The sequence below is a fragment of the Impatiens glandulifera genome, chromosome 2, assembly GCF_907164915.1.
Source record: "Impatiens glandulifera chromosome 2, dImpGla2.1, whole genome shotgun sequence".
Lineage (NCBI taxonomy): Eukaryota > Viridiplantae > Streptophyta > Magnoliopsida > Ericales > Balsaminaceae > Impatiens > Impatiens glandulifera.
This window is the reverse complement of record NC_061863.1, coordinates 413,856-543,581: the sequence shown is the minus strand read 5'-3', so window position 1 is coordinate 543,581 and position 129,726 is coordinate 413,856. Positions and strand designations below refer to the sequence as shown.

The following is a 129,726-nucleotide window of genomic DNA, read 5'->3' as shown; positions in this document are numbered from 1 at the left end:
TAATCTTAAACTTAATATTAATATCAAATCATCCACCACCCGACCTTCATCCCGTGACCTCACATTTTCAAATGCTTGTCATACCAACACTAATTCCGACCTCACACTCGACAAACAACCCACCACCCAACCTTATATCTCGTGACTTCACACTTTTAAATGTTCGTCAAATCAATCATTATTTCCTAACCTCACACTCGACAAACCACCCATCACCCGACCTCCATCTCATGACCTCACACTTTCAAATGCTCGTCAAACCAACTACTAATTCCAACATCACACTCGACAAACCACCCACCACTCGACCTCCATCTCGTGACCTCACATTTTCAAATGTTCGTCATACCAACCACTAATTCCGCCCTCACACTCGACAAACCACCCACCACCCGACCTCCATCTTGTGACCTCACACTTTTAAATGCTCGTCAAACGAACCATTAATTCCTAACCTCACACTCGATAAACCACCCACACCCGACCTCCATCTCGTGACCTCACACTTTCAAATGCTCGTCAAACCAACCACTAATTCCAACCTCACACTCGACAAACCATTCATCACCCGATCTTCATCTCGTGACCTCATATTTTCAAATGTTCGTCATACTAACCACTAATTCTGACCTCACACTCGACAAATCATCCACCACCTGACCTCCATCTCGTGACCTCACACTTTTAAATGCTCGTCAAACCAACCACTAATTCTAACTTTACACTCGACAAACCACCCACCACCCGATAGGGGTGTTCATCAGTTCGGTTTTCAGGTTATTCGAGTTTCTTAGTTCGGTTTATTCGAGTTTGTTTATTCAAGTTTCTTACAAATTTTAAAAAAAATTGACAAAAGTTTGAAAGTTTTTTTAATAATTAAAAAAATAAAATAAAAAATTTTCCAATCCCAATAATAATAATAATAATTTTTTGCAATAAAGTCATAGTTAATATTCATAGTCAAGAAGCCTAAGAGTCTACTAGGTCATTTTTTCATTCTTTTGAGATTTCTGCCCCATTTTGGGTTATTAATGCAATACATTCAATGGGTTGTTTCAATAAATGAAGACTTTTTAAATTTCTTTTCAAATATATTGATAAAGTTTACTTTGACACGTGTTTTCATTTTTGAATTATATATGTATTTGTTGTTTAATTACGGCGTATTTGAACATTCTATGTTGATTTGATTTTTAAGGTATAGTATTACATTAAAATTTGTGTCATTTATTAATTTTTCATTATTTCTAATTATTATTATCCTTTTCTAATAAATTTAAACTTATTCAAATAATAAAAGATATTTTCAAATAACTTTTTTCAATATACTATTTTTGATGATGTAAACATTTTTGTATTTTATGTAATACCTATTAATATTTTTAGATTTAATTATATTGCTATCACGTCCAATTGATTACTCCTTGTAGAAGGAGTTTGCAATCAATCAATATTTGTAAATTAAATGCTCAAACAAGGTGATGTATGATGTGTATATTTGAATTGAATTTCTATTTTTTTTTTTGTCAATTCACAACACACAATTTCAACTTACAAACACAAATACATATAAAAGAGTAACATAGCAAATACAACATAGATCTTCCATTTCTTCCATTTGTTCTCTTTTCTTTCTTTGCACTTCATTGCTTCAATCTTTTCTTCCAATTATTGAATCTTGATAGATTTTTCATTAAAAGAAGCAAGAAGATTGTTATGTATCTTGTGTAAATCTTTCAATTCCTTGAAAAGTTGAAGAGTCCTTCCACTTAATTGAGGTTCCACAAAATCAAAGAAGGGACAACCTCCATTCTACAAAAATGTAACAATTACTGAAATGAAAAAGGAATAACTGAATAAACAAAAAATTACCTTGTAATTTGGACATCCTACAAATCTTCTTCCAAGGTTTGAAGTTTCTCTCAGGGTTGTCCAAATCGGACATTGTAAACCACATTAACAATAAACACTTGACATATAACTTTGAAAAGGACCTTGGGAAGAAGACATTATAAATCTGACAAATAATAGTTTAGGGTTTAAACATGAATTTGTTAATGTCATCTTTTGCTTTTGCGATTAAGAGATTGAAGAAAGGAAGAAACGTGAAAAACGTGAAAAATCAAACATGAATCATAAAAAAGATGATGGTTGGAGAAATGGAGATGATGGTTTACCTGGAGAAATGGAGATGAGAGGGTTTACTTGGAGGGAGGAAGACGTGTGTATTGTGAGAGTAGAATGGAAATTATTTTTATTTTTATTTGAATGAATAAATTTGTTTGATAATAACAATTATTAAGTTAAATTAAATTGTCACGTGTATAGGATACATGTCTTTATTTTTTTATAAATATAAATGTCACCTAATTTATTTTTAACAGACATTCATTTCCGTTAGTGAGATGCCTTGTTTTGTAAAAATTGGCATGGAAAATCCCAATTTGTGATGTTTTAAATTAGAGGTCCGTTATTACAATTGACACTCAATAAAAAAAAAGCTTCAATTTGTAATTCTGGATATATATATATATATATATATTAAAATCTAATAATTTAAATATTTTAAATGATTATTTTAATTAAACTATATTTTAGTTTTTTATACCGTAAAAATAATAATTTTAAATTTTCTAATTAAATATTATCATTATATTCTAAATTATTACTTAGTTATATTTATAAATTATATTTATTTAAATTAATCTATATGAATATATTTTTATTAATAATATTTTTATTATTTAAATATTTTTATTAGAAAATAATAAACTTTTCTATATTAGTATTTTTAAAATTTAATATTATTTCAATTTAATACAAATATTTTAATTTATAAAAATTATAATTATAAACATAAAAAATTATTAAAAAAATATTAAAATAATAAAAAATAAAAATGTTCTATTAGTTTTTTATTAAATAAATATTAACATATATTTAATTTATTTGTATAATATATTATTCAAAAATTATTAAATACCAATTTAAAATTTTATTTAATAAAAGATACAAACATAATTAAAGTTAAGTTAATTATAAAACTTTATTTTATTTTATTTCAATATTTATATTTATTTAAAAAAATTAAAAAAAAATAATATATATAATTTAAAAAATATATTAAATAAAACAATTAAATTATTAATTGAAAATATTTCAAATTATTAAATAAATAAAATATTTATAAAAGTTATAATAATTTTATTTAATCAAATTAAAATTAAAGAATAAGAGGGAATGGGTATCAATAATCAATAATACCTTATTTTGTTTAGTTAATTAAAAAATTTGTTTATAATAAATAATAAAAAAATTTAATATATTATTAAAAAATATTTATTAATAATAATATATAATAATAAATAAAATTAATATATATTAATACTACTAAATCAAATAAATATAAATATTAATCAATATATATTAATAATCAAAACTAATAAAATTAATAATTAAAACTAATAAAATTTTGTTTGTTTATTTATTGAATAAATATTTAAATATATATATGTATAATATTATTTAAATTTTATTAAATATGATATTTAATTATATATAATAATAATAATAAAATTAAACAAAATTAAAATCAATATATATATATTAATAATAAAAAATAATAAACTTTTATTAGTCTTTTTATTAAATAAATACTAATATATATATATTATAATATACTGTTTAAAACATATTAAATAGGATATTTAATAATAAATAAAATTATAAATATATTAAAAAAAATATATTATTTATAAAAAAAAAATCACAACTATACTGTACAGTTTTTTATTAAGAAACATTTATAATTTAAAACTAATTTTATTCAAAAATTTAATTTTAATATATATATATAAATATTATAATTAATTTTTATATATTATTTAAAACTTATTCAATATGATATTAAATAATATTAATAGAAATATTAAACTCAATATATATTAATAATAAATAAAATCAAATAGATAGAAATATTAAAATAAATATATATTAATAATAAATAAATAAAATAAATAGAAATATTAAAATCAATATATATTAATAATAAAAAATAATATTTTTTTATAATTTATTATTATTATAATTTATTAAATAAATATTAAAATATATTAAACTTATTTGTAAAATAATAAATATGATATTTAATAATAATAAATTAAATTAATAGATATATTAAAATTAAAATTAATAATAAAATAATAAACTTTTATTAATTGTTTTATCAAAAAAATATTTAATATATTTTTATATTATTTAAACTTTATTAAATAGGATATTTAATAATAATATAAAATAATAAACAAAATTAAAATCAATATATATTAAAATTTATTTTTATAATATATTATTTTAAATTTATTAAATATGATATTTAATAATAATATATTATAATAAATAAAATAAAATTTTATTAATAGAAATATTAAAATAAATATTTATTAATAATAAAAAATAATAAACTTTTATTAGTTTTATATTAAATTAATATAAAAATATATTTATTTGTTTGTATAATATATTATTTAAAACTTATTAAATATTATATTTAATAATAACATATAATGATAAATAAAATTAATAGAGTATTAAAATTCATATATATTAATAATAAAAAATAAAAAATATTTATTAAATAAATATTAAAATATATTTAATTTATTTGTATAATATATTATTTAAAATTTATTTAATATAATATTAAGTAATAATAATAAAAGTATTAAAATAAATATATATTAATATTAAATTTGTAATTATTAATAATTTAATATTGTTGTTAATTGAGCTTCATCATATCCCATCCCCACACCGACACCGAATTCGAATTCGGCTTAAAGATTCTTGTACTTTAAAACTAATTTAATTGAAAAATCTAATTTTAATATATATAAATATATATTATAATTAATTTTTATATATTATTTAAAACTTGTTCAATATAATATTAAACAATATTAATGAAATATTAGAGTAAATATATATTAATAATAAATAAAATCATAGAAATATTAAAATAAATATATATTAATAATAAATAAATAAAATAAATAGAAATATTAAAATCAATATATATTAATAATAAAAAATAATATTTTTTTTATAATTTATTATTATTATTATAATTTATTAAATAAATATTAAAATATATTTAACTAAAATAATAAATATTATATTTTAATAATAAATTAAATTAATAGATATATTAAAATTATTAAATATTAATAATAAAATAATAAATTTTTACTTGTTTTATCAAAAAAATATTTAATATATTTTTATATTATTTAAACTTTATTAAATATGATATTTATTAATAATATAAAATAATAAACAAAATTAAAATTAATATATATTAAAATTTATTTGTATAATATATTATTTTAAATTTATTAAATATAATATTTAATAATAATATAGTATAATAAATAAAATAAAATGTTATTAATAGAAATATTAAAAAATATATATTAATAATAAAAAATAATAAACTTTTTTATTAGTTTTTTATTAAATAAATATTCAAATATATTTTTTTATTTTTATAATATATTATTTAAAACTTATTAAATATTATATTTAATAATAACATATAATGAAAAATAAAATTAATAGAGATATTAAAATCCATATATATTAATAATAAAAAATAACAAATATTTATTATTATATTTATTAAATAAATATTAAAATATATTTAATTCATTTGTATAATATATTATTTAAAATTTATTTAATATGATATTAAATAATAATAATAATAAAAAGTATTAAAATGAATATATATTAATATTAAATTTGTAACTAGTAATAATTTGATGTTGTTGTTCATGTTTATGTTTACGTGTTTAGGATTAATGTTATGTTATTCTGTAATATATATTATAATATATTATTTAAAACTTATTAAATATAATATTTAATAATAAATAAAATAATAAAAATATTAAAATAAAATATTATTTATAATAATAAATAATCACAATTATACATTTTTTTATTAAATAACATTTATAATTTAAAACTAATTTAATTGAAAAATCTAATTTTAATATATATAAATATATATTATAATTAATTTTTATATATTATTTAAAAATTATTTAAATATAAATAATAATATTAAAGTCAATATATATTAATAATAAATAAAATCAAATAAATAGAAATATTAAAATCAAATATATATTAATAATAAATTAAATAAATTGAAATATTAAAATCAACATATATTAATAATAAAAAATAATTTTTTTTTATAATTTTTTTTTTATAATTTTTTATTATTAAAATTTATTTGTATAATATATTATTTAAAATTTATTTAATATGATATTGAATAATAATAAAAGAAAGTATTAAAATGAATATATATTAATAATACATTTATATTAGTTTTTATTATAAAAATATTAAAATTTATTTGAAAAATATATTATTTAAAATTTATCTTCTATGTAATGGGAATGATATGATCTCACAAGAAAGTTATTACCACATAATTATTTGATATAAATATTACACTACAAATAATCACAGTTAATAAATTTATATTCGATAAGTCTACTAACAAATTTTATATTCATGTTAATGTTATTCTTTAATATATGTTATGAGCTAAAATTTATAATATATTATTTATTATTATCAATTTAAAATTTGATTTTTATTTCGTTTGAACGATTTGAGCGTTTTTAGTGTTGTCGAACTGACAAACTGAATCGTTGGGATCGATTGGGTAAAATATAAACATTAATAAATTCAGTTTGGCCTGTTCTGTTTCATATTTGGTTTAGTTTGAGTGGTTACGATTTAATTTGAACGATTTTGATCAATTTACTTGTTAACATAATTTAATTAGTGAAGTGCATGGTTTAACATTTTAAAAAGGGTGTATTGATACCAAGTTTATGAGAGTTTTTTAAGATCATCTCCAACCCACCTGCAAACTCATCTCCATAATAAGTTTTAGCCCTTCAACCCACCTGCAAACTCAACTGCATTTTGAGTTTTCCTGCAAATTCTCTCTCCTCCATACCCAGTAGGGACATTGTTCACATACTCAAAAGTTTTTATAACTTTCATTTTAGTCCTTTTAGTTTGTTTTTAATTAATTTATATAATTAATTTATATTTTAATTTGTTTACCTATTTTATTTATTTATATTTTAATTTATTTATATTTTACTTTATTTATATGTTTAATTAATGATAATTTTAATTTGTTTATATGATTAACTTATATTTAAATTTGTTTATATTTATATTATATTTTTTTTAAAGTATTATAAATTTATAATAATAAACAATATTAATAAATAATAAAAACAATTTTAATAAAATAAAACACGTAGAAAAACCGAAAAGGTGCAATAATTCAAAAGGTTTGTTTTGTTGTATTTTTTTTTGTTTGTAAAATGTAATTTGTGTTTATTTAATAATGTTTAATTTGTTTTATGCAGTTGTATAAATAATTGATTTATAATTATAATTTAAAAGTAATTAATAAGTTGGTGTAAAGTTATGGATTCAATTTATAATTTTAGATAAATATATAGATAATATTGAAAAAATTAAAAATTATTATAAAAAGAAATATTCTGAGAATGTTCTTTTGAGTTTGAGTTTGGGTTTTTGGGTTGGAGATGAATTACTGTTTGATGGGATGTTTACTACATTTTGGGTTTGAGAATAGGTATTTGGGTTGGAGATGGCCTAAGTTGACACTCTCCAATTTGATATATTTTTAATTCTCAATTAATAGTTTATAAGAATGATTTTTATTCATATTATATTGACTTAGAAAGTAGGGGTGGTCAAAATATCCGATCCGAAAGATCTGCTCTGACTGATTCGATTCGAAAAAATCTGAATCCGATTCGATATTTTTACCGGATTTCCGGATGGGATACGGATCGGACAAAAAAATATTCTGATACATGAAGCCGATCCGGTGAGTTTTAAAATTTAAAAATAAAATTACATATTTATAAAAATTACAAACATTATGAGCCTAAACAATAAATTAGTGTATTTTTATTATTGGTCTGAGATAGTATTTTAGTAATTTTTAACAAACAACATCTATCAATTAAAATAACTCTCTACTTACCCAAACAAAATTATTATTAAATAATTAATTATCAAACAAGACCTAGCTAATCTCCTTTGGTGGACTAATGTCTTTTTCTTTTAAAAGAAATATTGATTTATTTTAATATTTTAATTATATTTTTTATATGTATTAATAACTAAAATCCTTAATAGAATAATTTATATTTTCTAGCGTATGAAAAAAAAAATTAGAAATACGAAAAAAATCGGATCGACGTGTATCCGGTTGGTCGATCCGATCTGATCCGGTGTTTTCGGATTGGATAGTGATTGAATATCGGATCGGATACGGATCGCAAATTTTAAAAGAAATAGAGGCAGATTGAAACGTCCCTGCTCATATTATAATAAATACTGCTCAAACATGTATATCTATTTAACATTAAGAACAATAGCTGAAGCCATATACAACTGGTTCTATTTAAAAGGTATACTTTATATATACATGATTCTTCAAACAGGTACAAGAAGCTACAACAAGATAACCTATACTCCATCATACTATCATGTTTATGTACAAGTCTTATATACATGCACCATTAGACAGTAAGAAAGGACCCAAAATAAAAGTCAAGTGTTATCTAAAAATACAAGAAATCTATCAGCATCGGTCCCTCCTCCTACACTCTCTCCAACAGCTTGCTCCTCTCCAAGCCTCATTTCTTCGAGTGTACAAAAGCTAGGACTGGGTACCTACATCACACACAAGCATAGTGAGTCTAATGACTCAGCAAACAATTAATTATTTTAAAACCTGCTGGAATGCTTTACTTTTAAAAAGGAAGATGTATGCATAAAATGTTCATTCTTTAAAAGAGATGATCAGTCCATAAAAACCATTGGCATGTTTAGAAAATATGAGTTCATGGGCCTGTACAGTAACATCTTGAGCCATATTTGACCCTACACCATTTAGAGTTGATCCTGAAGGCAAGGAATCTGTTTGAGCTGTATTTGGAAAGGCACAATTAGGAGTCCATCCCTAAAAGCCCTTAATCTGTTTGGACCGTCTTTTAGTTGGGCAGCAATAAATAGAGCTCATGCTAGAGACTCTGGTCCCTTAAATAATCAGCCAGTACATTTGAAATTAGCTGACTAGAGCTCATGCCAGCCAGCCTCTTCCCGTTTCTGTCAATACTCATTCATCATTAATATGCGCTCATGTATGCATAATTCATAAGGGTTTTTATTTTATAAAAGTATATATTTAACAAATCATGGAAACCCTATCATTTCTAGAAACATGATGACCCTTGTCATACTTGAGAAAAAACATATTGTTTATAAACCAAGTTTGTAAATAAAACCAGATTATGCTATAGAAACATGTATTTAAAACATATATGAAAATTATGTAGAAAATACTTGAGATACATAGCTATGTGTGTCTTTAAGAGTGAGTTTAAGAAAAGGCTTGCCTTAATTTCAAAATTGGATAAAGAAGATGGTATTGGCTAGGGTTTTCTCTTGCCTTTCTTCAAAGTTCCTAAGTCTTGCTTAAAGAGAGAACTTAATTTCCAAATGAATCAAGCTAATGGGGTAAGGTGAGCTAATGACTGTTATGCTAAGTGTGAAGAATGCAGTTGGTGCAAGTGGGAAGCATGCAAGTGGTTAGGTTGGAATGTTATTAAGTTGTCAAGTGTTCCAATTAAATGATAAGCAAGTGAGTTTAATTAATGACTAAAGAGGAAATTAAATTAGGATTAAACTTATCCTAATTATCTGGTGAATCCCTTCTACATGGGTCCCTACCACTTGCTGTATTAATTATAAATCCTAAGTATAACTAAAACCCCTTTATCTAATGTCCCTTGTACATATTGGGCTACGTCCCTACCACTTGCTGTATTAATTATAAATCCTAAGTATAACTAAAACCCCTTTATCTAATGTCCCTGGTACATATTGGGCTACATTATAATTTAACACATAGCATTTATACCCCAATTCTTAATAATAGTAGTAAGTTTATGTTTAAGTATAAATTGTTAGCCTCTTCTACATGAGTCCTTCTACAAAATGTCCCACAATATAATTAATACAATATTTTTATATCTCAGTCCCTAATAATAATAATAACAAGTCTATTCCTAACATGACTTATAAGTGAATACATAAGGGTGAACATTTCAGCAATGCACCCTTGACCCTACTAGCCTTTAATAACAGAAAAAGATGAGCTTGGTTTTAACACAGATATTCGATCCAAATTGGATCGGTAGTTTAAATTTACCATTTTTTAGTAAAAAATTAAAAGAATTAATTTTGTTTCTCAGTAAGGTGGAGTTGAAAACGGTGAAATTTTATTAGTTTCTAAACTCATAAAATTAATTTTTTAAATTCATAAAAGAAAATATTAAAAAATATTATAATAATTAAAATAACTTAGAAACAAAATTCTAAAACAATATATATATATATATATATATATATATATATATATATATATATATATATATATATATATATATATATATATATATATATATCACCTAAATAAATATGTAGGATTATTTTTATAATCATAAATACATAAAATAATAAAGACTAATATTAATGATAAAATTATAATTAATTATATATATATATATGATAATAATTAGTTTTAACATTTAATCTCAACAAAATAGTATAAACCATATGCTTGTGAATAAAAAAAATATTTATTACCCGGACATTTTCAAAACTTTCAACCCCTCTGCTTTTACTTCTCATGTTTAGTTTATTAGACTTAAGTTTTTTTTTATCCCTTCATTTTAATTCTTAAAATTTTGTGTTCGACATTATTTATTTTTTGAAACTTTTAAGTGTTTTATTTCTAATTTTTTAAGTTTTGTATCTAGTTGTATTAGTTGTCTTCGACTTTATTTATTTTTTCAAACATTTAAGTGTTCCTCGATAGGCTAAAACAAATAATAGATTTGTCACTTACACTATTTGAAACCATAAAAAGAATATATAATATAAAACTATTTAAATTATATTTATTAATCAAACAAAAGTTAGAGAAACATGTAAATATATATTAGTTTTAAATTATTTAAATAATTCAAAAAAATGGTCCATTCAATGTTAGCTGAATTCAACCAATATTATAGCTATTGAGAATTTAAAAAGAAGAAATAATATAATAAATTGTTTAATATTATTTTTAAGTAGAAATATTATAATAATTTTAAATCATCATTATTTAAATATATATATATATATATATTAAATTATTATATATATTTTGTTACGAGAACAACAATAATTTAAAAATATTATTAATTAAATATATATCAAATTATTATTAATTGTTAATAACAAATATATATATATATATTTACTGATAATATTAATACATTAATTATGCATTAAATCATTATATATATTATTTTATAAAATATATTATTAATTAAATATATATATATCACATTAATATTATTTACTAAGTTATAAAAATTATAACATAATAATTTAAAATCATTATTAATTAAATATATATCACATTAATATTATATATACGTGGTTGAGAATTTAAATTTAAAAATAAAAAGTTATATATTAAATTATTATATATATTTTTAGGAGATATAACATTTTAATTTTAAATTATTATTAATTAAATATATATATATATATATATATATATATATATATATATATATATATATATATATATATATATATGAAAAATAATAAACTCAGTTAAAAAGTAAGAGAAAATAAACATGTCACGTGGGTAAAAGAGAGAAAATTTTAAATATGTCATTAAATGCTGGACATGAGAGAAATAATAAAAAATGTCCCGAAAAGTTTTTTTTGTCCCAAAATGAGCGTTTCGGGACATAGGGACAACCTGACAGGCCAATTTGACTTCGTGGACTTGATTTCCTAATTTTTTCAAATAGTTTATCCTTCCTCTCTTTATATATATAACATTCATATGTCATTAAATATATATGATATAATAATTTAATATATATATTTAATTAATAATAATTTAAAATTATTATGTTATTTTTTTGTTACAACAAAACCTATAATAATTTAATATATTAGTTTTTCTTTAAATTCTCAATTATAGTTAAGTTTATGAACTGATGGTGAGAAACTAATTTTATGATTGACATGTGTTAATTAGTGAATGAATTTAGGGGTATGTAGTATCAAACAAACCCATAAAATTTAATCATTATTTATCTCCCTCGTTCATCAAATCATTTAATTTATTGACCAAAATACTAAAATACATTTTATTTAAAATCACTATTTTTATTTTATCCTTTAAATTTTTTTAGAAAAAAAAAATCATCTCACTCCTTTAAAATCATCACAAATTATAACTTTTTTCTCTTTAAATTTTTTTAAATAACTTCTCCAAACAAGCTTTAGAGCCATATAATTTTATTATGAACAATTCCCCGTTATCTTGTTCATTCAATCTCTAAATATTATAATAGTTGGTTAAATTATTAAATAAATTAGTATGGTTAAGTAATTTTATAATGTTATTTTTATACTTAAATAAAATGAATAAAAAAAATTAACAATAATAATAAGATAAATACAAAATAAATAATAAAAGTTAAAATACTAATTAAAAATAAATATTAACAATAAAAATGAAGCAAACTTGAAAGGAGTCTAGATATGTTTGGAGTTTTGAAAGAGATCAATAAACTTATTTGACGATGAAATAGATTTTTTTTTTTGGTTGAGTTTTGAGAAAATAATTATATATAAAAATATTTTAGTTTTTAATTAATAAACTATTATATATTTATATTTTAAATTTCACTAAAATATAATAAAAATATTCTAATTAATAAATAGAAAGTAAAAGAATAATTCAATCGATATATTTGATCTAATCAAATACACGTGTTGATGCATTGAGTGAATGATTTGATTTTTTAGGATTTTATCCAAAGTTTAACATTTAATCGTATTTTGTTTAACTATAATTATTTAATTAATTAATTAACTAAACAAAAATATGTTTATATTTTTTTTTATAAAATTTAAATTTTAAATATAAACGACATTATAATACAACTAATTAAAAATTAAAATAATTTACTCACTTACATTGAGACAAGTGCTTGATATAAGTTAAACGTGACATCAAAATTAGAGTCATTGAAAACAATCATTAACTTTTCATTCTATCTTCATTACTTTTGATTTATTATATGAAATAATTAATTTTTTATATTGTACATTTTAAGGGAAACCATTTCTTGTTCTACCCATGTTTTAAACAAATTTACCTAAATTACCATTCATTTTCCTAAACTACTCACATCCTCTCTAAATTATTAACTAACCATTTCTCTCTTTGGGCTTTGAGCTTGTTTGATGAATATTTTATTATAATAAAACACAATTTTTATCCCAAAATCCAACTATCACGTCATCAATCTAATCAATTTATTTATCTCTTAAAATACTAAAATTATCCCTTACTTTTCTTAAAAATATAAATTAATTATTAAATAAAAATCTAAAGAGATAAAAAGTAATTTGGTAAAAAAATAAATAAAACCCAATTCCGTCGTACTTTTAATCAAACAAAACACAAAGGTTTATTTGAAAAAAAAACCCCAAAAAACCACTTACTCAAACAAGCTCTTAATTAACTCATCTCTCTTAACTATTAATTAATCTCTCATCTTTCTCCCTAAACTATTAATTAACTTATTAATTACCCTCTCTCAATTAATTAAATATATTATATAAATATTAAAATAAAATAACACATATATTTTAATTTTATTTAAGTTTATAAATATAATATATATACTCTCTTTTCTTTACTTTATAAATTTTATTTAAATTTATAAATCTGAATTATTATACATTCTTACTCTCTCTTCTTTATTTAAATTTATAAATCTGAATTATTATACATTTTTTCTTATATATCTTTTAAAACTCACAATGTTATTTATTCGTGTATTTTATATAAACGATGCATAATGTTTTCAAAATATATTTTCATTGCAAGTCTATGTTTTTCTACATAATGATGTTTTTAAGTTAAGGGCTATGGAATCAAAGTGATCATGATGAAGGAATCGACGGATATGGGAGGATGACTACCAAGATGATCTCTGGTAGTCGGATTCCAAATTCATGTGACGACGGAATTGACGGATATATGGGAGAATATGATTCTTCCCGACCCCGCCACCAACTAATTGGTTCATGAATCAATCCCACTTCTTCTTCGTGAGTATATATTATTAATTAATAATGGCTTTGGCTCCATTGAGTTCGAGAAGGTCAATATGGACGACGGGCACAAGAGAACAAGGTGTTCGAGAGAGCTTTGGCTCATTATTTGACTTTTTCTCTACTATAAATTTACTCTAATTTTATTATTAGCTTGTCGTTTTGACATTTTATCGTTAAATCACTAATTTTATAAAGAAGAGTGATAGAGTGAGGGAATTTAGTGAGGGAATTTGGTGAGAGAATGACGTGGCATCACCTTCATCTTCATTGGTTGGAAAATGTAAAAGTGAGAGGAAAGAGAGAAAAAAGAGAAATTATTTGATTTTTTCCGCTAATAAGATTATGTCACGTCATTCCCTCACCAAATTCCTTCACCTAATCATTTCTCTTTTATAAACTATAATATATTTATTTTATTTGAATTAAATTTAAATTAAAAATTAAAAATTATTTTTAATAATTAAATTAATTAAAACCCAAATAATTTTCTCATTCATCAAACATGATTAGTTTTAAATAATAATAAAAAAACTCATAATAAATACAACAAAGATTTAATTTGTTTGAAACACTATGTATACAAGTTGTTTGTTAAAGTTTAAAGTATAGATAGTCCTGATATTTTTCTTGTATATTAAAAATAATAATTTATTATATGTGATGAATAAGTCATAGGACTTTTATCACATTTGTTTTATTTTATAAATGAATAACACAATATAAAAACATTCTCAAATATGGTAATTTCGTTATGATAGAAAATTAATGCAAATGTACAAAGCACATCACCTTGATTAATCAATTTGATTGTCAGCGGTAATTTATTAAATGTGATACTAATAGAATCAAATCTAAAAATATTGATAAGTATATATTATACGATATATATTCTATTTATAAAATAAAAAATATTTACATCACCAAAAATAACAAAATTTATATTAAAGAAAGTTTTTTAAAAATACATCTTTTATTATTTGAATAAGCTTAAATTAGAAAAAAAAGATAATGATAATTAGAAATAGTGAAAAACTCAATAAACGATACAAATCTTAGAGTAATATTTAAAATAAAATTTATGTAAGCTTAACGAAACAAAATATGACATCGTCAAAAATTGAAAAGAATAAAAGTAGACAAAATAACGACAGCAGGCCCGGATAACAAAAAAAGTAACATGCATGCATGAAAGGTTTCTATAATGACAATGAGCTCTCCAACTAAAACAAATTTCAGATATGGTTATAATAATAACAACGCTATTAATTATACGGCGGAATAGACTCACTCAAAATAAAATTATTCATTTCTAGTCAAATAGTTCATTAATAAATAAATATGGATAGTAACCAAATGATGTAGACCTCGAACATATTTATCATCTCATTTCAAATCTCCCAACAACTATTTGAGAGACTTATACATCACGTACTTACAAAAGTTATTTTATTATTATTATTATTATTATTATTTAACTTATGATAACACGATTCACTTGTACTCGTACTTATGCATCACTAACCAAAGTTATTTTATATTATTATTATTCTTTAACTTATGATAACAAGAATCACTTTATAAGTTATAATTTTAAACTTAAACTTGGTAAAAATCAAATTTTTGATATTTGATCTTTTAAACGCTTAGAGAGTGAGTTGTTAGTAGATGGGGGATTCCGATCTTGTTTGAGGCGGAATCGTGGGTGCCTGGCCATATGATGTTTTAGATAAGGAGTTTTTCTGTTGGATTTAGTCCGGAGGATGGTAATCGCAACATGTGAATTCTTGTATTTTGAAGATCGGATAATATTTTGTTTGGGGTTGTAATTAATAATAAAATGTAATAATCAGTTATTATTTGGAGATCATATAGGTAGTCTAGTTAACTAGCTAGGGAGTAGAACAATCGTAATTTATTCTTCGGTTATAGATGATCTGAATGGTCTGTTAAGGAGGTTTTTTCTAGGTAGTTGGTAATTAATTTATTCAATGTTAAAAGATTAATAATTTTATTGATATAATAATATTTAACTAAAAAATAAATAATTATAATTTATCTGATTCTTTCCTTTTTTTTTCAATCAAATCCTTAAATTTAGTTTATTTATCATAAGATTTTTTAAAATAACCTACCATTTAAGATTTTTAAATACTTCGAATCTAAATAAAATTATATAAATAACTAAATTCAAACATATTTTTAAACAAAGAAACTTTAATTTACCGTTTCAATAAATAACCTATTGAAAAATCAATACTTATCAACTCCTCATGAGAAGGAAGATGAGGATGAATACAAGGAAGAGGAGAAGGTTAAAGAGGAAGAGAATAAGGAGAAAGACGAAGAAACTCTTCTCCGACGACGGACATTGTTATAGTTTCTAAATTAAAGATGAGGACGTTATGGATTAAATATCCTTATTTTAAAAAATCATTTGAATGTGAACTTTTATTAAAAATAAGTGATGATTATGTTAAAAATTGTTTAACCAAAATTGGGGATTCAAAAGCGAAAGAATTGGAAGAGAGATGAATTAAATCTCTGAACAATGAGGCTGAAACTCGGCGGAAGGAGATTCTTCTATTTGGAGAATTATTTAAACTTATTCACGATGCCAATGCTGCTGGTGAAACTTGAATAACTTAACGTGTCTTGATATTTCTATTTTGCTGTTTGTTTTTTAATATTGGACACTTTTTTTTAGTAGTACTTGCAGTTTGTTTTTGTTTTGTTTCTTTGGTGATTAATGTATGTGTTTGTTTCAAATTATAAATTATGATTTCATTTTAGTTAATATTTATTGTACAGTATATGTCAATCAAGTTGCCTATTTTATATATTATTTGAGATTGAGAAGGTTTAAATTAATACTTAATTAGATTACTATTTCAATTCCTATTTAAAAGAATTTTAAAGAATTTGATTGAAGTTGTTTATTAAAATTATCTCTATCTAAATAAAATAAAATAATCTATATTTTTTATCTTTATATATTCAATTTTTTTTTCCTCTTAACTAAATAAATAATTTTTTATTTAAATCATCACAAATCAAATTTATTTTAAATAATATAAATTTAAAAAACTGACAAAATTTTGAAAGAAATAAAATGAAAATTAATTGAAAAGTTAAAAAAAAAATCCGCCCCCAAAGTCTTGTAAAATTTCAATAATAGTTTTTCAACAACAAAATTTTGTTTTCTCAAAAAATAAATTAATAATAATAATTTTTTGCAATCAAGTCATAGATAAGGAGACTGATTAATATTAATCGTTATATTTCTCTTCCTAATTTAGTCGGTAATAATAATAATAATAATAATAATAATAATAATAATAATAATAATAATAAGTGTTGATTTTAAGAAGATTATAATTATTTTTTATAAAAAGATTTAAAAAGTATTAATATATAAAAATAAAATATAAATTAATAATTTAAAATATAAATTATTTTAATATTTTAATTAATAAAATCAGTGTTGTAATTATTAAGAAGTGATTTTTAAATTTTGTTGAATTTTTTTAAAACCCAAAAAGACAAAGCTTTCATTAGCTTATAATAGACCAGAAAAAACTTTTTCTCTTATTAATCAATTAATACAACTCAATAGTCAACAAACTTAAGAGTTTACTAGGTGGTCATTTTTTCGTTCTTCAATTATTATTAATTTTAATACACTTCCAGTTAAAAAAAACATTAATGATTTTAAAGAAATCAATAACTTATTATTTTTTTTTTTTAATTTCTCTTTCTTAATTCTCTTTAAAAGTTTAATTTCTTTTTCTTATTTTTTTTTTATAAAATGTATTAAACATTTAATTCAACTACTACATAATATTATAATTTTCTTTAATAATAGAGTTTTCTTTTCATCTTAGTTTATAATTTTTTTTAATAATAGAGTTTTCTTTTCATCTTAGTTAAATTGTTTGTGTTCTATTTATTTTGAATATTAATAGTTTGTAATTTGAATTAAATTATTTTAATACTTAAGAATTTATTTCATAATAATCAAATTTCAAATAAAATAAATATTTATAATAAAAAATTAAAGAAAGAGAAATTATTAAATATTTTTTAAAATAATAAAAAGTTGAAAAAAAAAGAAATTATTAAATACTTTGAAATTAAAGAGAGAAAAAATAATAGTCTTGTATTTCTAAGGTGACATTTGTATTTAGTCACATCCACATCCATCCGCTACAAAGAAAAATTATTTTAAAAAATATGTATACATATATAAATAATTAAAAAAATTATTTATTGTATATAGTGTATTAATTTATTTGAAAAACAATTTAAAAGAAAATTTATTTAAAAAATATGTATACATATATAAATAATTAAAAAATTATTTATTGTATATAGTGTATTAATTTATTTTTTATAATAATAATTAGACAAATATTAAGAAATAATGAAATAATAAAAAAATTCTTCCTACAATGTCTTAATTTTTTTCTTATAATAATAAATTATTTAAAATTAATATATATATATATAGATATATAAATAATTAAATAAAAAATGCAGTAATAAGAAAATAATACTTTCAAGTAAAAGAAAGAACCAAACATGTCTTAAAATAAAATAAATATTTATATTTTGAAATTTTAGATTCAATTTGAGAATTTTAAAGAAAGAAATAAAACAAAAATGACAAAGGCCAACTGGTATAGAGAATCCATTACACAAGTGTTTACAGGTGTGAGGTCATGGACCAACAAAGAATGATAAACTTAATAGTGAATTAATTAATGACTCAACAAAATCAAAATCCAACATTAACCCAACTCATGCAAAACACTGTTTTTGTTATATTCTGAAATAAATACATATTTTATTTTTATTTTTTTTTTGTCAATTTTAACGCATATTTTCAAAATATAAACAAACGGATTCATCTTGTAATCATATTGAAAAATTATCAAGAAGTTGACTCAATAGTTGGTGAATCAAAATAATGAATTTTACAGAGGAAATCAATGATGAAAGGTAGATAGTAAATTAACTCCAAAAAAATATGCTAAAAACTCACAAATATCAAACTTGAATCTATAACAATGAAGATAATTGAAGACATAATGATCACCTTAAAATAGAAGTAGAGATCCAAATAATTCACCAGAGAGAAAGTAAATGTAGAATTTGAAAAAAAACTTTGAAAAATAGATAGAAAAAAGTCACAATAAGATAGTTTTATTGAAACCTTTATTTGAAGTACAATTAATTAAACATTGCAATCACAAGACCTAACTTATAGCTTCAAAAAATATAGATAATCAAATAAATAATTAGAAACAGACAAAATAAAAGTAATTAAATGAAGAAGAAAGAAAAGTTGTAGTTCAAAAAAATGTATGCAAGGAGAAAGATTTGTTCAATAGTCAAAATCGCATTAAAAGAACAAAAATCAGAAAGCAAACAAAATATGAATATATACTAATAAAATTGAATGGGTTGTTAGTGCAAGAATAAAATGATAAAAAAATATATATAAGTTTTTCGACTTAACTCGTGTACTCAGATAAGTGGCCGAGTTAACTCACAAATTTGTTACTTTGAACAGGGCAGTGTTATGATTAATTTGGAGAAGTTCAAATAAATAACAAACAAAAATTAAAAATAGAAAATAGTCTATATTATAATATTTAAGCCTATATGATAATCTTTGTTATATGTAATTTTATTTATTTATTTATCCAACCGGAGGAGCAATCAAAAATGTGGGAGAGATGATCTAAAGCGCCCATATTGTATATGATAAAATTTAAGCCTACATATTGAATGTCTTAGTTTATTAATTATACATCCCCTTGATTGATCAATTTACAAATATTGATTGTCAACTCAATTTATGAGCGGTAATCAATTGAATGTGATCTCAATATAATCAAATATAAAATATATTGATATATATATATTCTACTTATAAAACAAAAAATATTTACATCACCAAAAATTAACACAATTTATATTAAAGAAAGTTATTTAAAAATACATCTTCAATTATTTGAATAAGTTTAAACCAGAAAAGAATAATAATAACTAGAGATAATAAAAAAAAAAAACTCAATAAAGGACATAAACCTTAGTGTAATACATTAAATTTTGAAAAATAAAATTAAATATGTGTGGGTTATATAGAATGCTAACACACGTCGATAATAATTTCTTATATAATAATATAATTTATCAATAACCAACCGTTTAAAAAACAAAATATTTCTGAACTAAAACATGATAAATCTGAAAAATCATAATCCTCAATTATATGTAACATTAATTTGATGATCACAGTACAGTGACACTGATCTTTTCAAATATGACCTCAAATACTGGTTGAAGTGCATACAATTTTTATATGTTAGTAACATAAAATAATTTGCGGCGACAAAGAAAAATTTAGAATCTTGTACAACATAAGATACCATATATGATAATTTAGAAACAAAAAAAAATTAGAGAGCAGTCAAAATTTTCAAACTAAAAGATCATTTATAGGTTTAAAATCACTAATAAACAAGAATGGAAAATCATAATTTCTTAACAAATAAAGCATTTTATTCAATATAAGAGACACACTCATACCTGTAATTAAAAAGCATAAGCGTGATTGTGCAGCAACGACACACTATTTTTGCAGAGAAACAATTGCACACACTAATAATTTTCGCAAAACTATCAATATATTATTGGACTTGAGTCACTATCAATGTAAACACTATTAATTTACTTACAATACTACTTTAATGTGTTTCAAACCTATTAGATATAATGAGAAAGAAAAATAAAGTAACAACAATGGCATAAGTGAAATAGTCAGGTCCAGAAAATAAATTTAAATATCAGCCAAAATTTAACAACAATGGCATACATACATGATGAGTAAGGACTCCTTTTTTTTTTTTTTTTTTTATAAACTGAGGAACCAATTCTATATTCTAACTAAATAGCAACTGGTGGGCCAACATCTCTAATTAGGACAACTATTATGTCTTTTTTATGTGTTTCTTTGTAATATTTACTCTGATATTAACAAATTATTTACACTTAGGGAATTGATATGAACACACTAATTTTTGAACTTATAACGGAAAGATCGCTTGAAAGTTGAAACTATTAAGGGAAATCAATGTCAGTAGTCAATTCGCTAAATACAATAAGAGTCATAAGACTATTGAAGTATTCAGAGATTTGGAATAGCTGACCAAGACCAAAAAGATAATATTCCAATGAAAACTTAGTGTCCAAAGTCCAAACACACTCAAAGAAGTGTATATTCTTCATTGTCCCAGCCACTTTTGGACAAAAGATTCTTTACAGGCTAACTCTCTCACCTACAATATGGAGGCCATAGAGGTTCCTATATAACACCTGTAGTGCCTATATTATTCAGCAAACACAAAACATCTCGAATTCTAATCAAAACTATTATTCAATAATACTTAAAATTATCCATAGATAACAAATAATCATCTGCAAATGCCACAATGTATATCCGTTCCAACTGATAACAAAGTGCACAATTGTTCAGATACCCAAATGATTAAATTCATGAATACAGAACAGACCAAGGAGAAGAATCTGATAAAAGAACAAACTTTCAAACCAGGCATGAATAATTTTCAGATCAGGCAGATTAAGATACAATTAAAGAGCGTGGAGTGACTTCTAGACTCTTAAAGGGGCAATTAATAGAAGTGGGATAAAAATAAATAAGAGACAAAATGAACATCAAGGACTAACAAGGATCTAAGCAGACAACACACCAAGTCTCATAAAAGAAACCTTCAAATGATAACCTTGAAAATTGAAGGAATTACAGGACTTGAGAGATAAATAAATACATACCATCTCTTTTAACAAAATCTCCACCCTGAGAAAATAGATAAAAGGAATTAGTGTTACTTTTACGGCCACAATATGTATATAATTCTCAGGAGATCCAGAAAGTCTAGCAAATTTTGGGTAGATAATTTAGTAAGTATAACCTTAAAACTATATCACAAGAAAAAACAGTCACCATCATCTTCCCTGTATCCTACGGTATAAAAACGGATAGCTGACTAAAATCCAAAACTAAATGCTAAGAGATGTTCTTTGTCGCCTCCGAGTATACGTCCGGCTTCATTTCCACTAATGTAGCCACGTAAGTATGCTCTCCACGCCTCAATCCCTTCTTGAGCTGCATGGCGGAAAGCAAGGCTGCCTTCCTCTCTTTGGCTGCCTCATAGCGTCCGGCTATGAATAATGGGCTCTCCAGTGCCGCAACGAAGATCTCACCCAAGTGTGGCATCACAGCCACATGAGCCGCGGCTAGGAACTCAAAATCATCCTATGTGTTGCATCGGTGTCAACCATCGCTATAACTTCTTTCCCATTGACCCTGACTTTCACATACATCAAGCCGCGGACCTTGTGTGGCACATGGGCACTGGCCTGCATCGCACCAAGCATCTGCAGCGGGTTAACCCTAGAAGGCACCTCATCGTGGTTCTTCTCCTCACCCTGGATCGCTCTAACCCTTCCGCGCTGCGGGCATTCCCGCATGGGGTGATCACCATTGCAAAGGTAGCATCCAGCTTGCTTGCGGTCCGAGTTTGCTTTTCTTCTGTCACGACCGGTACTCTTGCCTCGATTATGACTTTGTTTTCCCCTAGGTCCTCGGTCACCACCTTGGACTTTGCCCTTCCCCTTGTCTCTGGAAGAGGGCTTATTTGGCTCCGCATTGATTGAGCCAATTATCTTGTAATCAACCAACCGATCAGCTCCAGCAATGGCCGAAAAGAGGTCTTTTACATCCAATCTTCTTAACTCGGTTTGGGCCCACGGTTGTAATCCGGCTAAGATATTGAACAGTTTGTCTTGCTCTGACATGTCACGGATGTCAAGCATTAGGGAACTGAAGCTTTTCACGTACTCTCTTGTGGAACCTGTGTGGCGTAGCCGGCGGAGGGACTCGCGGGCTAGCCAAGAAGCATTCCCCGGGAGGAATTGCTCATTTAGCTCACGCTTCACTGTTTCCCAAGTGTCGATCCTATCACGCATAGCACTAGCATCATCCGAGAGGCGGACTCTCCACCACAGCTTTGCATCGCCCACGAGATACATGCTAGTCACGGACACCTTTTTTTCTTCGAGGATCTTGGAGGCTTCGAAGTAAACTTCCATGTCCCCGAAAAAAAAAGGTGTCCGTGACTAGCATGTATCTCGTGGACGATGCAAATCTGTGGTAGAGAGTCCGCCTCTCAGATGATGCTAGTGCTATGCGTGATAGGATCGACACCTGGGAACAATGAAGCGTGAGCTAAAGGAGCAATTCCTCCCGGGGAATGCTTCTTGGCTAGCTCGCGAGTCCCTCCGCCGGCTACGCCACACATGTTCCACAAGAGAGTACGTGAAAAGCTTCAGTTCCCTAATGCTTGACATCCGTGACATGTCAGAGCAAGACAAACTGTTCAATTTCTTAGCCAAATTACAACCGTGGGCCCAAACCGAGTTAAGAAGATTGGATGTAAAAGACCTCCCTTCGGCCATTGCTGGAGCTGATCGGTTAGTTGATTACAAGATAATTGGCTCAGTCAGTGCAGAGCCAAAGAAGCCCTCTTCCAGAGACAAGGGGAAGGGCAAAGTCCAAGGTGGTGACTGAGGACCTGGGGGAAAACAAAGTCATAACCGAGGCAAAAGTACCGATCGTGACAAAAGAAAAACAGACTCAGACCGAGGGAGCAAATCCGGTCGGGACCGCAAACAAGCTGGATGCTACCTTTGCAATGGTGATCACCTCATGCGAGAATGCCCGCAACACGGAAGGGTTAGTACGATCCAGGGTGAGGAGGCCCACGATGAGGTGTCTTCTAGGGTTAACCCGCTGCAGATGCTTGGTGCGATGCAGGCCGGTGCCAATGTGCCACACAAGGCCCGCGACTTGATGTATGTGAAAGTCAGGGTCAATGGGAAAGAAGTTATGGCGATGGTTGACACCGGTGCAACACATAATTTCGTAGCTGACCGAGAGATCAACAGATTTGGGCTAGATGTTGCTCAAAACCGCTCGCGGATGAAGGCGGTTAATTCAGAAGCTCAGCCGATCAAGGGGCAGGCCACGGCTGAGTTGCAGATTGGGTCGTGGAAGGGTCGGGTTGAATTCATGGCGATCCTTCTTGATGATTTTGATGTTTATCCTAGGAATTGAGTTCCTAGCCGCGGCTCATGTGGCTGTGATGCCACACTTGGGTGAGATCTTCATTGCGGCACCGGAGAGTCCATCCTTCATAGCCGGACGCTATGAGGCAGACAAAGAGAGGAAGACAGCCTTGCTTTCCGTCATGTAGCTCAAGAAGGGATTGAGGCGTGGAGAGCATACTTACGTGGCTACATTGGTGGAAACGAAAAATTGGAAGAATCGATCATCGCGATCTAGGTTAACTTCTGCACATTCATCAACTCCTTTCTCTCAAATCGATTATAAAAATAAGTATACTTTTTAATAATGAAATATATTACATGACAAAAATATTAATAAAGGGTAAAAAGATTTAGTTACAATTTTATACTCATTTACTCACAAACCTCCTATAAAAACAGTGTTGGTATAGTTTGCACTATACCAATAATGTTAGTACCTTCTATAACTAACCAAAAATTACCTAATATATATACTATAATATCTCATAAAATACAGCCATTAATATATATCTTATTGCCTTGTAAGATATAAATAACTCAGGACACAATGGGCACATTTATATATATATTATAGACTAAGTGAAAATTGAGGAAAAATGAAGAAAATGGAAAAAGTGAAAATTGAGTCGCAAGAAGCTAAACAGCTTATATACCTTGGCAAGCTGGTAAAGCATCCTTGATGAAACAAACAGCTGTAGTATGAGTTCTTAGAAGGTTTTTGTCTGCTTCCTCTCGTTTCCAGTCATATCCATAACTAAAGAACATTTTTATTGTCATATATTCGAGAGAAGACTAGTTAGTATTTTTATCCAAAATAGGAAAGGGAAAGAGATTATCAGCCTACCCTCTTGAACCATGTCCTCCATATTCATGAATGTTCTTCACCCTCTCAACATAATCTTCTGGTAGTGTCTTTGTAGTGGAAGGGACTGGTGAAGACAAAGGCATAATAAGATTTAGTAGACCATCCCTTATGAGTTATCTATATAAAATAAAGATAGCTTGACCTTGGAGGAAGAATGTGTCGTGAGAATCACGAGCAGGATGCTGTTGTGGCTGAAAAAGTGCATCAAAATTCCAGAACCTGTAAAAAAAATATATTCTCAGGTTGCATTTAGAGGAGTTTCAACTTCAATCATTTTGAGGAGTTTTGGATACACATTATATCCTGAGCTATAAGGAAAAGAATCAGAAAAGAGTACATTCTACAACTTATTATTCTTTCATGAAAGACTAATGGTAACATTCTAGTTCATGCCAATATTTCAGAATGAATGAATTACAAAGGAAATTGAATGTTTACAACGTAACACACCATCTAGCTAAGCATGCATCAATTTCTAGTAATTCAAGAGTTTGTTAAGGCTAGTTATCTGTATATTATCACAATTGTAATAACTGATACAACAGTTATGATGTCAAATCTCCAGTGAATTCACTGATAGTTTGTGGAAATGAATGAAAGGAAAAGGAGAGAAAAAGAGACAGAAACCTGCTTTCAACAAAATTGTTTGTGGGCATCTCCTCAAACCTGCATAATCAATCAACCTCCATCATTTGATTGTCAAAACTAAATAATTTTAGTTTATAACTTCCCATGTAGGCAAGCAAGCAAGTGATATCAAAGAATTCAACAACCTCCCGTGGAATGATTTTCATAATGAAAAGCCACAAACATGTAATATATTTGCTTATGATACATTCTCACAACATATTATCGTTAACATCACATATTAATAGCTATAAATGTAGTGAAGAATCATAGTTGATTAAGCATTCATTTTTTTCATATGGTTCTAACATGTCTCGTGACAAGATTAATGTACATGCATAGGAAATTGTGCATACACCCTACTGTCACAAATTTCTAAACCAGAGTTTAACCCCTAGAGGAGGCTAGCAAAACATGCCACCTCCATATACCTTCACTTTCAAAGGGTTTTCAGTGAGATTCAAACTTGCTCTCTCAAGTTCAAACCCTATCCACTTGAGCTACTATGGGTGGGTCTCTACTGTCATATTTAAAGCACATATATGCATTTAAATGATAGTTTTACCACAAAGATCAGCAAACCTTACCCCATCTGAAGAAAGATCATCTTGAATTGTTGACGTACCTGAAATATGAATATTTTCAGAAAAGCTTTTATAAACATAACTGCATGAACTTTGAGCAATGTATGTTTCTTGCCTTGAGCAATGTACCTCTGACCTTTTGCTAGGAAGTTATATTCCTTGAATTCGAGATCCTTCCACTCACCCCTTTGAATAAAGAAAAAGGGTAACAAAGTAACAGATAATTATCAACTACACAAAGTCAACCCATTGGATATATTCATAGCAATTTTTTATATTCAAGGAGCAGATTAACATATAATCATCCCTAGTAAAGCAATCTTAATAGCCATATATTTAAACCAAGCATGGCAACAAGCATTCAGTCTTCAAGATTACACAAACCCAATTATACAATAAATCCATGAACTATCACAATGCATGAAAATCAAGATAACTTGTTTGTTTGTCTGTGCATACACCTTAGTCAAGCAACATCATAATTCAATTGATAACAATTAAGTATCATGCATTTTTATTCGTCAATATAAAGCAACCAGTAGGGGAGCAACTGTAAACACTCTCATTATAAGAAAACAATATAGCTCAAGATCTTTTCTGCCTTATAATGAAGCCCCAACCAAACCTTTAAGGTTCAGTGATTAAGCAAGGATATCCTCCTTGAAAGTGGCACCGACTACTTTAAAGCTTCTTTTTTGTTCATCTCTGAGTGTGATTATCCTACCATTATATTTATAACTAAGAAAAGATGTGATTGGTGTTGTGTGCATGTGGAAGTCACCGCATAGGCAAGCTCTACAAGATTACAGATCACTTCAAACCTCATGTTACCAATCAAAATGATCCACAAATGTACCCCTTCTGCAACCCACAATCAACCCTATGGCTTAAAGTATCATCACAAATCTATTGTGACAAACTCCAATAATGAATTCAGCATGCAGATCTCAAATGCAAGTAGAAAATTGTTTATCTTATTTAGTACAAATAAAACTGCTTGAGTTTCAAAAAGCAATTGAAAAGTGCAATGTTGCATCATAAGTCCTTAGAAAATATGTCATTTCAATATTGGTTACTTTTACAAATAAGCATTTTATCAACCTGCCAAAATCCATCAATGCACAATTGGTTCAGCATAAAATTTTAAAAAATAAAAACAAAGGGTAGGTTTGCAGCATAGGTACATCCACCAGAAATAAATACCAAAGTGAATGCATCACTTGCCCACAAAGGACAACTCATCTAGCCTTTGTATAGCGCACCTTAAAATTTACTTGACAAAATCAAGCAAGTGTTTCAGATGCCAAGGATGACAGCAAGAAAATAAACAATGAGAAGAGGTAGTAGAGGAAGTACTGGGAAGTAATTAGCTTTCTTCTCTTGAGAGCATCTATATCTTTTGGGTCTATCACCTGCACAATCACAATTAGAATAATTAGAAGGAATAGGAGTGTAAGGGCAATATATAAATCACCAAGGAAGATACAATAGCAATGCTTGCATATAAGATTTCTCTCCTCAAACACCTCAACCTAACCTAACCACCCACCACACACTAATAATAAAGGTAGAGAACATATCCTCGTATTGATCCACTTTCATTTGAATCAAAAGTTAAAATCAATTTATAGAGCTTATACCAATATTCTTCCACTAGACATGGTGCTTCACTCAAAACTAGGTAGCCTATGTGTTCTTTAATAACCTATGTTAGCAAAGCTACCACAGAAATGGAAAGTGGCACTATTTGTAACGACCCAAAGATCGTCACGAGACTCGATATTTAGTATAAAAATATTTGGAAGTAATTTGTAGGTTTGGTAAATATTACTTGTAAAAGAAATGAAACTTTCTTGTTCTTGTCATATCTCTTCACTCTTATCTTCTAATTTTCTTAAGAAGAAAGGTAAAACATTCAAACTTCCCACCAGTTATACTTCTAATTGCCTTACAATTTTCTACATCATAATAACATACCGAGATTGACTATTTCTTACAAAATCTAATCCCAAAATATATTTACTGCATCTAGTTGTCAATTACTATGACAACTACCAAAATAATTACTTGACGTATTCTACAGGTCTATAAGCCTTGCCAAGCACAAAATCACCTCAAGATCACTTATCTTCGACTGCACTTTAAACATCAGAATGCGATTTAGCATCCTCACCTACATCAAAAGTTGAACTATTAGCCTAATGTTAAGTAAGCGATGTAAAATAAATCTATATACTTGCGCATGAGCATAATGAATCATGATAAAACTAAATAAAGCATGGAGGGATATATAGGCATTCAAAAATCTCGTATTGGAGAAGTCAGATCGATTGGTCATATACAAACCCTTGAATAAAATGATCGTTCTCATGCATTCAGACAACGTAATCACTGTACTTGTTTATATTCACCTTTCTAGTAACAAGTTGCTTTCCCATCTCAACCCATTGGTTCTTTATCACCTGTGAGCGACCTATCTTAAAGACTGATGCATCAATTTTTTTCTGCAAGCACAAAAACACATATTATATAATGTATGTTTTATCAAATCAAAAGTGATCCAATATAGCAGTAGCATATGAGCATAACTAATTAAACTATTTGCAGCTGAACAGGCCATAGAACATAAATACACATAATGAGAATGAAGGGAATCATAACCTGCAATTCTTCTAGAGAGATTCCCTCTGGGGGTATCGCCAAGAAGACTTGTACTTCTGGTGATCCCGATGAAGCATACAACTTTCCTTCATTAGTAAGTGCCCATCTCTCTCGCTTAATATCCTGCATGACTTCAATTAAACAAATGTAAAACACCAATTACTTGTTTTTAAGTATAAAACTGAAAGTTTGTGAAAACCCAGGATTATTTTCCTTAATATGAGCAAGGAAATCAAGCTAAGAAAACAGATATAGGCAAGTAAGAAGGAAATTGACATTATTGTAACTGAAAGAAAGAAAAAGAGATATAGATGATGAACCTGTGAAGGTGAGAATGTTATAAATGACAATCCTACTAAGAATCCCAAAATGATTCCAATGAAAGTTGTGAAAATAAAGTGCACATTATCCATAGATTTCCTAGCTGTTACACTACACCATATATATATATAAGATCATTATATAATTCTTTCAACAATTATTATTAGAAATATCATCAACATTTTCTAATAATTAATTACCTGTGTCCATGGATTCTCATGTTATCGTTAATCCTTTGATGGAACTTTCCGTAGAGAATTCCTTTATGAACATAACTGAAATTCCTAAACTTTCGCAATTACTCTTTCCCAACACTTAGAATTTTTTCTAATTTTGTTTAGGAAAGGTTAAAATCGAAAGTTTCGAATAAACTTTCGCAATTAACCCTTCCCAACACTTAGAAATTTTCCATATTTTTTAGGAAGTGTCAAAAGCGAAAGTTTATTAGAAAACTTTCACAATTAACCTTCGTTAAAAACGAGAGTTTCAAATAAACTTTCACAATTACCAAATCTGAAAAGTTAAAACCGAGAGTTTTTTAAATAACCTTCGCAATTACCCTATTTTCCCCCATTGTTTTGACTATGGTTTAATCGAAAATTTTCAATGAAATTCTCAAATAAAAGAAAACAAATACATATAGAAAAACATTCATAAACGACGTTAATAAACCAAAACATAATAATAATAATTCTTAAAACAAAAATAAAAGTCAAACAGTACCAAATCCAATTCTATAGCTAGTCTAACCTAATCCTAATCCAAATAGCTATCAGCCCAGATTTAACCAAAACACAGCAAGAATAACCAAAATAAAATAACAAACAAACTCAAAATATCAGACAACAACTATAAACAGACTTCAATCATCAAACGGCATCGGTATACAAAACAGATGCCTTAATCATCACACAATTATCACATTGAAGAAGACCTTACCTGAACAGCAAAGCGAAGTAAAATAGAGGAGATAGATCGAATAAATCCGAAGTATAGATGATTTTGTCGGCCTCTTCTGGTTTCTTAGCAATTAGTCTTCGTTGATGTCATTTCTCCTTCTTTCACTAATTGAAAACGGAATTAGAGCTCTCTAATTTTGGAACCGTCGTTGTCTTTCTTGTCTGATCGTCCTCAACTGCCGGACATTAGCAGATTCTTCTGTCTTCTTCTCCGATTGAAAGATGCTCCGCCCTAGCTAACTCTCCAGAATTGATATCTCTCTCTCTTGATTCATTAACCGTTCCCTCCTTATTCTCAACTGATTCTTTTCAAGAACGGATAAAAAGAACCCTCTTTTCAACTTTGATTTCCCTTTTTATATATTCTATTTCAATTATAGGGGTCAAATTAGAAATACACCCTAAAATCAAAGGACTCTTGGGAATAAAAAAAATCTTAATCTTTTTTATTTTCCCTTTATTCCCGAATAAAAAAATCTTAATCTTTTTTATTTTCCCTTTATTCCCGACTTCCTTTTAATTTGAATATATATGTGAAAGTAAATGGATATTTGAGTCGGATTCTGGGTTGATCCTCAAAAAAACTTAAAACGTTTAAAAATAAAATTTAAAATGCTATAAGTATGTTTCAAATCGCAACATAAAAAAACAAGTAAGTTTTTAACCAAACAGGCTAATAACACTTTATATTTTAAATTTAACACTAAATTTAATGAACGCTGTAACAATATATTTTCATGTGGAACTTTCTAGTTTAAATAATAAAATATATATTTTCAAATAACTTTCTTCAATATAAATTAACAATTAACAAACCCTAATAGGTACACACAAGTCGTGATTTAGTATAATAAGAACCAAACCCTAACAAGAAAAGGGATAAAAGGAAGATGCATTCCAATCCAAAGTGAAAACAGAAACAAAAACACAGAATAGATCAAGACCTATATAATATATAAACCACAAACATAATATATGAAATCATACCCAACAAGTAAATGACAACAACCAAGAGTTCACTAATTGTGTTTATAGATATGAGATCGATCTCTGAACACCCGATTCAACAACACATGTTAATATATATATATAATCAAACATACACAAATTTGTGAAATAATAAACAAACCTGATTGCTATATCACATCCCAATAAAATACGAATCAAAAACCGCATCTGGAAGAAGAAGTGATTCAAAACCTAATTTTCAGGATTTATAGAGCGAAGCAAAACCGGACGGACTTGAACAGAATTCAAAAAATTAAGGATACGGATTGCAATCCGATCCAACTCTTTATATTTCTTGGAGATAGACAATAATTACACTGAAAAAGTATTTTAGTAAGATTGGAAATCAAATACGAAAGCAAGATAAATGGATTGAAATCATAAAGCATTTCATTCTCAATCTTAATCAAACCTTTCTCAATGTATTCATAGTATATATATTACTCAACTTTTCCCTGGAACTGTAAGCATATATATGTATATATTAGAGAGAATGAAGAAATACTCTAAAAAAACTCTCCGGTTTCTTCTGTGAAAAAAAAAGTTGAATTGTATTGATTAATAATATGAATTTTATTTTCATTTCAAGTTTTTTAAATATTTTATTATTTAAAATAAATTTGATTTATGATGATTTAAATAAAAAAATGATTTATTTAGTTAAATTAAAGAAAAAAAATAGAGATAATTTTATTTTATTTAAATAGAGATAATTTTAATAAATACCGTATATAGTCAACTTATTTCATATTAGAAAAGTTAAATATAAAATATTTTAATAAAAAATGTTATTAAAAATATTATGTAATGTCATAATATATATTATTAAGTAAAATATTATATTTAATTTGATTAATTATTAATATATAATATTTTTAAAAAATTATATAGATAATTTTTATTTAAAAAAAAAAATTGAATCATTCAACTAATTTTATATTTTATTTGATTAATTATTAATATATAATATTTTTAAAACTTTATCTTGTTTATCTTGTTTGATAGATAATTTTGTTTATAAATAAAAAAATTGATTCATTCAACTAATTTTTTTACGTACTTAATATATATATATATATATATATATATATATATATAATTAATATAATAAAATATTAGATGTTTATATTTTATTAAATTATATAGTATACATTTTAATATTTTATATATTTTAAACAATTATAATATATAATAATAATATTTTATATTTTTAATTAAATAAAATATAATAATAAAAAATATTAATCTAATTCAATTACAAAATAATATTAATAATTTCTCTTTAATAAATTTAAACATTATCAATAGAATGGAAATATTCAAACGCTATCAATGAGATTGAGATTGATTAATACTCATAACAAAACACTACACTTCTATCAATCATACTCATTCTAATTCTACACATCTAACAATCTCATTTCTATTCCGATTCTCTTATTTGAACCAAGCGCCCCCTTACTAATTGATGCTGGTTTGATAATACTTACTAATTGATGCTGGTTTGATAATAGAATTTTTGAATTTTTTAAAAAATTTAAATTTTTAAATTTTTAATTTTATCATTAAATCACTATTTTATAAACGATAATATGTTTACTTTATTTGAATTAAATTTAAATTTTAAATAAAAAATTAATTTTAATAATTAATCTAATTAAAACTCAAATAATTTTCTCATTCATCAAACAATATTAATTTTAAATAAAACAAAAAGAAAAAGCTCATAATAAATACAACAAAATTTTTGTTTGAAACACTATATATGTATGTATACAAGTTGTTTGTTCAAGTTTACAACATAGTCCTAGTATTTTTCTTGTATATTAAAAATAAGAATTAAGTATAATAGAATTTATTATATGTGATGAATAAGTAAGTCATAGGACTTTTATCACATTTATTTTATTTTATTTTATTTCATAAATGAATAACAAAGTATAAAAAACATTCTCAATGGTAATTTCGTTATCATAGAAAATTAATGTAAATATACAAAACGCATCACCTTGATTAATCAATTTGAGTGTCAACTCCTTCTATGAGCAGTAATCTATTGAATGTGATACCAATAGAATCAAATATAAAAATATTAAAGAATTGATTTATAAAATAAAAAAAAATATTTACAACACCAAAAATAACACAATTTATATTAAAGAATGTTATTTGAAAATACATCTTTTATTATTTGAATAAATTTAAATTAGAAAAAAAAATTATGATAATTAAAAATAGTGAAAAACTCAATAAATGACCTAAATCTTAGTGTAATACACTAAACTTGGAAAAAAACAAATCAAATATTTGTGGGTCACACAGAATGCTCAAACACAAGTCGATGAAATGATTTACTAATAATAGGCCTTGGCGAGTTGGAAGTAAAAGTAAGAGGGGATTGACTAGAGTTCAAAGGCCAGAATTATTTTATTTTCTTTCCTTACTTTTCACTATGACACGAAGCAAGTTGAGTATTTGAAAGTCAAATTTCTCCTCTAGTCTATTCAGTCTATCCAAAACATTTTAGAATAATCTCATAACATGTTTAAAACATGTCTTTCATGTTTAAATCACAAGAAAATGGTCCTAACATAAATGAACAGAATCTGCACAACTGAACTTGTAAAAATATTCAAAAAAAAAAAAAGAAATTTTGGAATATGACATTTCCTTCGTACACATACAATCATTTATTCATTCAACCTCATCTGGAATCAAGACTGAAGAATAATTGTAGAGATATAAACTGAACGAACAAATTTTTTAGTAAAATCCGAATTTTGTAACACCAATACATCACTTATTTATTAATGATAAAATGGTTCATATTGCTTCCGCATATGTGACTGATTTCTGTTTATGCATGTTTATGTTTCACTCATCCCTAACATAGTCTAGGAAACAGGATTATGGATGTTTTAGTTCATTTTACTTCATCTGTGAAACGTGGTAAGATTGACTTTTAACTCTAGCCAAATTGTTGACTAGTGACGTAAATGTCTCGTCCGGACATTGAGGTCAATACATTACAAAACGTTGCACGTGGTTTTGTGTCATCCTTAGGACTGATAAAAATGGTGTATTAATCTCAAGCTATTACGGTCTGAAGAGACCAGCCATATGAAATAGACAAAATGTTTTCATTATTCCGGGCATTGAGGTCAATACATTACAAACACTAGTAGAAAAAGTGGCATTAGTAAGGGCTAAAACCGTTACTGAAAGCATCTAACGCCGTTACTGAAACTTATTTGTAACGGTAAATAAAACCGTTACCAATCGTTACTAAAAATTACGTTACAGAAAATGAACTAGTATCAGTAACGGCGTTCGAACGCCGTTACTGATAGTCATGTAATAACAGTAACGGTTCTAGCCGTCTAAAAACCGTCACAGAAACATCACAAGCATCTGTAACGGTTTTCGAAAACCGTTACAGATAGTAATGGGACAACAGTAACGGTTTTAGCCGTCTAAAAACCGTTACTGAAGGACTTTAGTATCTAACGGTTTTCGAAAACCGTTACAGATGCTTGTGATGTTTCTGTGACGGTTTTTTGTTTCTTAAACCGTTACAATTAGATTTATAGTAACGGTATTTGAAATTATTTAACCGTTACTAAACCCTAATAGATTTTTTTTTTTTTACAAATTTTTACCTATTTAAAACCTCAATCAATAACCAATAACCAAAAACCAAAAAGCACACAATCATCAATAACCAAAAACCCAAAACTACAATCATTAATTCAAAACAATAATCATCCACAAACTACAATCCATCCAAAAACTATAATCCATCCAAAAACTACAATCGTATCACAAATTCACAAAAACCATTAATTAATGTAATTCAAATTACATTCAACTAACCAGAAGCGACGATCACGAGGAAGGGGATCATCTCTAAGTAGGAGGGGCATCATCTCGAGTGGGAGGGGCATCATCTCGAGTGGGAGGGGCAGGTGGAAGTTGATCACGGGGAATCCTGGCTAATAAGAAGTTCATCGTCGATCTCAGCTCAAGCATCTCATCCCGCATTCTCTCACGCTCCCTTCGAGCTTCTTCACGTTCATCCTCACGCTGCATCAATAACTCTTCGCGTTCCATTTCACGCTGCCTTTGTGCTTCCTCACGCTCCATTTGACGCTCCATTAAGGCTTCTTCGCGCTCTCTCCGTGACTGAAGCTTCTCAGCTTCACGCTCCTCTCGCATCCTCTGTATCTCCTCAAGTAAAAGGGCGTTTTGCGTGTCACCGCGCTGTGTGCTAGTACCACCCCGAGCATCAGGTCTAAAAGATCTTGGTGTGACACCGGAGCCCAAACCCACAACTCGCCCATGTCCCTGAGACCCGAAAGCGCACTCAGCCAACTGCAATTCATTTCTATTCGGGTCTTCTTCTATAGCAGTTCGCAAGGCAGTCTACAAACACAAATTACATTCGATTACATACATACATAAAAGAAATAAAAGAAATATAACTAATAAACACGACTTACCACTTTTTCTTGAATAATAGGGGGAACCTCCGGATTTGGATCTTGCAGAGTCGGTTTCTTTGTATGAGTGTGCAGAAATAATTCTGCAAAATTAGGCGACGTACCCGTAGTCTTCTCCTGTACAAATTGTATTATTAATAAAAACGTAATAACATTATAAACTTTGTTATTCAATGATAAAACGAACCATTTGCTTCTCCACTTGCGAAAATGAGATGCTGCCCGCATGATTCTTGTAAACAACATGCGACCTATTTTGCGCATTCACAGCACTTGTTTTCTGCAAATAAGAAAACATTTGTGTTTAATGAATGATTAATGTAAGAGCTATTTATAAACACATTAATTTACCTTGAATTCCGGCGTGAGAAAGCGACGATCAAGTAGATAATTCCAATCACTAATTTCGATCTCGGGAGGGGGATTTGCCCTAATCGCTTGCTCGTCACCTTCACGGGATTTAATGTACATGGTGTTCCAATGACATCTCCATCTATCCCATAATTTGTTGGCTTGAAATAAACTTTGTCTTCGATATTTGTTGATGTCATCCCCCACAGCCACGAAAGGATCCTAAATAGTTAACATTAAAATACGATTATAGATTGTGTTGAATACATAATGGACTTAATAATATAAAAAGTTATATACCGTGATAGCCATCCATATGTGATCTAGCTGTGTGGAGCTCAGGTCCGACCAACGCAAAGTCCTATGGGGTAGTGCATTGGAGTCTCGAATGACACTCCCAATATGCCTCGACCAAGCTGTCCTATTCTCGCACATTGGTTTACCATCAACAGGGTTAAAGTGAAGAGTCATCTTTTGCCCCGCTTGCAATCTACCAACAGCTTTATTCTTGTTCTTGCCCCGTCTCCTTCTCGAAATAGATCCTAAAATTAAACAAAAAATTATATAGGATCACAACAACTAACTTAACCAAAAACACAAGTACCTCCATCTTGCTCCTCAGACGGGGGCTGTGTCTCATCATCATCATCATCACCGGGGATAGTGTTGGGTACACTATCAACATTCATAATATCATCAAGGTCCAAATCAATTTCCCCGACAGAGTTACACAATTGCACGGGATCTTCTGAATGCTCCTCGGTCCTTCGTACAAGCTCGTGTAGCGCGCTGCTTAAACTCTTACCTTGCATTCTTTTAGGAGCCATGATAGCTGCAAATATTGAATGTAATGTTTATAAGACAAATTTACAAGTAACCCTTCATAGAAATTAATTCAACCTTAATTAGAATAACGAGGATTTATTGGTGTCACAATTTTCCATTCAAGCCTTGATGCCATATCTGTAGAGTAAAACACTTGTTGTGCTTGGCTTGCCATTATGAATGGTTCATTTAATTGAGTCTGTAGAATCCTGTTGATATTTATACTAACATAACCATACTTATCAACTTTAATGCCCCGATCTTTGTGATAAACATCAAACCATTTGCATTTGAAGAGAATCACTCGTCTTCCACAAAAGAATATCACTTCTATGATTTCATTGATCACTCCATAGTAGTTAATTGTCTCGGTCCCATTATTACCAACAACCAAAACCCCGCTATTTTGGGTAGTCAAGCTCTCGTCATGTTTTTCAGTGTTAAACTTGTACCCATTTATTTTGCACGAGTTATATTTCTTTGCATACAATGTAGGCCCACGTCCTAAAATCTTAAGATTCGTTGTCCTATCGGATTGATCGGTTAGTTGCTCCACCTATATATTCATTACAAATTATTGTTAAACTAATTGTCATATACTAAAAAAAGAAAATTTTTGAGACGATTACTTACTCTTTCTTGGAAATATCTAACGTATTGTTTATCCCGAGCCTCATTGGAAATATTAGGAGGGCATGATTGAACGAAATCGCTGCGCAAATGACATATTAAATTATTACTTTCTTAAATCATACCTCATAATGACATTAATGGACTTACTTATAATATTCTTCAGATTCGCGACAATTTTTTAAAATGTACCAATGAGCACGCTCACGATCACCCGGTTCATATGTGTAGGATGTGCCATTAGATAAGTCTTCCATAGTGATGAAAATGGAGAATGTTGTACTTGTATTTATGGATTCATCATTTGACTCTTGATCGTCCAAATATCGGGCACACATGCTCATACTCTCATTCAAAAGGTAACTCTCGCTGATTGAACCTTCTGGAAAGTTCCTGTTTCGAAGGTATTTCTTGAGTGTGCTCATATATTGTTCAACTGGATACATCCATCGATACTGAACGGGCCCTCCAAGACAAGCTTCAAAAGCTAAATGAACTGGCAAATGCACCATTATATCAAAAAAAGAAGGTGGAAAGATCTTCTCCAATTTGCAAAGTGTCAAGACAATGTCGTCATGTAATGTTTCCAATTGCCCGCGTTGTAAACTTTTTTGACAAAGCAACCGAAAGAACTTTGCTAAATTCACCACGGCATCGTACACATCATCGGGAAGTAGGCCACGTGTAGCTAGTGGAAGGAGATATTGTAATAGAATGTGACAATCGTGACTCTTCAATCCTGATATTTTTTTCTCCTCCATGTTTACACACGCCCCAATATTTGAACAAAAACCGTCGGGCATTTTAATATCTTTCAAAAACTGACATAAACGTTTCTTATGTTCTGAGGACAATGCATAGGGGGCCGGCGGACACCGAAGAACACCATCAACTTCAACCGGATGTAAGGAATGTTTTATGTTCATTATGACCAAATCTTTCCTTGCTTTAATTCCATCCTTGGTCTTTTCTTTGAAATTCATTAAAGTTCCCAACAAACTATCACATATATTCTTCTCAATATGCATTACATCCAAATTATGTCTCAACATCAAAGATTTCCAGTAAGGCAATTGAAAGAATATACTGAATTTGTTCCAATTATCACCTCGGGATTCATGTATAACTTTCGTTTTCTTAGGCAGGTACTTTGTCAAACAAATTTCCTTTAGATCTCGCGCTTGCAATTGAATTTCGAAACCCGATAATAGTACAGGAGGATCTCTATGCTCCGTATGCCCGTCAAACGTATCGGTCTCTTTGCGCCATCGATGATTAGACGGGAGGAATCGTCGATGATTCATGTAACACTCTTTCTGGCAATTTGTTAACCTCAAAGACGCGGTGTTCTGATTACAAGACGGACATGCCAATTTACCCTTTGTACTCCATCCAGACAAATTTGCATAAGCCGGAAAATCATTAATAGTCCACATAAGAGCTGCCCGTAGATCAAATTATGTGCAGTTAATTACAGATCAATTAATTTGATATCAAATCAATAAGAGTCTTCTTTGTAGAAATTAAAATACTTTATGGAAATTCACAAATCTTTTTCATGCATTTAATTGTGAACTTTTCGTAGACCTTATCTATAATATTAAACACTGACTTATTAGTTATTACGTGACATTACTAAGTTATAAGTTATCTATTGTAAACAAAATGCAATTAGTATTATTATCCACTTTGATACCTATAAACAGCAAAGTTGAAATGTGAGTTTTATGAACTAGAACTTACTTGGCAGTTTCTGGCTGAAGACAGAAGAGCTAAATTCTGAATAAAGAAGTTGAATCAGCAAATGGGTGTCATCCGTGCTGACAAGCCTTCAACAAAGAGTATATGTACGTAGTTGGTTAAGTAAGATGTATATCCTGGAAATTGCAGGACAATAAGCATATTATATGCAACCAATTTCACCGGCAAAAGACAGTTTCTTCTAGTGGGGTAATAAAAAGGAGTTCATGCAATATGTTTTTAACTTTTTATGCCCATTGGATAGCAAAACTAATGTGCAAACTCCTACACTAACAACTGTGTCATTATCCAATATTCTCAGATAGCAAACTCTAATATTTTACAAACCTTAATAGAAGAAATCAAAATAGCAGAAATCAAACAGAATAGCAGAAACCAAATAGAATAGCAGAAACCAAATAGAACCAATAGGGTATGAAAATCAACCATTAGATTTTTACTAAATCTATCACAGAATCATAATTAGAGGAAGAAATAGTCTTACTCACCTGTTGGATTGAAGAACGATGATCGGCGATGAACGGTTGAACGGCAGAACGCGCGGCGGAACGACGGAGAGAAGAAAAGGGGAAGAAGACTTACCTGGCGACGACTTCAACACGGGCGGCGACTTCACGGGCGGCGACTTCAACAAGGGAGGCGACTGATCGGGAAGAAGAGGAGAAAGCGCGGAGGAAGAAAGAAAAGAAAGAAGAAGAAAGAAAAAGAAAGAAAAGAAAGAAGAAGTTGTTCGCGGGTTTACATTAATCTATCTGTAACGGTTATAGATAAAACCGTTACAGATAGCTAACCGCCGTTTTAATTTCTTTTTACCATATCTGTAACGGTTTAGCAATAGCCGTTACAGATAATACATTAGTAACGGCTCTTCAGAAAACCGTTACTGATAACCAATCCCAAAAACTGTAAAGTGAAGCCGTATCTGTAACGGTTTTATCCCACACCGTTACAGATAGTGGAAGGAAGATGAAAAGACGGCTTCATATCTGTAACGGTTGTTTCTAAACCGTTACAGATAGTGTAGGAGAAAATGAAAAGACGGCTTCATATTTGTAACGGTTATTGCTAAACCGTTACAAATATGCAATTAGTAACGGTTATTTAGAAAACCGTTACTGATAACCAATTCCAGAAACTGTAAAGTGAAGCCGTATCAGTAACGGTTTCTAATTGCCGTTACTGATACCTCTAGTTCGAAAAAAAAGATTCAAACAACTATTATCTGTAACGGTTCTTGTTTAAGTCCGTTACTGTTTCCTTCTTTCAGTAACGGTCTTCAATAGCCGTTACAGATATATTTATAACAGTAACGGTCTTTAATAGCCGTTACAGATAAAAATCTTCAGTAAGGGCGTTTGACCGCCGTTACTAAGCATCGTTACAGAAAGCTATTTTTTCACTAGTGAAAACGTTGCACGTGGTTTTGTGTCATCCTTGGGACTGATAAAAATGGTGTATTAATCTCAAACTATTACGGTCTGAAGAGACCAGCCATATGAAATAGACAAAATGTTTTCATTATTCTACGGATTGATGAACACGGTGTAATGATCTCAAGCTTTTTATGGTTCGAAGACCAGCTATGCGAGATAATCGAAGAGTTTTGCGTCCTTGTGCAGCTGAACGTTTTACATATACATTAATTTCATGCAACTATAGTTCGTAGACCAACTGTATTAAATAGTCGATGGGGGTTTTCATCATCTTTCGAATCGAATGGAAAACCAAATATATTAATCTTAACGCCATTAAATCTTGAATTACAAAGTTATTCATTCAACTAATTTTTTTTACGTACTTAATATATATATATATATATAATTAATATAATAAAATATTAGATGTTTATATTTTATTAAATTATATAGTATACATTTCAATATTTTATATATTTTAAATAATTATAATATATAATAATAATATTTTGTATTTTTAATTAAATAAAATATAATAATAATAAATATTAATCTAATTCAATTACAAAATAATATTAATAATTTCTCTATAATAAATTTAAACATAATCAAATGTGATTAACATTAAAGTCTTGTGACTCATTCATCCCATGATACTTAATTCTCATTTTTAATATACAGAAAAATCTTGGGGCTAAGGTTTTAACTTTAATAAGCAACTTGTATATATTCTATATATTCATAGTGTTTCAAACAAAATCTTTATGAGCTTGTTTTGCTATATTTTTTTTTATCTAAAACAAATCTTGTTTGATAAATGAGAAAATTATTTGGGTTTCAATTAGTTTATTTATTAAACATAATTTTTAATTTAATATTTAAATTTAATTCAAATAAAGTAAAATAATTTTAGTTTATAAAATTAGTAATTTAATGATAAAATAAGAAATTAAAAAAAAATTCAAACAAATCCTAAAAATCTATTATAAAAAAGCTTAGATTAATCATTGATTTATTCAATTCTTTACTAGACAATACAATAATAGAGGAAAATCTCCATAACAACTAAAAAATATATTCAAAAGAGAATGATTTTAATTATGATAAATGGTATACATCAATTTGTTGGATGAAGTCCATCTTATAAGAATATGATAATAACATCCAACCACCATTGGATGGCCTAATTTCATAAATTAGGGTGAAATTTACATCTAAAATATGAATGTTTCTACAAATAAAATGTCAATACACATCTACCTGTTCAACTTTCCGAACCAGCCTCTTTTATTATTTAAATTCAAATTCAAGTTTTTAATATAATAATCTAATAACCCTATTGTTTGTTTGGGGTTATGAAAGGGTAAATAAGTTATTTAAAAATATATCTTTCTATTATTTGAACTAAGAAGATCCGGTGTTGGATAAAAATATATTGTTAGTAATATCCCTACTAAACTCTAAATATAAATAATAATAAAAAAGAATAAGCAAAACATAAAAGATGAGCCATTAAAAAAGTAAGATAATAATAACACTAATTGTTTAATGTAGCCAGTAATAATATTTCCTCAAAAATCAAAAGAACATCATATTATAAAGTTGGATAATAAGTGTTTCCCCATCATTTTAACACCAAAAACATTAGTAGTAGGGCAAAGCCTTATGGATCTCATCTCTTGGTGGTCTTGGTGGCCTGGGATCTGTAAACATAAAAGTTTCCATTAGTCACTTATTTGAAGAACAATATGTGAGTTTAAATAATATATATCTTGAAAATATATAGCTGCTACAAACAAACAAACAAAGCCTAAAAGAATGCAGCCATGGTCACTTCATTATTTCAAATAACCCTATTGTTTGTTTGGGGTTATGAAAAGGTAAACAAGTTATTTCTTCTAATTGTCTAACCTATCTATAACAACTGAGTTGAATTCTTGAATCATTCATTATCATCATCTAAATCAGAAGCAACCAACATCATGAAGAAGAAGAGAAGATGATATATTTGCACTAAATAAGAGTACCAACCCCTAATGATGCACCTAAACAAATGACAAAGCCTTAGTGTTTCAACTATGTAAGCAGCAAAACAAAAACACAACAACAAAAGAAGAGTAAAAGAATCATGGTCTCCTAACTGTCTCTCAACTCAATAAACAAATCTCTCAACTCAATAAACAGATGACAAAGTCTTAGTGTGTTTCAACTATATAAGCAACAAAACAAAAACAAAAACAAAACAAAAAAAAGAGTAAAAGAATCATGTGTCTTCTAAATGTCTCAATTCAACCAATCAAGCATTATTACCTCTACTACTTCAAGACTAACAGTAGAATCTCATTTCATCACCAGGTTATTAGATTATTAGATTCATCACTCTGAATTCATTTTGCTTGATCAATGTAGAAAAGGAACTTAATAAAAATAATACAAGAATGACTACAACAGAAGAAGATATGTATTTGCTGAAATAGAAAAGGTAAGAAAGATTACTTGCTTAATAGGACTTGGTACTTAAGAGTTGCCCGTTTATGTTCAAGATCAAGTTGTTGAAGGAAATGTTCAACCTCCTTCACTGTTAATTTCTTCATCATCTTTTTCATGTCTTTCTTCACAGCACTCCTCAACATCATCTTTAAGCCTCCACCTTCTCCTTTATTCTCATCAGTCTCCTCCATATTCTTCAAACCTATGTTAGCATTAACCTCAACATTTTTACCTTTCCCCCAAACCCCTGCTGACAATTCATAAACTTCCAAATCGTGAGCTGTTGAGAATTTTTTATCAACTCCATTCCTTCCTTTCATAAGATTTGTCTCATATTTCTTCTTCAATCTCCTTATCTTTTCAAACATTTGACTTATGGTAACTTCTATATCAAGTGAGTCTTTGATATAATTGTGAAAACCAATCTTGTCGGCCGAAACAGGATGAATCCCTTTCTCTTCAGCATACCCAACCAATCCTTTCAGTAGTGTACATATATCTGACTCACTCCATAACCTTTGAAACAGAGGCTTTTTCGTAATAAGCTTCTCACCTACAGCTTCGTTAGCTTCGTTGGCGGTATGTTCCTTCTTCTTCTTCTTCTTTTCTCTCCTAGGAGCTTTTGAAGGAGATTTCTGAGGAATCCCTTCGGATTGGGAATCGGTGTCAAAGGGAGAGACTACTACTACTGGATTCACTGAAAGAAGTTGATCCTCTTCAACTTCCTGTTCCTTCTTCTTATCCCTTTTCTTCTTAGACGAAGCACCTCCAGACCTAAATTTCTTCTTCTTCGTATGAGAAGATCTCTTCATCTTTAAAGAAAACTTACTTACCCCTTTGGACCCTTTGGATTGTGAGACGGAAGCCAGTTGCTTTGGTGGAGGCGGAGTAGCCTCGACTCCTTCTGATTCCATATCAGAAGAACCTTCTTGTCTTTCTTTCTCGGCGGCGGCCTGAGCTACAGATCGATTTCTGCTTCTTGGCGTCATCGTCTTTCTTCGTCGGTGGTCGGTAGGAGGGTTTATGCATGCGATTGATTTGAAGAGATGGGGTTATAACCTTTTTGCAGTAACCGGAAAAAGAAATGGCGGTGACAAGATTATTTATTAATTGCCATTTGTCTTTTCATATTCTCTTAAGGCATTGTTTGTTTGGCAAGTACTCTTTAAATTATTTACCATTCTTATTCTTAGTTTATCAATCAATTTATAAATATTTTATTTTATTTTTTAAAATAAAAATATCTTTTCATTCAATATTAATATTTTAAAAAAAAATATTTCACCTATCATTTAATAAAATAATTTAAATAACTCATTTATTTATTTATTAAACTAACATGAATTCCAAATAAATATATATATAAAATATTATTTATTTATAAATATTTTAGATAAAATTAAGTTTAATCTTAAACTTAATATTAATATCAAATCACCCACCACACGACCTTCATCCCGTGACCTCACATTTTCAAATGTTTGTCATACCAACACTAATTCCGACCTCACATTCAACAAACAACCCACCACCCAACCTTCATCTCGTGACCTCACACTTTTAAATGCTCGTCAAATCAATCATTATTTTCTAACCTCACACTCGACAAACACCTACCATCCGACCTCCATTTCGTGACCTCACACTTTCAAATGCTCGTTAAACCAACTACTAATTTCGACATCACACTCGACAAACCACCCACTACTCGACCTTCATCTCGTGACCTCACATTTTCAAATGTTCGTCATACCAGCCACTAATTCCGCCCTCACGCTCGACAAACCACCCATCACCCGACCTCCATCTTGTGACCTCACACTTTTAAATGCTCGTCAAACGAACCATTAATTCCTAACCTCACACTCGATAAACCACCCCCACCCGACCTCCATCTCGTGACCTCACACTTTCAAATGCTCGTCAAACCAACCACTAATTCCAACCTCACACTCGACAAACCACTCATCACCCAATCTTCATCTCGTGACCTCACATTTTTAAATGTTCGTCATACGTACTAACCACTAATTCTGACCTCACACTCGACAAACCATCCACCACCTGACCTCCATCTCGTGACCTCACACTTTTAATTGCTCGTCAAACCAACCACTAATTCTGACCTTACACTCGACAAACCACCCACCACCCGATAGGGGTGTTCATCAGTTCGATTTTCAGGTTATTCGAGTTTTTTAGTTCGGTTTATTCAAGTTTCTTACAAATTTAAAAAAAAATTGACAAACGTTTGAAAGTTTTTTTAATAATTAAAAAAATAAAATAAAAATTTCTCCGCTCCCAATAGTCTTATTAAATTTGAATAATAGTTTTCTAACAACAAAATATAATTTCCAAAAAAAAAATAATAATAATAATTTTTTACAATAAAGTCATAGTTAATATTCGTCATTATATTTCATGTCCTAATTTAATTAGTTTATAATAGATAAACAGAACCTCTCAACACATCTAGAAAAAGAAAAAAACTTTTTCTGTCTTATTATTCAATAAATACATCTCAATGGTCAAGAAGCCTAAGAGTCTACTATGTCATTTTTTCATTCTTCAAACAAAAAAAAATGTTGAGATTTCTGCCCCATTTTGGGTTATTAATGCAATACATTCAATGGGTTGTTTCAATAAATTAAGACTTTTTTAAATTTCTTTTCAAATATATTGATAAAGTTTACTTTGACATGTGTTTTCATTTTTGAATTATACAGGTATTTGTTGTTTAATTATGGCGTATTTGAACATTCTATGTTGATTTGATTTTTAAGGTATAGTATTACATTAAAATTTGTGTCATTTATTAAATTTTCATTATTTCTAATTATTATTATCCTTTTCTAATAAATTTAAATTTATTCAAATAATAAAAGATATATTTTCAATATAAATTATGTTATTTTTGATGATACATCACGTCCAATTGATTACTCATTGCAGAAGAGTTTGCAATCAATCAATATTTGTAAATTAAATGCTCAAACAAGGTGATGTATGATGTGTATATTTGAATTGAATTTCTATTATTGTTGATCCACAACACACAATTTCAACTTACAAACACAAATACATATAAAAGAGCAACATATCAGCAAATACAACATAGATCTTCCATTTCTTCCATTTGTTCTCTTTTCTTTCTTTGCACTTCATTGCTTCAATCTTTTCTTCCAATTATTGAATCTTGACAGATTTTTCATTAAAAGAATCTATCTTTCAATTCTTTGAAAAGTTGAAGAGTCCTTTCACTTAATTGAGGTTCCACAAATTTAAAGAAGCGACAACCTCCATTCTACAAAAATGTAACAATTATTGAAATGAAAAATGAATAACTGAATAAACAAAAAATTACCTTGTAATTTGGACATCCTACAAATCTTCTTCCAAGGTTTGAAGTTTCTCTCAGGGCTGTCCAAATCGGACATTGTAAACCACAATAACAATAAACACTTGACATATAACTTTGAAAAGGACATTGGGAGAAGACATTATAAATCTGACAAATAATAGTTTAGGGTTTAAACATGAATTTGTTAATGTCATCTTTTGTTTTTGCGATTAAGAGATTGAAGAAAGGAAGAAACGTGAAAAACGTGAAAAATCAAACATGAATCATAAAAAAGATGATTGTTTACCTGAGGAATGGTCGATGGTGGAGGCAGGTTGCGGGAGGAATGATCGATGGCGGAGGCAGGTTGCGGGCGGAGGATTATTAAAAGGAATGGAGCGGGCGACTTACTGAAAAGAATGGGATGGACTGAGAAATAATGGAGAAATGGAAATGATGGTTTACCTGGAGAAATGGAGATGAAAGGGTTTACCTGGAGGGAGGAAGACGTGTGTATTGTGAGAGAAGAATGTAAATTATTTTTATTTTTATTTGAATGAATAAATTTGTTTGATAATAACAATTATTAAATTAAATTAAATTGCCATGTATAGGACACCTCTCTTTATTTTTTTATAAATATAAATGCCACCTAATTTATTTTTAACAGACATCTATTTTCGTTAGTGAGATTCCTTATTTTGTAAAAATTGACAATGAAAAGGCCCAATTTGTGAGGTTTTAAATTAGAGGTCCGTTATTACAATTAACACTCAATAAAAAGCCTCAATTTGTAATTCTGGCTATATATATATTAAAATCTAATAACATTTTAATTTTAAATTATTATTAATTAAATATATATATATATATATATATATATATATATGAAAAATAATAAACTCAGCTAAAAAGTAAGAGAAAATAAACATGTCATTTGGGTAAAAGAAAGAAAATTTTAAATATATCATTAAATGCACTGGACAGGAGAGAAAAAATAAAAAATGTTCTGAAAGGTTTTTTTGTCCGGAAATGAGCGTTTCAAGACATAGGGACAACCGGGCGTGGACTTGATTTCGCTAATTTTTTCAAATAGTTTATCCTTCCTCTCTTTATATATATAACATTCATAAATTATTATAATATATATGATATAATAATTTAATACATATATATTTAATTAATAATAATTTAAAATTATTATGTTATTTGTTCGTTACAACAAAATCTATAATAATTTAATATATTAGTTTTCCATTAAATTTTCAATTATAGTTAAGTTTATGAACTGATGGTGAGAAACCAATTTTATGATTGACCTGTGTTAATTAGTGAATGGATTTAGGGGTATGTAGCATCGAACAAACCCACAAAATTTAATCATTATTTATCTCCCTAGTTCATCAATAAAATACTAAAATACATTTTATTTAAAATTACTATTTTTATTTTATCCTTTAAATCTTTTTAGAAAAAAAAATCATCTCACTCCTTTAAAAACATCACAAATTATAATTTTTTTTTCTTTAAATTTTTTAAATAACTTCTACCAAACAAGCTTTAGAGCCATATAATTTTATTACGAACAATTCCTCATTATCTTGTTCATTCAATCTCTAAATCATTATAATAGTTGGTTAAATTATTAAATAAATTAGTATGGTTGAATAATTTTATAATGTTATTTTTATACTTAAATAAAATGAATAAAAAAATTTAAATACTCAAAATAAAAAAATTAACAATAATGATAAGATAAATATAAAATAAATAATAAAAGTTAAAATACTAATTAAAAATAAATATTAACAATAAAAATGAAGCAAACTTGAAAGGAGTCTAGATATGTTTGAAGTTTTGAAAGAGATCAAAAAACTTATTTGATGATGAAATAGATTTTTTTTTTTTTGGTTGAGTTTTGAGAAAATAATTATTTATAAAAAAATATTTTAGTTTTTAATTAATAAACTATTATATATTTATATTTTAAATTTCACTAAAATATAATAAAAATATTCTAATTAATAAATAGAAAGTAAAAGAATAATTCAATCGATATATTTGATCTAAACAAATACACGTGTTGATGCATTGAGTGAATGATTTGATTTTGTAGGATTTTATCCAAAGTTTAACATTTGATCGTATTTTGTTTAACTATAATTATTTAATTAATTAATTAACTAAACAAAAATATGTTTATATTTTTTTTTATAAAATTTAAATTTTAAATATAAACGACATTATAATACAACTAATTAAAATTTAAAATAATTTACCCACTTACATTGAGACAAGTGCTTGACATAAGTTAAACGTCAAAATCTGACATCAAAATTAGAGTCATTGAAAACAATCATTAACTTTTCATTCTATCTTCATTACTTTTGATTTATTATATGAAATAATTAATTTTTTATACCTTACATTTTCAGGGGAACCATTTCTTGTTCTACCCATGTTTTAAACAAATTTTCCTAAATTACCATTCATTTTTCTAAACTACTCACATCCTCTCTAAATTATTAACTAACCATTTCTCTCTCTTTGGGCTTTGAGCTTGTTTGATGAATATTTTATTAGAATAAAACACAATTTTTATCTCAAAATCCAACTATCACGTCATCAATCTAATTAATTTATTTATCTCTTAAAATACCAAAATTACATTATTTGAATTTAATCTCATAGACTACTCAACACACAGATAAACCTCCTTGAAGGCTCAAAATATTGGTAGATGGGGGAGAGTCCAACATCAACTTTCTTATAAGCCTGACAAGTGACAACCTTTCTTTTCCATTCGTATTTAACACCGCGTGTAATTTTCTAGGGTAAACTGGGAGAGAGAGTCAATAATATCAACTTCTTATAAGCCTATCAACCTTTCTTTACCATTCGTTAACATTGAAATTATATTTTTCACCAATTGAAATTATAAAAGAATTAAGCAAAATAGAAAGCCGTTTTAAGACAACTCTTTAAGTTAATAAAACTTATATGAATATTATAAAATTAACTATCATGATTAAAAAGAAAATTAAAAAAATAAATAAATAAAAGACAAGGAAGTTTCTCAATAAAATTTTGATAAAAACTAAACCAAATTGAGAGGATAAAACGCTAATCTCATTTCATTATTTCTACCCTATTTAAAGTTTAAGTAAATTGTGGTAAAACCAATACAACTAATCAATAATAAATTGTTAAAAAAATATAGCAAGAAAGAAAATGATGTGAGATAAAATTATTCTTTTTTTAATAGTTAAGATATAAATGAAGGAAATTAATTTAGGAGGAAATTAAGCACAACTTACTTAAGAAAGATGGACCATAATTAGACAGACTGTGTAACATCCTAAAAATTAGCATTTTTAGACCGAAAAATCTACGGTCTTGACAGAGATCTAGGACCGTGGATGATGGCAACTAGGACCGAATGGTCCGACCGATGAAGATCAACATTTAGCAGATTTGAACTTTAAGGCAAACACTCTTTCTTATATATTTTTTAAAACTCACACAATGCTATTTATTCATGCATTTTATATAAACGATGCATAATGTTTTCAAAGCATATTTTCATTGCAAGTCTATGGTTTTCTACATAATGATGTTTTTAAGTTAAGAGCTATGGAATCAAAGTGATCATGATGAAGGAATTGACGAATATGGGAGGATGGCTACCAAGATGATCTCTGGTAGTCGGATTCCAAATTCATGTGATGACGAAATTGACGGTTGGATGCCTCACCTTGGAGATCAGCTCCCAAGGTCTAGGGTCCCAAACATGTGCTCAAGTATGAAACTGTACAAGAACTAATGATGATATTCCCTTAAAAACCTCATGGATGCAATGTAGTTTAAATGTCTTTTATGTATTATTTTAAAATGCTTGCTGAGTCTATCGACTCACTATGCTTGTGTGGTGTAGGTGTATCCAACCACATGTTTTTATGACAAGTGAAGGAAGATTTGGAGTCGAGCATGGTGTCGGAGATGCGTGTGGAAAGAGGGACCGAGACCGTAGGACCGACTTTTATATCAATCATTTCAACACCAACCTTTGAAAGACACCCTAGCGCTTCCGCGTTTATGATATTACGTTGAATTAGATGCACGAAATTAGGATTTCAGGGCGTCACAACACCATGTAAGAGAATGAAATATGAGGTAATTGAATAAAGAGCTCGGTCTAAACTTTGGTTTTGGAAATACCACTTTATACTGTACCAATTTAAAAAAATCAAAAGCAGAGGCATCGTATTAGCTTTGACCTAGCTGGTCCCATCTATGTTTCATTAACTATGGAGTCTATGCAACACAACTCAGTTTTTTCGGCGCATAATTATACACGCCGCAAAGAGTAAATGTTGAAGACAATATACCGACGCTTAAATGTAATAATTTTGATTTTCACATTTTGTGTGTTAAGGTATGTGGGGATTATGCGGTTGATAAGGAGACAGAGTCACTTGAATTCTATTGCTCATCTTTAAATTTCTCTCTATCAGATTTTTGGCTGAGAGAATAAAAAGATCAAATTCTCTCCCCACCAACTTGATCAAAAATTGTTTAATTTCTCTCCAAATAAACCATAGTATATAAACAGAAACCATCTTCAATTTCAATTCACAACCAACACTAAATATCACCTTAATTATATCTCTCTTCTTGTGTCTTTCTTTAATTTCTTCATATATATATCACTAAATTCATAACCAACACTAAATAATATTTTTGAACACCATGCGTGTTTTTTCAGATTTTTCTAAAATAATTTAAATATTCAAATCAATTAAAGAATGATATTTTTGAAAGAAATAATTTCAAAATTAAGACTTATGGTCAAAACTGGAGAAAGATGAAGTCTAGTCTAGAGGCCTGTTTGAAAAGAGTTTGATAGTCTAAGTTGTAAAATTTCGAATATAATTAAAATTAAATGAAACTGGAACTTTGAAGGCAAAATTGGACCCTAAAAAAGTTGAGGTGTCCAAAAATTTCTGAGGACTGGAAACTGGAGAACTCATAATATATGCTACCTATAATAACTGATTTTGTCAATTTTGTAAATGTGGCTGGACATGAATGTTGATCCTTTTTTCGAACATTCGTCAACCGATCGAGAGCGACTTTGAGCTGCATGGGCTTCCTTCAACGATGATTTGAGCAAAGCAGCCTTGGACTCCTCTCTTTTTCTTCTTCTCTATCTCTCCGTAGCTAGCTAGAAATTAACTACGTACGTATGTACAACCACCCTTGCATGCACTGCTTGGTTGGTTGTAATCCAACGACGAACATGAAATGGAACAACAAGCACAGATATTCGAGTATTTAATTAAATATTCTATCCTACTCCTAGCTAGTTGTCGTTAGGTGGATCGATCGAGTGGTTGGTTGGTTAATTAGATGCATGGGTTTTAATATCGATCGAAGAGCAGCATTTCTTGATCGAGCTGATCAAGCTCAAGAACACTGTTGTTAACTTAATTATCAAACCTTTGATAAGATCTTAATCTGGATTCTTGAGCAACTAATTAACCTAGACTAGCTAGGAAATAAGTTGTAACCAATCACAACAAACAATTATATATGAACGACTAATTTATAAATCAAACAACAAAATTAATAAACAACCAAAATATATAGAATACTTAATCGGTAGAGTAGAGATCAAATTGTTCTAGCTAGCTTAAGAGCCTTACAAATTTCTGAAAGAGTAGCTTGCTTAGAATGATGTAAGTAGGTAGTTAAACAAATTTCCATTTCTTGTTTGATCTCCTGGGTTGCTTCTTTTTCTGCATCTTGGTCGGTGGGGTCGATTCTTCTTCGGAGGTGAACTTCTTAGCCATTAACGTACCTGTCACAGATCCATACTTGGAATGCGGCAGTTCACTCAACTTCAGTCCAAGTTCCTTCTGATAATAGTCCACCAGCTCAAACCAGTAAGCCAGGCATTGAAAAGGAGAATATTTGCCATAAATGTCTTCAATAATGACGTCATTGGAGGATGTTTTAACAACGTTCCGATCAATCGAATGGTAATCTGATAGATGCCGACGGGTTTCAGTGTCAACAGGAACCCGGATATAGAATCCCATGCACATGAGCACATTAGCGCAAACAAAGGGCCCAAAACCATTTAGCTCCATTAGTTTGTTAAAGGCAGTTGTTTCTTCTTCTACCGCCAACATTTCTTCGAGATCGAGATGTTCATACGTGATCTTCATAGCCAGTTCGATAATATGAAGTGCTCTGTAACCCAAGTTGCACCGCTGCTTCAGGAAACTCTCACGGAAATCAGCCAGCTCTTCCGGGTTAGGGAAATTCCCGAGTTTTGATTTTGTTCTCGTGCCAAGTTCCAGTTGAAGCCCACAAAGAGCCTCAGCCATCTGCAATGACCTGGTCCAGTTACAATTGCAAAGAAGAATGGACTTGATAACGTCTTCAAATAGTGTTGGAGAGCGAAAAAGACGACCGAAACCATTCTGTTTGGCAAGTGGATGCAGTTTTTGGAACTCCGTCGCATCCTTGTCATCCTGAGGTGATAACCTTAGCATCCTGACAATTTGTTTCAGGATATATTCACGGTCATAGGAAGAGAGATGATCAGTGTCATGAAACCGAACAAGGAGAAAAGTAACCGTCATGTTGTTGTTGGTGCAACCTTTGCCAATAATAAGGTAACGGCTGAGACGACGTTGAGAAATGGTAACGTAGACCGAAGAAGAAGGATCAGACAGAAGACGAAGAGGGCGCCCTAGTGTCTTCTTTGACGGGTTCCATACATTTGGAGCCATCATAAAGAAGCCATGGTTGCACACTTCTTTTTCTAAACTGAAGCCTTCATGAGAGTGAGCCTCTCTTCTCACTGCACTTATTTGCTCCTCCTCCCCATAGTTAATCCATCTCAAAGTTTCCACTCCCAACTCAAGCCAAAGTTCTAACATTTTTACTTTTCGTTTTCACAATTTCAAATGATTCCAAATCTTTTATATACCAAAAGCCAACTTTATTTTTATTAAAATTTATATCACTTTTCAAATTATTCATCATTATAACCCTCTCATAAATACATCATTTAAATTAATCTTATCCACACTTCACTCCAAATATCTTTATCATAAATACACTCCAATCCATCTTTAAACTTTTTATATTACCAATAAAATATTCTCTACTTAAATCTTTATTTACAACTTACTTTATCAAAATATTACATCCTCTCATTAATTTTTATATTCAATTTTTCATTCTTTTTTAATTTTTATTTTAATTTTTTTGTAATAGCTTACCAAATAAGTATATGTAGGTAATTATTTTTAATATTTCGATATTATTAATTTTAAAATTATTTATGTTTTTTTATTCTTCTAACTTTATAATCTAATAATTAGTTTTTTAATCAGGTAATGAAATTCGGGGTCAGATAGTAAAATGTAAATCGGGTTTGGGTACTTTATTATTCGACAAGTAGGGTACCCGTTGTCATCAAATGACAATTATGTCGTTTATTAATATTTACAATTTTTGATACAAGACTGTTTTTATTTTTTAAAGAAAGTCTATCTTGTGTTGTATTCTATTTTGCTAGCGACATTGTGCCGTAAACCAAAATAATTTTGAAAGTTTATTAGTTTATTTTATTTTTATTTTTACATATAATAATTTAAACCACTTCAAATTAAATTTTTGGTTTTTCAGACGAGGACATTAATTAGTATAAAGATTCGTGCTCGTGGCCATGAGTTATTATGATTTATTAATGAGTTATGAGTCTTTACACTAATAATTTTAAGTAATGATGACAATTGAACAAATCAAGGAGATTTTGTTTTTGACTATTCGGTTTTAATAAATTATTTATATCCATTAATGTTGTTACTAAGAAAAAGAAGAATAACACGCCAAACTAGGCCGGCCGCACAATAAAGGACCTAGACCCAAAATATCTCAAATCATACAGACGACCGAGCACATCCTTTTGCCTTGTTCATCATCTGCTCTTTTCCCTTTCCTCTATCACAAACGACAGGAGCCCCTTTGGGAAACTGCAAATAATGCATCATCAGATCGGCAACCTCTGAATCGCTGGCCGGACGAAATCAATCAACACAGGCAGGCAGGCAGGCGCCAATGAGGACAGACGCGAGGATCACGAGGAGGAGCCATACCAAGAATGATCAGCTCATCGATCCCTGTCTGTCTTATGACTACTTTTTTTAATATTACTATCTGTTTATTTATTTTTTATTTGGTAATTTTATTAAATTTGTCATATTTAGTTTTTAACATGCAAATAATATTGGGAAGAATGTCAATTTTATTTATAAAGTTGGATGAAGGTGTCAAATTTGTTTATTAACTTGTAAAATTTTATTTATGTATACAAACTTGTCAAAAAGTGTTAAATTTATTAAATTTAACAGAAATCATTAACGGTGTTAAAAAATTTTCCACCTGTTCCTGCCATGTCATATCCACGTCATTATATAAATATATCAAATAACTTTATAATCAAATCATTTTTTCAAATAGACCTTATATCTTTAAATAAAAATAAAAATAATATCTCTGTAATTCTTCTTCTCATCTTCTTCCTCCCTCACCAAACAGGTTTCACCCCTCTTCCATTACATTCAATCTAAATCTATCTGCATAAAGATCCTTCTAATATTTTGAGTACTGATCTACAACCTCTCTCACTCATTTAATTTAAAAGTGTTCGTTTCAACATTTTCTCATCACGTATGCAAATCTCGGCGGCGGAGGAAGCGATGAAATTGGAATTGAATGTAGCTTCGATTTGACGAAAACGGAAGAGGAAAGTGATGAACGATAGATTGGAAGAAGTGGCGTACCGTCTGGGGAAGTTAGGGTTGTGAGAAAGAGTAGAAAGAGAGAGTATTGATGCTATTGATATTGGGAAGATCCATTTTCGTACCATCGTTTGTGTTTGTGGATGCTTGAGATGAAGATAATAGCTTTTCAATCTCTTCATTAATGGGTGTTTGAAGAATGAAAATGGGTTTAGTGATGCTTGAGATGAAGATAATAGCTTTTCAATCTCTTCATTAATGGGTGTTTGAAGAATGAAAATGGGTTTAGTGAGAATGAACTAACTGAATGATTCAATTTGTATTATTTCTTTTTGTTCTTCAGTCAAGCAATCTTCTTTCTTTAATCCGAACCAGAGAGCTTTCTCTCTCTCTACGTAGATGGATTCTAGGTGTCAAGTGGGATGAGAATGGTGAAAAATGTATTAGAAGAATATTTGTTAAATGAAATGGGAGAGGCTGTAGATCTGTACTAAAAATATTATAAGGATCTTTATGTGGATAGATTGAATGAAATAGAAGAGAGGTGGAACAGTTTGGTAAGGGAGACGAAGATGAGAAAAGAATTACAAAGATATTATTTTTATTTCTATTTAAAGATATAAGGTCCGTTTGAAAACAATAATTTGATTATAAAGTTAATATATTTATATAATAACGTGAATATGACATGGCAGAAACAGTTGGAAAGAATTTTAACACCGTTAACGATTTCTGTTAAATTCAATAAATTTGACAATTTTTAACAAGTTTGTATACATAAATAAAATTTTACAAGTTAATAAATAAATTTGACACCTTCATCCAACTTTATAAATAAAATTGACATTCTTTCCAAATAATATTTGTTTGTGTTTGGCAATATTAAGATTTATTTTTTTTATTAAGAAAATTAATTTGAAATTCTTATTTATATTCAGTGAAATAGAAATAATTAGTAATACATGTAAATTTGGTGACAATAATTTATTCCTATAACGACATTATTTTATTCATGTAACCACCTTTTAGGGACAAAACTTACTATTGTAACCATATTTTATCAACGACATAAGGATGAGAGAAAGGTATACAAATCAATTTGTTTTATCTAATTTAAATCATTTTACTAATTAATACAGATTGGATATGAATTGCATTGAATATGGATTGAATTTAATATAGTTTGGACAATTCAAATTAAAAAATATTTATATCTTTGTAAATGTCAACGTGAAATTATTCAATAATTTTAAATTAATTGAATTATTTAAATCTAATCCGAATTAAACTTAATCTAAATTTAATTAAAACCGAATAGTTAATCCAATCTTGTAATTTAGATTCGGTTCGGATTAGTTTTTCACATGCTAATTTTTTGGATTAAGAAAATCTAATTGCTTAATTTATTTTATTATTTAATGTTCAATATTTTTAATTATAAAAAATATTATTAAATTTTTAATGTTATAATTAATTTTATTTGTTTATAATTTGAATCTGGAAAAAATAAAATATATTTTTTTTATTAAATGATGTAGAAATAAATAAAAAATTATATTATATTGAGATGAAATTTAATTTAAAGAAAAATAATTTTTTTTTTTTTTTAAATAGTTTGGATAATCCTAAATCCTAATAATGGAGAATTTAAAATCATGATCAAGTGGGTGTTGTCTTCGATGTTGAAATATGTATCATCTACATGCATCCCTCACATAATCTGCATCCGGATCTTCTGCTCCCGATTTCACTGTTCCACTGTTGCGGACAAATGAAATTGCAGGAGCATTATTTTAATAATAAATGAAAACTGGGTTGAAGAGGAGAAAAAAAGTCAAATGGACAGTTCTCTGTAAACCGAAGGACGAGGGAGGCATCGGCTTGAAGAACTGTATCGAGTGGAACAAGGCTCTCACCTTCAAGCATTTGTGGGCTTTGGAGCGCAATCAGGAGTCACTATGGATCAAATGGGTGCATACGAGGTTTATGAAATACAAAACCAGCATCTGGACCTGCAAAATTCATGAAGGTATGAGCTGGTCTCTAAAAAAGATTCTTAAACTAAGAAGCGATATTACATATCTTTATGACATCCGGCTAAGGGACGAGAAATGCACTCTATTCTGGCACGACCCCTAGTTCGAATACTAGCCTATCATCCACAAGGAGAAGTTTCAAAATACCCGCATCAGAAAGGACTACACAGAAGCGAAAATCAGAGACATTAAAGACGGGAATTGGGACTCACTCTTGAGAAGAAATCCAGAAGGACAGAGGATACTTGATCATATAAGTAACATACAACTACACGACATATCGAATATTCATGAATGGAAAGCTGAGGACAATTGAAAGCTGGTATTGAAGAAAATATGGGAGGTAACACGGGAAAAAGCACAGAAAGTAGAATGGGTTCCTCTTGTTTGGTCAACGAAGATTATCCTTAGACACCAGTTCATCCTATGACTCACTTTCTGAGAAAGACTCAGCACTCGTGATCATATCAGTAAGTATATGAGCATCCCAAACACGAACTGTCTTCTATGTAGAGGAAATGAAGAAACCATAGATCACCTATTCGGGAGCTGTTGTATTGCTTTAGAGCTTTGGGACAGATTCTATAAAAACCTGGAGCTGATCAGTTTCCCGAGCGAATGGAATGAAATCAAAGATGTAGTACTACTCAAAATCAAGGGAAATAGATTTGCAACAAGCGTGTTCAAGTGCGGCTTTGGAGCAGTGGTGTATAACATTTAGCAAGAAAGAAATGCAAGGGTATATGGAAGAACCCACATGAGCATTGAAGAGTTATGGAAAGATATTGTATCGGATTGCAGCGCCCTCACGGGAACGTGAACAAGAATTCCAAGCATGGAGCAGAACTGGAATATCTATAGGAACTGGAATTTACCGTTTTTTAAACTCACTAGAATTGAAAGCATTGTAATCAGATAATTCATTTACGTTTTTAGCTTTTTAGCTTTTATTCAGAATGTTACGACTTCAAAATCATTCTAGGCCTGTCTAGAATGATCTCTTAAACTCGTGTTTTTTTTTTCATTTTTGGGATTTTTTAATGAAATGACGCTAAGTCGTTTTTCCAAAAAAAAATAAAAATTAGAAACATCCAAAATATACATAGTATTCAAAAATATTATTTTCAACATAAATAAAATTTTTATACTAAATTTAGGACTTGCTTAAAAAATTCTTTAAATTTGTAATTCTCTAACTTGTGTTCTATAACACCAAAAATCAGAAAATAAATTTCTAGATGCTCCTAAAAATATTTTTTGACCACTTTAACCAATTTTTGGATTTTTTGGAGCGAGTTAGAAAAAAACTCAATATCATAGTATCATAACTTTAGTTGTATAACTCTAAAAATTTCAAACTAAATCTCTACACACTTCTAGAAATATTCTTTATCACTATAGAAAATTTCAAAATTTTTGGAAACCTCTTGTAAAACATCTATCTAGTTCTATAACCCTAAAATCCCAATAAAAATTTCAATGTACTCCTAAATTCATTTTTCACATTTCCTTAGAATCAAATCATTCAATCAAGCAAATGCGAACTGTTCATTTTGTGTTTTATACTCTTGTTTTTTGTCGATAATCATTCACGGCTCTTTTATTCAATATTGTCTAACATGAATGACTCATATACTCATTTCTATGAAAGGAATATGATTAACCTTTTTTACACACATATTGCAATACTCATAAGAACAGAAGAGTTAGTGTAACATACCTTTTAAAACAACAAATGATATGATGAGACGATATACAAGTCAAATGTCGTAAAAAAATCTATTGTCAAAATATGGAGTTAATTAGTGAGAATATTCAAGTACAAAATGAGGCGGTCTGTAAATTAATTATTGTACATCTTTCAATTCATGCATTGCAATCTTTTCCTACAATCCGAAAAATAGAATTACAATTCAATAAATGGTGTTATAATCACGCATTGGTCATCATTTTAGTTATTTAAAAACCCTTAATCTTGTATGGGTCAATACTTGAAATTCATTCTAAACCCCTTCAGCTAAGGTTGTAAATAGTAAAAACAACGCCAATCGAATTGGTAAATTTCTTCCAAGAAGGACATAAAACCTTTCCAAAATCATAAAAGTTTCTTACTCAAATACATCAAGACCTCAAGTCCACACTAGGGGTATTTTATGATAATATCATCTTCTAGCTCGAATGCTAAGAACATCCCCATTAGAGCTAACACTTCAAGAACCCAATTCATGCTAACGGGTGCTTTCCAGAATTCATGAAAACGATTTTTTATATTATCCTTTAGCCCATTTTCTAATAATGTATTTAATAACATATTGTTTGGCCTTTAGTCCACACTAAGGCAATTCATAAATTTTCATCTCAAACCCTTTTGCGCCTTTACTATGGTCAAATCCTTAAAATACATTTCAAAAACCCTTCAATATACGCGCTAAGGTCTTTTACCAAAATTTATCCGGCTTACTCAAGAAAATGAACTACATCAAGACCTGATTTGTCTCACTTGAAGACATGTAGATTGTCTATCCAATAGGTTCAGACTATCAAAAATATTTTCATTCTAGATCAGAGCAGTTCATGATCTCCCTCATCAAGAATAAAACAAAGATTTGATGAAACAAGTAAGCTTCATGACCGAACCTTGAACAAAATACTCTTTTAGAGAAGGAGTTCAAAACCTCCTTAAAATTCACATAGATGGAAAATCATCTTTTGATTCTCTCTTTTATCATACAATCACTATTGTACGTTGTTTCTTTCGTCCTCTCTCTCTCTCATCTTTTGAATAGTCTTTCCCCTACCGTTTTAAAGGTTTTCTACGCGTCTTCTTATTTTAGGGTTTGCCCAATATCTTATATTTTATAGCATTACAGGATTTGTTTCAAGGAGTAGATTTATCCATTTGAATTCTCTACCTTTAAGAGCGATCTGTGCGATCTGAAATTGGTTGGTTCCATGCCTTACCTATTTGTTCGAGTGTTCCACCCACAGAGGGGACGCAGAGAAGGACTTCAATGATAAACACGACCCGTGCACTTTATAAAAAAATATTTTTTTTTACAAAAGTTATGCTATAGCATCCCGTGAATTACATTCCTCTCGAATCTCACAAAAAGTAGACGAGAAAACTATATGCATGGGATGTTGTCTCATCTGTTTAAGATGAGGAGTCAAAGTGGAGTTCTATTTCATAGACTTTTTTATTGGCATGTACAAGTTCCTAATTAGTACGTGTAGAAACGTAGTAATCTGGTTGACTTTAAAATTCGTCACTTTAGTTTACTTCACAAAAAAACTAAAGAAAATAAAATTAAAGTATTAAATGATTAAAGTTTTGATGCTTGATTACGCATGAGGAAAGAGTCGTATTAGCTATGTCTTATGTGCCTATCCCCATTTGTTGGTGTATGTATGTTACACGTTGCGTTCTGAGTTCAGAATTCATTTACTCGTAAATATCCTAACCTTGTATCTAATCTAGAAGGGCTAACCGTATTTTCCGCTCAAAGATTACTATAAACTCTAATTAGATTTTGATAAAGGTTGATATCAATCCATTAGAATTCTCTTGTTTTACATTATAATGTCTAAAGTCTATTTATTAAGATATCTTATGCTCAGTCTAGAAAATACTCTGAACTCACGATAGGTTTTCCTAGACAAAAGAAGATATATAAGTGAACGACAATGTATGTTGTGTATATTTGAATTGATTTTCTATTATAACAACCAAATTTTAATTGTGAATGATTTAATTTTGTGTTATTCATTTTGAAATAGAACAAATGTGATTAATTAAAGTTGTATAACATATTTTCTCATTACACTTTATTCTCATTTTTAATATACAATAAAAATACTCGGCTGGGCTTTAAACTTTAACCAGCAACTTGTATACATGTGTTATTTTTTGATATTTATTTTTTGGTTTTATCTAAAACAAATATTGTTTGATATATAAATGAGGAAATTATTTAGGTTTTAATTAGTTTAATTATTAAAAATAAATTTTAATTTAATTCAAATAAATTAAAGATATTTCCGTTTATAAAATTAATAATTTAATGATAAAATAAGAGATTATAAAAATTAGATTTTCAAACAAATCCCAAAAATCTATTATCAAACAAGCAATTAGTCATGACTTATCCAAGACTCTACTAAACAAATGCAATAATATAAGTAAAATCTCCTTTAACAACTAAAAAATATTTAATTGAGATTATGATAAATGATCTACATCATAATTATTATACTAACATATCTTTAGAAAAGTTAAAAAAGTTTAGTTAACATTGATTATTTTTGTTACTCAAACATACTTTTATCTAATTATATTTATTATTTTTAAACATTTCTCTAGAGAAGTTGGAAGAGTCTAGATAATTTTATTGTCTTGGACCTATTTTTTATTATTTAGTCATCATATTTATTATTTTTAAATAACTTTAGTTTTTATTATATATCCATGCATTTGTACATGTAAAATATAAATAAAATATTATTTATATATAATACTTTAAATAAAATATTATTATTCAAATATTTAAATTTAAATTAGTTTTAATTGATAAAATTAAATAAATCCAAATTTAATGTTTACTTATATGTTTAATAAGAGTTATTAACGATGATTAAACCGAATTTGAAATATATATATATATATATATATATATATATATATATAATAATGATGCTTAATTTTTAAAGTGTCTGGATTGCCGGGTCAAGAGTTGTGGTTAATTTGAATATTTATGTGAGAGTAATTAAACACTTGAGTCGGATTATGGGTTGACCCGCCCTTAAACATAAAATGGTTAAAAATAAATTTAAAAATGTTATTTGTATGTTTCGAACTTGCAACCTAACAAAAACAAGTACAACCTTTAACCAACTAAGCTAACAATACTTTATATTTAAGATTCAACACCAAATTTGATGAACGCGAGACATTTTAACAATAAAAGTTCAATTTTTTAACTAACTAATCTATATATATATATATAATGATGCTTAATTTTTAAAGTCTCCAGATTACTCGAGAGTTGTGGTTAATTTGAATATTTATGTGAGAGTAAATGGATACTTGAGTCGGATTGTGGGTTGACCCGCCCATAAACTTAAAACGGTTAAAAATAAATTTAAAAATGTTATTTGTAGGTTTCGAACTTACAACATAACAAAACAAGTATAACCCTTTAACCAACTAGGCTAACAACACTTTATATTTAAGATTCAACACCAAATTTGATGAACGCGAGACATTTAATCAATAAAAGTTCAAATTTTTAACTAACTAATCTATATATATATATAATGATGCTTAATTTTTAAAGTGTCCGGATTGCCGGGTCGAGAGTTGTGGTTAATTTGGATATTTATGTGAGAGTAAATGAATATTTGGGTCGGATTGTGGGTTGACCCGCCCAAAAACTTAAAACGGTTAAAAATAAATTTTAAAATGTTATTTGTAAGTTTCGAACTTGCAACCTAACATAACAAATACAACATTTAACCAAATGTGATTGAGATGTGGTTTTTCGAGGGATAATAGACCGGTATCATTTGAAAGTGGTTAAAAAAATATGAATCAATATTTAATTGACCAAAGTGTGAGGTTACAATGCTAATTATTAAAAAATATGAATCAAATATTTGATTCACAAATTGAAAGTGTAAAGTCACGAAATGAGAGATTATTCGGAAAAAATATGTGATGAAACATGTGAGAAAATAAGTTGTTTTATCGAAGTGAATAAAATGTAGAATGAGAGGGTTATATTTTTTATTTTAATAATTTTAAACATTGAATAAATATTATTATAATTTTTTTAATTTATTTTATTTTTATCCTTATTCGTGTGCATCGTACGAAAATTTTCCTAATTTATTTAATTCTTATAGAAATTTTCCTAGTTTATTTAATTCTTCTTTTAGTTAGTTTTATAGTTAGTAATTGTTAGTAATTTCTTTTGTTCTCTTTATTTATATATTTTTATCTATGAATTTGTAATTATATATTTATATATATAAATTAATTAATTAATTTATATATTTTAAGAATAATAACTGAAAAAATTAATAAATATATATTACATTTAATATATATATATATAAATAAAAAGAGAGAATAAAAAGTTAAATATAAAAATTATTAATTGTTTTTTTAATCTAATTTATTTATATATTTTTAAATTAAGTAATAATAAGTGTAATGAATAAATAAAATATACTTCAAATATATATATATATATATATATATATATATATATATATATTAAATTATAAATATATATATTTTACTAAATTAATATTTCTCTTTTTAAAATTTTTATTTCTTAATTAGGTCCTTTTTTATTTTATTTTTTTTATAAAATGTATTAAACAATTAATTCAACCACCACATAATATTATAATTTTTTTTTTTAATAATAAGAGTTTTCTTTTCATATAATAAGAGTCAGTAATTGTGTTCTATTTATTTTGAATATTAATAATTTATAATTTAAATTAAATTATTTTAATAATTAAGAATTTATTCCATAATAATCCAATTTTAAATAAAATGAATATTTAAAATAATTTTATAATAAAATAATTAAAGAAAGAGAAATTATTAAATAGTTTGAAATTAAAGAGGAAAAAAATAATATGCTTGTGTATTTTGAAGGTGACATTTGTATTAAATCTCATTTGCTACAAATATTTTGCATTTGAAAAATAATTTAAAGAAAAATATTTATACATATATAAATAATTAAAAAAAGATTTGTTATATATAGTGTATTAATTTATTTTTTATAATAATAATTAGATAAATATTAAAAATAATTAAATAAAAAAATATGTGTTAATAAAAATCAATTACTCTATCCTGTAATAATAATCAATATGTTTCTCGAGTTCACAGTCAAGTAAGAGTAATGATAGGGGGAGCGAAAGTTTTGTAGCCAATGTATAGTCAATGATGTGAAATGATGACTAAGTCAATTGCATAATTTTAAATGTTTATTTCTCTCTCTTATTCATTAATAATTTCAATCTCTTCTCTTATTTAATAATTTATATTTTATATCTTTAATATTTATTAATAATTTATTTTAAATATTAATAGGGGTAATAATAAATCAAATAAAAAATAGCAAAATATATATTTTCAAACAAATATTATATTTGATAAATATATATTTAAGAGAATAAAAAATTAAATATATTTTTTAATTAATTATTTCTCACTTTCTATTTAATTTATTTTTCATATTTTATAAAATATATTTTAAATTTAATCAATTAACTTATACTCGGTTATAAATTATCTCCTTTTATATTATCATATTGATTCTTATTATAAATTATTATAAAGTGTTTTCTTATTTACTATGAATATTAATAGTTGATAGTTTGAGTTATATTTATTTTAAATATTAATATGTATGTATGATTTTAGTTAGATTTAATAAATTTTTATTTTTCCTTTTATAACTTATCTTAAAAATAAATAAATATTTAAAAACAAATAAATAAATTATTAATCGTATATATATATATATTAATAAAGAGAAATAATTAATTAAAAAAATTAAAAAATTTTATATTTATTTTATTATTCTCTTAAATATATATTGATCAAATATAATATATATATTTGAAAATATATATATTTTTTGTTATTTATTATTGTTTCTATTATTATTCTAATTTTTTATAAATAAATAAGTTAAATAATAAAATATATAAATATATATTTACAAATTAATAATATAGATAAATATGAAGATAGAAGAGATAAAAAAATAAATTATTAATAAAAGAAGAGAGAGAAATTATTAATGAATAAGAGAGAAATAAACATTTAAAATTATGATTAATCATCTTGCCTAGTCACCGTTTCACATCACTACACATTCGCTACAAAATTTTCGTTCCCACTATCATTACTCTTCAATATAATACATCACGAGGAAAAGGTTCCATGGATATGGGAGGGTTTTTACATACTATCCATTCCCTCTTCTTTTCTGCTTTTAAAAGTAAAGAATAAAAGCCTTTGAAAATTGCATGCAGAATGAAATGCGTACCTATAAAGAGAGTCGACTGATCATGATACTCTAAGGCGTAGAAGATAAATTCTGAAAAAGAATATCCATAAGATTAGGCTGTTACCTTTAAGGCGTAGAAGATAGTGAAATATTCTGAAATACAATATATATAACTAGTGCCATGTTCTATTGAAGCAGTAGTTCGGAATGATTAAATTCTTTAGACTCGTAAACATATCTTTCATCAGGAATTTGCTTTACAACAGATAAGCAAATTGTGATCTAGCATAGTTTCTTTAACTGAAAAAACAAAATCCATATCCAAATTTATATGATTGAACTGAGTAATTTTATGTGGCAGATCCACAACTATATATACTCCACTTGTAGTTGTAGATGAAGTTCCATGATATTTCACAAAGACGAACAAAACAAAAGTAGGTCGAGGATTTATATATATTATAGACTAAGTGAAAATTGAGGAAAAATGAAGAAAATGGAAAAAGTGAAAATTGAGTCGCAAGAAGCTAAACAGCTTATATACCTTGGCAAGCTGGTAAAGCATCCTTGATGAAACAAACAGCTGTAGTATGTACGAGTTCTTAGAAGGTTTTTGTCTGCTTCCTCTCGTTTCCAGTCATATCCATAACTGAAGAACATTTTTATTGTCATATATTCGAGAGAAGACTAGTTAGTATTTTTAGCCAAAATAGGAAAGGGAAAGAGATTATCAGCCTACCCTCTTAAACCATGTCCTCCATATTCATGAATGTTCTTCACCCTCTCAACATAATCTTCTGGTAGTGTCTTTGTAGTGGAAGGAACTGGTGAAGACAAAGGCATAATAAGATTCAGTAGACCATCCCTTATGAGTTATCTATATAAAATAAAGATAGCTTGACCTTGGAGGAAGAATGTGTCGTGAGAATCACGAGCAGGATGCTGTTGTGGCTGAAAAAGTGCATCAAAATTTCAGAAGCTGTAAAAAAACAAATTATTCTCAGGTTGCATTTTGAGGAGTTTCAACTTCAATCATTATCAACAGTTATGTTTTGGATACACATTATATCCTGAGCTATAAGGAAAAGAATCTGAAAAGAGTACATTCTACAACTTATTATTCTTTCATGAAAGACTAATGGTAACATTCTAGTTCATGCCAATATTTCAGAATGAATGAATTACAAAGGAAATTGAATGTTTACATACAACGTAACACACCATCTAGCTAAGCATGCATCAATTTCTAGTAATTCAAGAGTTTGTTAAGGCTAGTTATCTGTATATTATCACAATTGTAATAACTGATACAACAGTTATGATGTCAAATCTCCAGTGAATTCACTGATAGTTTGTGGAAATGAATGAAAGGAAAAGGAGAGAAAAAGAGACAGAAACCTGCTTTCAACAAAATTGTTTGTGGGCATCTCCTCAAACCTGCATAATCAATCAACCTCCATCATTTGATTGTCAAAACTAAATAATTTTAGTTTATAACTTCCCATGTAGGCAAGCAAGCAAGTGATATCAAAGAATTCAACAACCTCCCGTGGAATGATTTTCATAATGAAAAGCCACAAACATGTAATATTTGCTTATGATACATTCTCACAACATATTATCGTTAACATCACATATTAATAGCTATAAATGTAGTGAAGAATCATAGTTGATTAAGCATTCATTTTTTTCATATGGTTCTAACATGTCTCGTGACAAGATTAATGTACATGCATAGGAAATTGTGCATACACCCTACTGTCACAAATTTCTAAACCAGAGTTTAACCCCTAGAGGAGGCTAGCAAAACATGCCACCTCCATATACCTTCACTTTCAAAGGGTTTTCAGTGAGATTCAAACTTGCTCTCAAGTTCAAACCCTATCCACTTGAGCTACTATGGGTGGGTCTCTACTGTCATATTTAAAGCACATATATGCATTTAAATGATAGTTTTACCACAAAGACCAGCAAACCTTACCCCATCTGAAGAAAGATCATCTTGAATTGTTGACGTACCTGAAATATGAAAACTCTTGATAATATATATTGTCTTATTTATATATAAATTTTAAATAAAAATAATATAATTTAAATTTTTGTTTATATATTAACTTTTTGTCCTTTTAACTAAATAAATCATTTTTTTTTTAAATTATCAGTCAGTATAATTTTGTATTCTATATATATTGTATTCAATTGTCCCCTGCTGCAGTATCATGTGGACAACAATAATATTATGGCAGATTTTGTATTTAAAGCAGTAGGACGCCCCTCAATTTATTTTCCGGCGGCTAAGGTGATTGATTATTGGCTTCTTTCTTTCATTTCATTTCATTGTTAGAAACATGATATTGTTTTTTTCAGCTTAACTTCCAACTTTTTTCCTATCCAGCAGGTATGGATATTGGTCCTCCAAGATTGAGGTCAAAGGTACTCATGTGGAAGCAAGCACCTATATTAATTTCTTCAGGAGATTTGATTGCTCAATGAATGTTGAAGGGAGGAAATATGAGGCGGCACCGAGAGAAAACTCATATATCAGTCAGTATAAGGCAATCAACATATGCTGCTGCTGTTAGATCATCAACCTGCTCAAAATATGGTGAATTTATATATGCTCTAACCATGCATCAATTTTTTTTTTTTTTTTAGATTAAATATTATTTTCGGAATAGCCTGGAACCTTCTTAATTTAATGCTCTATCCTAGATGCTGAGGAAACATATATGCCAGCCATGCATTCAATTTCAGGAAAACTTCTTTGTTGGGCAAAGATGTTGCACATTCATCTGTGAGTTCTTATGATCTGTTTTTTCAAATTTTTTACACATAATTATTCTTTCAAAGCTTCAATGTTATTGTTGTTATAAGTAAACTTCCAAGTTACAAGTTTCTAGTATGACTGATTGACTGTTAAGAGTTATTATATATGTCCTCCCTCTATAGTATATCTTGATTGCACATGACATAATTTTGGCATTCATTTGTATTACATACAAGTTTGTGCAATATTTCTTTCATACATCAATTTTTTCCTTTCTAATTTTGCCAACTACTCAATTCTTTTGTAGTTGAAAAGGCCAAGCTGAATTGGGTCAACAATCTTCTCCAAATGGTAAGAAAAAATTGTTGCCTCCTCAAGGCCAGTACAACTATAGTAATTCTTTATTTCCTTATGATTTTCTCCTACTTTCTCAACGCCCTTTTTTTTTTATATATATATTAAAAAAATACTTGATATTCCAGTCCTCTCTTATAAAACATGTAGTAAAAAAAATGGTTTCACTTGCTAAACTCTACAATGGAAAAGAGTACTGGATAGCTTTGCCAGAGTTCTGAAAACAAGTTATGATTTGGAAAAATAACTTGAATCATAATTAATTAAAAAAAAAAAAACAATCTTATGCCAAAGACACATTTAATATTGAGACCAACAAAATTATCAGTTTTCAACATGATTAGTTGTGTTTTTGTCTATTTTGAGTTTTGCAGAAGAATGATTCGTTAGGGGGGCGACATTGATTACAGATCGAGGGAGGGCTCAAACGCGGCAGTTGATTGATTAGATGAGATGAGATGATAATCTAAATTGCAGCTCCTCCTAAAAAGTTAGATAAATGCTTTTCTTGGCTGTGTTAGTTAATAGAAAGGAAAAAGGGATTTTAACATTTTCTAGAATATTTTAATATACAATTGAGATGAGCAACATTTCCTAATTTACAAATCAGCTCATATCCCATATTCTTTTATGTCCAAACAAATGCCCCGTGTTTTGACTTCTGAAGAGTTTAATTATCATATAGATAAATTCTTTTTTGTTTAATTACAAGAAAAAGTAAAAAAAAAGAAAAGAAGAAGCTATTTAATACAAGAAAACACACCCTAGGGATTTTTTTGCCTTCAACAAACATCATCATCATGCATTCATTCATTAAACAATTCTAGTCTCTCAACCCACAGAAGTGGCCAAATCGAGATGGATATTGGATTCAGATGCATTACTATATATCTATCAAACCTTAATTCAAATAAGCCTTTACTTCTTCTTTCGTCTAGATCAGTTTGAGGATGAATTTCTTGACCAACAAGTTCCACCGTCACTTCTTTGGACACCAAACCCGAATAAAACATTTTAAAGAGTAGTCTAACAACTGAATAAGACGATTGTGATCTTCTATGCAACTCTTCTGATAAGTATTGTTGTTAAGTGGAATCCCAGCACCAAGCATTTCTTGCTTGCAATAGCCATTCAACCTTCTCATTTCTTGCAATACCATTATGTTATTATATGTATACACATTTGGATCTACACCAGAATCCTTCATCAAATCAAAAGATACAAATTATAAGCCTCATCGGTTCCTTCCACTTGAGAGAGAAGTCCATATATGAATGGCAACTGTGTAAGAGACTACATCTAGTTGCTGTTTCTCTGCAACAGCATTCCTAAACAAAGTATTATTAGCCTTGTGAATTGTACAAGTACTCCATTCATAGCAACAGTATGAATATGAGGGAGGATCTGCACAGTACTGATTCACAATAGCCGAATACTCATTAATTAACCGCCCTAGAGATCCATCCCATTCCAAATTAATAAACCTCTCAACAATCCTGCATAAGTATATGCATCTGGAACAAAACCTGTGAAAATCATGTCGTCATAAAATTCAACAGCATCAGATGGAAAACCCGATTTGCAAATTAAGGTAGCCCAAAACTGAGTTGTAAACTGGAAGATCATAGTGAATGTCTTTGGGTAGAAGAGTGAAGTTTCGAGATAAGCATACAGTTGTTGATATTATAGAAGATAGCGTACACATGATTGCAGAGTACTAAATCGGGCATCAATCCTCTTGATTCCATGTTATGAAGAACATCAAGTGCATTCGAAAGTTTTTGTGATTTCATTAAACCCTTAATTAATAATAAGAGGTGTGAATGTTGTTACTACATTAGGAGTATATCCAGTACACTCAACCATCTTATCCAATAACCCATTTGCAATATTCATTTCTCCATGTTTACAGAAACCATCAACCAAAATACTCCAAATGTTAATAGAAACTGGAATGCCCCCCACTACAATCATAAGTCCTAGAAATTGTAAGGTCTCCGTTAGCCTAGCCTACCCTACCCTTTTTGCAATAACAACTTAAAACCATTGAAAAGTTTCCAGCATTAGGATAATACCTTCTCATCAACATCTCTCTCAGAACATATTGTATACTTGCTAGATCGTTGAGCTTACACAAATTGCACAATGCCACATTGAAAGTCAAGAAATTTGGGTCATGTGTCTCCTTTAACACGCTCATTGCTACCTCAATGCGCTCAATTTTGAACAACGAATCCATGACGATATTCCTGGCTAATGTATTTGGGGTGCAACCATAATCAATCATTTCCTCGACTACTTCAAAGACATGTTTGTAATGTTTACCGTGCCAAACAATTCTCAATAGAAGAAGAAAAACTTGTGGCTTTACATTGTGTTATTCATTTATTAAATGGAAATAATGTGATTAAACACATTCATCACATATAATAAATTTCATTATCCTTAATTCTTATTTTTAATATAAAAAAAAGAGGTATGATAAACCCAACGAATGAGTAGCGAAAGCAAGGTCACGAATCCTAAGTGGCCTTGCCAGCTAGGAGAGAGAAAAATAAAAAAAAAAAAAATTCTACATATCCTCTTTCACCCAATAGGGTTTCATATTTCTGTATTTCTTTCTCTCTCTGAAACGCATCATTTATTTCTCTTCTCCGGCTCCGACTGCATTTATTTCTCTTCTCCGGCTCCGACTGCATTTATTTCTCTTCTCCGGCTGCATTTATTTCTTTCTACGGCAGCATTTACTTCTCCATGGTATCCTTTTTAAGGATCTTTATTTTTTTTTTAATAGATCTAGGGTTTAGATTTTATAGATCTAGGGTTTTGATTTTACAGATCTAGGGTTTACATTTTACATAAGTATTTATGGATTTAAACTGTTTGAATTTTCAGGAAACCGAAGCACCGAACTTGAACAACCCAGTAGATGAAGAACTTAACCTGAACAGATCCACCCATGTTGAACCCGAAAGGTACCCTGAACAGATCTAGTGGTTTCGGGACAAGAAAGGGTCCTTTCTTGTCCCGAAATGGTTGGTTTCGGGACAAGAAAGGGTCCTTCCTTGTTCCGAAATGGTTGGTTTCGGGACAAGAAAGGGTCCTTCCTTGTCCCGAAATGGTTAGTTTCGGGACAAGAAAGGGTCCTTCCTTGTCCCGAAATGGTTGGTTTCGGGACAAGAAAGGGTCCTTCAGAGGTGAAATGTCAATGTCGATGTTTCTTACAAAGTACATTACATAGAAAATGATTGCAATGTGAAATGTCAATGTCGATTGTTTGAGTTCAGAGGTGTTTTGTGTAGGCATATCATGGCTGTATTGAAAAAAATGAGGGTGAATGAGGTACCAATGCATTATATAATAGACCGGTGGCGTAAAGATATTAAGCGTGGGTATCAAAATATCACCAACATTTATGATTCAGATATGTCTGTTGAAGAAAAAAAACATCACAATAGTCTAACTCGATTGATGCAAGAGGTTCAACAAGTTGGAGTAAAATCTGAAGTCAGCTGTTCTTTTTGGATGAACGGAATAAAAGGCTTGATGGAACAGTTTCTGTCACTTAATCATGGAAGCCATACTGAAGCATCTAAAGACCAAAGCACAGAAGCATCTCCATCTCCATCTCCATCTCCATCTCCATCTCCATTTCAATCTCCCGCTACATCCATTTTGATACACTCTCCTAAGAAAGTTAGAAGTCGAGGACGACCACCAACAAAGAGGAAACAATCTTTAATTGAAAAAATTCCCAAGACTTCGAGATCAAAAAAGAAGGGAAATACGGCCACAACATCTACAGTTTTGGATTCAACACAACAACAACAACAATGGAATGATCCACTTTCAACTCAATTATCCTTCACATCACTTTTGTCCTCTCAAGTATATGTCGAAGATCATGCGTGTGGTGATAACATTCAACGAAGATAGTACTTATTTTGATCATGTTATAACTTTGAATATTTCATTTTTATCATTATTGTCCTTTCATTTCTAACGAAGATAGTCCAACCAAGTTAAAGCAAGTTAAAAACCAAGAGAAAACAAGTTTAAAACCTAATTTCGGGTCCCGAAACCACTTATTTCGGGTCCCGAAACCACCTTTCGGGTCCCGAAACCAATCATTTCGGGTCCCGAAACCACATATTTTGGGTCCTGAAACCACTTATTTCGGGTCCCGAAACCACCTTTCGGGTCCCGAAAACACATATTTCGGGTCCCGAAACACCTTATTTCGGGACCCGAAACACCTTATATAGGGACCCGAAACACCTTATATCGGGACCCGAAACAACCTTTTGGGTCCCGAAACCACATATTTCGGGTCCCGAAACCACTTATTTTATACTTGGTTTTTAACATACTTTATACTTGGTTTTTAACTTGTTTTAACTTAGTTTATACTTGGTTTTTAACATACTTTATACTTGGTTTTTAACTTGTTTTAACTTAGTTTATACTTGGTTTTTAACATACTTTATACTTGGTTTTTAACTTGTTTTAACTTAGTTTATACATGATTATAATTGAAGACAAAAAATGTACTAAATTAATTAAGATGATTATAATTACTTGTTATCATACAACTTATATGTTTCAGGACATTCTACTTTTAAAATGTCTACAAACTTCTTTAAGATGTTCTGGATATTTTTGTTTAAGTTTGAACGGATGATCATTGCAGTGTATTTGACTCGCAATGCTTCAAGCATTCCCCTTGCCTGTAGGAAATTATAATTCAGCGGTTATTAAAGATTTGTAAAACAAATGAAATGTGAAAATATGTAACTTACATTTTCTATCGTTATACCACAATTCAAATTTGTTGTATCGCCCTTGTACCAATGAATATGTCTCATACAGTATATTCCGCAATCTGTTTTATTTGAACTGTCTTGCCAAGGTAATTTCAAAACATTGAACGGGAATTGAGCAATTTTATCCGCGATCCCTTGGTCGATAGTTCGGAAGTAGTCCACAAAGTTTTGTACCTGTTTTACCAAAGAAGTTAATAAACACTTTCAAAGAAGTCAATACATTATGTGTAAAAAAGACTTCAACGTTACCAGTTGCCGAGTTGTGACATATTTATCATCCCATTCAATATCTGGGTCCAGTGGGAGGTTGTCGAGGACTTCAATTGCTTGGTTTCGCATATTGATGACAACCACATAATAGTGATTTTCATATAAAATTGGGAAAAATATCTGCAAGAATATCACCAAGATTCACATATAATCAAAAATCAGATAATATAAAAAAGGACTTACCAGCTTAGCAGTTTTCATGTGTTCGGGAGTTAATTCGAAAATTCTCATTTCTTCAACCAATCTTTCAATGAAAAGGTCTTTCATTCTCCAAAAGTCCTGCAAATGAAATCAACATCAGAATAAGAGATAATTGGTTTAAACAACAATGAAAGATATAGAGACTTACAGAAACGACTGTCGAAAAAGCTATTTTCGAGTCGGGAGTTGATTTGCAGTGAAGAGTGATCATGTTTGCCCACGCATCAATTATCCCACTTTCAACTTGGCATTCATTTTTCATTGATTGAAATTGCTCTATGTTGATATTGGTAAGCTCGGATACATAGAATACTTCCTTGCTGAAACCAGATAAAGAAGAAAAGAAGTTAAAAATCAAACTTTCGGGTCCCGAAACCACCCTTTTCGGGTCCAGAAACCACTATTTTTGGGTCCCGAAACCACTATTTTCGGGTCCCGAAACACATTATTTCGGGCCCCGAAACCACCAATTTCGGGTCCCGAAACCAACCATTTCGGGTCCCGAAACCAGATTTCGGGTCCCGAAACCACCATTTTCGGGTCCCGAAACCACACTTTCGGGACCATTACTTCAGCCAAACAAACATGATTTAAAAAACTATGAAATATTGATTTATAAGGCATTCGAATCAACTGCATAAATGAATCCCACAACGACTTCATCTCGGTATTCCATATTGACATAATGATAGAACTCTTGATTTCTTTGCTTGTTCTGCTTCATATATTGAGATTGAAGGCTTGCTGGAAGTTCCATCATATGTATGGGATATTTCCGTATGGGATATTTCTTCTGTTTTTTGGAAGCAACCAATTCTTTTCCCGCATGAGTTTGAGGGGCAGGCTCGATGATCTTCGTCGGCTTGTTCTGCGTCATGTATGGAGATTTAAGGCGTGCTGGAATTTTCATATGTCGCACTGGAATTCTCCTTCTTTTTCTTGGAGATCCATCTTTTTCAGGTACTTCATCTTCATCTTCCTCTTCGAGATCACCCACCTGAGTGTGAGCTACCTCAGTTTGAGCCCCCTCACTGTGAGCACGCTCAGTTTGAGCCCCCTCACTGTGAGCACGCTCACTGTGAGCACGCTCAGTTTGAGCCCCCTCACTGTGAGCACGCTCAGTGTGAGCCCCCTCAGTATGAGCCCCCTCAGTGTGAGCGTCCTGATCGTTTACCCTATCATCCTCAGTGGGTGTTCGATCTTTGAAGTATCTGTGCATGGCATCCCTAAAAGGTTTATTACTGTCCATTGCTCTATAAATTACGTGGATGGCGTTGTCATACATTGGCGAGGCATCCCAGCCTGAAGTTAAAGATTCCAGTCTTCTCGTGGCTTTTTCAATAAACAGAGTACATTTAGCAATCCACGCCAAATTCTCTGTAAAAGTCAGTTTATCAACGTCCGGACCTGCCGTGTTAAGAGGTGTTATATGCATAGGTGGTAGGCCTTGATTCGTAGGTGTTGATTGCGTTGGTTCTGACTTCATCCTAGGTGGCCTCATCCGAGGTGGTGACCTATTACTAGGTGGTGACCTATTCCTAGGTGGTGACCTATTCCTAGGTTCTGCTGCTGCTGCCGCCGCCGCCTTTGGGGTCTCAGACACCCCCTCATTCATATCCTCCTCATCATTATCCCCCACATCATTATCCTCCTCATCGTTCTCCCCCCACATCCCCGGTAGTGGAATTCGTCCCACAACGCTTCCTTGTCCGAATCCTCCATTTTCTAACTCCGTATCCAGTCTAAACTTCAAAGTCTTGTCATTCCAACATGACAGTATTGGAAATCGACGGTCATTAACTCCTCCCAGTTGTGGGTTGCTCACCCTATACACGTAGCACAACTGAAAACAGACATATTTTAATTAAAACCAATTATTTTTGCAAACAGAGAAATTAATTAACGGATAATTTACAATAAGGAACGTCTGTGGTCCTTGGAAATGTCGTTTTTCATTCTCCTTCACTTTTGCGCATGATTGAACTAATCCTTGAAGTACAAATTTGCACCAATTGAACTTCTTGATATTTTGAACATCTGAAATAGATTTCAAAATTCTATACCTGCAAGGGGAAAAAACATATTTGAGGATTTATTAACATGTCATATAAGTTGTGATGCAAATGAAATAACAAAAATGATAGTACCTTGATAGTTGACCTAGGTGATCACACCAGAGAAAGCAGCTGACAACAAATAATACGAAGTCTATCTTAAAATTGTTGTCAGCAGCTTTGTTCTCAATCATTTTCGTCGGCATAGCAGTCACTAAAGGAGCGCCATTAATAGGGTTACCCCATCGAGTCCTAAATGCCTTCAGCTTGTCATCAGTCTCGTTATTCTGATATTCTACAATGTCCAACTCCCCTCTGGGGAGACCCAATACCATTTCAACATCTTCTTCTTCGATTTTCACTTCCTCGCCATTCTCTAGAGTGAAAGAACATTTATCACAGTCAAACTGCCTCACTAGATAACGGGATATCTCCCCGGGGCATTTTGAAAGTGATAATGAAAGTAGATGGCCAAAGCCTATTGACTTCACAGCCTCCTTTTGATCATTAGACAGAAGTTGGAGAAGATTGAAAAGGCCAAAAGAAGATGTCCTAGTTAAAAAAAGGTTGTGTGGGGCTGCTTTGGGAGCTGCTGCTCTGGGGGATTTCGGAACTAATTTGGGAGCTTTTGGGGATTTGTGAACTGCTTTGGGAGATGCTGCTTCTTGGGCATTCTTTTTACGTTTATTTGCCCTACAAAAACAAAAGATAAACATTTAAAAAACATGAAACAGATAATCTAAGAGAAACAAAGTTAAAGCAAGTTAAAAACCAAGAGAAAACAAGTTAAAAATCTAAATTTCGGGTCCCGAAACCACCCATTTCGGGTCCCGAAACCACCCATTTCGGGTCCCGAAACCACCCATTTCGGGTCCCAAAACAACATTTCGGGTCCCGAAACCACCCTTTTCGGGTCCCGAAACAACATTTCAGGTCCCGAAACCACCCATTTCGGGTCCCGAAACCACACTTTCGGGACCCATAACAGCCAAACATTACAAAATCCGATTTATGGGTCCCGAAACCACCCATTTCGGGTCCCGAAACCACACTTTCGGGACCCATAACAGCCAAACATTACAAAATCCGATTTATGGGTCCCGAAACCACCCATTTCGGGTCCCGAAACCACCTATTTCGGGTCCCGAAACCACACTTTTGGGACCCATAACAGACAAACATTACAAAATCAGATTTATGGGTCCCGAAACCACCCATTTCAGGTCCCGAAACCAACCATTTCGGGTCCCGAAACCAACCATTTCGGGTCCCGAAACCAACCATTTCGGGTCCCGAAACCAACCATTTCGGGTCCCGAAACAACACTTTCGGGACTCATAACAGCCACACATATCAAAATTCAATTTTGGGGTCCCGAAACAACACATTTCGGGTCCCGAAACAACACTTTCGGGTCCCGAAACCACACTTTCGGGACCGTTCATTCAAAAAACATATCAAAATCAAATTTCTGGACTATGTAATCATACTTTCGGGTCCCCGAAACAACACTTTCGGGACCCATAACAGCCAAACATATAAAAAATCACATAAATCATCACATAGAAGCAAATAAACACAAAATAATCAACCATTTCTATCGTTAAAATCATTAAAATCAGCAGAATCATAAAAATCCATAACCCTAACCCTAAACCCTAACCCTAACCGCAAAAACCTAAACGGTCTTCAAATCATCAAAATGTTTTAGAATTCTAAAGGAGATGTTATTTACCTTGTCCTTGGAGATTTTGGAGTCTTGCTTGGAGATGTACCTGGACCACCAGCCTGAAAAAGAGAAAAGATATTCACGAATGCAAACAGTGAAGTGAACGGAAATACCCGAAGGAAAAGACCTACCATTTTCGATCGAAAGAAATAAGATGAATAAAGTTGAAGAAGTCGGGGATGCCGCCGCCGGAGAGAAAAATCGCCAGAGAAGAGAAAAATCGCCGCCGGAAAGAATAAATGAAAAGAAGAAAGAGAGAGGAAAGAAGAAGGGGAAACTAAAACGTTTTTCTTTTTTTTCAATTTTTTTTTCTTTTTTTTTTCTTGATTTTTCTCTCTCCTGGCTGGCAAGGCCACGTAGGATTCGTGGCCTTGCTTTCGCTACTCATTCGTTGATATTATCATTTCTCTAAAAAAAAAAATACTAGGAACATGCTTTGAACTCTAATAAATAACTTATATACATAATGTTTCAAACCAATTTTTATTTATTTATTATGAACTTGTTTTTATTTAGAACCAATCTTGTTTGATAATTGAGAAAATTATTTGAGTTTTAATTAGTTTAATTATTAAAATTATTTTTTAATTAAAAAATTATATTTAATTCAAATAAAATAAATATATTTTAAATTATAAAATTAGTGATTTAATAATAAAATAAAAAATTATAAAAATTAAATTCTCTAAAAAAATCATGTATCAAATCTCAATTAGCAGTGAGAATATCAAATAAGTTGAGTGAGGGCACTATTTATTAAAATTATCTCCATTTAAATAAAATAAAATTATATTTATTTTCTATCTTTATTTATTATATTTATTTTCCTTTTAACTAAATAAATCATTATTTTTTTATTTAAATAGTTGATTTTATATATAAAATACAAAAATTTACAATGCCACCAAGGTCTCCACGCTTTACAATTTTTATTAATTTATATACTACATATGATCACATAAATCGCAAACACCTAACATCTTAACTAAATATTTTTTCCTTTAATGACAAATGTGTTTATATCCATATTTGTCTGTTTTTCAAACCTTAGACTATATAAGTATCATTTTTTTGTTACTCTGAAAAATTAAATATAGCTTGAAAATAAATATATATATAAATAAATTTATTTTTGATAAAACAATCAATTTAATAATTTATATAAAATAATTAAATAATATTTGTTAGTTACATTTCCTAAATGATAAAAAAATATTTTTAATACCTAATAAAACCCTATTAAGAGTTATAAACTTTATTGATATACTAAGATTTAATAATTGAAAAAATTATAAATTGAAAGACAATAGATTTTATTCTTTTATCCTTCATTCGTAAATTTTTAGATTTTTAAATTTTAGCATATTAATAAAAATTTGTCTAAATCTGAATAAAGTTTTATTAAGCATAAAAAATAGGAATACTTTCATACCATTTAGAAGATGTAACTAACAAATAATTACAAGTATTTTACATAAATTATTGTCGTTATTAAATTAATTGTTAAAAATAAATAAATTATATGTATATATATTTATGTTTCAACTATTTGAATTTTTGAGTAGCAAATCACTCATGTTCATAAACGTATCCAATGATATATTTTGGGAAGATGAGACCTTATGCAATCTTAGGTTTTGCAAACAAACGAAGACAAATGATAAAAAAAAATAACTAAGATGTGTTTATTGTATAGTAAATGAGTGCATTGACTATATTACTAGAAAAAAGGACCAATGTCTTTGTAAATTTAATATCAAATTTTTTTTGATGATGAGATTTTTTTCTTTTCTCTCCATGAGAGAATATGTCTTGGAATTAAATAAAAGAAGTGGATCAAAACTTTGTTATTAAACTTAAGTTCTCAATTTTTTTCAACAACACATTGTCTAGATTTATAAAAAGCTCGAGAAGACTAAGACAATAGGATCATTTGTCACACTCTTTTTCCTCTTTTTTAGGATGGTTATACGAGAAAGTTATTATTTTAACTAGTTAGTTGATTGTCAAACTTTATATTTATAAAATTATTGAGATATGATATATTTTAAATTATTATAATTGTTTTTTTATAATTTAAAGATTTAATTATTGGAGTACCCATTTAAAAAGTCCAACAGTACATGAAGAAGGCCCATCTTTTTCTTAGTTCATCTTGATTGCCATGAAACCCTACACCTATTATTATTATATTCATTAACTAGAGAAGTGGTGAGATTTTGAATCTTTAGATAGGAGTTTATTCATTTATTAATAAAACAGAGCATCATTATTGATACCTGTTGCCTTAAACGATGGTGACAAACTGCCACGAATGTCGCCTTTGAGGAGGGGATTGATTAGCTGGTGCCATCTGTAATAAGTTGTGTAAATATGTTTCATCTATGGGGAGAATGTAATGGAAACAAGATCTAAAAAATGGGCATTCTCACCATAAGCAATTGCTCTTAAGGTGAGAATCTTTAGCTACCTACATTTGTTGCATCAAACTTTCCTCCTAAACCAACCTCCAAAATGGCAACTTCTACCGCATTTATAAGAATGATTTTAATTATGATAAATGGTCTACATCAATTTGGATGAAATCCATCTTATAAGAATATGATAATAACATCCACCATTGGATGGCCTAATTTCATAAATTAGGGTAAATTTTACATCTAAAATATGGATGTTTCTACAAATAAAATGTCAATACACATCTAGCCTCTTTTATATAATAATTTAATAACCCTATTGTTTGTTTGGGGTTATGAGAAGGTAAATAAGTTATTTAAAAATATATCTTCCTATTATTTGAACTAAGAAGATAGTCCAACCCATATATCCCTAAACTCTAAATATAAATAATAATAACAAAGAATAAGCAAAGCATAAAAGATGAGCCATTAAAAAGTAAGATAATAACACTAATTGTTTAATGTAGCCAGTAATAATATTTCCTCAAAAATCAAAAGAACATCATATTATAAAGTTGGATAATAAGTGTTTCCCCATCATTTTAACACTAAAAACATTAGTAGTAGGGCAAAGCCTTATGGATCTTATCTCTTGGTGGTCTTGGTGGCCTGGGAGCTGTAAACATAAAAGTTTCCATTAATCACTTATTTGAAGAACAATATGTGAGTTTAAATAATATATATCTTGAAAATATATAGCTGCTACAAACAAACAAAGCCTAAAAGAATGCAGCCATGATCACTTATTGTTTATTTCAAATAACCCTATTGTTTGTTTGGGGTTATGAAAAGGTAAACAAGTTATTTCTTCTAATTGTCTAACCTATAACAACTGAGTTGAATTCTTGAATCATTCATTATCATCATCTAAATCAGAAGCAACCAACATCATGAAGAAGAAGAGAAGATGATATATTTGCACTAAATAAGAGTACCAACCCCTAATGATGCACCTAAACAAATGACAAAGCCTTAGTGTTTCAACTATGTAAGCAGCAAAACAAAAACACAACAACAAAAAAAGAGTAAAAGAATCATGGTCTCCTAACTGTCTCTCAACTCAATAAACAGATGACAAAGTCTTACTATATAAGCAGCAAAACAAAAACAAAAACAAAAACAAAACAAAACAAGAGTAAAAGAATCATGTGTCTTCTAAATGTCTCAATTCAACCAATCAAGCATTATTACCTCTACTACTTCAAGACTAACAGTAGAATCTCATTTCATCACCAGGTTATTAGATTATTAGATTCATCACTCTGAATTCATTTTGCTTGATCAATGTAGAAAAGGCACTTAATAAAAATAATACAAGAATGACTACAACAGAAGAAGATATGTATTTGCTGAAATAGAAAAGGTAAAAATGATTACTTGCTTAATAGGACTTGGAACGCAAGAGTTGCCCGTTTATGTTCAACATCAAGTTGTTGAAGGAAATGTTCAACCTCCTTCACTGTTAATTTCTTCATCATCTTTTTCATGTCTTTCTTCACAGCACTCCTCAACATCATCTTTAAGCCTCCACCTTCTCCTTTATTCTCATCAGTCTCCTCCATATTCTTCAAACCTATGTTAGCATTAACCTCAACATTTTTACCTTTCCCCCAAACCCCTGCTGACAATTCATAAACTTCCAAATCGTGAGCTGTTGAGAATTTTTTATCAACTCCATTCCTTCCTTTCATAAGATTTGTCTCATATTTCTTCTTCAATCTCCTTATCTTTTCAAACATTTGACTTATGGTAACTTCTATATCAAGTGAGTCTTTGATATAATTGTGAAAACCATTCTTGTCGGCCGAAACAGGATGAATCCCTTTCTCTTCAGCATACTCAACCAATCCTTTCAGTAGTGTACATATATCTGACTCACTCCATAACCTTTGAAACAGAGGCTTTTTCAAAGTAGATTCTCCATTTTTCGTAATAAGCTTCTCACCTAGAGCTATGTTAGCGGTATTTTCCTTCTTCTTCTTCTTCTTCTTTTCTCTATTGGAGTCCTCAACATGGGGGGAATCTGCCAGTGGTCTTTTTAAAGGAGAATTTGAACTAGGAGCTTTTGAAGGAGATTTCTGAGGAATCCCTTCGGATTGGGAATCGGTGTCAGAGGGAGAGACTACTTGATCCTCTTCAACTTCCTGTTCCTTCTTCTTATCCCTTTTCTTCTTAGACGAAGCACCTCCAGACCTAAATTTCTTCTTCGTATGAGAAGATCTCTTCAACTTTAAAGAAAACTTGCTTACCCCTTTGGACCCTTTGGATTGTGAGACGGAAGCCAGTTGCTTTGGTGGAGGCGGAGTAGCCTCGACTCCTTCTGATTCCATATCAGAAGAACCTTCTTGTCTTTCTTTCTCGGCGGCGGCCTGAGCTACAGATCGATTTCTGCTTCTTGGTGTCATCGTCTTTCTTCGTCGGTCGGTCGGTAGGAGGGTTTATGCATGCGATTGATTGATTTCAAGAGATGGGGTTATAAACTTTTTGCAGAAACCGGAAGAAGAAATGGCGGTGACAAGATTATTTATTAATTGCCATTTGTCTTTTCGTATTCTCTTAAGGCATTGTTTGTTTGGCAAGTACTATTTAAATTATTTACCATTCTTATTCTTAGTTTATCAATCCATTTATAAATATTTTATTTTATTTTTTAAAATAAAAATATCTTTTCATTAAATATTAATACTTTAAAAAAAATAGATTTCACCTATCATTTAATAAAATAATTTAAATAACTCATTTATTTATTTGTTAAACTAACATGAATTCCAAATAAAAATATATATAAAATATTATTTATTTATAAATATTTTAGATAAAATTAAGTTTAATCTTTAACTTAATATTAATATCAAATCACCCACCACCCGACCTTCATCCCCGTGACCTCACATTTTTAAATACTTGTCATACCAACACTAACTCCGACCTCACACTCGACAAATCACCCACCACCCAACCTGTATGTCGTGACCTTACACTTTTAAATGCTCGTCAAATCAATTATTATTTTCTAACCTCACACTCGACACACCACCCACCACCCGACCTCCATCTCGTGACCTCACACTTTCAAGTGTTCGTCAAACCAACCACTAATTCCGACCTCACACTCGACAAACCACCCACCACCCGACCTTCATCTCGTGACCTCACATTTTCAAATGCTCGTCATACCAACCACTAATTCTGACCTCACACTCAACAAACCATCCACCACCCGACCTCCATCTCGTGACCTCACACTTTTAAATGCTCGTCAAACCAACCACTAATTCTGACCTCACACTCGACAAACCACCCACCACCCGATAAAGGTGTTCATCGGTTCGGTTTTCAGGTTATTCGAGTTTCTTAGTTCGGTTTATTCGAGTTTCTTACAAATTTAAAAAAAAATGTCAAAAGTTTGAAAGTTTTTTTAATAATTAAAAAAATAAAATAATTTTTTCCGCTCCCAATAGTTTTATTAAATTTGAATAATAGTTTTCCAACAAAAAAAAAAAAAAATAATTTTCCAAACAAACATTAATAATAATAATTTTTTGCAATAAAGCATAGTTAATATTTGTCATTATATTTCTTGTCCTAATTTAATTAGTTTATAATAGATAAACAGAACATCTCAACACAACTCAATATTCAAGAAGCCTAAGAGTCTACTAGGTCATTTTTTCGTTCTGAGAAAAAAAAAGGTTGAGATTTCTGCCCAATTTTGGGTTATTAATGCAATACATTCAATGGGTTGTTTCAATAAATGAAGAGTTTTTTAATTTCTTTTCAAATATATTGATAAAGTTTACTTTGAGATGTGTTTTCATTTTTGAATTATACATGTATTTGTTGTTTAATTATGGCGTATTTGAACATTCTATGTTGATTTGATTTTTAAGGTATAGTATTACATTAAAATTTGTGTCATTTATTAAATTTTCATTATTTCTAATTATTATTATTCTTTTCTGATAAATTTAAACTTATTCAAATAATAAAAAAGATATATTTTCAAATAACTTTTTTCAATATAAATTATGCTATTTTTGATGATGTAAATATTTTTGTATTTTATGTAATACCTATTAATATTTTTAGATTTAATTATATTGCTATCACGTCTAATTGATTACTCCTTGTAGAACGAGTTTGCAATCAATCAATATTTGTAAATTAATTGCTCAATCAAGGTGATGTATGTTGTGTATATTTGAATTGATTTTCTATTATAACAACCAAATTTTAATTGTGATAATTTAATTTTGTGTTATTCATTTTGAAATAGAACAAATGTGATTAATTAAAGTTGTATAACATATTTTCTCATTACACTTTATTCTCATTTTTAATATACAATAAAAATACTCAGCTGGGCTTTAAACTTTAACCAGCAACTTGTATACATGTTTATTTGTTTGATATTTATATTTTGGTTTTATCTAAAACAAATATTGTTTGATATATAAATGAGGAAATTATTTAGGTTTTAATTAGTTTAATTATTAAAAATAAATTTTAATTTAATTCAAATAAATTAAAGATATTTCCGTTTATAAAATTAATAATTTAATGATAAAATAAGATATTATAAAAATTAGATTTTCAAACAAATCCCAAAAATCTATTATCAAACAAGCAATTAGTCATGACTTATCCAAGACTCTACTAAACAAATGCAATAATATAAGTAAAATCTCTTTTAACACCTAAAAAATATTTAATTGACATTATGATAAATGATCTACATCATAATTATTAGACTAACATATCTCTAAAAAAGTTAAAAAAGTTTAGTTAACATTGATTATTTTTGTTACTCAAACATACTTTTATCTAATTATATTTATTATTTTTAAACATTTCTATAGAGAAGTTGGAAGAGTCTAGATAATTTTATTGTCTTGGACCTATTTTTTATTATTTAGTCATCATATTTATTATTTTTAAATAACTTTAGTTTTTATTATATATCCATGCATTTGTACATGTAAAATATAAATAAAATATTATTTATATATAATACTTTAAATAAAATAATATTATTCAAATATTTAAATTTAAATTAGTTTTAATTGATAAAATTAAATAAATCCAAATTTAATGTTTACTTATATGTTTAATAAGAGTTATTAACGATGATTAAACCGAATTTGAAATATCTATATATATATAATAATGATGCTTAATTTTTAAAGTGTCCGGGTTGCCGGGTCAAGAGCTGTGGTTAATTTGAATATTTATGTGAGAGTAATTAAACACTTGGGTCGGATTATGGGTTGACCCGTCCTTAAACATAAAATGGTTAAAAATAAATTTAAAAATGTTATTTGTATGTTTCGAACTTGCAACCTAACAAAAACAAGTACAATTTTTAACCAACTAGGCTAACAACACTTTATATTTAAGATTCAACACCAAATTTGATGAACGCGAGACATTTTAATAATAAAAGTTCAAATTTTTAACTAACTAACTAATATATATATATATATAATGATGCTTAATTTTTAAAGTCTCCGGATTGCTCGAGAGTTGTGGTTAATTTAGATATTTATGTGAGAGTAAATGGATACTTGGGTCGGATTGTGGGTTGACCCGCCCATAAACTTAAAACGGTTAAAAATAAATTCAAAAATGTTATTTGTAGGTTTCGAACTTACAACATAACAAAACAAGTATAACCCTTTAACCAATTAGGCTAACAACACTTATATTTAAGATTCAACACCAAATTTGATGAACGCGAAACATTTAATCAATAAAAGTTTAAATTTTTAACTAACTAATCTATATATATATATAATGATGCTTAATTTTTAAAGTGTCCGGATTGTCGGGTCAAGAGCTGTGGTTAATTTGGATATTTATGTGAGAGTAAATGAATATTTGGGTCGGATTGTGGATTGACCCGTCCATAAACTTAAAACGGTTAAAAATAAATTTTAAAATGTTATTTGTAAGTTTCGAACTTGCAACCTAACATAACAAATACAACATTTAACCAAATGTGATTGAGATGTAATTTTTCGAGGGATAATAGACCGATATCATTTGAAAGTGGTTAAAAAAATATGAATCAATATTTAATTGACCAAAGTGTGAGGTTACGATGCTAGTTATTAAAAAATATGAATCAAATATTTGATTGACAAATTAAAAGTGTAAAGTCACGAAATGAGAGATTATTCGGAAAAAATATGTGATGAAACATGTGAGAAAATAAGTTGTTTTATCGAAGTGAATAAAATGTAGAATGAGAGCGTTATATTTTTTATTTTAATAATTTTAAACATTGAATAAATATTATTATAATTTTTTAATTTATTTTATTTTTATCTTTATTCGTGTGCATCGTACGTAAATTTTCCTAGTTTATTTAATTCGTACGGAAACTTTCCTAGTTTATTTAATTCTTCTTTTAGTTAGTAATTGTTAGTAATTTCTTTTGTTCTCTTTATTTATATATTTTTATCTATGAATTTGTAATTATATATTTATATATATAAATTAATTAATTAATTTATATATTTTAAGAGTAATAACTGAAAAAATTAATAAATATATATTACATTTAATATATATATATATATATATATATATATAAAAAAAAGAGAGAATAAAAAGTTAAATATAAAAATTATTAATTGTTTTTTCAATCTAATTTATTTATATATTTTTAAATTAAGTAATAATAAGTGTAATGAATAAATAAAATATACTTCAAATATATATATATATATATTTATATATATATATATATATTTTATTAAATTAGTATTTCTCTTTTTAAAATTTTTATTTCTTAATTAGGTTCTTTTTTATTTTATTTTTTTTATAAAATGTATTAAACATTTAATTCAACCACCACATAATATTATAATTTTTTTTAATAATAAGAGTTTTCTTTTCATATAATGAGAGTTAGTAATTGTGTTCTATTTATTTTGAATATTAATAATTTATAATTTAAATTAAATTATTTTAATAATTAAGAATTTATTCCATAATAATCCAATTTTAAATAAAATGAATATTTAAAATAATTTTATAATAAAATAATTAAAGAAAGAGAAATTATTAAATAGTTTGAAATTAAAGAGGAAAAAAATAATACGCTGAAGGTGACATTTGTATTAAATCTCATTTGCTACAAATATTTTGCATTTGAAAAATAATTTAAAGAAAAATATTTATACATATATAAATAATTAAAAAAAGATTTGTTATATATAGTGTATTAATTTATTTTTTATAATAATAATTAGACAAATATTAAAAATAATTAAATAAAAAAATATGTGTTAATAAAAATCAATTACCCTATCATGTAATAATAATCAACTAGCATTTAGCCCGTGCAATTGCACGAGTAATAATATAAAAAACCGTGAAAAAAATTACGGATAACATTTTTAATTTTATTTTTAACCGTTTTAAATTTATGGGTGGGTCAACACATAATCCGACCCAAGTATCCATTTACTCAACATCATTATATATTAGTTAGTTAAAAAGTTGAACTTTTATTAATATTAAAACGTCCCGCATTTATCAAATTTGGTGTTTGAATTTAATATATAAAGTCTTTGTACCCTAGTTGGTTAAAGAGTTGTACTTGTTTTCTTAGGTTGCAAATTCGAAACATACCTCTAGCATTTTTAATTTTATTTTTAACCGTTTTAAATTTAAAAACGGGTCAACCCACAATCCGACCCAATTATCCAAATTAACCACAACTCTCGACCCGGCAATCCAGACACTTTAAAAATTAAGCATCATTTTATATATATATATATAGATTAGTTAGTTAAAAAGTTGAACTTATATTAATGTTAAAACGTCCCGCGTTTATCAAATTTGGTGTTGAATTTAAAATATAAAGTCTTTGTACCCTAGTTGGTTAAAGAGTTGTACTTGTTTTGTTAGGTTGCAAGTTCGTAACATACCTCTAGCATTTTTAATTTTATTTTTAACCGTTTTAAATTTAAAAACGGGTAAACCCACAATCCGACCCAAGTATCCAAATTAACACAGCTCTCGACCCGGCAATCCGGACACTTTAAAAATTAAGCATCATTATATATATATAGATTAGTTAGTTAAAAAGTTGAACTTATATTAATGTTAAAACGTCCCGCGTTTATCAAATTTGGTGTTGAATTTAAAATATAATGTTTTTGTAGCCTAGTTGGTTAAAGAGTTGTACTTGTTTTGTTAGGTTGCAAGTTCGAAACATACCTCTAGCATTTTTAATTTTATTTTTAACCGTTTTAAATTTAAAAACGGGTCAACCCACAATCCAACCCAAGTATCCAAATTAACCACAGCTCTCGACCTGGCAATCCGGACACTTTAAAAATTAAACATCATTATATATATATAGATTAGTTAGTTAAAAATTTGAACTTATATTAATGTTAAAACGTCCCGCGTTTATCAAATTTGGTGTTGAATTTAAAATATAAAGTCTTTGTAGCCTAGTTGGTTAAAGAGTTGTACTTGTTTTGTTAGGTTGCAAGTTCGTAACATACCTCTAGCATTTTTAATTTTATTTTTAACCGTTTTAAATTTAAAAACGGGTAAACCCACAATCCGACCCAAGTATCCAAATTAACCACAGCTCTCGACCCGGCAATCCGGACACTTTAAAAATTAAGCATCATTATATATATAGATTAATTAGTTAAAAAGTTGAACTTATATTAATGTTAAAACGTCCCGCGTTTATCAAATTTGGTGTTGAATTTAAAATATAAAGTCTTTGTAGCCTAGTTGGTTAAAGAGTTGTACTTATTTTGTTAGGTTGCAAGTTCGAAACATACCTCTAGCATTTTTAATTTTATTTTTAACCGTTTTAAATTTAAAAACGGGTCAACCCACAATCCGACCCAAGTATCCAAATTAACCACAGCTCTCGACCCGGCAATCCGGACACTTTAAAAATTAAGCATCATTATATATATATAGATATGTTTCTCGAGTTCACAGTCAAGTAAGAGTAATGATAGAGCGAAAGTTTTGTAGGAGAGTGAAAATTTTGTAGTGAATGTATAGCGAATGATGTGAAATGATGACTAAGTCAATTGCATAATTTTAAATGTTTATTTCTCTCTCTTATTCATTAATAATTTCAATCTCTTCTCTTATTTAATAATTTATATTTTATATCTTTAATATTTATTAATAATTTATTTTAAATATTAATAGGGGTAATAATAAATCAAATAAAAAAATAGCAAAATATATATTTTCAAACAAATATTATATTTGATAAATATATATTTAAGAGAATAAAAAATTAAATATATTTTTTAATTAATTATTTCTCACTTTCTATTTAATTTATTTTTTATATTTTATAAAATATATTTTAAATTTAATCAATTAACTCATATGGTTATATATTATCTCCTTTTATATTATCATATTGGTTCTTATTATAAATTATTATAAAGTGTTTTCTTATTTACTATGAATATTAATAGTTGATAGTTTGAGTTATATTTATTTTAAATATTAATATGTATGTATGATTTTAGTTAGATTTAATAAATTTTTATTTTATAACTTATCTTAAAAATAAATAAATATTTAAAAACAAATAAATAAATAAATTATTAATCGTATATATATATATATATTAATAAAGAGAAATAATTAATTAAAAAAATTAAAAAAATTTATATTTATTTTATTATTCTCTTAAATATATATTTATCAAATAAGGAGTGATAGAGGGAGAGAATTTAGTGAGGGAATTTGGTGAGGGAATGACGTGAGATCATCTTCATTGGTTGGAAAATGTAAAAGTGGGAGGAAAAGAGAAATTATTTTATTCCCTCACCAAATTCCCTCACCAAATTCCCTTCGCCTAATCATTTCTCTATCAAATATAATATATATTTTAAAAAATATATATTTTTTTGTTATTTATTATTGTTTCTATTATTATTCTAATTTTTTATAAATAAATAAGTTAAATAATAAAATATATAAATATATATTTACAAATTAATAATATAGATAAATATGAAGATAGATGAGATAAAAAAATAAATTATTAATAAAAGAAGAGAGAAATTATTAATGAATAAAAGAGAAATAAACATTTAAAATTATGCTTAATCATCTTTCCTAGTCACCGTTCCACATCACTGCACATTCAGCTACAAAATTTTTGCTCCATTGTCATTACTCCTCAATATAATACATCATGAGGAAAAGGTTCCATGGATATGGGAGGGTTTTTACATACTATCCATTCCCTCTTCTTTTCTGCTTTTAAGAGTAAAGAATAAAAGTCTTTGAGAACTCTCTTTCCTCTTAAAGTACATCAAAGCAATGAAAGCCAGCGTAGGGTAATTTGATCTAGTTTAGTCCGGTAGAAGAGTTCAAGAAGGTTGGCCCAAGAGAACAAGCTTGCCTTGGCACGTTACGATACCGAAACACCCGACAGGTGGCACAACACTGCCAGGGCCGTGGGTGGCGGAAAGACAACGGAGGGGTGCAAGTCTCACCACTTCCAGATACTTCTAGAAGATCTCTACCAAATTGAGTCCGGCCGTGTTCCCTTCCCCAATTACTTGCTTAATTCTGAAGAATACTCTTTATTTCATCTACTTTTACTCTTTTATTCTATTTTAATGTTACTTCAATATATATTATATTTTGTATCGCCTGCATGATTTCTGTAGTTTATGTCAAGTTGGACTTAATTATTCTACTACCTTTTAAGAATATTTTCAATTTTGGATAACTAGTAAATTATATATATTACAAAATGATTCATGATTTTTGTGATCAATATCACAAAAATAATAATAATAATTCGTAAAAATCAATTCGATACAAACATTACAAATTCACCGAAAATTTGTGATCTATAAAATTAAAATAGGTCAAAACTAACAAAAACATCAATAAAGAAAATCTCAAGACTCATAATACAACATGTGAACTTGAAAAGTCAGTATTCGACTTCATTATAAGCTCATCAACTTGCCTTTTCCGTGCGTACTTAATGTCGTTGTGCATAATATAACGTACTTAATGTCGTTGTGCATAATATAACCAAATTACACAATATGTGATTAAGCTCGTAGATAATCTCATACCGAATTTATCAGTTTTTCGAAACGAATCTTAAAAAATTTATGAGTTAATTTTCATATTATATTTAAAAAAATTTAATTTCTTTTATCTATATCTTTGTTTTTCTAAAACGCGTTTTTGGTTATTACATTTTCACTCTATTTTCCCATGCCACCCCGAAGGCGAATACAAAACAAAGAAAATGAAATTTCTATTTTAAAGTATTATTGAACGATTATTTCAATATAAACAACAATCTAATAAGAGTAATAATAACAAACTTATAATATGAATCAATTTGAGGAAAACATAATAATTTTCAGTAAAAAGTAATATGATTCAATTAGTAATAAGAGTAAAAGAAAATTAATAATAGAATTCAATTACTAATAAGAGTAAAATAATATATTAATAATAGGATTTGATTAAGGATAAGCTTTGTTGAAATTTATGAAGATGAAAGATTGAAAAAATGTAAATAATTTAAGAAAAAAAATATGTAAAGAAAAAAATAAAATAAAAAGAATAGTTCGAAAATTTTTAACTGGGAGAGAATAAGGGTACGTATTTGAAAAAGAATTAGGAAGATAAAAAAATATAAAAAAGATTAGAAGTATTTTTTATTTAGTATTAAAATGTTAATGAAATGGGTTGAAGAATATGATTGATAAAATAATTAATAAAATAATGTTTAATTATGATAAAAAAAATAAAAAATAACTAAATTTCTGTCCCATTAATATATGTTAATTAATTTAATGAACATTTTCTATATAGAGAGATTATGAACAGAAGATCACCTTTTATTCCGCATCCATAAAAGGAATTTAGTCACGCTAAAATAAATTATGTTGATAAATGTATTTTATTTTATTAATTTTAACATAATTATTTTTATTTTTATCCATTCTTTTCTTGACCATTTTCAGACATTAATAATTTTGAAAGGGAATGATCAACTTAATCCATGATAGTTACAATATTATACATTACATCTTTTTTTTTTTCTTGTTCAAGAACTCGTATTGATATAAATAAAAACGTATAACATTCAGTTTATCTTAAAAATCACTAGACAACTAATACATGAATGTTATTATTTAAAGAAAATTGAGATACATAAATATATTTTGTATGTAAATTCAATAAAACCCCTAAATAAATCCGTTTCAATTGATAACATGTTTATAAAAAAAAATATATATATATATATATACAAAAACCTGTTTCCGCCTGTATACAATTAATGAAAATAAACTTACTCTAGTTTTTAAGTAAAACACGGTTAGAAGAGTTGAAAAATATATAAAATATTCATACAATGAGGGACTGAATATCACAAACAAGCTTCAGATAAGAAATTATACAGACTTTTTTGGAGTAAACTTTAAAGTTAAAAAAGCTAATTAAGGACTAACAATGCATAACACGTCAAGGGTTCGAGCTTGTACGAAAAAACATTAACATCACTAGCTATATATATATATATCAACTACAAAAATGAGAAGTTTATTTAGATGGATAAATTTTTCAAAAACAAAAATTGCAAATCTGTTTTTGTGGCAGCAGAGAAAGACATGTCTAAATATTCAATTAATTCATATCATTTTGAAAAAAAAAAAGAAAAGAATATTCTAAAGCTATACTTTAGAGGAAGGGGTTCACCTATAGAACAAGTGATATCTAATCATCATCTATCAATTTAATCAATCAGACATCACATAAATATATATATATATATATATATATATATATATATATATTTATTGAAAATGAGAATAAGAAGGATATAGGTGGCCAGGTTCATTCTCATCAGTTGGAATAAACTTGACTAAGCTGACGTATATGCACTCGATGCCACAACTATACATATGATATAATATGAGCTAGCATATTATTAATAATAATAATGTTATTATTAATTAAATATTTAATAATACAATGAGAGTCATTTAAACCTACCGACACAAATACATAAACAAAATAAAATAAAATAAAAACACTCCATCTAACCTATTATTTTGAGCATTTAGATCCTAAAAAAAGAGTGAATAACTTCCCCCAACAGACTCCATTAACTTTATCTAACAAATATTGGAAAACATTGTAATAGCAATATTAATGATTACGACTACAATAATTGGATGTACGACGATTTCTTTTTTAGCCAGATAACCAAAAATAATAATCGGGATGGTTACTCAAAAATTAAAGTACAGTCGCATTATTTTTCTCAATACAAACTTACAAATTTCTAAACTTCTGTACTTAAGAATTCAGACATTACCCAGTGAATCTCAATTATACTCCACAAAAGATTATTTTAGAAACCAATGACCTTAATATTGAAAAAAAATAATGAGACACCGATTTCACCATAAAGCATACGTAATACAATATTTTTTCATCAATATATATATATATATATATATATATATATATATATATATATATATATATATATTTGCATTAATTCCCTTATTTGTGGGAATCTAGTGATTTTGTGGTTTGTAAGGAAGCGAGTCAGTGCTCTTTTCTTCTTAATTCACTTTTTCTTTTTCTTTTTTATAATTTTTTTTATTATAGAAAATGAAATTCTCACCCACCAACTTGCTTAGGTCTTGATAAATCCCACATTCTCTTCTCCATATTAAGCATTATTATATAAACACCCAATTCCATGTCCAACTTCTACACAACACCAACTACTCTATCCTTTTATAATTACCTCTCTGTTTCTTAAGTTCACAGTCAAGTACTCAATACATGGCTTCGAGTTCAACGAGTTCAAGAAGGTCACCATGGACGGCCCAAGAGAACAAGCTTTTCGAGAGAGCTTTGGCACGTTATGATACCGAAACACCCGACCGGTGGCACAACATTGCCAGGGCCGTGGGCGGTGGAAAGACGGCGGAGGAGTGCAAGTCTCACTTTCAGATTCTTCTAGAAGATCTCTACCAAATCGAGTCTGGCCGTGTTCCCTTCCCCAATTACATGCAATCATCATGAACGATGATGATCAGCTACCGATTGCATTACATGAATGAACAAGTCTGTCTGACCATAATGAAAGGCCCCTAAGTACTTACTCCACCGTTAAATAATCTCCTTTTTATTTTAATTAATCTCTATTTATTGATCTAACTTGTATGGTAAACTGCATGCGCATTTTCAATTCTTAAATTCTTAATCCGTTTTAACATTATGAATCTTCCTTTCACCACATTTTTATTATAAGTTTTATATATAAAATGATATGGAGTTGGTTCTTTTTATTTATAATTTTGATTTTAAATATTTAGTTTATGTATTTATAATAATATATTAAAACAATAATAGTAAAAATGAAATTTATAAATAATAAAATCGTCTGGAATCAATATATCGACTTTTATCCTTTACTATATATATGTTTGACTGAAATCCACTTAAAGAAACTAAAGAAAAAACTAAGCTAGATAAAGAAGGTCGAAAAAATGTCGCTAATGTTTAAAACAGCCGCTATTATCCGTCGCTAAAACTAAAATCAGCGGGTACAAAGCGTCAATAAAATATTCTCAAATGCCGCATCAATCTTTCTTAACTGTGTCACTACAAGTTTACATACATACTTTCTGACGTAATTTTCTATTTTTTCACTTATTATAGTTAAATATGCATTATCATTTATATAAAAAATATAAAAATTTCAAATAAAAGAATGCAAATCTAATTCTATTACAGCTCAGAAAGAGATCCAAATATTCAAATCATATCATTTGGAATAAATAAAAAAGAAAGTGTACCCTAAATATGCCAAACCTATATATACTTTCAAGGAGGTTCACCTAGCTAGATATATAGTCCTTCTGAGAACAAGATTCATCTAATCATTGATCAACTTAGTTGGACATAACAATTTTTTTTTCATTAATTTTTGAAAAGTTAGATATTTTTTTCATTAATTTTTGGTGTCGATAAGAAGGAAAAAAAAAAAATCAAATTAGCATAAGTTATAAAAATGATTATCTTAAATTTAAAAAGAAAAACAAGCACGGACAAAATGCAATGATTTCGCCGTCTAACAAGTAACACAAACTTAAGGCAACTTTACATAGAGCCTTTATGTGGTTGACATTAATACATTTTGTATAATAGTTTTTGTTTTCTCTTTTAATTTTTTATTAATTAACTTACCATCTTTTCCCTTAATATTTTCTCATCAATTAAAATTTAAAAATAATTAAGAAAATTACAAAGTCTTTTTACTGTCGTCCTCTTTAAGTTTTTCTTCTTATTTTTAATAAAGATTGCATTAATAAAAAAATTATCATTATTAAAAAATAAAACATAAGTAAATAAAAGAGAGAGAAGTTTTTCAATAAAACTCAGATAAAACTTAGAAATATTGAGAGGATAAAACACTAATCTCGTTTCATTATTATTACATTATTCAAAGTTAATGTAAATTTGTTGTGAAACTAATACAACCAATCGATAATAAGTCGTGACAAAAATCTCACAAAGAAAATGATATGAAATAAAGTTATTCTTTAGTAATAGATGAGATAAAAAAGAAAAAACCTAGGAGGAAATTAAGCTCAACTTGGCTAGGAGGAGGACCATAAATAGACCGACCATATAAGAGAATGAAATATGAAGTAATAGAATAAAGAGATCGATCCAAACTTTGGCTTAATAATATACGCCGCAAAGAGTAAATGTTAGATACCGACGCTTAAATGTAATATTTTTGATATTGGAATGAATGTGGTGATTCTGTGGTTGTTAAGGGGACGAGTCACTTGGATTCTACCTCTCATAGTTAAGTATTATTCTCTTTCTCTCTACCAGCTTTTGGCTCAGAGAATCAAAAGATCAAATTCTCTATGTGACCCCACCAACTTGGGTTCCGGCTCAATCGATCCCACTTGCTTAATTTCTTTCCAAATAAACCAATATATAAGCACTTAAATCCATGTCCAATTTCAATTCACAGCAAGCACCAAATATCACCTGCTTCATTATATATCTCTTTTTGTGTCTCTTTAATTCTTTCATATACTTATACATGGCTTCATTGAGTTCGAGAAGATCAACCTGGACGGCCCAAGAGAATAAGGTGTTCGAGAGGGCTTTAGCACATTACGATACCGAAACACCCGACAGATGGCACAACATTGCAAGGGCCGTGGGCGGTGGCAAGACGGCAGAAGACTGCAAGTCTCACTTCCAACTGCTCCTGGAAGATGTATGGAAAATCGAGTCTGGTCGTGTTCCCTTTCCAAATTACATGCATTCATCATGAAAGGCCGCAGCCTTGCTTAATTCTCATGAAGAATACACGAAAGAACAAGTGTGGCCATTGTAAAGAAGGCCTCCACTTCTAATTCATCTACTTTTACTCTTTTATTCTATTTTAATGTCACTCTAATTAATTAAGTAACCACTTCAATATATATTATATTGTGCATTGCCTGCATGATTTTTGCAGTTTATTTCAAGTTGGACTTAATTATTCTACTACCTTTTAAGAATATTTTCAATTTTGGATAACTAGTAAATTATATATATTACAAAACAATTCATGATTTTTGTGATCAATATCACAAAAATAATAATAATTCGTAAAAATCAATTCGATACAAACATTACAAATTCACCGAGAATTTGTGATCTATAAAATTAAAATAGGTCAAAACTAACTAAACATCAATAAAGAAAATCTCACGACTCATAATACATGTGAACCTGAAAAGTCGGTATTCGACTTCATTATAAGCTCATCAATTTGCCTTCTCCGGACGTACTTAAGTCGTTGTGCATAATATAACGTACTTAATGTCGTTATGCATAATACAACCAAATTACCCAATATGTGACTGAGCTCGTAGATAATCTCATATATCGAATTCATCATCTTTTCGAAACGAATCTCAAAAAACTTATGAGTTAATTTTCATATTATATTTTAAAAAAAAATTAATTTCTTTTATCTATATCTTTGTTTTTCTAAAACCATATGCATTATTTAGTTATTACATTTTTACTCTATTTTCCCATGCCACCCCGAAGGTAAATACAAGACAAAGAAAATGAAATTTCTATTTTAAAGTATTATTGAATGATTATTTCAATATAAACAACAATCTAATTAATAAGAGTAAGAATAACAATTTATAATATGATTCAATTTGAAGAAAACATATTAATTTTTAGAAAAAAGTAATATGATTCAATTAGTAATAAGAGTAAAAGAAAATTAATAATATAATTCAATTACTAATAAGAGAAATAATATATTAATAATAGGATTTGATTAAGGATAAGTGGTTAAAATTTATGAAGATGAAAGCTTGAAAAAATGTAAATAATTTAAGAAAGAAAATATGTAAAGAAAAACATGAAATAAAAGAAGATGTGTAACTAATATAAAATATGGAATAAATGATGAAATGTTTGAGAAAAGATAAATAATGAAATAAAAGGAATGGTTCAAAATTTTATGTACATGTTAAGTAGGAGAGAATAAGGGTGTTTTAGTAAAGAATTAACAAGATAAAAAATATATAAAAAATAATAGAAGTATTTTTATTTTGTATTAAAATGTTAAAGAAATGGGTTGAAGAATATGATTCATAAAATAATTAATAAAATAATGTTTAATTATGATAAATAAATAAAAAAATAACCAAATTTCTGTACCATTTATACATGTTAATTAATTAATGAACATTTTCTATATAGATCATGAAAAGAAGATCACCTTTTATCCAGCATCCATAAAAGGAATTTAGCCACGCAAAAATAAATTATGTCAGTAAATGTATTTTATTTTATTATTTTTAACATAATTATTTTTATTTTTATCCATTTTTTTCTTGACCATTTTTAGACATTAATAATTTTGAAAGGGAATGATCAACTTAATCCATGATAGTTACAATATTATACCTTACATTTTTTTTTTCTCTTGTTCAAGAACTCGTATTGATATAAATAAAAACGTGTACATTCAGTTTATCTTAAAAATCACTAGACAACTAATATATGAAGGTTATTATTTAAAGAAAATTGAAATACATAAATATATTTTGTATGTAAATTCAATAAAACCCCTAAATAAATCCGTTTCAATTGATAACAACATGTTTATAAATATATATATATATATATATATATATATATATATATATATATATATATATATATATATATATATATATATATATATATATATATATATATATACAAAAACCTGTTTCCGCCTGTATACAATTAATGAAAATAAACTTACTCTAGTAAGTAGTTTTGTTTCCCTTTTTAAGTAAAACACGGTTAGAAGAGTTGAAAAATATATAAAATATTCATACACTGAGAGACTGATATCACAAAACAAGCTTCAGATAAGAAATTATAAAGACTTTTTTGGGGTAACTTTAAAGTTAAAAAAGCTAATTAACGACTAACAATGCATAACATGTCAAGGGTTCGAGCTTGTACGAAAAAACATTAACATCACTATATATATATATATATATATATATATATATATATATATATATATATCAACTACAAAAATGAGAAGTTTATTTGGATGGATAAATTTTTCTAAAACAAAAATTGCAAATCTGTTTTTGTGGCAGCAGAGAAAGACATGTCTAAATTTTCAATTCATATCATTTGGAATATATAAGAGAAAAGTAGAAAAGTGAAGCCTCAATATTCTAAAGCTACCTAGAGAACAAGTTACATCTAATCATGATCGATCAATTTAATCAATTAGACATCACATAAATATATATTCTCTAATTTTATATATATATATATATATATATATATATATATATTAAAAAAGAGAAAACTAAGCCGACGTATATGCACTATATACCACAATTATTTATATATATATATATATATATAATATAATATGAACTAGCATATTATTATTATTATTATTATTATTATTTTTTAAATAGTTAATGATAATAAAAGATTGATGAGATTCGTTTAAGCATAACAAAACAAGTACATACAAAATAAAAGTAGAAAGGACATTGGACATAAAAAAAATTATAATAAAAATATGTAATCTAACAGATTATTGAGTTTATAAATCCTCGAAAAAAGTGATTAAGCTCACACTACATTCCATCGACTTTACATAATGATATGTAAAATCATCATAATTATTAGATGACTACAATATTTGAAGGTAAGACAGTTTCTTTCTAGCCAGATAGCCATAAAAAAATTTAACAAGATAGTTACTCAAAAATTAAAGTACGTCATATTAGTTCATGTCTCGATCCAAACTTCCGTATTTCTGACATTACCTAGTGAATCTCAATTATACTCCACAAAAGATTATTTTTAGATACAAATCACCCTAATATTGAAGATCTCTACCGGCTTGTTCCCTTCCCCAAGTACATGCAGTCATCATGATCCTTGCTTCTCATCGCATTACATGAATGAACATGTCTACGTACGTACTCCACCACTAATAATTCATTTTCTTTTTATTTTAATTAAATCTCTATTTATCAATCTAGGTTGTATGCCAAACTGCATGCATGCTCAATTTCTTAAATTATTAATCCGTTTCAACACTATAAATCTGCATTTCAGCACATTTTTATTATTAATAAAGTTTGCATTAAAAAAAAGTTAGAAATATAAGTAAACAAGAAAGTTTTTCAATAAAACTTTAATAGAACTAAACAAAATTGAGAGAGTAAAACGCTAATCTCATTTCATTATTTATAGTTTATACCTTACTCAAAACTAGTTAATATAAATTGTGGTGAAACTAATTCAACCAAAATTAATAATAAGTCGTGACAAACATATAAAAAATAAAATGATATGAGATAAAAATTATTTGTTGGTAATAGATGAGATAAAAAATTAGAAAACCAATGAGGAAATTAAGCTCAATTTGGTTAGGTGGAGGACCATAATTAGACTAAAATATAAGAATATGAAATAATGGAATAAAGAGATCGGTCCAAACTTTGATTTTAGAGAGAGAGATCAATTTATACCACATAAATTTTAAAAAAAAAAATCAAAATCAGAAGTATCATATTTGCTTTGTTCTAGCCGGATCCAATTAACTTTAGCTATGGAGAGTCCATGCTACACAATTAACTTTTTACAAATATGCCGCAAAGAGTAAATGTTGAAACTAAGATACTTCAATGTAATAATTTTGATATTGGAATATTGTTTGGGTCTTTTTTTATTTACAATTTTGTTTTTAAATATTTAGTTTATGTATTTGTAATATGAGAAATGATTGGGAGAGAAAATTTGAAAGAGAATTATGTGTCGTAATCTGATTCGCTGAAAAATTAACAAATTTTCTCTCTTCTCTCTCCTAACGCTTTATTTTTTTGATGTAATGACACGTTATTCCTTTCTCCGTTCCCTCTCCCAAATTTTCTTTCCCTATCACTCCTCTTATAATATATTTAAAAATAATAATAATAATGAAATCATCACGAATCAATATAACAATTTTTAATGGGTCAGTAATAGTGTATAATGAGCCTATAAAGGCACAGATTTATGTGTCAGTAAATAGTGTTTCCGCGCATAGTTACCTTTACCGTGCAATTTTATGTTTCAACAAATATTTTTATCGACGTAATTTTATATGTTAGTATATATTCTTATCAGCGCAATTTTATATGTCAATATATATTCTTACCAGCGAAAATTAGTGTCAGTTATGTTATATATTTTTAATTGAAATATCTTATTATTTATCATTTACAAAATTATCAAACAAATATTTTGTTTTTAATTTAGAAAGTTAACATGTCGAACAAATATAATTTTTTTTAACGAGAATCGAATTTAAACAATTTTTATTATATTATTTTTTAAACATAAAAATTAAAATTAAATTAAAATTTTATAATTTTTTCAAACATAAAATTTGGATTTTAAATAAATGTCAATTCTTATGAATTGCAACTAGAATTCAAATTTAACTCCTTCGAATATATTCTAATAGATATTTAGATTATGAAAGTGTACATTCAATATTCTAAACATCACACAAATATCTTTCCATCATATATGTATTCAAAAACTTTACTTTTAAATGGATTCACCTCGATCGCCCTTTTTGACAGGGGCGGAGCCACCCATGGGCTTGGGTGGGCTCCAACCCTACCTAAATTAAAATCCTAAAAGAAATTTTTTTATATATATGTTTTTAACTTAGTATATTTTATAATAAGATTTATTTATATAAAATTTTATAAATCATTTAATATTATTATTTATTTTAAAATTATATTTATATAATAATTATACATTATTTTTTATTTATTTCAATATAATTAATAATACAAATTATTTATAAGAGTAAAATATAAAAATTAAAATAATAATAATAGTGTTTTATATTTCTTAATTTTAAACTATTTCAAAAATTTATAAGAAAAATATAAATTAATATTAATAAACAAGTTAAAATAAAGAATTTGATATCCCTACTCGAGAACTTAACAAATCTCCTAGAATTGATGTTAATGTAAGTTCTCTTAAACTTGATCCAACATTACGTATTCCGATATGGAAATATCCTTTTAATCAAAGGGATGAAATTAGACGAGCTTATATCAAGATGGGGTCATATCAACTTATTAAGGATGAGTACCCGCCGACCAAATTTGGAAATTAAAATCGACGGTTCCAAAGTCATTGGTTTAAGAAATTTACTTGGTTAGAATACTCTCATTTGAAAGATGCTGCTTTTTGTTTCCCATGTTTATTGTTTTAACATAAGCAACCCCAAAAACCTACCTTTACAATAGATGGATTCAAATATTGAAAGCGAGTTAATGATGATGATAGATGCTCTTTTGTTATGCATATAGGATATAATATTTCACCACATAATATGGCAGTTGAATATCTTGATAATCTAATTAATATCCTTGTCATATTAACAAAATACTAAATGCACAGTTCAGATGAAAAACAAAATAACAGATTACGGCTTACAACAACTATTGAAATCACTCGATGGCTCACTTTGCAAGCGTGTGCATTGAGAGGGCATGACGAGTTTCCATCTTCTAATAATCGTGGAAGTTTATTGGAAAAAAAGCAGAACATAGAAAGTTAAATTTGAGATGCAAGTTGGAGTTAGCCCCAGGTAATTTTTCATCCTGACTCCGCCCCTGCTTTTTAACTACGTATTATAGAAGATTCATCTAATGATCATCAACTTGACATCACACAAATATCTTCTCATCATTTCTAAAGAGATAAAATAATAAATGCCTCCAATGGGTTAATTTATTCTCATTGGTTGGTTTTCGTTCAACCGACCTAGATCAACTTCTTATCTTCATTATAAAATGGCATAAAATTGACTAATTTATGAGAAAAAAGAAAACTTATGAGGAGTCGCTCCAAGTGGTTAGGAAGAGGACCATGATTAGACCGACAATATATGAGGAAACAGAATAACTGATCGAATCGGTCCAAACTTTGGCTTTGGAATTGATACTTTCGAGAAATACCATTTTTATACAACACCAATTCTTCTAAGAAAAGCAAATATATATATATATTGTTGTCACCTCGTACATATATATTAGTGAGTGAAAAGTGGCATCATCATATTTGCTCCGATGTAGCCGTGCCCCCATCTATCTATCTTTATCCTGGTCCAATAAAAATGACTTCTGCTGGCGCATAATATACGCCGCAATGAGTAAAAATGTTCAAGACCAAAATACCGACGCTTAAATGTTGTTTGTGGGAATCATTTGGTGATTTTGTGGTTGGTAAGGAGACGAGTCACCTAGATTCTAAATATCCTCTTTAAATTTCATCTTATTTCAGTAGTCTATCCATATACGTACCAGCTGCTTTTAGGATGGGAGAATTAGATCCTCCCACTTGGTTCCTGAATCGATCCCTCTTCTTCAAATGAACTACTATATATATATATATATATATATATATAAATAGAAACACTTGACTTCATATATAATTCAATTCACAGCTAACTAGAACCAATTTTCACCTAAATCCTTCTCTCTTTTTGTGTTTTTCTTTCCTTAATATATTATTATTATTTATTAATATGGCTTCATTGAGTTCGAGAAGGTCAACATGGACCGCTGAAGAGAACAAGATGTTCGAGAGGGCTTTGGCTCACTACGATACCCAAACGCCGGACAGGTGGCACAACATTGCCCGGGCTGTGGGCGGTCGCAAGACGGCAGAAGACTGCAAGTCTCACTTCCAGCTGCTTCTAGAAGATCTCTGCAAAATCGAGTCTGGCCGTGTTCCCTTTCCCAATTACATGTCAACATAATCATCATCCTATGACCAAACCTTGCTTCTTAAGCATACATCATGGTCAAAGAACCACTATGAACAACACAAATTCATCTACTTTATTTTATTTTATTTTAATGTCTATTTGTTCTAACTAAGTTTAATGCGCCCTCTTAATTTCTTATCAATTAATTTTAACACTATGAATCTTCCATTCCTCATGTTACTTAATAATTTGTCAGTAAAAGCCAAGTTGAAACTTATTTATTTATTGTACTACTTAGTTAGTTAGAATGTTTTAAAATTTATATAACTACTAAATATAAATTATGTACTACAAAAGTTGAGATTCTAGGCTTAGTATTTAGTAAAAAGCTTCACCTTTAAAAAAAAGAAATTTTACATGAATTATAATAAGGAAAGTCATCATAATTATAATTAAACCAAAATTTAATGTGTAATTCAACACTTCATATATTTGTTGACTTAATCTTATTTCCTTTCATTAAACTTTTTTCTTACATTAAGATGAGGGAATTCCTCTTCCTACAAGATCAACAACATGAAACACAGGGTCCCCAATTAGTTTGTGAATTTTGGCTCCATGCATATCAACGAACACACAAAAAAACGTCAAAAACTCAATATGTCGGTAAACCGGGAGATATCAACTTTCTTATAAGCCATTCAACCTTTCTGTTCCATTAGTATTTGACATCGTTATGTATTTTGTTTGGCTACCTCTCTGTGTGTAATTTTCTAGTTTCCTTTTCCTCAATATTTTTGATTAGTTAAACTTGTTCATCAACGTACATTTTCGAGTCTTCAGATTGATCATCATTACCAAAATTCTCTTCAAAAACCAGACGCGTCAAAGAGGCAAAATGGCAAAATTTTGTAATTAACTTTCGACTGGGGCCACCAAATTGACCCTCAAAGTTGCTAAATGACTGGAGCAATATGAGGAGCTCAAATGTGTTAGATATTCCGCAATTGTGAACAACACATTTCGAATTTCTCTCCACAACGATTGGTTGGAAAAAGAAACTTCGAGAAACTGACTTATAGCTAGCCTTTAAATTGGTTCATTTCCTTTCATTCCTAGGATATAAATACCCGATAGAGGAGTTTAGAAGAGGACACACAAGTCGAGATTCTCTTATTTCGATTTCACCATTCTGAAACTTCAAGTTTTTCTTTTCTTCAAACTTTTGTTAGGAGCTCAAATGTGATTGAGTTGAATATTTAAAGGTGTTTTTGTTAAGAAAGATTGTTATAATTCTTATTTAAATGAAAATACCCAAATTTCAATTTGAATTTCAATTTGGGAAAATTGTATTTTTCAGACTCTTGTTCAAGAACAAGGTTTCAAGTACCCTCCCCACATATTGTTTAACATATCTAAACCATATTTGAGCATTACAATCATTTGTTTAAATATTTTCAAAATTTTGATTTTTGTGTTCTGAAGCTCTCAGATTTTCTTGATTATCTGATTTTGTTTGGATGATTAGGATGTTGATTACTGCTTCATATTGGTTAATGTGTAATCTTGATCTTCGTTTTAGTTCACAAAGGTGTTTTTCCCTTGGTTGTTGTGGTGTGTTATTGGGTGTAGGTTGATCGACTGTGGCCTGATTTTTGACCGAGAAAACACCTCTATATAAGTTCATCTTAGTACGACTCTATGTAACTTTATTATGTGTTCCTTTTCTTTGTTCTCCTTAATGTTTCTTTTAAGAGATGAAACTTTCCTTTCTCACTCCCTTAACGATAATGACTGAACGAATAGAAAACAATTTCATTACAAAAACAAACAACTAAATAACCATATCCTAATAGATAACATTGTAAATTCTACATATGGAGCTACCTCTTTTTTATTAATAATTTTTATTTTAAATCTTTATAATATATTACAAAAGGAAATTTAAAAATAATGATCATCTAGAATCAATATTATGTGCTAGAAAATATTATTACCGGCGCATAGTGGCTATTTACCGTCACAAAATTGTGTCAGTAAATAAGTTTACCGGCACATAGTGGTAAATATTCTGACCGACGCATAATGGCTTTTAACCGACACATTTTTTATGTGTCAGTAAATATGTTTACCGGACATACTGGCCTTTCACCGACACAACATTACGCGTCGGTAAATATTTTTACCAGCGCAATTTTATGTGTTAGTAAATATGTTTACAGTCTTATAACAATCTTTCTCGTCACATAATAACCCATTACCGGAGGAATTTTATGTGCCAGAAAATATCTTAACCGTCACATAACAGCCTTTCCCGGCACATAATACCAGTGTTGTTTTATGTACCAGTAAATATCTTTACCGTCATTTTACCGGCACATAATAACCCATTACTGGCACAAACTTATGTGCCACTACATTCACTTACCGGCGTATAGTGACCCTTTACCAGCACAGTACTATGAGCCAGTATATATATTGTTACTGGCGCATAGTGGTTCTTTACCGGAGTAATGGTATATGTCGGAAACTTATTTGCCGACTCTACTTCTAACGTCACTATGTTAAACAACGGTAAGAATTTTGATAATGTCGCATATATGCGTCGGAATACTATGTCTTATGTGGCCGTATAAATTCAGTTTAGTGTAGTGTGGTTGCACATGAAGGAGAAGAAATCCTACTCTGTGTTTGTCTTCTTAGATTTGGCCGAATTTTTAAATACTCACCATTTTATCATGTCCATATCGCATTTTTTAATATTATTGGCTAAATTATTCAACATCATATCTTTTTATTACTATGCACACTTTAAAATTGCATGTCAACAAGATGCACCAATGAAGTTCCATGTTCTATGCGACGCTCTTAATTTTTATCAATCAGTTTTAACACCATGAATCCGTCGTTGATCTCATTATGTCTTTGCTTAAAATAGATCCGGTGAAAAAACATTATGTCGGTAAAAGTATTAGACAAAGTTAAAGCTGCTAGGCTAGTCCTTGGGGACAAGGAAGAATAACGTATATGACACCATACTTAGGCAGGAGGATAAACCAACAAGCCTATGGGTTAGGGAAAAAATAATTAAATCTAAAGTCAACCTATTAGATAAAAACAATTTTTTTTCTAATTTATTATCTAAAAAATTTACAAATAAAAAAGTAATTTATATCTATAAGTGAAAACAACTTATGAATGTGAAAATTTTGTTAAAATGTAATTTTTTTTAACATGTCTAGGGCAACCCAATAGTTAGAGTCAGCACTGTGCTTAGGAAAAGCACATATATAGCTGTTCTATTCACAAATTTGAAATCAATATCAATCAAAGATAACAAGTGTTATAATTAGCAAATAAAAGTCTTTCTTCACATCTCTTTTTAAAGGATAAAAAATATCATTATTTCATTATCTTTGTGAAGTACACAAATTTTTTTTTAAAATCAGTAAAAAAAAATTAAGTACAAGTCATAACAATATGTATTATAAATTATCCAGTTACAAACTTAACAAATATAATAAAATTGTCAACACTTGTAATTTAAAGGGATAAATGCGACTCTACACGAATAACAAGACATCAATCAACACATAAAAAATATGATCATTGAGCTGGGAGAGTCGACTTCCTCAACTTGTTTTTTAGGTGTAGTTAACTTCTTTATACATTTTGCACACCTCTTTTCGCACACAGATTTCTTTTTCTTTTCGTCTTTTCTCAATCTTTTCGATTTATTTAATTTGTTGGTCAACAAACTTTTTCGAGTGTTAGAATTGAACTTCATGACCAAGGTTCTCAAATTGTCTAGCCTCAACCATCCACGTCATCCATTCTTGAGTTCCGGGTAATTGAAACCTACAGTTGAAAAGAGTCACTAATACGAGAATGCTAATACTAAAACCAATTGTTAAAAGCGTTAGTAAAAACTCTCATATATAACATAAATCCTTCTTACATGTGCCATTAAAATTTATCTACACAATTTTCTCTGGAATAACAAAAATAAAAATATGCAAATCTATCTATTTATGGGGTAGTATTCAAATATTCATATCATTAATTTTGAATAAAACCTTTTAGAAAAAGATTCATCTATTCAAAACCTTTTAGAAAAAGATTCATCTAATCATATCATCAACTTAGTTTGGACATACACAAATTTCTTTTATTGCTCATCTAATATATATATATATATATATATATAACCAATGCCACCAATCTAAAATAATAAAAATAAGTCACGATAGATAAATAGATAAATAAATAAATAAATAAATAAATAAATATAATATATATATATATATATATATATATATATATATAATTATATACATATATTACATATATATGCGGTGAAACTAGTGCCACCAATTTAAAATAATAAAAAACAAGTTACGGTAATATATATTATTATTATAAATATAAAAACAAAGAGTTGTCTACAAAAATCAAAACAGACAAATGAAATACCAAAACTTCATATTGACGTGAACTATGAAGCTCGGAAGAAAGGAAAACAGATTTCAGCATAAAGAAAACTTGGTTTGTATTGATGAATATTTTCCTTTCTTATTCTTGTAATTTTCACGAGACCGAGACCGAGACCGAGACCGAGACCGAGACCGAGACCGAGACCGAGACCGAGACCGAGACCGAGACCGAGACCGAGACCGAGACCGAGACCGAGACCGAGACCGACGATGCAGGAACGTATGAACTATAGGGCTTTTTTTAAACAAAAATTTTATACAGTAAATTTAAAAATCCTAGATTCCTACTTCTCACTCCTTTATATTTATATATATATATATATATATATATTTGTGAAACTAGCTAGTGTAAATTTTTAAAATTTACAAAATTTATTATCAGGTTTTGTAAATTTACAAAAAAAATTTAAAACCTTCAAAATTTTATAAAAGCAGTTTGTAAAATTTTAATAAGTAATCACAAAATTTACAAAATTATGTGAAACTTTAGTAAATTTAAAACTTTTTTTTTTGTAAAACAACCTTTTTTTTTAATTTTCACGATAAAAAATTAATTTAATTTTCATTATTTATTATTATGATGATGACATATTGTTACTAGCGAAAAACATTAGACAGCTTTTATAAATTTCTAAATTATGTAAATTTTTAAATTTATAAAATTCTTAAATTTATAAAATTTTGTAAATTTATAAAAGAGTAAATTTTTACAAAATTTTATAAACCTTTTAAATATAAAAAAAATATGGTTACCTTCAATGTATATACATATCATTTTGGTGTGATAGGCCTAAACTATTATAGCCATAGCTCTCAAAAGCAGTCCCTCTTAATCTGTATTTCTGTATAAACATATAGATCTGTATATCCATAATAAAATATACAAACCTGAAATAAAAAGAAAATAGTTGTATTAAATTATTTAAACACGAAATTTTGTTAATCGTCCTTATATATTTTAAAACTAATTTATTCACATTTACATCTGAATATTTTTGAATTTCTTTGTATAAAAAGAGTTTATGTAAATTTTTATAAAATTAGCTTTTGTAAATTTTCACAAAATTTACAAAATTTTGTAATCCAGTTTTTATAAATTTTCACAAAATTTTATAAAAACCAGTTTATATAACAACTTTTTAAAGTGTTTACAAAATTTTGTAACACTAGCTTTTGTAAAGTTTTTAAAAAATTATAAAATTTACAAAATGTAAAAATATATTACCTTCACTATATAGTATATCCATTTTGGTGGTGAACTATCAAATATTATTGTGATAGCGATTGGAATCAGTCCCTCTTGATTAACACTTCCCATCATGTATAGGTACTGACTCATTAAAAAATAGTTGTATTAAATTATTTTAAAAAAATTTACATTATTTATGTATTTTGAAACTAATTAGAATCTATTTTAATTAAATCGAAAACTTTTTGGATTTTTTTTTTTTAAACCAGTTTGTGTAAATTTTTACAAAACTCACTGTATATGTAAATTTTCTTATGTAAATTTTCTTATGTAAATTTTTATGAAATTTAAAAAAAAAAATAAAAACCAACTTATTTAAATTTTTACAAAATTTTGTAAATTATGTAAATTTTCAAAATTTACTAAAATTTGTAAAACTAACTTTTTATTTTTTTCACAAAAAAAATTACAAAATTTTTAAAACAATTAATTTAATAACGATAATAATTTATATAAAATAAGTAAGGGAGAGTTAAAAAAATTTTAAAACAATATTATATAATTTAAATGACATTATAAATATTAAATTCCAATATAAACTTCCTTGAAAAACTTCCTCTACCAAATGTAGAACAAATCCAGAAATAAAATTCCTTGTATAAAATTTTACAATAAAATAAAATAAAACACTACTTTATTTTATAAAATACAATTTTTAAATAAAATACTTTATTTTATAAAATACAATTTTTAAATAAAAATAATATTATATAATTTAACTAATTAAAATTTAAAAAAAATATTTTTTTTACAAAAGAATGTTTTTTTTTTCAACAACTAATAAAAATTTCTAAACATCTAAATATTAAAATCAATATATAATTTTATTCAAATAATTAAATGAATCTGAAAAAAATATATATTTATTAAAGTTATATAAAGTATTGTTTGAAAAAAAATATATATTTCTTTCCAATTTTTTTTATATAAAAATATAAATTCTAGCCCTTTATCACTCTCTTATATAAATAATTGGTATTTTTTATTTCAAGTTTTGTAGAAATTCTGATATTATTTATTAAAATACATTATATTAATTTTGTTTATTTTACTATTAAATCAATATGATTTTATTTTTCAAAATTATAAATATTATTTAATAAAATATAATTTTTAAATTATATAATTACTTTTTTTCAAAATAATATTCATTATTAAAATAAAAATAAAAAACTTATGTAACAACTAACTCTGAAATTTAAATATCTATTTAAATTAACTGATAAAAAATAAGTATAAGACTGAAATAAATTTAAATAAATTTACAAAATTTCAAATTTTACATTTTTCTGTAAATTTTACATTTTTTTTTTTTTTTTTTTTTTGTAAAACACAGCTTTTATAAATTTTCACAAAATTTACAAAATAAAATTAAAAAATGTTCTAGTTGTCATAAATATTTACTACATCATTAATTAATCTTTTAAAATTGAAAATTTTAATAAATTTATATTTATATAACTATATTTTCCATAATTTAAAATAAATTATACCTCATTAACTTTATAAGCATAAAGTTTGACAATACATTGACTCTTTAAAGAGTTTTCATTCATAATAAATTTAAAATCATATTTTTTTAATTTTCACAAAATTTTTTCATGAAATTTATAAAATTTTGTAAATCACAGTTTTATAAATTTTCAAAAATTTTAAAAATTGTAAAATCACCCGCTAAATTTTCAAAATTTATAAGATTTTGTAAAACAACTTTATTTTAATTTTTCCAAAATTTTGTAAACTAGTTTTTTAAAATTTACAAAAATAATTTAAAACCAGCTTGTGTAAATTTATAAAATTTTGTGAAATCAGATTTTATAAATTTTCACAAAATTTTGTAAAACCAATTTACATAAATTTACAAAATTTTATAAAACCAGCTTATTTAAATTTTTACTAAATTTTGTAAAACCAACTTTTTTTTTTAACAGAATTTTGTAAAACCAGTTTTTGTAAATTTTTATAAATGTACAAAATTTTATAAACCTTGTAAATTTTCACGCAAAATCAGTTTTGTTTAAATTTTCAAAATTTTGTAAAACAAATTATATAAATTTTTACAAAATTTTGTAAAACTAACTTGTAATTTTTAAATTTTACAAAATTTTCAGTTACCAAGTTAGGTAAATTTATAAAAATTTGTAAAACCAGCGATTATAAATTTTCACATAATTTACAAAATAAAACTTAAAAATTGTATTGGTGTCAACGCCTAATCAATACGATAATAATTTAAATTAAGATAATCAGAATCGATATTACATAGTTTGAATTATAATTACTCAACTTTTTTCTTTCCTTGTTTTTTTAATTTTTCCTTTGAAGATTCCTTCTTGTCCAATTATATGTGTCACACCCGCAATTACATTGTTATTATTCCAAATATTATCTCAAATTTCAGGCATCATTTGAGATATTAACTACTTTTTGTGAGTAATTTGTAAAAAGAAAATGCATGAGTGATTTTGTTGTGCTTTTCTTTTTTTAGTAATTCATTATTAAGGGCCATTAATAAGTTGGATGACATTTTTTCTCTGAAGCATAATCTTCTCCAATAAAACTTGGAAATTAAAAATAAAAATAAAAAACTTACCTAATAATTCCAAAGATTGATTTATTTCCTTTAAACAACATGTAGATAATCCTGAAAATGGTTTTATCTATTATCCAAAACAACTAATATGGAGAATAACATCGTGCCTAAATATAGGTTCAAATCATATTTTTTGGAATAAAAACTTAAGTCACAATGTACATTATAAATAAATAATTTAGAAGGGTCCATTATAGTGGGTTGGTTTATTCCAATAATTGATTGGCATTGGCTCCTTAACGTCAATCAATTTCTTACCCTTTTATAGACCAAGTATATATTATAAAAATAATATTATAAAAATAATAATTAAAATTGCTTAAGCGTATAAATAAATATAAAATATAAATATAAAAATAAGAACAAAAATACAACACTAACACCCTTATTTTGACTTGATATAGAGGAGAAAATAGTAGAAAATTATGATGAGATTAAATTTATTCTTTTTTAACTTATTAATTACAAATACTTATTTGATGTAACTTATTTTTTAAAAGAAAGATTGGATTGGTTATTTATTTAGTTTATTCACATTGGTTCAATAGTTATGAACATTTTATTTTCAATTAGGGTTGTGATTATTTAAAGTTCAACCACTGTGTCATGTTTAACTTTTAAAAAAAGATATTTTATAAAATATAAGTGTATTTTAATTAATAAATTAATTATTAAGAAGAATAGTTTGATGTTGACTTTTATTTCATCAAATTATTAACTTTTTTTTAATCAATAAAAAAACATTACTTTATTTTATAAAATACAATTTTTAAATAAAAATAATATTATATAATTTAATAATTAAAAAATATATTTTTTTCCAAAAGAATGTTTTTTTTCAAGAACTAATAAAATTTTTTGAACATCTAAATATTAAAGTCAAATATAATTTTATTCAAATAATTAAATAAATCTGATTGAAAAAAATATATATATTTATTAAAGTTATTTGTAAATATATAATTTATTTTATTACTTATTTTAAAATTAGTTTATAAATTTATTCTACGGGTGTATATGATGAAATATTTAAATAAATATTAAAATAATTTAATATTATTATATAGAAAAACATAGGATTAGAGAGAATTTGAAATAAGGGATGAGTAGAGAATATTATAATTTAATTATATGAAAAAAATCTATTTTTTTTCTATTTTTTCTATTTTTTTTCTATTTTTTTCTCCTCCTCTATGATATTGAGAGATTTATCATTATTAGATTTATTTAAATAATTCAACTTTTGTCATCTATTATTTTACGTCATTCCTATTCATTACCTTATTTTTATTCATTATATCATTTTTGTCATCTACTCACTGCAACAAATTAATAAGATTTTTAAAGGAGATTTCAATGATATTTAAATTACCAGGGTAAATTAAAAGTTGAAAAATGTTTGAAATTTTTTTTTTTTTTAATTTTTTAAGTTATTTTCAGCTTCTTCTTTTTTAAGTAAGAAGATTAATAAATATGGTTGTACTTGCATGTGATCATATACGTACATTAAAAGGAATATGATTGTGATTATAAAAACAATAAAAAGCTAAAATGGGTCCTCCTAGCTAGATAGAATAAATGTCACGCACTCATTTAATACTATTAGGGGCGTAGTTACAGAAAGGCTATGGTGTGTTATAATAGGTTGACCCAGATTGAATAGGCTAAAACACCCAAATTGAGGAGTCCAAATTCAGTTCAATTCTTCTCTCTTCCTTACCTAGTTCTCAACTTCTTTTCTTTCTTTTCTCTTCCTTTATAAATCAGAATTTCCATTAACCCTAATTTTGTCTTGCCTAATTGCCTTGCCCTAATTCAGAGTTCAGACCATAAACGAGATTGTATTTGTGGATACTGTCTACCTACCGGTATGTTACAAATTTACAATATCTAATATCTATTCATTATTTTTTTATTCTTCTTGCATTTTAAGGTTCTCCAAAATATTTTTATCTTAAATATTTCCTAACATATCTCAATTCTCAAAAGGTTGATTTTTTTTAATGGATGATCAAATAGCTAAGGAGAAAACCTTGTTTTCATTTTTTAAATCAAAATCTATCTAGTACATCAACTAATGAGGCTCTTTTTCTGAGGGATTCTCCTCAAGCATATTATATACATTGTCGCACATAGGCTTCAATTGGCGTTGGTATCGGCTGCTGAAAAGGAGAGTTCTATTTGGATTTTTTTTCAAAATTGAATTCTATTTGTAATCTGATTAAGGCATCTCCAAAATGCACACTATGTTGCAATCTGCCCAAGCTATCGAAATTGCAAATATGATAGCTACTGGTATCCGCGAGACAGGTACTAACTCCAAATTTTAGTTCTTTGATTTCTCATTAATCATTTCATTTATCATTTGTTTGTCACATAGGTATTGGCCTTAATTAGATAAGTACTTTTCAGCGAGCTGGCAAAACACGTTGGAGTTCTCATTTTGAGTCGATTTGTAGCATGATAAATATGTACAAGTCTGTAATTATCATTCTTGAGCACATGGTTGAGGAAGCACATTCGAACTCTGTACGGGAGAGGCAACGGGTTCTTTGATTGCATTGAGATCATTTGATTTCATATTTAATTTATATATAATGCATACGATCACGGGGATCACAAATTTTCTTTGTCGAGCTTTACAAGAGAAGTCTTTAGATATTTTAAATGCAATGAATTTTGTCTCAACTATCAAATCTTTACTTCATACTTTGAGAACAGAAGCTTATGATAATCATCTAATGATTGTGTAATCAGTTAGTGAAAATAATGGTATTGAGATACCCAATATGAATGTTTATTATAGATCAACTACAAGACGTTCATGTAAACAATGAGATTTTATTACAGTTGAGCATCATTACCGTTTTAACGTATTTCATGCTGTAATAGATTATCAAATTGAGGATCTCAATAGAAGATTTGATGATGAGGCTGCAGAACTTCTTAAACTTAGCTCTGATTTGGAACCTCGAGACAACTTTAAGTTGTTTAATGCTAATGATATTCACAATCTTGCCGAAAAAATATATCCCAATGATTTTAGTGGTCAAGAACTACATTATTTGAGAAATAAGCTTATATAGTTAATCATGAAAGATTTTAGAATATTTCTATCATATTGGAATTATGTCAACGATTTTTAGAGACTGAAAAAGCACATCATTATCACTTAATTGACAAATTGATTCGTCTTGTTTTAACGCTCTATGTTTCTACTGCAACAACGAAACGATCATTCTCAGTTATGAAACTTCTTAAAACATCTCTTTGGAATAAGATAGAAGAAGAATTCTTGGCAGATTCTATGATTATCTACATTGAAAGAGAGTTTACGACAATGTTAGATATCGATTCAATAATCGATGAGTTTTATTCAATGAAAAATCGCAGGATACAACTTCAATAGTTCGATTCAAAATCTACAATTACCTTTTATAGGTGATTTTATAATTTTTCATAGTATATATATATAGGGACGGACCCAAGAATTCACATTAGGGTGGGATTAAATTTTGTGTGAAATTATAATATTTACATAAATTAAACTCTACCGGATTTTATAATATGAAATTCATCTATAATAAAAAATATATATTTTTAGATAAATCTCACTCGGCAAAAAAATCATCTTCTATTTTTTTGCAAAATTCTGTATTTATATTTTTATTACTGAAAATGTTTGCTCCGTAATTGTAAAAATTTTAGTGTTAAAACTAAATAAATATTTTATTAAAAATTTATACTGAAATTATAAAAAAAAAACTAAATAATGTTAAAATAAAAAATTCTCAAAATTAAAATTAAATTAGTTATAAACATAATAAAGTTAAAAATAAATTAAATAAATAAATATTGGTGAAGAGAATTAGAAAAAAAGAAATTTATGAGAATTAGTAGAAAAATAATACAGAATTAGTCAGAATATTATAGTTACCTATATTATTTCTTTATCTTTTTTATTTATTTATTATAGCTACACCCCTATACTATGTGATATTTATGTCTAAGTTCAATGATTTTTTATTTTATTATATATATATATATATATATATATATATATATATATATATATATATATATATAGTGATAAGATAGGAAATAAAACCTATGTGAAATTTGAAATTAGGAGAGGTCCTAATGAAAAAAGACCATGATTAGACAGACCATAAAGGAAATGAAATGTAGAATTATAAAGGTCGGTCCAATTAAACTTTGGCAAATTAAATCTTCACAAAATTAATATTAATTTTTTTCTTATTATTAAATCAAATAAAAAGTTACATTTATGATTTTAATTTATAAATAATATTAAAAAAAAGTTTTAAATTTAAAATGTTTAAAAAAAACTTTGTTTATTAAAAAGTAAGTATTTAAATTTTTATTTAGAAGACATAAAAAAAAATTAAAAATTAAAATTCCATACTAAAAATAAGTGGAATTAAAAAGTATAAAAAGACATCTTAAATATTTTATTAAACTTAGTAATTTAACCCTAATTTTAATTTCATCATTTTTTAAAACATATCTTTATAATATTTTAGTTGGCAAAGTTTTGTTCTTTTCTCCAAATTAATTTTAAGGTACAACAACGAATCGGTAGTCTTCATCACCGCCACCCACCGTGGACTACTAATTAATTTATTAATTTTATTAGTACATAATTGTTTTACTCTACGTCATTTAAATATAAAAATAAAAAACGAATAATACAAAAAAACAAGAAAGAGTCAATAAAGGAAAAATTTTGCTTATCAAATCGAAACATTTTACAACATACCATACATGTCCTGTTTATAGGACTAAAAATAAATAGTAATAAATGTATAATACAAATATGAAAAACCAATGGTCATACATAATGGCATCCATCTATTATTATATTTATAATATTCCTCTTTGGATGTCATTTGCATACTGACTCATTAAAATTTTATCAGGAAAACTCAGTGGGATAAAACCATGGTGAAGGAAAGAAGAGTGAAGTACGTATTCTTAGTGGGATTATATTCCCCTCTTTGTAACATCACTTTATACTCTTGAATCTCCGTATGCCAATATTATACACTAGCTTTTCAAAGGTTGTAGTAGGCAATGCCTTTGTAAATAGATCTGCTAGATTATCTAATGAATGAACATCAATATCACCTTTCTTTTGGAGATCATGAGTGAAAAAGAATTTTGGGATATGTGTTTTGTTCTATCGCCTTTAATATATCCTTCATTTAATTGTGCAATACAAGCAGCATTATCCTCGTATAGAATTGTTGGAGAATTCTTATTTACTGATAAACCACATGATTTTCGAATGTGATTCATAATTGATCTCAACCATACACATTCTCGACTTGCTTCATGAATAGCTATGATCTCTGAATGTTTTGTTGATGTAGCGATAATTGTTTGTTTCATAGATCTCCATGATATAGATGTACCACCATATGTGAATACGTAACCCGTTTGAGACCTACCATGATGAGGATAAGATAAATATCATGCATCTGCGTACCCAATCAATTCAGCGTCACATACATATGGATAATATAATTCCATGTCTATAGTTCCTTGAAGGTACCGAAAATATGTTAAACTCTATTCCAATGTCTCTTTATCGGTGAAGAATTATATCTCGCTAGTAAATTAATACAAATGATATATCGGGTCTAGTATGACTAGCTAGATACATTAACGCTCCAATAACACTGAGATATGGTACTTCAGGACCAATTAATTCTTAATGATTAAGTTGTAAGTCAATACATAACTTTGTTTTCCCGAGATCTTTCATCTCAAATTCTTTCTTGAGATAATCAATTGTTTCAGATAGTTCATTTATTGTTCCAATAATATTTAGATCGTCCACATAAATTGCAATTATTACAAATTGTGATCCAGATCTCTTGATAAACACACACATGAACATATTGGATCATTTTAAAATCCATTCTTTAACAAATATTTACTAAGACGTTTATACCACATACGTCCAGATTGTTTCAATCTATATAGAGATCTGCATAATTTAACCGAGTAAGGTCTCGACGATCTAAACTTCATGCTTCAGGCATTTTAAATCCTTCATGGATTTTCATGTATATGTTGTTATCAAGGGATCCATATAAATATGCCGTAACAACATCTATTAATCTCATCTGCAACTTTTCGTGTATTGATAAACTTATCAAATATCTAAATGTTGTTGCATCCACCACAAGAGAATATATCTCATCATAATCAATACCAGGACTTTGCAAGAATCTATGAGCTACAAGTCGTGCCTTATGTCTGACAATTTCATTTTTCTCATTTCTTTTTCTTATAAATACCCATTTATAACCGATCGGTTTAATACCTTCGGGGGTATGGATGACAGGTCCAAAAGTTTTATGTTTTGCGAGCGATTTTAATTCCGCTTCAATTGCATCTTTCCATTTTGGCCAATCATTTTTCCGTCTGCATTCTTCTACAGACTTTGGTTCAAGATCCTCATCTTCATTAACAATATCACATGCTATAACATATGAAAAATTTTCATCGATGTCAATTTCATCTCAATTCCATTTTTTCCAGTCAAAACATAGTTTATAGAGATCGCTTCATTTTCAGGTACATGTGATTCCTTCGAAATCATTTTTTCGATGACTGGGTACTCTTTTAGAGTAATTGTTTCGTCAATTTGAGCTTCTTTTCTTTTTTGAGAAATTTTATCTTTGGAACCGACTGGTCTACCAGCTTCACTTGAATTTTAGGCTCGTTAGTAGTAATGGGTTGTCCTTCTGGGACATCAATCCTAATTGGAGCATTTGCAGCTGAAATGTAGGACTTTGTAACTTTCTTAGGGTTAGTAAAAGTATTTGGCAATTGATTTTCTAAATTTTGCAAGTGAATAATTTTCTAAACTTCAAGTTCAGATTGTTTTGTACGATGCTCATAATGAGCTAATGTAACTCACGTCAGATTATTTCCTTTTTCAACTGCTTATTTTTTCCTTTTAATGTTGGAAATATCATTTCATCGAAATGATAATCGGAAAATTGTGCCGTAAATAAATCACCCGGCAATGGCTCAAGATATTTAATTATAGACGGTGATTCATATCCAACATATATCCTCAATCTACTTTGAGGTCCCATCTTTGTGCGTTGTGGTGAAGCAATTGGCACATATACTACACATCTGAAAATTCTTAGATGGGAAATATTTGGTTCCTGACCATAAACAATTTCTAAAGGGGAGACCTCACTATAATTTGTGGGTCTGATACGAATTAATGTTGCCGCGTGTAAAATAGCATGTCCCCAAGCTTGTATTGGAAGTTTTGTTTTCATAAACAATGGTCTTGCAATTAATTGAAGACCTTTTATCAATGACTCTCACTGGTAAAAAAATGGTCAAAACCGAGAGTTAAAACTCTCGGTTTTGAGCCCATAACTTTCGGGATAGAGTAAAATCCGAGAGTTAAGGTGACTGTCGCCATCCCTCGGTATTGACTCCGTCGTTAAAAAGAATAGTGTATTTACCGAAAGATGTCCTCTAGTTCTCGGGTTTTCATCAATGAGAAAAACCGAGAGTTATTAGCATAACTTTCGGTTTTTCCCTCAAATGAAAAACCGAGAGTTATTAGCATAACCTTCGGTTTTTCCTTCGAAGAAAAACCGAGAGTTATTAGCATAACCTTCGGTTTTTCCTTTGAAGAAAAACCGAGGGTTATTGGCATAACCTTCGGTTTTTCCTTTGAAGAAAAACCGAGAGTAATGAGCTTAACCTTCGGTTTTTTCCTTTGAAGAAAAACCGAGAGTTATTATCATAACCTTCGGTTTTTCCCTTTAAAGAAAAACCGAGAGTTATTAGCTTAACCTTCGCTTTTTCCCTTTAAAGAAAAACCGAAAGCTTCCATTTAACTTTCGGTTTTTCTTTTAAAAATTTTCAAAATAGCCGTACTGATTTGTGCTAAACCGAAACCGCATACCGAAACCAAAACCTGTTCAGCCAGCCAAACCAATCAATTCATAAAACAAAATCATCATTCCAAAATTCTCCAATCAATCATCCCAAAAACAAGTTTTACATTAAACCATTAAACATATTAAATCAATTCATATAGTCGAAACGTCTTAGAACTAGCTAGCTGGTGGGGGAGGGGGCGGTTGATATAGCCGCATAAACACTTCAAAATTCTCTAATCTTGCATTCAATTCTAACCTTTCCTTCTCCTGTTTTGCACTTTCTCTATCCATTCTTGAAATCAATTCTACCTTTTCTGCTTGGATTTGATTAATCTTTTCTGTTTTTTCTTCATCCCTTTTCTTCAATTCCTCAAGTTCCATCGCCATTCTTTGATTCTCCTCAAACAATCGATCAGTGGCTCGTTGAGAATTGTTAGAACTCCGTCGATCTTGACGAAAGTGTGTGAGTCGGACACCTGATCCCATACCGAATACTCCCCCGTGTTTTTGGGGTCCGAATACTCTCTCCGTCAACTCAAAGTCTGATATTTCTGGTTCGTTACTTAGAACTTCCTCCATCTCAACCTGCAAATTTGAAATAATTTGTCAATTATATAATAATTTATAAACTAGTTATAAGTAATTTAATTTAATTCAATTCACTTACAATTTTCTCTTGAACGCGGTCGTCCGGGACGGGAGTTGGGTTTTCTTTTGTCGGTTTTGGGGTACGGGTCCTCTTGAACACTTCAACGACCGATGGAGCCCGTCCCATTTCAATCGCCTGTTGAAAAAAAAATTATATAACTCGTAACAATGTTTATATTAAGTTATTATATAACTCATAACAATCTTACCAACTCTTCTTCAATTTGAGCAAACGGTCTACTTCCCGTATGATGCGGGAATTTCAGCTGCTGTCTGTTAGCCATATTTGTGCTACTATTTTTCTGAAATTCAAATAAAAAAAATTGAAGTTAGAATAACTAATATCATATTTTATTTGAATTATGAAACCGTACCTTAAATTTCTCCGTAAAGAAATGGTTGCGACACACAAACTCCCAATCATCTCGATCGTAGTCTGGTGGAGGATTGGCAAGTACCGCGGCCTCGTCTCCTTTATGGATGCGGATATATTCCGTGTGCAAATCCGAGCGCCATCTATCCCATATTTGTCTGACGTGTCCCATTGCGGTCTTTCGAAAAGAATCAATAGGACCATTAGTAGCCTCGAACGGATCCTGAAAATAAAAACATTCAAATGTTTTAAAATAATTATTGAATGATCAATGTAGAATTATTTAATCTTTACCTTCGCAGCATTCCAAATGTAATCCAATTGGTCAGCACTTAATGCCTTCCACTTCAAAAGACGGTGCGAGACGGCTGAGGGATCCCGCACAACCGACCCCACATGTCTAGACCACCTTGTTCTTCCAACGTCAACACCTCCCGGCCTCCCATCTACCTCTCTAAAAGTGAGAGGAATCCTTGTCCCCGCTGGTCTCTTAGATAACGCAATATTCTTGTTTTTCCCTCTTCTCTTGCGGGCACAAGATTCTTCAAAATAGATTAAATTCATAATCAGATATGTGAATCAATTCAAACTATAACTAATAGTAAACAAGTTACCTGTCGATGATGGGTCGGGAGTCGATCCATGCTCCTCCTCTTCATCCACGTCCTGAGGGTCCTCGTGACCCTCGTCATCAGCCTCATCGTCCTCATCCCCCACATTAGCAAACGTACTCTCTACAAACTCTTCTGCCTCAGCAGCCTCAACATCCTCGTCTGCTGGGGGAGCAGTAGCTATCGGGACTACAGCAATAGGTGATGCATCTCTAGTAGACGATTCTCGGAGCCTCAAGTTTTCTGATTGTGCAATGAGGTTCTGGTACGGCTTTAAGAGTTTGCTGGGTGTTTTCCTCATACTCCACCAAGGTTCTTTACTACCTTTAGACATTCTTAATGCATACACCATTAATAAATGAGCGACTAATTGAAATAAAGTAGTAATAAGAAATAATATATAGTAAAAAACAGATAATCTACCTAATTAATCTGATCTATATATTTGTAAACCGCGGTTTTATTTTTGTCACAATCTTCCAACCGGGTCGGGCTGACATATCAAGGGCGTAGAAGACTTGTTTTGCTTGACTCGCCAATATATACGGGTCTTGACTTTGTGTTTTTAAAAATCGGTTTACATTTATACTTACGAAGCCATATTTATCCACTTTCACTCCTAGTTCCCCCGAGTGTGTATCAAACCACTTACACTTGAATAAAACAACTCGTTTGTGAGAAAAGTATTGCACTTCGATTATATCTGTTAAAACTCCGTAGTATGACATAGTTTCAGAACCATTGAACCCTTCGACAACCACCCCACTATTTTGAGTTGTCCCTTCTGTATTTGTGCTTCGGTGGAAGGAACCGTCTATGACCCACTTGTTTGGTCGACTTTCCATCTTGAAAGACCACAAACTCTACAAGAATCTTCATTTATGTCGTCTTTCCAAAATAGCATACAGTTGTTCCTACATGCGTCTATCTTGTCATACTTAAGCCCGATATCAGTAATGAATTTTTTACTTTCGTAGTAGGAGTTTGGCAATTGAGCGTCAATCGGTAATATGTAGTCTTTAAGTAGACGCAACAACATATCGAACGAAGAATTTGTCCATTGACACACATTCTTTATGTGAAGTAGTTTCAATAGGGCCGATGATTTCGTTATTCGAGCACCTTCATACAATGGCCGTTTGGAATCATCAAGCAATTTATAAAATCTCTGCGCATCTTCGACTGGTTCATGGTTGTTCGGGACATCATTAACGTTGGAGAACATATCGTTTATGAAATTGTGCATATAACGTTCTTCATTGACCTCTTCGTTAACTGTATTATTCGTCTCCGTTCTCGGATCGTTGAATTCTGGTACGGCATCCTCTGACTGATCATCATCATCATCGTAGTCATCGCCATCTTCATCGCCATCTTCATTAACCACTTGAGTAGTACGTCTTTTTTCTCCATGACAATACCAGTACTCGTAATGCACATTTATTCCATAAATGATGAGGTGAGTCTTCACTTCGTCTATTTCCATAAATGGCGTGTTCAAACATTTCACGCAAGGACATTTCACTTTTTGTCGGGATGTACTCCTAACAGCAAACTCGAGGAATTTGTCAACACCTTCCTCGTAATCTGGATGATCTCGACGTAAGGTCATCCAGCTTTTATCGGGTACTTCCATCTTTCTAATAAAATGGAAAACAACCCAAATTATTATTTACTTAACTTTGTCTAAATTAATTAGGATTAGATATTTCTAACATAATCTCTACATATCCAACCAAAATTCCACCGTAAATCTAGCATGCATATAATATAACAATATTTCATTCTTACGCATTTCAAACCAATCAATTATAATCCAACATAACTTTATTCATACACAATTCATTCCATATATAAATTCCAACCTAAAATGAAATCTAATTGAAACTCAATCTAATTCAACATTTCAAACATAATCTAACATAATTAATCAACCCAAACATAAATGAAACTTAAGTCTCACATTAAAATCTATCATAAATCAACCCTAAACATAAATCAAACTTAAATCTAACATTAAAATCTAACATAATTCTAACATTAAATCTAATATAAATCTAACATTAAAACTAACATAAATCAAACATTAAATTACTAACCTAACCATATAATAAAACAACAATAACTAACCTTGCACAAAAAGAGCAACGAAGAAGAAGAGCGGGCGGTGTACGTAGATCGAACAATAATAAACCCTATTAATCAAACAATAAAGTATGAATCAAAAACCAAATCCAACAATTCATACAAAATTAACTCAAACCAAAAATCAAAATAAAAATGAAACCAATCTAAACTAAATCAAACCAAAATCAAACTTCAATCCAACCAAAAGCAAACCAACATCAAACCAATCTAACCTAAATCAAACCAAAATCAAATTTCAATTCAACCAAAATCAAACCAACGTGAAACCAATCCAACCTAAATCTAACAAACATCAAACCAATCTAACCTAAATGAACAATAATCAATGCATTCACAAACTCAAATCTAACCTAAACAAACAATAATAATCAATTCATTATTCAATACATGAATGTAACCTAAAGTTAACCCAAATCATACCAAAAACAAATAAAAATGAAACCAAAACCTTAATTTAAACAAGATCTAATCTAAATCAAAATGCAATCAAACCAAAATCAGTCTTCAATCAAACAAAAATCCAAAATCTAACCTAAAATTCATACCTAAAATTCATACATACAAATTCAAACCCTAAAAATCTAACCTGAACTACAATCCTAATTCTAATAAACCAGCATTTCAATTCAAATATATATATATATATTACAGCTTACCTATGGTCGGAGGAGAAGAGCAGCTGAAGGAGGAGAAGACCAACGGCTGAAGGAGGAGAAGGGCGTCGGTCGTTGGCGTCGGTCGTTGGCGGCGGCGTCGTCGTCTGTCGCTCGTCGTCTTGGGTCGGCGGCGTCCTTGGTCGGCGGCGTCTTCAATCAGGCGGCGTCGATTGTGGGTTCTGGCGTGGATTTCGGCTAAGGGGGCGGAAGAGAGAAGCGGGAGCGAAAAGGGAAAAGGGAAAAGGGAAAGAAGAAATGGGAAGAAGAAAGGGCGCGGCTGGTTTTTATTTTTATTATTTCCGAAAGTTTAATTAAAACTTTCGGTTTTTACATTGATCAAAACCGAAGGTTTTAATAAAACTTTCGGTTTTTGATCAATGTAAAAACCGAAGGTTTTATTTAAACTTTCGGTTTAGATGAATGTAAAAACCGAAGGTTTCATTTAAACTTTCGGTTTTATCAATATAAAACCCGAAGGTTAGACTAAAACCTTCGGTTTTCAATTTCTTATTTCCGAGAGTTGTCAAATAATCTCTCGTTTTTGATAACTAATTCCGAGAGTTCTATAATAAACTTTCGGTTTTACAATTTGGAAAAATTTAAAATTCATTTGTTTATCACTTTCTAATAACATTGAACATCATCAATTTAACTCATTTCATATCCTTAAAATATTTTCCAATACATATGATCAAACATTACACAAATACATAAGATAATCAAACACAAACATTCAAATACACTTCTCTATATAATCAAACACATTCATGAACATTTTAAGATTAAACACAATATTAATTTTTAAAATACAACACACAATAGATTATTTTTGTTAGGAGTCTATATGTGAAGGTAAAAACCACTATAATTTAAGAAATGAGAAATGAGAAGTGATGTTTCCACTATAACCACTATGATTTTTTATACCATGGGTCAAAACCGAAGGTTTTCAAATAAACCTTCGGTTTTATCCCTTCCCCACACTTAGAGAATTTTCAGATATTTTTATACCATGGGTCAAAACCGAAGGTTTTCAAATAAACCTTCGGTTTTATCCCTTCCCCACACTTAGAGAATTTTCAGATATTTTTATACCATGGGTCAAAACCGAAGGTTTTCAAATAAACCTTCGGTTTTATCCCTTCCCCACACTTAGAGAATTTTCAGATTTTTTATACCATGGGTCAAAACCGAAGGTTTTCAGATAAACCTTCGGTTTTATCCCTTCCCCCACACTTAGAAAATTTTCAGATATTTTTATACCATGGGTCAAAACCGAAGGTTTTCAAATAAACCTTCGGTTTTATCCCTTCCCCACACTTAGAGAATTTTCAGATATTTTTATACCATGGGTCAAAACCGAAGGTTTTCAAATAAACCTTCGGTTTTATCCCTTCCCCACACTTAGAGAATTTTCAGATTTTTTATACCATGGGTCAAAACCGAAGGTTTTCAGATAAACCTTCGGTTTTATCCCTTCCCCCACACTTAGAAAATTTTCAGATATTTTTATACCATGGGTCAAAACCGAAGGTTTTCAAATAAACCTTCGGTTTTATCCCTTCCCCACACTTAGAGAATTTTCAGATATTTTTATACCATGGGTCAAAACCGAAGGTTTTCAAATAAACCTTCGGTTTTATCCCTTCCCCACACTTAGAGAATTTTCAGATTTTTTATACCATGGGTCAAAACCGAAGGTTTTCAGATAAACCTTCGGTTTTATCCCTTCCCCCACACTTAGAAAATTTTCAGATATTTTTATACCATGGGTCAAAACCGAAGGTTTTCAAATAAACCTTCGGTTTTAGCCCTTTAGATTTTTTTAAAAGAGGGTTAAAACCGAAGGTTTTGAAACGAACCTTCGGTTTTGGCAAGGCTGTTTTTTTTAATAAGATTAAAAGTAGACAAATAGAACATATAATTAATTAACAACATATTCAAACCAAACCAAAACAAACCAACCAAACATAATACTAATAATTCATGAATATTAAAACAAAACACATACAAATATTGTCATCGTTCGTACGGAAAAACCAATAAAAACATAATAAAGCTAGAAATTATTTAATTATTAGATGGGGTGGAAGGAGGGGGTGGTTGATTCAGTCGACTCCTCAACACCACAAGTTCCTGTTCGAGATTCTCTAATCTCTGGGCCATTTCGGCCCTGTCCGTTTTAATTTCACTAAGCAAACGACCTCTTTCCGCATCCCTTAATCGGATTTGTTCCATTTCCAGCGTCATTTGTCTTACCTCTTCCTCACGTGCCGCAATTTCTGATTGTGCTATCAGATTCTGGTAAAACGGATGCAGTTTCTCCGGTGTACGTCGAAGTCGCTGCCATGTCGAATCACCCATATCCTAAATGCATTTTCAGATATATGTATATATATATTAATAAAAAAAATAGCGTAAACTAGCATAAATCTAGATCTATAATATATATATACAAACTTAAGAAATCTAAATCTTATAATAAACAAAACAAAAAAAAGCAAATGAAACAAATTACCTGAACGAGAGAGGAGAAGAATAGGAGAAGAACCGCTTGGAGGAGGCAGGCGGCGGCGCGGAAGAGAGAGAAAGGAGGGAGGAGTGAAATGAAAAAAAGAAGGGTTAGGGTTTGTATTTATAGAGGTTGATGCCGAAGGTTTTCATAAAACTTTCGGTTTTGATATTAGTCAAAACCGAGGGTTTATTAAAGACCCTTCGGAAAAAACCAATACCAAAATTAGAATTTTTTTTAATGAGCAAAACCGAAGGTTATTTTGTAAAACTTTCGGAAATGAACTTTTCAAAAAAGACAAAACCGAAGGTTCTTTAAATAACCCTCGTAATTAAAAAACCAAGGGAAATAAAAACCGAAGGTTTTTACAAAAACCTTCGCAAATAGCCGACATCCAACACTTAGAATTTTTTTGGGTTTTTTGGGAATGTAAAAACCGAAAGTTCTTTGTAGAACTTTCGGTAATGATTACTAAAACCGAAGGTTTTACACCCCTCTCGGAATCTATTTTTTATACCGAAAGATTTGTTCCTCTCGGGAGTATTTAGGAGAGTTTTACAAAACCTTCGGTAAAAACCGTCGGTAAAGGTCATTTTTTTACCAGTGTCTGCAAGGCCATTTTGTGTGTTAACATGTGCTACTAGATGTTCAATAATTATCCCAATTGACATACAATAATTATTAAAATCTTTGGAGGTAAATTCTCCAGCATTATCAAGACGAATAAATTTAATTAAATAGTCTAGGAAATGAGCTCGTAATTTTATAATTTGAGTAAGCAATCTTGCAAATGTTTGATTACAAGTTAATAATAAACACACATGTGATGCCTCAATTAATATCATAAAATATCTGAATGGTCCACATGGTGGGTGGATAGGCCCACATATATCACCTTGTATTCTTTCAAAAAAATTTAAGGGTTCAACCCTGATTTTAAATGGTGATTGCCTTATTATTAATTTCCTTTGTGAACAAGAAGCACAAGAAAATTTATTGGGTAAAAAAATCTTTTAGTTTTTCAGTGAATGTCCACATGAACGATTAATTATTTTTTGCATCATAATAACTCCAGGATGTCCCAAACTATCATGCCATGTAATAAAATTATTTTGATTGACAAACTTTTGGTTTATAACCACATGTACTTCGCCAACACTTATGTTTGTGAGATATAATCCAGAATAAATTGCGGGTAATTTTTCTAAGAAATATTTTTTACCTGAGATGATACTCATGATAGATAAATATTTTTTATTACTTTCATTTGAAGTTTCAATGTGATATCAATTTCTGCGGATATCTTTAAAACTCAACAGGTTTCTTTGAGACTTGGATGAATATAAAGCATCATCAACACAAATATTTGTTCCTTTGGTAATATAATTTTTGAACTACCCGATATCGTATTCATGCATGTCTCATTCATCACCAAAGAAGTAAAAAAATCTTTTGCTTTTCAAAATAGTATGTGTTGATGCATTGTTTACGAGACAACTGCATTTTTCATTCACCAAGTATTCGCTTTCAGGATTCTTCATTTCTTCATTAAATAAAATAAATATTAATAATAAACGAATACATGAACCGATAATAATAATTCAAACGCAGCATCATAATAAATATAGTCTCGATAAAATATAAGTTTTATTTATTTATTTATTATTATTATTATTATTATTATATATAGAGAGAGAAAATTTTATTAAACATTATAAAAGAAACACAAATATCCAATGATCTCATTCTAATTTTTATGCTCGACAAGAAAGTCGGCTACATCAAACTGGGAGAAATCATCGAGACCAAAAGTTATCTTATCATCACCGGAAGCCGAAGCCAAGTTGGTCTCCATTATCATTTTTTCATCATTGAAAACAAAGTTGGTATCAATGGACCATTTTTCTTTTAGCGATGCTTGATAAAGATTGATAAAATGTTTTGGCGTACGACAGAACACGACCAATGACCATTCATACCGCAACGATAGCATTTGTTTTCCACAGTCTTATTGATCTGATCCCTTTTATTATTATTATTATTATTATGTATCTCTTTATTGTTCTTCCTTTTTATCATATGACCACCACCACGTCCACGACCATTTCTGCGGGAATGATCTGAAAAATGACTGCATGCACGACCACGATGTTGCCCTCTATAATTATATGATGTCACATTCACTAAAAGCTCATTATTCTGTTCGGCCAATAATAGACATGATGTCAATTCAGAATACTTCTCAAATCCTTTTGCACGATACTATTGCTGCAGGAGCACATTCGATGCATGGAAAGTGGAGAATGTTTTCTCTAACATAATCTCCATCAGAAATAACTTCTCCACGTATCCGAAATAATGCCAAATTATGTATAAATACCCTCAATCTCATTCTCATTATGATCAATTAACTATACATGGTTAATTTTGGATGCAGGCTTGTTTACATTCTTAATTCTTATGAAGTAATATATATATTACATCGTTAATGAAGAAATCTGCAGGCAGGCCCGCTTTTTGTTCGGGTTAATATATATATAAGGATATATAATTATTTTTATATTTTGTGATTTTATATTTTTGTTTTATTATATTCACATGTACACAGCTAATTAGTTTTTTTTTCATTTTTATTATTTCCTTAATTACTTTTCTTTTTCAATAAACTTCACTATAAATGTAAGTAGAGAATATTCATCATAAATAACCATATCTTTTAGCAA

At 28.8% G+C, this 129,726-nt stretch overlaps 7 protein-coding genes and 1 long non-coding RNA gene across 10 annotated transcripts; 3 read left to right on the top strand and 5 right to left on the bottom strand.

The window, feature by feature from the left end:
- Positions 1–21,470: 21,470 nt before the first annotated feature.
- Positions 21,471–30,833, bottom strand: LOC124927996 (phenylalanine--tRNA ligase alpha subunit, cytoplasmic-like). Of its 2 annotated transcripts, none has more exons than XM_047468510.1 (8): positions 30,529–30,833; positions 26,723–26,793; positions 26,611–26,648; positions 26,024–26,062; positions 25,539–25,615; positions 25,376–25,460; positions 25,185–25,285; positions 21,471–21,726 (listed from the first exon to the last, which is right to left on the bottom strand). In XM_047468510.1, exons 3-8 carry the CDS (start codon positions 26,628–26,630, stop codon positions 21,707–21,709), a joined length of 342 nt encoding a protein of 113 aa, XP_047324466.1. In that variant the 5' UTR covers positions 26,631–26,648; positions 26,723–26,793; positions 30,529–30,833; the 3' UTR covers positions 21,471–21,706. The 2 variants fall into 2 exon arrangements, with proteins under 2 accessions (XP_047324466.1, XP_047324468.1); XM_047468512.1 differs by having other exon boundaries at positions 26,744–26,793.
- On the bottom strand, positions 27,891–29,896 carry LOC124928049 (phenylalanine--tRNA ligase alpha subunit, cytoplasmic-like). The gene is made up of 6 exons (XM_047468580.1): positions 29,790–29,896; positions 29,589–29,700; positions 29,269–29,391; positions 29,019–29,111; positions 28,721–28,780; positions 27,891–28,019 (listed from the first exon to the last, which is right to left on the bottom strand). The coding sequence occupies exons 1-6, from the start codon at positions 29,807–29,809 to the stop codon at positions 27,891–27,893; spliced, it is 537 nt and encodes a 178-aa protein (XP_047324536.1). The 5' UTR covers positions 29,810–29,896.
- Positions 30,834–42,580: 11,747 nt separating the features above from the next.
- On the bottom strand, positions 42,581–43,979 carry LOC124927130. The gene is made up of 2 exons (XM_047467484.1): positions 43,534–43,979; positions 42,581–42,740 (listed from the first exon to the last, which is right to left on the bottom strand). The coding sequence occupies exons 1-2, from the start codon at positions 43,893–43,895 to the stop codon at positions 42,710–42,712; spliced, it is 393 nt and encodes a 130-aa protein (XP_047323440.1). The 5' UTR covers positions 43,896–43,979; the 3' UTR covers positions 42,581–42,709.
- On the bottom strand, positions 42,642–82,852 carry LOC124927128 (probable transcription factor At4g00390). 2 transcript variants are annotated; one of them, XM_047467483.1, is made up of 3 exons: positions 81,793–82,852; positions 44,139–44,146; positions 42,642–42,723 (listed from the first exon to the last, which is right to left on the bottom strand). In XM_047467483.1, the coding sequence occupies exons 1-2, from the start codon at positions 82,818–82,820 to the stop codon at positions 44,140–44,142; spliced, it is 1,035 nt and encodes a 344-aa protein (XP_047323439.1). In that variant the 5' UTR covers positions 82,821–82,852; the 3' UTR covers positions 42,642–42,723; position 44,139. The 2 variants fall into 2 exon arrangements, with proteins under 2 accessions (XP_047323439.1, XP_047323438.1); XM_047467482.1 differs by lacking the exons at positions 42,642–42,723; positions 44,139–44,146 and adding an exon at positions 80,820–81,031.
- LOC124927131 lies at positions 66,354–67,782 on the bottom strand. Its single transcript, XR_007098390.1, has 5 exons — positions 67,740–67,782; positions 67,157–67,195; positions 66,661–66,737; positions 66,498–66,582; positions 66,354–66,407 (listed from the first exon to the last, which is right to left on the bottom strand). It is a non-coding gene; the product is annotated as an uncharacterized LOC124927131 (long non-coding RNA).
- Positions 82,853–94,257: 11,405 nt separating the features above from the next.
- Positions 94,258–94,579, top strand: LOC124927705 (protein RADIALIS-like 6). The gene has a single exon (XM_047468161.1). The coding sequence runs from the start codon at positions 94,264–94,266 to the stop codon at positions 94,504–94,506; it is 243 nt and encodes an 80-aa protein (XP_047324117.1). The 5' UTR covers positions 94,258–94,263; the 3' UTR covers positions 94,507–94,579.
- A 1,904-nt stretch (positions 94,580–96,483) lies between these two features.
- On the top strand, positions 96,484–96,951 carry LOC124927792 (protein RADIALIS-like 3). Its single transcript, XM_047468267.1, has one exon. The coding sequence runs from the start codon at positions 96,548–96,550 to the stop codon at positions 96,782–96,784; it is 237 nt and encodes a 78-aa protein (XP_047324223.1). The 5' UTR covers positions 96,484–96,547; the 3' UTR covers positions 96,785–96,951.
- A 6,562-nt stretch (positions 96,952–103,513) lies between these two features.
- LOC124927786 (protein RADIALIS-like 6) lies at positions 103,514–103,991 on the top strand. Its single transcript, XM_047468261.1, has one exon. It carries the CDS (start codon positions 103,592–103,594, stop codon positions 103,823–103,825), a length of 234 nt encoding a protein of 77 aa, XP_047324217.1. The 5' UTR covers positions 103,514–103,591; the 3' UTR covers positions 103,826–103,991.
- Positions 103,992–129,726: the final 25,735 nt, after the last annotated feature.

Bases quoted from the DNA above. Each gene is read 5' to 3' on its own strand.
- LOC124927792 (XM_047468267.1), top strand. From the start codon at position 96,548: ATGGCTTCATTGAGTTCGAGAAGATCAACCTGGACGGCCCAAGAGAAT.
- LOC124927130 (XM_047467484.1), bottom strand. From the start codon at position 43,895: ATGTTTGAAAAGATAAGGAGATTGAAGAAGAAATATGAGACAAATCTT. The intron at 42,741-43,533 runs GTAATCTTTCTT...TTATGTTTACAG, and splicing joins TACCAAGTCCTATTAAGCAA to ATCCCAGGCCACCAAGACCA.
- LOC124927786 (XM_047468261.1), top strand. From the start codon at position 103,592: ATGGCTTCATTGAGTTCGAGAAGGTCAACATGGACCGCTGAAGAGAAC.
- LOC124927128 (XM_047467482.1), bottom strand. From the start codon at position 82,820: ATGACACCAAGAAGCAGAAATCGATCTGTAGCTCAGGCCGCCGCCGAG. The intron at 81,032-81,792 runs GTAATCATTTTT...TTATGTTTACAG, and splicing joins TTCCAAGTCCTATTAAGCAA to CTCCCAGGCCACCAAGACCA.
- LOC124928049 (XM_047468580.1), bottom strand. From the start codon at position 29,809: ATGAGAATCCATGGACACAG. The intron at 29,701-29,789 runs GTAATTAATTAT...TATATGGTGTAG, and splicing joins ATGAGAATCCATGGACACAG to TGTAACAGCTAGGAAATCTA. The intron at 29,112-29,268 runs GTTATGATTCCC...TTGTGCTTGCAG, and splicing joins TCTCTCTAGAAGAATTGCAG to AAAAAAATTGATGCATCAGT.
- LOC124927705 (XM_047468161.1), top strand. From the start codon at position 94,264: ATGGCTTCGAGTTCAACGAGTTCAAGAAGGTCACCATGGACGGCCCAA.
- LOC124927996 (XM_047468510.1), bottom strand. From the start codon at position 26,630: ATGATCTTTCTTCAGATGGG. The intron at 26,063-26,610 runs GTAAGGTTTGCT...TTGATTATGCAG, and splicing joins ATGATCTTTCTTCAGATGGG to GTTTGAGGAGATGCCCACAA. The intron at 25,461-25,538 runs GTCAAGCTATCT...TGTCTTCACCAG, and splicing joins CGACACATTCTTCCTCCAAG to TCCCTTCCACTACAAAGACA.